The sequence below is a fragment of the Dasypus novemcinctus genome, chromosome 3 (assembly GCF_030445035.2).
Source record: "Dasypus novemcinctus isolate mDasNov1 chromosome 3, mDasNov1.1.hap2, whole genome shotgun sequence".
Classification (NCBI taxonomy): domain Eukaryota; kingdom Metazoa; phylum Chordata; class Mammalia; order Cingulata; family Dasypodidae; genus Dasypus; species Dasypus novemcinctus.
This window is the reverse complement of record NC_080675.1, coordinates 97,264,171-97,405,951: the sequence shown is the minus strand read 5'-3', so window position 1 is coordinate 97,405,951 and position 141,781 is coordinate 97,264,171. Positions and strand designations below refer to the sequence as shown.

The window sequence follows — 141,781 nt, the reverse complement described above, 5'->3', positions numbered from 1 at the left end:
TGTCTTTCCTGATAGTAAATGAGCTTAGTATTATCCTGGCACATTCAGGCTTTGGTAGTTGGACCACTCCCAGAGCATTACTGAATGATGCCAATTAACTACTAAAAACAATTGAGCAGAAGTCAGACAATGAGCTCACTAGAGATATCACAGAACCTCAGTTGCCATGGCAAGTGTTAGAAGAAAACACAGAAGGGTAGAAGAGAAAGGAAAGAGAAGAGAGAAAACTGCAAGAAGTGTTGAAGAGTAATAGAGAAAAACATACTGTCCCAAAATTAATAGCTGAGAAATGTGTGTAGAACTTCTGCAGAAAACAACTTTTTCGTAGAAGGTGACTTTCCAACAGCTTTCTGGAGAGACGTGGTTTCATGGAGGACTTGTGTCTGAGCTACATTTCAGATTAGACTAAATGTAAAAGCATTGGGACAGATTTGGAAGCACACAGCCTATTGTAATACCAAGAAGTTTATATTAAGGAAGCTAGATAGCCACCAAGATTACTGAGAAACAACAAATGTTTCCTGTAAGTAAATCATTAAGTTGAGAGTGAAAAGGTTCTGAAACATAGTACTGACACCCAGATAGTCCCAGGGCTGGTCAAGTACAAAAATTAGAGTGCCCGTGAGTTAGCACTGAATATAGAGCAGACATGTAGTTACTCTTGATAACATTACTCTAGATATTTGCTCTAAATTACTTCCAGAATTGGTTTGTAGACCATGGGCAGTGAATATACTACTTCAATATCCAAGGCTTTAATCAGGTTAAATAACATGATGAGGTGTATCCTGCCACATTGTGGCTCTGGACCAATGTGCACAAAGCATAGAGACTAGAGCACGGTGCTAAAGGAATCACAGGGAGCCTAACTGAAGAAGGAAAATTGAGAAACACATCCTCTCTCTCCTCCATAAGAAATTGTGTGGTCCACTCTACTGGGACAGAATAGTCTCTTCAACAAATGATGCTGGGAGAAATGGACATCCATATCCAAAAGAATGAGATACGATCACCACCTCATGTCCTATACAAAAATTAATTCAGATGGATTAAAGACCTAAATGTAAGAGCCAAGACCATAAATCTCCTAGAAGATAATTTAGGCAAGGATCTTTAAGATCTTGTAGTAGGAAATGGTTTCATAAACTTTATACCCAAATCATGAGCAATGTAAGAAATGATAGTTAAATAGGACCTCCTAAAAATTAAAAACTTTTGTCTTTAAAGAATTTTGTAAAGAAAGTGAAAACAGAGCCTACTGAATAGGAAAGAATATTTGGGAATCATTTACACATTAAGGATCTAATATCCAACATATATAAAGAAATCCTATGCCTAGAAAATAAAAAGACAACCCAACCATTTTAAAAATGAGCAAGAGATTTGAACAGACACTTTTCCAAAGAGGAAATAGAATGGCTAAAAACCATGTGAAAAGATGCTCAACATCACTAGCTATTAGGGAAATGCAAATCTATGAGATATCATCTCACACCTATTAGACTAGTGTCTATTAAAAAAAAAAAAAAAACAGAAAACTCCAAGTGCTAGAAAGGATATAGAGGAAAGGGAAAACTAATCCACTGCTGGTGGAAATGTAGAATGGTGCAGTCATTGTGGAGGATGGTTTGGAGATTCCTCATGAAGCTAACAATAGAATTGCCACATGAACAAGCAATCCCATTATAAGGCATATGCCCAGAAGAACTGAAAGCAGGGACATGAACAGATATATGTACACCAATGTTCACAGCTGCATTAGTCACTGCTGTCAAAAGTTGGAAGCAAATCAAGAATTCATTAACAGATGAAAGGGTAAGGAATATGTGGTATATGCATGTGTGATGGTTAGGCTATCGTGCCAACTCTGCCAGGTAATTGTGCCCAGTTGTTTGGTCAAGCAAGCACTGGGCTAACTGTAATACAAGGGCATTTATGGACTTCAGTTGCCATTGACTTTAATGCAGTGGTAAACATAGATAGCTGATTGCAATTACTTCAATCAGGGAGATTGACATCAGCAATAGGTGATGCCTTATCCAGTCAGTTGAATGTCTTAGAAGGGGAAGTGATTCCAGCATTGAGTGAGAATATCCTGGCTCATCTTTGGATAGCCAGTGTCTCTCAGAACTTGTCAAGAACCTTCACTAGTCTTTCACTGCAGCTGCAGAACCTGGACTTGTGCATCCCTACTGTCAGAAAAGAGACTCAAAAAATTGCATACTATTGACGATACCTCTTGTTGATTCTGTTTCCTTAGAGAAACCTAACTAATACAGCATACAATGGTATTACTCGGCTGTAGGAAAGAATGAAGTACTGGTACACATGACAATATGGATGAATCTTGAAGACCTTATGTTGAGTGAAGTAAGCCAGTCACTAAAGGAAAAATATTGCATGACCTCACTGATATGATTTAAGCATATTGAGCAGATTCTCAGATAGAGTCTGGATGACAGATTACCAGGAGACAGAAAAAGATAGAAAGTGGTGAGTTGATGCTCAGTGTGGGAAGACCCTATGATAATGTGGAGAAAGGAGGTTGTGGCAGGGGATGGGGTTGATAATGGTGCAGGGATGTGAATGGGCTCAATGGTGCTAGAACATGAGGGTGAGCAGTGTTCAAGGGGGGTGATTTGGACTATACATGGAACTTGAAGGGAGGGATGGAAGAACAGGTGAACTCTGGAGGTGCAGGTATGTGGTTGAAAATACAATTGTGGGAATGTTCTTTTGGTAAACATTGTATATACGTGTTGGTGGTGAGCAGGATGTGTGAGAAAGGATGCACCTAGGGCATGCTTCTGTGGAATATGAATGTGTCCATGTGGTCATGGGATGTGTATTAGTCAGCCAAAGGGGTGCTGATGCAAAAATACCAGAAATTGGTTGGTTTTTATAAAGGGTATTTATTTGGGGTAGGAGCTTACAAGATACCAGGCCATAAAGCATAAGTTACTTCTCTCACCAAAGTCTATTTTCACATGTTGGAGCAAGATGGCTGCTGACATCTGCAAGGGTTCAGGCTTCCTGGGTTCCTCCCATCCAGGGTCTTGCTTCTCTCTGGGTTAAGGGTTCCTGTCTTCCTGGGGTTTGCTTCTCTTTTCTCTGTGTGCTTACTTCCTGGGGCTCCAGCTTAAGGCTTCAGCATCAAACTCCAACATCAAAATTCCAACATCAAAAACCCTCAACTCTGTCCTTTGCCATGTCTTTTACCTTGGAGTCCTCACCACTAAGGGGTGGGACTCAACACCCTAATGATGTGGCCCAATCAAAGCCCTAATCATAACTTAATCACACCTAGGTACAGACCAGATTGCAAACATAATATCTATTTTTGGAATTCATAACTATATCAAACTGTTACACATGGGAAAATTACAACTAATTTTAACTTATGGATTATAGTTAACAGTAATATTGCAATATTTTTGCAGCAATAGCAATGATGTTATTATATTAATTCTAAGATACAAGTATAGAGTGGTATAAGGAGGCATGGGAATTTTCCTTTTGGAGTAATGACAACATTCTAAAGTCGACCGAGGTGATGTCAGCACAATTCTGTGATGAAAATGAGAGCCACTGAGTGTAAACCTTAAATGGATTGTACCAAACATGGGAATGTATAACACAATGAATCCTGTGGTGGAAGATGGAGTGGTTAACAGAACAAATATGAGAACATTCTCTCATTAACTATAAAAAAGTTATTAATACTAATATAAGTATATAATACTAATACAGGGTGTCATTAACAGGGTGGGTTGGGGAGAAGTACACAAGTATAAGATATTGGTTATAGTTATTAGCAATGTTTTGACGATTCTCTTTTATAGTTTGCAACAATTGTTTCACAACAATGCAAATTGTTCATAGTGAGTTATGTGTGGGAGCCCTGTTTGATGTTATGCATGTTTGTTTTGTAAATTCACAACTTGTACTATACACTTATTGTTTATGGATGTTCATGTATGAATGATAAACTTCAATAAAATAAGTTTAAAAATTTATTGAATCATGAGCAGTAAATAGGCACTGATAGTAGAAGGATAAAATGCAGCATTGTCTAATACAGAGTCATGAGAAACTGTTGTGGGGACCCTCATTCTCTTGCTTTCCACCAGGTTATCTTCCATCATTAGAAACAAGGAATTTTTAAATCTGTCACTCCCATGAATTAAAAATAAGGCCTATATATTAAACCTAGCAGCTGCTTATATTGTTTTCTGTATTGAAGTATGTCATTGAAACTCTCTGTAATTTAAAATATAGTTCAGAATTCATATTGCACAGAGTCAGTATTATTGTTATCAGAAAAATCATAACTGTTCTGGAGGATGCTTTATGAAGATGTGGACTAAATTCTAATGTATTACTTAGGAGAACCAATTAAGATTAATATCTGGAAAACTTCAAAATGCGAAACTTGAAGACTACAATGAAATCCAGTTGTTATTCAAACATGATATGGAGGAAATAGGACTGATGTCAAGAAAGACTTATCTCCTAAATTCACCGTGTTCCAGCAAACTGGCCTCCTTGTTCTTCTCCTAACACTACAAGCATAGTCTGGTTCCTAACAGTAGTTGCTCCTTCTAAGAAATAATACTTTCTCAAAACCTTCATGGATTGTTCCTTCACTTTTTTAAATCTATGCTCAAATGTTAAAATCTATGTTAGGCTTTCCGTAAAACTTTATTTAAAACTGCAAGGCCTGCCCTCAATTCCAGTGTTCCATTCATTCCCATACTTCATTTTTCTCAAATGAAAAAAATTATAAATTACTTTTATACTTACTAATTTTTTTTTACTTTCTGTTGTCCTTCCAGTGTAATTTTTATGTAAGCAGGAATTTTTTGTTTTACCACTATATCCCCAGTATCTGTCAAGCACTCAATGTTTGTTGAATAACCCTACACAGTATAGCTCTTTTATATTTTTTGTTGTTTTTTTGTCTTTTTTTGTACTTTTTTCTCTTATTTTTTAAAGGCTTTTTAAAAATTTTTATTTCTCTCCTCCGCCCTCCCCCCCACCAGTTGTCTACTTTCTGGGTCCATTTCCTATATGTTCTTCTGTGTCCACTTATATCCTTGTCAGCAGCACTGGGAATCTATGTCTCGTTTTTGTTGCATCATCTTGCTGTGTCAGCTCTCCATGTGTGCGGCGCCACTCCTGGGCAGGCTGCACTTTTTTCGCAGCTCTCCATATGGGGCGCACTCCTTGCACATGGGGTTCCCCTATGCAGGATACACCCCTGGGTGGCATGGCACTCCTTGCAGACATCAGCACTGCACATAGGCCAGCTTGTCACACGGGTCAGGAGGCCTTGGGTTTGAACCCTGGACCTCCCATGTGGTAGGCAGATGTTCTATCCTTTGAGCCAAACCTGCTTCCCCTCTTATTTTCTTTATCACATTGTAGCTCTTAAAAATGTCATTTTTCTGGTGACTGTCATAAAAGTGCAACTAAAATATCTCTACACAACAAATTTGAGAATATTTGGACAGAGAATTTCTCTTCAAAACAGAAATGGGGACTCTAATGGTAGATCTTATTATAGAAATTAAGACTAGCTCTTTGGCTTTTCAATTATTCCCTAGAAACCTTTTGTAATGCCTGATTACTACAAACACAAGAGAAGGTAAGAATCCAGGTATGCCATTTCCTCAGGGAATGGCAAGGATTGGGATTTCATTAAAAATAAATAAAATTCAAGAAAGGTTCTAATCTTTTGAACAAATTCTTTTAAAGCTATCAGGGGAGTGCGTCCCAAATCTCAAAAGGCCATGATGCAAGGATATAAATAAATACAATACCTTCATCTGCGCTTTCATCTTGACCATAAATATGACCTTGGAAGCTGGGGAGAAAAAATCTTTCAAGGTTCACTCTTTGCAACTCATGGCAGACTATAAACTGGATCATCCAATTCTTCAGAAGTCCTACATATGCTTCTCACCCTGTGGGGTAATATGTTAATTCTCCTCTGTGACCTTTCTTCTAGACACATATCCAATATATAGAATTGTATACTATATTGCAATAAGTGCAGGATTTTCTGCATGAATGGATTTACTGGGAAGATGCAAATGTTTGATTAGAATAAAATGCAGGCAGAGAAGCTTAAAAATAATTTCTGTTTCCCCAAGTTTTGGGTAATATTTTTATCTAGTTTCTACACCTCTTTAAAATATTATTGAGTAATGTTTACAAAGAGGCCTGACGATTTCATTTGAAATTTGTAATTGATAAATTACTGGTGGATTTACTACCAATACTATGATCTTTTTCTTCTTCTTCTTCTTCAATAGAGAGAATATAATAAATCTTTAATACCATGGATATCATTTCCCCAGGCCCTCAGTTTCACAAGTTTAATATGTTTTGGTTTTATGTAAAACAAGTCATCTTTAAATGACAAAATTCATCTGTGTGCATTTTGTTCATTGAATTCATAAGACCTTCTTTAGACTGTGACTTTATACAATTATTATCCTCAAGAAACAAATAGGAGAGCCAAACAGGGTGAGTTTGGATGTGAATTTGATATACCACTCTTAGACTCCCTTTATCAGTGAAAACGATGAATTGAGATAGCTGAGAGAAGAGACCTGAGGAAATAGGATACAGGTCAGAGTGTAAAGGACAAAATATAAAATGAGTTTTACATATCAATCAAACAATTTATAAAGAAATTAGATAACCACTAAGATGTGTGGCTGGGTGATTTTTTTCTTTGAAAAAGGGTCCAGTAGAATTAATTTGTGGTCATCCCACAGGTAAGGGTATTTTTGAAAGTTAATATCAACTGCCTCTTACATTAGCATTCATATTATGCTTTTTCTCTTTTCGCTTATGAATATTTAGTACTCAGAATCTGTACATAAGTGCAATACAAACATTCTCAACTTGGAGGCACTTTTTTTCATTTCTAGAATTGTTTGGGAATGACAAGTGTCACTAACAAAGTTTACTGTATCCAGACCAGATGACACATTCCCAACTGAGAAAATCAATAATTGCTCAGGACAACAAAAAATCCTAAATATGCCTTATATGAATTGTACTATACAATCACAACAGATAAAGGTCGAATCTTTGTTTACCAGAACAAAAATAAACAAACAAAAACTTCTAATAATTTGAGAAATTATGGTATTGAGACTACATTGCCACTGATATGATGTGATCAATATGGACAATGAATAGACTGAAGGGACAGGTTGCATGCAGATGTAATAGACACAATCTGAATAACCCCATAGGCAATGAGACTATATAAGTAGCAGTGCTTCCATTTTAGGAGCCAAATGTGACAACCAAGGGTTGGGTTTTAAGGGAATAAGATGTACAAAGGTTAAACGATGATTCAACAATAAAAAACTGAGGAAGCTGTACGAGGAGTGAGTGAAGCAAGACATGCATGTTTCAAGGTTGTTCCAATAGAAAATGCCTAAGAAGGATCTTTAAAAAGTACCAGATATATGTATAAAAGAAAAAAGGGCAAGCATAGAAAGCAACTATAAAGAAAGTAATATGGAAACATACACACAATTAAAAAGCTTTTATCTACTTTACAACGATTTTGCAGCACAATTGGCCAAGTCTACCCACATTCAGCAATTGAATCACTTCATCAGCAGCTTTCCTTAAAGTCAGTTGACCCTCAAATGGCATATCTAGATCATACATTCATATAGGGGTGTAACAAAATTTTGAACCATGTGATGAAGCTGAATCCAGCAGACTGGATAGAGAGAAAGCATTTTTTATATACCAAGCATGTGCTGAGTATGTTCCTATGAATGGTCATATATCCTGGAACCAGAAAGTCCTTCTAATCATCACTTTAAAACACCATGTGAGAAAAGAGTAACATTCTCTGTGCTCTGGACCACAATAAGAGCCATTTGAAATGTGTGATTTGCACTTCCTTTGTTATTTTTGCCACTCTGACTAATTAGAATAAACTAATTAGAATAAATTCTTTAGAAAGAACTTTCACATATGCCAATTTGTTCATAAAATACCCTATATGGTAAACAGATGAGATATATACAAATAGAGGTAAAGTGGCATCAAAATGATGTTTGCATTTGTTATGTGTAATTCTATATCCTAAGCTTATTTAACATTTGCCTCAAATCATGTTTTTTCTTTTTATTATTTATGTGCGTCTTATTAAAATGAAATAATATTCTTTGGGAGCATATGAAATCACATTTGTGTGTGTGTGTGTGTGTGTGTGTGTTAGCGGAAACCTTATTGTTTGCTACTTTATCGAATAAATGGCAAAGAAATTTGGTATTTCCAGGAAAAAACATTCTCCATTAAACTTCAATAACTGTTGTCATTTCCATGACTTCCAGACTAATGAATGTATCTGGAACAGAAACCACCAACTCTATTAACCAGTTTATCCTCATGGGCTTTCCCTCAAGCCCAGAAATACAGCTCCTCTTCTTCGGACTCTTCTCAGTCACCTACACTCTGACTCTGATGGGGAATGCAGCCATAGCCTGCGCTGTGCGGTGGGACCAGCGCCTTCACACCCCCATGTACATCTTTCTGGGGAATTTCTCTTTCCTGGAAATATGTTATGTCACCACGACTGTCCCTAACATGTTGGCCAACTTCCTCTCCACAAGCAAGTCCATCTCTTTTGTGGCTTGTTTTACACAGTTCTATTTCTTCTTCTCTTTTGGGTGTGATGAGGGCTTCTACCTTTGCATCATGGCCTTTGACAGGTACCTCGCCATCTGCCGTCCTCTGCATTATCCACGCATCATGACCAAAGAGCTGTGCACTGACCTTGTCATCTTTGGGTGGTCATGTGGCTTCATCCTCTTCCTAACCCCAGTTGTTCTCATTTCACAGTTGCCCTATTGTGGCCCAAATATCATCAACCATTTCATGTGTGATCCTGTACCTTTGATGACCCTGTCCTGTTCTGAAGATACCACCACACAGCTTGTTTACTCTACTTTCAATGCTATTTTTATGACTGGCACCTTTCTCTTTATCCTTTGTTCCTATGCTCTGGTGATTCTGACTGTTTTACAGATGCCCTCAGCTGCAAGCAAACACAAAGCTTTCTCCACTTGTGCGTCTCATCTGGCTGTGGTTATCCTATTTTTTGGCTCTGTTATGGTAATGTATGTTAGTCCTGGTTCAGGACACCCAGAGAAAATGCAAAAAATTGTGACATTGTTTTACGCTGTGATAACACCCTTCTGTAATCCTCTTATTTATAGCCTCAGGAACAAGGAGATGAAGGCTGCTTTGAGGAAAGTCTTTGGGCCTGAAAGGTTTATTCATGAAATATAAATGGAAAGTCATGGTGAACCAAGTTCTTTCACAATTTACCTTAATAAGCCATGAATAACAAAATATTTTTCTACAGAATTCAGTAATTTTAGTTAGGGAACTCTTATAATAAAGCCCATTTTCTTCTTAAATATTACTCACTGCATGATGTATTAGTCATATTTAAGAAATAAAATTGTCTTAAGCAAACTGAACCCTTCATTTATAATCCAGTTTCTAAAAGTTATCATAAATCTGCCTTGTATTTTAGAGCTGGATCAACATATAAGGATGTAACATATAAGGATAGACTAATTTGAGGATTAACACTGTAAGTAAATTCTCCACTGGTAGTTACTGATTAAAAGAGGATTTCTGTTTGAAATAAGTTCAGCCTTGCAGATATGATCTTACCACTCTACCTCCAAAAAACAGTACATGTTTTTACTCTAAGAATCTTAAGGAAACAAACTAATAGCCTTAGCTAGATATTAAATTTGGTATTTCCATGAAAAAAAACATGATGTGTCAGAGAGCACCCAAAGCAATAATTAGAAATTTAATGACTATTGTTTAACTAGAACAAAGTCAAGATATAAACTAAATGAAAAGGACCAGGCATTAGTCAGGACTTAACTCCTTTTGCTACAAATCCAATCTTAAAAAATGACTAGTTTCAGTACCATATTTTGTTTCAGTATTTGTTCTCTGACACATATTTAAGTGTCCTCAAAAATATATCACAAAGATCTTTTATTTAAGTATGTAAAATCACAATTGTTAGTTAAATTATACATTTTATTTTAACCTTTGACCATTTATTTTTTCAAGGATGACTCTCAAAATGTAATGAAAGGCTATAGGAAAATAAGATACAATTTACAGAACTTCGATTAACAGCCTTCAGAAGGTCATCTACACCACAAACTACAACTGTAATTGGATTTCCTTTCCAATTACAAGGATGCAAGGTGGTCTGTACTTTTCAAGGCAGGATTTCTAGGAGTTTCAAAGCAAAAAAAAAAGTTTTCTTTGTTTTATTTAACAGAAGCAAAGTGCATAATTGGCTAAACAATTGCCTGGACAAATTATTTAGCAAATTATAAGCAAAAAAACTTTAACAATTAAGAACTTCATTCAAAATGTCTTCAATGTAGATTTAAGATGTTGATGTTTTTCTGATTGTTTTAAATCTAATTTCCCTCTGAGGGCTTAAGGTATGTTCATTCTACAGTCATTTCTCTTTCTTAGCAGAATTGGAAAAAGAGATGAAAATGTGTGGTGCTTAATAAAACATGCTGTTAATTGTTTGTAAAAGTGTGTGGTTTCCACATTTGTAATAATTTTTAGGTACCAATTATTTAGGCTTTTCATAGCTCAATCTTCCCATATTCCGGGAAGACTTTTACCTATACTTCAGATTGCAGCCACTTAATAGAACAAAGTCCAAGGTATTTGGTAACTTTTTTTTATTTAGGATTTATAAATTGGGAATATAATGATAACAAAATTTGTATTTCCAATTTGTCTATTTTTAAAGTTTGAACTATTTATAAGGATATAAATAAGTCCATCCTATTGAGTAGATGATTTCTTACACAGTCCCTTCAACTACTATCAAAAAATTACATTTGACTCAAAAAACATAAATCTGTGAGCAATTATCAAGTTTTCCAAGGTGAATTTCTAGTACTCCATGTAAAATTAATATGAAAGGAAAAAATTTCCAAATTTAAATAAAGCAAGTGCCATGTTACCCAATTTAAACCAATTCTTGAAAGCCTTCAATAACATCATATGCTTTATTAATATCAAATATGGATATATTAGATATGGAGTTTTTATCAAATTTTATTTGAGGGAAGGAACACTGGTGTGGGGTGTCATTGATGGGGGATTCATGGGAGGGAGTTTGCCTGGGCATGCATATAGAGTATATAGATATGTTCTGATGTTCACTGGGTATTGACACAGAGGGTAGAGATTCACATGACAACTGAGGGAGTGCTGGGTTCCCATCCTCGAGAGCTCTGCTGCATTCTCCAGTGGAACAGTAACAATCCCCCAAGTGCAAGGGCAATGACCAATGAAGAATGGTACAGTGATGGACCCTTGATACTAACGACTATGCTTATGAGCCTGTTGCACCTGGAAGTTCAACGAGGCCTAGAGCTGCAGGGTGCCTAAGAGTTACCTCCTGAAAGCCTCCATGTTGCTCAAATGTGGTCACTCTCTAAGTCAAACTAAGCATTTCCTCCAGCATGGGATGTGACTCCTGGGGATGAGATTTCCTGGCACCAAGGGATTACTACCAAGCACTGGTTGGTGATGTAGAAAAAGACTTTGAATAAAGGGGGGAAATGGTAAAGACAAATGAGTTTATATGGCTAAGAGACTTCAAAATGAGTTGGGAGGTCATCAGAGGGGTTGCGCTTATGTATGTCTCAGCAGGATCTCAGAGAAAGTAGATACAACCCCAGATAGTGGTGCTCCTGAAGACTATGGAGACACCCAGGTCCTATGGTCATGGCAGATGGCTCTGGAGTTTGGTGTCTTGCCAGTGGGACCTACTTTGGAATTTGTGCTCCTGAATGTGATGGAGTTGGACTCAAATGTGACTTTTCTACACATGCCTCTTCTGTCCCTTTTATTGAACCTGTGGTTGGTGCTGGGGTTGGTGTATGCACAGGAGACTTGAATATCTGGGCTGTCTATATGCCAGCTGGGGCCTAAGCCTCAGTGGTGTTGCAACACCTAATCTCCAGTTCATTGGACTTACCCAGATCAGCTGACAAGGAGGTGAGGATGGACAACCACCACACCAAGGGACTGAGAGTCTACAGCTGCGAGCATAGGAGTCCCATCCACCAGCATGTGGTATCAAAGCACCCTCTCAATTGAGAGGTGGAGTGGGCATTGCCACCCCAGGGTCCTCAGGATGAAGGAATAGCATATGGATTAGAATAGACTTACTGGTATTCTACTATAGAATTCTTGTGACTCTAGCAATGGAAGAAATTATATCATTGATGTGGAGACAGTGGCCATGGTAGTTGCATTGCTGAAGGCAGGGAGAGGGAAAAGGAGGTGTGATATGGGGGCATTTTCAGGTCTTGGAGTTGTCCTGAATGATATTGCAAGGACAGATGCAGGACATTATATATCTTGCCATAACCCACTGAATCGACTGGGAGAGAGTGTAAAACTACAATGTAAAGTATAATCCATGCTGTACAGCAGTGCTCCAGAATGTATTCATCAATTGCAATGAATATACCACACTAATGAAGGAAGTTGTTGATGTGGGAAGGGTTGGGGATGTGGGGAGTGGGGCATGTGGGAACCTCCTATATTTTTTGATGTGGCATTTTATGTGATCTGTGTATCGTTTAAAAACAAATAAAAATATATTTTAAAAATTGACAGGATAATGTCTCTTTCCCCAGATAATTTAATGGAACTACTATTCCACTAAATATTTTTTAAGGATGTCCACTCATTTATTATGTACAACAACCCTTTGGAGCAGGTTCTTAGCAATGCCATGTTAATAGATTAGTAAAAATTAATATAACAGTTTTAGTGAGGTTCACTAATTTCCTTAATGTCACACATCAAGTAAATTAAAATGGGACCAGAAAGTTATTGTAACAGATGCTTTTGGTGAACTTCTATTTTCAACTGCATCTGTATACAACAGTTTCCTGTAAATTTTAACACATGCTGACTGTGTTCTACTCAAAAAGTACCACATATCTTTCAAATTTCTACCTCCAAGTTTCTCAGAAGCCTCTAGAGCTCTCACAGCCCAGACATAAATGCAGCTCTGAAGTGCAGTAGGGGTCAGTACAAGTGGAAAAATGCTTCAAACATTTATCTTTCCAGAAGACAGTCCCTATGCTTTTCTGAGTCCCTGGAATCTAGTCTCCACTCCCTACAGTGGATTTTCCTCCTTCCCCTTCCATTCTCCCTGCTCACTCTTGTTTTCTGGGATCATTTCTCATACATAACATCTACACCCACTCAAATTTTGCTTTTAAGGGGGACCAAATGAATACAAATTGTCAATTTAAGTGACCCTAGAAAGCAGACCCTCCATATGGGATCCTAGAAATAGATCAATTAATGGTCAGGTGCAGTAAAGACCACTATGCAAGGTACAATGTACACTATGTAAGAGCATTAAGCTTTCTAAGACTCTCAGCTATGATGAATTGTGATAAGGAAAAGTTGAAAAGGAAAGCATTGGCTATACAATAGTTCTAGCAGTTGAATGGAATGGAATGGAGCCAATGGTGAGGCAAGGTGAGGTGATGCATAGGTATGGTATGATCCAAATTTTTAATGTAAATATAAATAAAAATAAATAATGTTAAATTATGTCATTTTTTTCCTTCTGCTACAGTTTTAAAGTTTTTCTATGATGACTTGTAGTCATAATTGTAAAATTGAAAACATATTTTTATCAAGAGCTTTGTCGGAAGATGGAGGAGCAGGAAGCTCCTGAAATCAGTCCCTTCACCAGACTAACGATTAAACCGGATGCAACTGTCTGAATCAACTATTTCAAAACTCCTGATCCAATAGAATACTCTGCAGGATTCAAGGAAGAGCAGGATGAAGAGGCTGGTAAACTGTGGTAACTGAATTGCACTCTCCACAGAAGCAACCATAACCCATCCCCTAACCTCACAGCAGACAGCAGTAAGGTACTGATGCAGCAAAAGTGGGACATAAAAACCCTTTTTCCTGAGGTTATATGATCATTGCTTTTGATTAGCTACTTCAGATCACTGGGGGCCAGTTCTAAGGTAGCTATAATTTTAACCCACCCTGGACAAAGGTTGCATAGGAGACTTGACAATGGCACACTTCCTCAGAGCTGTGGACAGTTGAAGGGCTGCATTTGCTGGACAGGGGACTAGACAAGAAAGTACAGTTTGGGGGAGCTATGGTGGAAGCTCCTGCACCCTTTCTGCCTCATCCTTCATTCCCTCTCCAGGGTTATTTGGAGCCAGACATCACTACCTATGTGGGTCACTGGCCTTGTTTTGTCTGGGAAAGACTGACTTAGGAAACTTCTCTCCAGTGTGCCCCCCTGCCAAATTTGCCTTCTGGGTAAAAGCAGCTTGAGATAGAAGAAGAAGAGTTAGAAGCATTTGTGTCAGGCAGTCTGGGGCAAAGGCTTACCTGATTTAACTCCTGCAGAGGAATATCCAGAAGAGGGAGGTTTGTTTCCTGGGTAGTAGAGGGAGAATTCCAATTCCTGTAAACATGGGAACTCCAAAGACCACTACACTAGCAAGCACAGTCCCAGGACAAGATGCAGGCATATAAAAGGCAGAAATGACCCTGCAGTTCATGTTTGCATTGGGCTGACCATACTAATAGGAGGGCTGAATTCTGAAGTACACCACTTGATGTAAAGTCAATCTGCAAATACTGTGAAAGATATGTTTTGTTTGGTTTGCTAAATTTTGTTAGCTCCTGACACTCAAGAAAATTTCAGTCATATCTCTAGCTGGATACAAACTCAAGAAACAGACATCTCAGGGAATAAATCCCAAAATTAACATTTTAAAATATTAAAATATACAATGTGAAACAAAAAAGTACAAAACAAGTGAAGAAATAGGAAATGATGACCCATCCAAAGGAAGATAAAAACGAAAACAAAAAATATCAATGAAGAAGATGATGTAGGACATACTGAGAAAAGAATTTTAAGAAATTGTCTTCAATATACTCAAGGAGATGAAGGAAAACACAGAGAAAGAACTAAAGGATATCAGGAAAACAATGAATGAAACAAAATGATAATTTTCAATACAGAGAACTTTTGAAAAGAGAACAAACAGAATACAGGAATTGAAGACCACATTAATAGAAATGAAAAATTCCCAAGAAGGTTTCAACAGCAGATTGGAACTAACAGAAGAAAGAATCAGTGAACTCAATTACAAGAAAATTGAAATAAGTCAGGGTAAGTTAAAGAAAGAAAAAAGGAATTACAAAAGCTAAAATAGCCTAAGAGACTAGTGGGACACCATCAAGCATACCAATATACACATTATTAGAACCCAAGAAGGGAAGAAAGAGAGAAAGGAGAAGAATGACTTTTCAAAGAAATTATGACAGAAAATTACACAAACTTAGCAAAAGACATGAATATGCACATTTGAGAAGCACAGAGGACACCAAACTGGATAAACTTGAATAGAAATACACCACATACAAGTAAAACTATTGAGTACAAATAACAAGGATAGAGTTCTAAAAGCTGCAAAAGGAAAAAAAATATGTTATATACAAGAGAGTACCAACTAGATTAAGTACTTACTTCTCATCAGATGGAGGGGAAAAGACAGTGAAAAATACTTGAAGTGCTGAGAGAAAACAATTGCCAATCAATATTTTTACATCAGGTGAAATTTTTTTTAATGAAGGAAAGATTAAGACATTCCCAGATAAACAAAAACTGAGGGAGTTCATTACCACTAGATCTGCAATGCTAAAGGGAGTTCTTCAGAATGAAAGGAAAGGACACAAGGCAGTGGTTCAAAGCTAAAGAAATTAAGACCAATTTGCTTGGAATCTGGATGACAATAGAGACTGGAAATTGACTCCACAAATGCTCAATTAAAGAAAAAGAAAAAACACTAAATAAAAGGTAGGATATCTGTGACTAAGACCTGCCAGTCTGAATCACTCCCCCTCACTTGGTCCCATAAAGCGTAGGAGTTGCACAGAGGCAATATGGCCCAGGTACCCCTGCCATGGATTCAAACAACAGAGCCATTCACAAAATCAAGTTAAAGCACCATGCATATACAGGCACAGGGACCCAGGTCTTCAGTGATCCATAACCCAAGTGACCAGCAAACACATGCATGCAAAAGGACCCCCAGAAAATACAAGAGACCTGCATCAGCTGTTGGCAACAAGTGCACATACTCAACCTGGTCTCTGGTTGTGGACTATTTAAAAGGGGGGAAAAGTGACATTTTGAACATTGAACCAATCTGGCTGCAGAAAAGCCTCACACAAAAAAGGGAGAAATTGAAGTGCTGGAAAGGTCCCAGAAGAAAAAATATAATGAAAAGGGAGTATCAAGTGAGGAAGAGGAGTTGAACATATCATGGGAGCTCAGGATAAAATACTGCAAATGCACATGCACACACAAACAGAAAATCAGAACACATCAGGATTCTCAGAGAATGAACAGAGGGAAGGAAGCTTTCTCCTAGAGTTGAAACAATTAAACATAAAAGAGCAACTTAAAAGCTGTATCACATGTCCAGACAAGAATCAGGTTCAGAAAACTTCAGAAAATCTGAACAATCACTGGCTACTCTGAAGTTCCAGTATAAACAAGACCAAGCATTAAAAAAGAGTCACAACACACAGTCAACATGAAATAAAACCTTGAGCAAGAGGGAGAAAATGATCTTCAGAGATAGCACATCAAAATAATAAAATGCCCAGACATCACCAAACAAAATTATAAACTGTACTAAGAAACAGGAAGATATAGCTCAATCAAGGGAATACATTAAAATGTCAGAGGAGACACAGACTTTGGAACAACTAATTAAAGAAGTTCAAACAAAACTCTTAATTCAAGGAGATGCAGTAAAATAGTATAGAAATTAAATATGTATATAAAGCTAAGGGATATTAAGAAAACAATGTGTGAGCAATAAGAGGAATTAAAAAGTTTAAAAAGAAACCTAATAGAAAGAATGGGATGAAAAGCACATTAATGGAAATTTAAAATACTGAAAAGGGAGAAGAAAGAATTAAAGTGTGTAAGCAACTTGTATGACAGCATCAGCATGATGTGAACTAACATATGTATCATGGAGTACAAGAAGGAGAAGAGAAGGGAAAAGAAGCAGAAGGAATATTTGAGGAAATATGACGGTGGACTTAGCCCAGTGGTTAGGGTGTCCATCTACCACATGGGAGGTCCATGGTTCAAACCCCCGGGCCTCCTTGACACATGTGGAGCTGGCCCATGCACAGTGCTGATGCGTGCCAGGAGTGCCCTGCCACACGGGGGTGTGCCCCGCGTAGGGGAGCCCCACGTCCAAGGAGTGCGCCCCGTAAGGAGAGCCGCCCAGCACAAAAGAAAGTGCAGCCTGCCCAGGAATGGTGCCACACACGGAGAGCTGACACAACCAGATAACGCAACCAAAAGAAACACAGATTCCCATGCCGCAGATTTCAACAGAAGTGGACAAAGAAGATGCAACAAACAGACACAGACAACAGACAACCGGAGTGGGGAGGGGGAATAAATAAATAAATAAATCTTAAAAAAAAAAAAAAAAGAGTATTTGAGGAAATAATGACTAAAATTTCCCAACCGTTATGAAAGACATAAATTTATATGCCCAAGAAATGCAATGCAATCCAAGCAGGATAAACCCTAATAGACTTACTCCAAGACATATAATAATCAGAATGCCAAATGCTATAGATAAAGAGAAAATTTTGAAAGCTACAACAAAAGTGGTTTATCATTTACAAGGGATCCTCTGTAAGACAAAGTGCCAATTTCTTATCAGAAGCGACGAAGACAAAAAAGCAGTGACAGGATGTATTTAAAGTTCTGAAAGAGAAAAACTACCAGTCAAAAATTCTTTATCTACCAAAACTGTACTTCAAAAGAGTGGGAGAGTTTGAAACATTCACAGATAAACAGAAACTGAGAGAATTTGTCACCAAAAGACCTGCTCTACAAGAATTGCCAAAGAAAGTTCTTCAGATTGAGAGGAAAAGACAGGAGACAATAGCTTGGAGCAGTATGAAGAAGTGAAGATCTTTAGTAAAAGTAACTAAATGGGTAAATGCAAAATCCAATATTTCTGTATCTTCAATATATAACTCTACACTTTAGTTCCTGTAGGAATCAAAATACAATTGAATAAGAAATAATATTTCCTGATAAAGGACATGCAAAATAAATAAAAATATGGAACAAAAACAACATAAAGAAGGGAAATGAAGAGAAATGGGAGCAGAGAACATGCAAGCTATTGACGTTGTGTTTGTATCTTTTTTAATTAGTAGGTTATAGACTTAGGTTGTATAATATAATGCCCAGGGCAACCACAAAAAAAGTACATTAAAACATACAGAAATGTAAATGAGAAAGGGGTCAAGCAGACATAGCAAAACATCAACTATACAGAAAAGGAGGCTGCAATAAAGGGAAAAAAAAAAAAGGTATAGCACATAAAAACCAAAGTACAAAATGACTGAAGTAAGTACTTCCTTTACAGTAATAAAACTGAGTGTTAATGGTTTAAACTCCCCAATCAAAAGACACAGATTGCTTGAAAGGGTAAAAAAAATCACAATCCAACTATTCGTTTTTACAAGAGACTCAACTTAGACACAAAGACACAAATAGGTTGAAAGTGAAAAGTGGAAAAAGACAATTCATGCAAATAGTAACCAAAAAGAACAAAAGAGATTTTAAGACAAAAGCTGTTACAGAAAAACAAAGGGCACTATATATTTAAGAAAGGGTCAATCCACCAATTAAAAAATAGCAATTATACATATTTATGCACCTAACTACAGTACCCCAGAATACATGAGACAAACACTGGCAAAAATGAAGGGTAAAATAATAATCAATAATAGTCAACAATAATAGAGACTTCACTATACCCACTTTCATCAATAGGTAAAATATCTAGACAGAAGATCACTAAGGAAAGAGAGAACTTGAAATATATGGTAAATGAACTAGACCTAACAGGCATATACAGGACATTGCACCCCAAAACAGTAGGATGCACATTGTTCTCAAGGGCACATGAATCATTCTCCAGCATAGACCACATGTTAGGTTATTAAACAAGTATCACTAAATTTTTAAAAGATGAAAATTATACAAAGCATCTCCTCTTACCACAAAGGAATGAAGCTGAGAATCAAAAAAAGTTAAAGAGCTGGAAAATCCACAAATATATGGATTTTAAACAATCAACAGGCCAAAGAAAAAATCACAAGAGTAAACAGTAAATATCTTAAGACAAATAAAAACAAGAACACAAAATATCAAAATATATGGGATGCAACAAAGCCAGTGCACATAAGGATATTAATAGCCCTAAATGCTTACCTTAAAAAAAAGAAAGAGCTAAATTCAGCATACTGAAGAAACTAGAAAAAAATCAGCAAATTAAACCCACAGTGACCAGACTGAAATAGTAAAGACTGGAGCAAAAATAAATAAAAGAGAGAATTATAAAAAAATAGAGAGAATTTACAAAAAAAAATTTTGGTTCTTTGAAGATATTAGTAAAATTGAAAAACATTTAGTTAGACTGATAAAAAAAAAGAGACATAGTACAAATTAATAAAGCAAGAAATGAAAGGGGAACATTGCTATTAACCTCACCAAAATAGAAAGGATCATAAGAGGATACTCTGAATAACTGTATGCCAACAAATTAGACAACCTAGAGGAAATGGACCAATTCCTAGAAACACACAAAAACCTACATTGACCCTGGAAGAAACAGAAGATAACAACAGAGCAATTACAGATAAAGAGATTAAATCAGTCATCAAAACCTTCCAACAAAGAAAAGCCCAAGACGAGATAACTTCACAGATGAATTCTAACCAAACAATCCAAGAAGAATTAACATCAATCATGCTCAACTCTTGCAAAAAAAATTGAAGAGGAGGAAACCTAACTCATTCTATGAGGTCAACGTCACCCCAATACAAAAGCAAGATAAAGACACTACAAGAAAAATGTTACAGACCAATATCTCTTACAAATGTACATGCAAAAATCCTCAACAAAATACTAGCAAACTGAATCCAACAGCACATTAAAAGAATTGTACACCAAGATCAAGTGGAATTTATCCCACTTATACAAGGATAGTTCAATATAAGAAAACCAATTAATGTAATACACCATATTAACAGAATGATGGGGGAAAAACACAGGTTCATTTCAATTGATGCAGGAAAGAAATTATGAAAAAATCCACCATTCTTTCTTAATAAAAAAAAACTTTAAAAAGTAGTATTAGTGGGAACTTCCTCATATGAAAAACCCACTGCTAGTATCATACTCAGTGGTGAAAGACTGAAAGTTTCCATCTATGAACTGGAATCTAGACAAGGGTGCCCACTGTCACCACTGTTATTCAACATTGTGCTGGAAGTTCCAGCCAGAACAATTAGGCAAGAAAAAATAAAAGGCATTCAAATTAGAAAGGAAGAAGTAAAATTTTCACTAAATGAAGGTGACATGAATATATGTAGAAAGTCCTCCAAAATCTACAACAAAGCTACTGGAGTTAATAAATAAATTCAACAAAGAGGTGGGGTACAAGATCAACACAAAAAAGGCAGTAATGTTTCTATACATTAGTAGTGAACAATCTTAAGAAGAAACCAAGAAAAAAATTCCATTTATAATTGCAACTAAAAGAATAAAATATCTAGGAAAAAAATTAACCAAGTATGTAAAGGACTTGTGTATGGAAAACTTCAAAACTTTCCTAAAAGAAATCAAAGAAATCTAAATTCCATGCTCATAGACTGGTAGATATCAATTTTACCCAAAATGATTTACAGATTCAACACAATCACAAATGAAATTCCAACATCCTCCTTTGCAAAAATTTAAGTCAATCATCAAATTTATTTTGAAGGGTAAAGCACTCTGAATACCCAAAAACATCTTGAAAAAGAATGAACTTAGAGGACTCACACTTCCCAAACTTAAAACTTATTACTAGACAGTGATGCAGTCATGTGATTGCGTTCAGTAGTGCTGGTCTGTGAGGTAGAGTGTGGAGGGGGAGTTGGGTTAGACTATGCATGGAACTGGGGGAAGGAGGGTTGGGAAAAGAGTCAGGGAATTTCTGGGGATTTACAGGTCTGTGGTTAAAACTACAATGTTAGGAATGTTCTTTTGGCACATATGGCAGGGGAGGGTTACTGGAGTAGGTTGTTGGATGTGGGTTGTGTGTATATGGGACAGGAGCACCTGCAGCAGGCATCTATGGAATATGTAAGCATTCACCTTGTCATAGTGTATTATATCAGTGGGTGGAGACCCACACAATAAACAAGAAAATATCAACCCCTATCTTGGGGAGTCCTAATATGTTCCCAATTAGAGGGACAGGAATCCCCCGAGAACAATAGGAAGTGCCTAATAAAAGAAAACAGACCAATATGTCAAGCCTTCAATATTATTGCAATTAACTATGAATCTTATTCTTCAAAAATGAAAACTTAGTGGTTACCCATAGTTTCCAAGGGAATGGGTAGGAAAGAATAGAATAGATGGAACATAGGGCATTTTTAGGGTATTAGAATTGTTCAGTAATATCTGGCAATAATGGATACAGGCCACTGCAAATTTTGTCAAAACCTATAAAAATGTATGATCCAAAATGTAAACCATAATATAAACAATTGACCATGGTTCATATCAATACATCAATATTTGTATACAATTATAACAAATGTATCATCCACACATAAAGTGGTATTGATAGGGAAGAGGGGGAAAGGGTAAGGCTTTTGGGTATATGAGAATCCTATATTCCCTATGTGACGTCTCTGTATCTTAAAGCTTCTTTGAAGATAAAATGAAAAAAAAATGACTTAGGGGGAATATATGGAAGAAAATATTGCTCTACTTACAAGACAACAGATCTTACAGTAATGAAGGACACAAGGTCTAAAAAAATTTGTATTATTTCAATTTTTTTTTAATTTTGTATTTTATTGGTTATATTTTAAATTATTTCATTTTGTTATTAATTTTATTAGGTTATATTGTTGGATTCACTTTTGGAGAGGTTTTGGATCACAGAAGGGTCATAACAGTGACAATGGAGGATCAGTGGTGTGGAGCAATATTGATGGGGAGGTGAATGGGAAGGGGTTCACTGGGGGCATGCCTTTAAGGCATATGAATACGTTCAAGTATTCATGGGGTGTTGTCTCAGTGGGTAGAGATCCACACAACAATCAAAAGAATATTGAATTCCCAACCTGGGAAGTCCTGCTACATTCTCTAATAAAACAGCAAGAATCCCCCAAGTGCAAGGGCAGTGCCTAGTGAAGGAAGACATACCATTATGCCAGGCCCTTGATATTAATGATAGTTCATATTAACCTTATAATGTGAAATTAAAACTTAGTCTAGTATTACATACTGCCTAAGAGCTACTTCCTGAGAGCACCCTTGTCGCTCAAATGTGGCCTTTCTCTAAGCCAAACCCAGCATATAAATGCACTACATTCCCCCCAGCATAGGACATGACTCCCAGGGATGAGCCTCCCTGGCACCAAGGGAGTCTTATCAAGCTCCAACTAGCAATGCATCTTCAAAAAGACCTTGACTAAAAGGGGGAAAAGGTGAATAAAATGAGTTTTTATGGCTAAGACATTTCGAAGTGAGTCAGGAGGCCATTCCAGATGTTAGTTATGTACTTCTCAGCAGGATCTCATTGCCTGCCATAGTAAACAGTGCCTCAAATAGCAGAACTTCTGAGGGCTTTAGAGACATCCAGAGACTATAAGTAGGGTAGAAAGTTCAAGAATTCAGCACCCTGTCAGTAGGCCTTACTTTGAAATTTATGCTCCCTAGTGTAACAGAGCTAGACTCATTTATAGGTTCTCTACACATGGCTCTTCTACCCCTTTTATTTGAACCTATAATTAACTCTATACTTGATAAATATATGTCCCAAAGACTTAAATCTTTGGTCTATCCAGGTGCCAGCTGAGCCTTGAATTTCAGCAGAATTGCAACACCTACTCTCTAGTTCATTGAACTCACCCAGGACAGCTAACAAGGAGATGATGATGGACAACATCCATCTCAAGGAACAGAGTGTCTGCAACAGCATGCACAATAGCTCCACCCATCTGCCCCATGGGATCTAAGCTCCCTCTCAGTTAGAAGCAGAGTGGGCATTACCATCCCAAAATCCTCAAGATTGGGGATGAAGGATGGGCTAAAATAGACATATTATTATTCTACTATAGACTTATTATTCCAGCAATGGAAACACTCTTATCATTGATATAAAGTCAGTGGCCACCAGAGATTCTGAGGGGTGAAGAGGGAAGAATAGGTGTAATATGAGGACATTTTCAAGACATAAGAGTTGTCCTGCATGACATTGCAGTGACAGATACATGCCATTGTATATTTTGGCATAACCTACAAAATTGTGCAGAATAGAGTGTAAACTATAATGTAAACTATAATGTAGTCCATGGTTAGTAACAATTTTTCCATATGTGTTCATCAATTGTAAAAAACGTACCACATTAGGATGTTGTTAATGTGGGAAAGTGTGAGATGGGGAGGGTGGGGGGCATATGGAAATCCCTTATATTTTTTATGTAATATTTATGTAATCTAAAGCTCCTTTAAAAATTAAAAAAATTAAAAAGCAGATTTTATGATGATTTAAAATAAAGTTCAATTTAATTCTTCAAAAACCTTATTGTTAGCTACAGTGGTCAAAACAGCATGGTACTGGCAAAAGGATAGATATATAGACAAATGGAACTGAATGGAGAGTTCAGAAATAGACACATCTCTGCTCAATTGATTTTTGACAAAAGCCAACTCCACCACTCACTGGAGAAGAATAATCTCCTCAGCAGTGCTCCAAAATATATTCACCAAATACAATGAATGTGCCACAATGATGAAAAAGGTTGTTGATATGGGAGGAGTGGGGGTATGTGTGTGAGAAACTCATATTTTATAATGTAATATTTTTGTGATCTATGTATCCTTTTAAAAAAGACAATAAAAAAAGAAATGATATTAGAAAAACTAGATATCCATATGAAAAAGAAGGAAGAGGAAGCCCTATAACACACTGTAGCAGTTTGATATGGTTATGAATTCCAAAAATAGATATTTGATTATATTTGTAATCTGGTCTGTACCTGGGCATGATTATGACCAGGGCTTTGATTGGGTCATGTCATTAGGGCCCACTCTTGGTGGATGGGGACTCAGATAAAAGGCATGGCAAGGTTCAGAGTTGGGGGTTTTTGATGTTGGGTTTTTTTTATTTTTTTAATTAAAGTTAATAGATCACAAGGAATATTACATTAGAAAAACATAAAAAAACAAGAAACATAAGAGGTTCCCATATAACCCACCACATCATTTTTGCAAATTGTATTTTTTGAAGATATATACACCACCAAAAAAAGTTACAATAAAAAATATAAGAGGTTCCTATATACCCCCCAACCCCCACCCCACTTCTTCCACACCAACAACCTCCCTCATCATTGCAGCACACTCACCGTACTCTGTGAACACATTTTGGGGCGCTGCTGCATTACACAGATAATAGTTCAACCTGTAGTTCGCCCTCTCCCCCAGTACATTCAGTGGGTTATGGCAGGATATATAAGGTCCAGCATCTGACCCTGCAATATCATTAAGGACAACTCAAAATCCCAAAAATACCCCCACATCACATCTCTTCTAACCTCTCCCTGCCCTCAGCAAATACTGTGGCCACTTTCTCCACCTCGATCCTAAAATTTCTTCTATTACTCATCGCAGTAGTTTTATAGTAAAATATCAGTAAGTCCACTCTAGTCCATATTTTATTCCTCCATTCTGTGGACCCTGGGTTGGTGATGTCCCCTCCACCTCTAAATCAAGAGGGGGCTTAGATTCCACATGGATGATGGATGCAATTCCTCTGCTTTCAGTTGTAGGCACTATTGATTCCCTGGTGTGGTGGTTGACCATCTTCACTTCCCTGTTAGCTGACCTGGGTAAAACCAATGAACCAGAGAGTAGGAGTTGCCATTCTGCTGAGGCTCAGGGCCCAACTGGCACATGGGCAGTCCAGAGATTCAAGTCTCCTATGTATGGACCATCCCTAAGTGCCAACCACAGGTTCAGTAAAAGTGACAGAGGAGGCATGTGTAGAAAAGTCACATCTGAGTCCAGGATCACACTCAGGAGAACAAATTCCAAAGTAGGGCCTTCTGATATGGCACAGAGCTCCAAATCCATCTGCCATGACTATATACCCTGTGGATCTCCATAGCCTTCAGGAGAACCAGTGCCTAGGGTTGTATCTATTTTGGTCTTTTCTGGGGTCCTGCTGAGGTGTGCCTAAGCATGTCCCCTCTGATGACCTCCCAACTATTTTTGGAAGACTCTTAGCCATATCAACTCATCTGTCTTTGCCATTTCCCCCTTTTATTTAAGGTCAAAAAGCAGTTTTTAACACTTGATCCAACATGTAGGCTGAGATATTCTGCTGGTCTGAGTTGACCCTTGTATTCAAGGTCTCTTTCTAGTTGCTTCTCCAGGTAGATTGGTAGTAAACCCTCAGCGCTAGGGAGGCTCATCCCTGGGAGTCATGTCTCACGTTGTGGGGGGAACATAATGCATTTGCATACTGAGTTTGGCTTAGAGAGTGGCCACATTTGAGCAGCATGAGGTTCTCAAGAGGTAATTCTTAGGCACCCTAAAGTTCTAGACCTAATTCATATTTCAGGCACACAGGCTACTAAGCATAGCCATCAGTGTCAAGAGCTCATTATTGGACCATCCTTCATTGTTGATCTTTGCCATTGCACTTGGGGAATTATTGTTGTTCTATTGGGGATATGATAGAGCTCCCCTGAGTGGGAACTCAGCACTCCCTCAGTTGACGTTTGTAACTGTAACTACTATAAAAATACCCCACATATATCCTAACATATTTATGCTCCCTATATACATGCCCTGGAGAACTCTCCCCCCCCACCACCACCCATGTGCCCCCATCAACAACACCCCACACCAGAGTTCCTCCCCTGCCATAGTTTAACCTCTCTGTGGTCCAAAACTTCCTCAACAATGAATCCTAATATATTGCCAAATTCAATTAATAGGAAATTGAAATACAGAGATGAGTTTAAAGTTTAGAAACAGAATACATAGTAAATTAGAAATACTAAAATAAAGTAAAAATAAATTGGTGTATTAATAAAATGAAAAATATTACAAAGCTTTGTTTCTAACATTTTGCCTTTCATCAGGGTCATAGGTGTTGCCCTGTATGTACAGTGGTAAGGCACTTCCATTTCTTTCATCCTTTCTTTTTTTTTTTTTTTTTTGTAATTTTTAATTTGTCTTCAAAAAAGTTTTGAGTCACAGTAATTCACATACACAATATAGGGGACTCTCAGATACCCAACATCAAACCCTTTTCCCCTTTCCCCAGCAATGATCTCTTTACATGTTCATGTTATATTTGCTGCAGTTGATGTATAAATTTTGAAACATAGCTATCAAACATTGTTCCATTTTGGTTTACATTATTGTTTATATTTTAGACTATAAATTTCTAAATTTTTAGTTTCCTCATGTTTTACATTATAGTTTACATTTTAGTTTACAGACGTTTATACACTTTAGATGTAAGTTGACATGTCCATCATTGCATGATCTTGTGGAGCACTTCCATTGCCCCCCAGTTCCCTGCTGCCATCCATGCTATACCTCTCTCTCCCTCTGCATAGGGCACACCATGACACTCAATCTTCACTACTTGAGGATCCAGATTTACAGATACAGCAACAATGCTGAGGGCTTGACATACTAGATTGATGTTGGACTTTGGTGCTGAAGCCTTAAACTGGAGCCCCAGGAAGTAAGCTCACAGAGGAAAGAAAAGCCAGGCCCAAGATGAGAGGAATGCTGAGCCCAGGATAAAGCAAGCCCTGGGAAGAAAGGAACCCTGAACCCAGAGACTCTGGAAGGGAGGAACCCAGGAAGCCTCAACCCTCACAGCTGTCTGCAGTCATCTTGCTCCAACAGGTGAAAATAGAGAAGTAACTTACACTTTATGGCCTGGTATCTGTATGCTCCTACCCCAAATAAATACCCTTTATAAAAACCAACCAATTTCTGGTATTTTGCATCAGCATCCCTTTGGCTGACTAATACACACACTATATACAAAAATTTACTCAAAATGGATCAAAGACCTAAATATAAGAACCAGGATTATGAAACTCCTAGAAAAAAATAGGGATGTATTTGTGGTAGGCAATAATTTCTTAGACTGTACACCAAAAGTACAAGCAACAATTTTTTAAAAAATATAGATAAATGGGACTTCATAAAAATTTAAAACTTTTTTGTATCACAGGACTTGATCATGAAGATAAAAAGACAACCTATTCAATGAGAGAATATATTGGAAATATATAGCTGATAAGGGTTTAATATCCAGATGATATAAAGAAATCCTACAACTCAACAATAAAGATATACATCCCAATTTTTAAAATATGGAGAATACTTAAACAGGCATTTCACCAAAAAGGAAATACAAAAAGCTAAAAAGTATATGAAAAGGTGCTCAACATCACTAGCTATTAGGGAAATGCAAACCAAAACTACAATAAGATACTAATTTACACTCATTAGAATGACTACCATTAAAAAAAGGAAAAGAAAAAAGAAAACTACAAGAACCCATGTGAGGACTTAACTAAACTTAGAACTAGGCAGACATTTTCTTGCAAGTCAGGATTGGAAATGCAGTTATCCAGGAAGGAATTGTGGCAAGTCTTATTGTCTGATGGCTTGGACCCCGAAAAGGTTTCTGTGAGATCTGTGTTAACAAAACCACTGTCAGCCTAAACTAAAAGGTACAGAAAAAGGAGAGAATGAAGGAAAAATAGCCTCAAGAGGGAAACCATGGAAGCTAAGGTCTGGCCTTGGCACATCTTGGGCCACCCACTTGTGTGAAAAAGGTGATTTTGCCTCAGCATGTGAAGAGTTTGGCTGCTTCAGGCTACAGGGAGAATGGAGAACATTCCCTGGAGATTAGAGAGTTAGGTTGCCACCCCACTGTTCTGTGGGAGTTGAGCCTGTATGTCAGAGATTAAAAAGAATGTTGCTGACACCCCACTGCACTAAGGGGGTTGTGACTGTCCCCCAGATATTGGGGAAACTTGGCCATAACTGCAATGTTCTTGGACGGTGAGGTCTACAGCTTGGTCACCACTCAGATGCTGTATGAAGGTGGAACCAAAAAGATGGCCATTTGGTAAGCCAGTGGAAGGGGTGGGCCTTCAAAGAGCTCTGAGGAAAAGACTTCATTCTAGATAAGACCTTTAGACTTTGAAATCTAAAGGAATATACTCTGCAGGTTTTCAAAACTGTTTGAGACCCATGATACCTGTTTTCCTTCCAATTTCTCTTTATGGTAATACAAATGTTTTTCCTGTGACTGATCCTCCTTTGTACGTTAAAAGCAGATAACTTATTTTCTAAATTTCACAGGTCTACAGCCGGAGGAGGGATATTGCCACCCAGACAGACTGCATTCCTATAACTGATTTTTCTAAGATTTTGTACTTAGGATGTTACAGAAATGATTTAAGGCTTTTAGAACATTGTGCTGTAATGAATGTATTTTGCATATGGAAAGAAAATATCTTTTTGGGATTCAGAGGGTGGAGTGTGACAGTTTGAATTTGGTGAATCCAAAAAAAAAAAATTATATTCTTAAACTAATCTATTTCTGTGGGTATGGTACCCATTGATTGCATTAGATTCATTTTAAATCACTTGATTAGATTGCTTTTAATTGGACTATGTCAGGAGTCATGATTCAGGTGGAGCTTCCACCTTCTTGTTGGGCCTGATATAAAAGAGGACACAAGAGAGAGAGGCACAGGTGAAGTGAGCACTGCCATTTTTGATCCTGCCATATAAGAGAGGACTCAAGGATCACTAGCAGCCAAAGTTTAAGCATGAAGCCTTCAATGTTGGGGCTCACAGAGTAGCTCAATGGTGAAGAGCTGAGTTCCAGGAACTGGGCTCTGGGAAATAGCAGGCCCTGAAGGGAAGGCAGAGACCTCAACAAAGATCACCTGCCATCTTGCTTTACACATAGCAGCACTCCAGGATCAAAAGAAGCTGACTTTGTTAAGAAAGCATCTCCAATGGTGCCTCGATTTGGGACATTTCATGACCCCAGAACTATAAGCATTTACCTGAATAAATTTTCCACTATACAAAAACCAACCCAAGAAATTCCAGATAGATGGTATCTGAATAGGCAGGCAGGACCCAACTCTCTCATAAAAACAACAAAGAAAGAGTCAAAGGCTGTCCAAGGGACTTGCTTTGGGGGTCGTCAGATAAGAATAGTACTACACAAATCCTAGGAGGTTGAGGGACAGAGAGACAAAGAACAAAAAAAAAAAAAAAAAAAAGAGTTACCAAACCCTAAAGCAGCTGGGAAGAAAGGAGAATTTGGGGAGCTTCTCTTCAGTGAATTCAGCCAGCAGAGCCTGATTTGAGTCTTGGCTCTCACCATAACAAAACAAAAGAAAGAGAAGATAGAAATAAAGCCATGGAAATGTGTGCCAATGTGTGCCATGTGCTGGCTGGTCTGAAAATTAAATGGACAAAATCTGCTTTTGGGGCTCTCTGTACCCTAACTCCTGAGAGAAAATCTGCACGCCATTAGCAAGTCCTTAGCCTGATTTTGATATCTTAAGTGTGGTAATTTTCAAGACTTAGAATAAGTTGAACCAAATATCAAAGAACTGTGGGGGAAAAAAATAGGGAATAGGAAGAAATTGATTGTGAGAATAAATTCACCAACATATTCAGATGCCAAAACATTAACAAAAAATTACAAGCCATACTAGGAAACAGGAAGAAATGGCCCAGTGAAAGGGACAAATCAAATATCTTGAAGAAACACAGGCTTTAAGACCATTAAGCAATGATAACCACACAACTGTCCTAAATCAGTTCAAAGAACTGAAAGAAAATATGACTAAAGAGATAAAGGATATTAAAAAGATCAATTTGAAAAAAAGAACAATTTGAAAGCCTGCAAAGAAAAGTAACATACCTTATGGGGATGAGAGACACAATGGATGAGATTAAAAATACATTAGAGGTACATAAGAGCCTATTTGAATTGCTTAAAGACAGAATTAGTGATTTTGGACACAGAATACCTGAACTGGAAAAGACAAGAGAACAGAAAGAGAAGAGAATGGAAAAAACAGAATAAGTCCTCAGGGAATTGAATGACAATGAAAAATGTAAAGATACACACTATCAGTGTCTGAGAAGAGAATGGAAAAGGGGCAGAAAGAATATTTGAGGAAATAGTGACTGAAAATTTCCCAACTGTTATGAAAGACATAAATATCAATATCCAAGAAGGACAACAACCCCAAACAGAATAAATCTGATTAGCCCTACCCTGAGACACCTACTATTAAGAATGGCAAATATCAGAGATAAAGAGAGGTTTCTGAAAACAGCAAGAGAAAAGCAAAGAATCAGATATTAGGGAACCTCGATAAGATTAAGTGCTGACCTCTCATCAGAAACCATGGAGGAGAGAAGAAAGCGGTATGATGTATTTAAGGTACTGAAAGAAAAACTTCTAGCCAAGAACACTATCTGGCAAAAAGTGTCCTTCAAAAATGAGGGTGAGTTCAAAGTCTGCACAAATGAACAAAAACTTATAGACTATGTTACCAAAGACCAGAATTACAAGAGATACAAAGATAATGCTGCAATCTGAAAGGAAAAAACAAGGGCGAGGGACTTGGAGAAGAATGTAGAAATGAAGATTATTAGAAAGGATAAATTAAAGGGTAAAAAGACAGAAATAGATATGACAACAAAAAGTCAAAGGACAAAATGGATGAATAAATAATGCCTTTAGAGTAATAACATTGAATGTTGATGGTTTGAACTCCCCAATCAAAAGACATAGACTGATAGAATGAATAAAAAATATGAGCCATCTATATGTTGTCTACAATAGATTCACCTCAGATGTAAGGAGACAACCAGGTTAAAAGTGAAAGTTTGCCACACAATGCAGAGCTCGCTCACTGTCTATAAGAGCTAACACCAAATCTTGGTGTGTATTTCAATTTTTCTCTCCCATTTCTCAGCAAGTTCTGTTCTTTCCCCCATTTCCCAATAAATTCTTTCTACTGGCCTAATTTTTTTCAAAAGTGAGAGGTTGGGAAAAGATATTCCATGAACATAGTAACCAAAAGAAGAGCTGGAATAGTGACATTAATACCAGACAAAATAAATTTCAAAAGCAAAACTGTTATAAGGGTGAAGAAAGCCACTATATATTAATAAAAGGGGGAAATAACAAAGAAGAAATAACTACAATAAATATTTATGCACCTAATCTGGGTGTCACAAGATATATGAGGAACATGCTGGCAACACTGAAGGGATAAATAGATTTATCTGTAATAATAGTTGAAGACTTCAATACATCACTCTCAGTATGGGATTGAACATCTGGACAGAGAATAAAGAAACAGAGAGTTTGAATAATATGATAAATTAACAAGACCCAACAGACATCTCAACAGCATTGCACCCCAAAACCACAGGATATAAATTCTTTCCAAGTGCTCATTAATCTTTCTCCAAGATAGACCACATTTGGGTCATGAGGCAAGTCTCAATAAATTTATAAAGATTGAAATTACACAAAACACTTTCTCTGATCATAGCAGAGTGAAGTTGGAAATAAACAATGGATGGAAAAGGAAAATTCATAAATATATGGAGATTAAACAATACACTCTTAAATAATCAGTGAGTCAAAGAAGAAACTGGAAGAGAATTCAGCAAATGTCTTGAGATGAATGAAAATGAGAACACAACATATAAAAACCTATGGTACACCACAAAGGCAGGGCTGAGAGGGAAATTTATAGCACTCAGTGCTAATCTTAAAAAAGAAGAAAGAGCTGAAATTGAAATCTAATTGCACATCTGAAGGAACTGGAAAAAGAACAGCAAACTAATCAAGCCAAGCCAAAGGAAAGAAATAGTAAAGATCAGAGAAGAAATAAATGAAATAGAGAGAAACAACAAAATCAAAAGTTGGTTCTTTGAGAAGATGAAAAAAATCGACAAACATTTAGCTAGCAGACCAAAAGGAAAAGAAAAGAGAGAAGATGCAAACAAATAAAATCAGAAATGAGACAGGGGACATTACCACTGGTCCAGCAAAAATAATAGAGATCATGAGAGGATAATATAAACAACTGTACGGGAAAAAAGGAGACTATGTAGAAGAGGTGGACAAATTCCTAGAAACACACCAACCACCTACACTGACCCTAGAAGAAAGAGAAGACCTTAACAAACCAATCACAAGTGAAGAGATTGAAACAGCCATCAAAAACTTTCCAAAGATGAAAAGCCCAGGATCAGATGGTTTCACAGGTGAAGTCTACCACTCATTCAAAGATGATCTAATATCAGTCTTGCTCAAGCTCTTCCAAAAACTTGAACGGGAAAGGATACTACCAAACTCGTTCTATGAAGCTAACACCACCCTAATACCAAACCAGATAAACACACTTACTATGAAAAAAAAAAAAAAAATTATGGGCCAATATTTCTAATGAATATAGATGTAAAAATCATCAATAAAATACTTGAAAACCAAATCCAAGAGTACATTAAAAGAATCAAGCACCATGATTAAGTGGGTTTTATCCCAGTTATGCAAGAATAGTTCAAAACAAAAAAAAATCAATCAATGTTATAAAATACATTGTTAAACTGAAGAAGAAAAATCAAATGATCCTCTTGATTAATACAGAAGAGGCATTTGACAAAATACAACATTCTTTATTGATTAAAAAAATGCTCCAAACGATAGGAATAGAAGAAAGTTCCTTCAATAAGTAAAGTGCATATATGAAAAACCTACAGCTAGCATTTTACTCAACGATGAAAAATTGAAAGCTTTCCCACTAAGATCAAAAACAAGATAAGGATGCCCACTGTCACCCTTCTTATTCAATCTCATGCTAGAGGTTCTAGCTAGAGCAATTAGACTAAAGAAACAAAATCACCCAAATAGAAAAGGAGAAAGTAAAATTTTAATTTACTATGTGCTGATGATATGATCCTTTATCTAGAATATCCTGAAAAATACACAACAAAGCTACTAAAACTAATAGAAGAATTCAGCAATGTGCAGGATATAAGATTAATAAACAAAAATCAATAGCATTTCTATACACTACTGATGTGCAATTTGAGGAGGAAATTTAAAAATTCCTTTTATAATAGCAACTAAAAATATCAAATATTTAAGAATAAACTTAACCAAGGATATAAAGGACCTGTATTCAGAAACTAGAAAACATTGCTAAAAGAAGACAAAGAAGACTTAAATAAATTAAAAGACATTCATTATTCATGAATTGGAAGACTAAATATCATTAAGATGTCAATTATACCCAAATTGATTTACATATTCAATGCAATCTCAATAAAAATACAAACAACCTTTTTTGCAGAAACTGAAAAGCCAATTATCAAATTTATTTGAATGGGTAAGGGGTCCCAGATAGCCAAAAATGTCATTAAAAAGAACAAAGTTAGAGTACTCTTATTTCATGACTTTAAAGCATATTACTTAGCTACAGTGGTTGAAAAAAAAAAAGAGTCATGGTACAGGCAAAAGACAGATCAACCATTGGAACCAAGTTGAGAACTGGGAAAAAGACCCTCATATCTAGAGTCAAGTGATTTTTCACAAAGTGGACAAATCCTCTCAGATGGGCCTGAAAAATCTGTTCAACAAATGGTGCTGGGAGAACTGGATAGCCATATCTAAAAGAAAGAAAGAGGACCCCTATCTTATACCTTATACAAAAATTGACTCAAAATGGATCAAGGACCTAAATATAAAAGCAACAAACATAAAACTCCTAGAAGAAAATGTAGGAAAACATCTTCAAGATCTTGTGGTGTGGTAGGGGTTTGTTTCTTAAACCATACACTCAAAGTACAAGCAACAAAAGAAAAAAGTAGATAAATGGGACCTCTTCAAAATTAAACAGATTTGCACCTCACAGGGCTTTATCAAAGGGGTGAAAAAAGCAGCCAATTCAATGGGAGAAAATATTTTGCAATCACATATCTGATAAGGGTTTAATATCCATCATATATAAAGTGCTCATACAACTGAACAATTCGGGGTAAAACTATCTAATTTAAAAATGGACCAAAGACTTGAAATGACAACTTCCCAAAGAAGAAATATAAAAGGTGAAAAAAATGCATGAAAATTGTTCAATATCACTAGCGATTAGGGAAAAGAAAATCAAAACTACAATGAGGGAAGCGGATGTGGCTCAAGTGATAGGGGAGCCTCTGCACACCATATGGGAGGACCCAGGTTCAATTCCTGGGACCTCTTGGTGAAAAAGAAGAGAAAGCTTGCCTGCATGGTGAGCCCACATGGTGAGCCGGGTGCCCATGTGGTGAGGTGTATGCCCACACAAGTGCCCGCATGGTGAGCTGAGTGTCCATGTGGCAAGTCTAGTGCCCATGCTGTGAGCTGAGTGTCCACACGGTGAGCCAAGTGTCTGCATGAGTGCCCACATGGCAAGCCAGTGCCCCTGTGGCAAGCCAGTGCCCACATAGTGAGCCAAGTACCTGAGCAGCAAGCCAGGGACCTGTGCAGTGAGCCACTGCCCATGCAAATGAATCATACAGCAAGATGATGATGTAACAAAAGAGAGAGAAGGGGAGAATCAAGGTGAAGTGCAGCAAAGACCAGGAACTGAGTGTCACAATTGACAGGGAACCTCTCTCCACATCAGAGTTCCCTAGGATTAAATCCTGGTAAATCCTAGAGAAGAAAGACAAGAAGACAAAAAGAGAAATAGATAAAGAAGATCACACAATGAATGGACACAAACAGCAAAAACAGCAGGGTGGGGGAGGGGGAAGGGTGGAGAAGGAGGTGGGACAAGGGTGGGGGAGGAGGTAAAAAAAAACACTACAGAGAGATAGCGTTTCACACCTATCAGACTGACCACTATTAAACAGTCAGAAAACTGTAAATATTGGAGAGGATGTGGAAAGATAGGAATGCCTATTTACTGTTGGTAGGAATGTAGAATGTTACAGCCACTGTGAAGGACTGTTTGGCAGGCCCTAAAGAAGTTGAATATAGACTTGCCATGTGACCCAGCAATACCATTACTAGGTATCTCAGAAGAACTAATGAACAGACATCTGTACACTGATGTTCATAGCAGCGTTATTCATGATTGCCAAAAGTTGGAAACAACCCAGGTGTCCATCCCTGATGAATGGATGAACAACTGTGGTGTGTACACATGATGGCATATTATACAGCAGGAAGAAGAAATGAGTTGTGAAGCATATGACAACATGGATGAACCTGGAGGACATTATGTTGAGTGGAGTAAGTCAGTCACAGGACAAATATTGTATGATTGCACTATTATGAACTAAATATATTATGTAAACTCATGCAATTAATAATTAGAATATATGTCACCAGAAAATAGACTGAGAGTAGAGAAAGGAAAGTTAGGGGTTAATTTGTGCAAAAGTGGCTAAAAGGTTTTTTGTAAATCTTTGAAACTGAATGGAAATGGTGAGAGTGAATCATGGTGTTTGTGACTAGCAGGGCTACATATGGGTATGACCGTGGTCAAAAGGGAAAGACTAAGGACATGTATACTATAGAAGGAAAGCTAAAAAATCCAGCAAGGGACCATATAACAGTGAAACCTCATGGAAAATATGGATATGAATGATAGTGCATGTATGACTATTCTATAAAACATAAATACAAATATATTCAAGAGAAGGAAACAGTATAGCAGCTATACAGAAGGGGAAGCTTAAGGGAGGTTGAGAGATATGAGTTTTGTTTGTTTGGTTCTTTTGTTTATTATTATTATTACCAGAATAATGAAAATGCTCTAAAAATGAATGAAGTGATGAATGTTCAACTATGTGATTATACTGAAGACCATTGGTCATACACTTTGAATGTATTTATGCTATATTAATATGTTCCAATATAATTTATTTGTTTTTTTTAAAGCCAACCCATTTCTGGTACTTTGCATCAGCAGCCCTGTGGCAAACTAAGACATGAATGAAATAAAGTTAGTCATAAAAATTAGTCATCTCAGTTCCTGGGACATAACAAGCTTTCAATAAATATTAACTGTTAGCATTTATATGGCAAAGTCAAAGGTACCTACAGGCATGGATAGACTTTGGGATCAATATAATGAATTTTAAAATGAGGATACAAAATAAATGTTCCAATAGAGAAAGAAGCTCAGATTTGCATGCCAAATGGATAATGTGTAAACAGAGTAAAATCCTGGCTCAAGTGAGAAAAGTAGTATTAGATGTTTAAAATGAACCACAAAGTATGGGTCCTTTGGGTAAAGAGCCTTCCAGTTGAATGAATCTCAGCAAAGTTCCTCCTTAGGGAATCTGCCTCTGTCCTAGAGATAATTTCACCAGGGACAAGACTTAGCACAGCTGGGAGGGAAAAAAAAAAAAAAGCCACATCTATGTGCAAAAATAAATAAATAATAGAAAGGGGAAAAAATTTCACCAAATGCTCTCAAAGTGAAAGCACCAGGGACAGAATTCTGGGATCCAGGGGACACGAAGCAGGGGGAAATCTTATCTGCCATCACTGCTCCCTTTCCCAGTCAGTACAGGAATCAACTCCTTCAACAAAAGACAAATACCCATATTTCATAAATGTGGGGCAGAGGAAAATATGTGTTATATTTGAAAATATGAGTTTGAAAAAGTACATTTCTATCTTAACATTCTCTAGCACAAAAAAAGACTTTTAGTTTCAAATTTCATCAGTTTGAAAGGCAAAAGAAAAATTGTAAGATATATATTTATACTGCCTTCATTTAATCATTTTTATTACTCTTGCCACAATTTTTATTAACTTTATTCTAAATTACAGCATTATCTTTAAAATAAAATTTACTGAAAAAAAGTAAAATCCAAAATACAAACAAATGTAATTTTCCTTTTGATTTCTTTTAGGGAAGAAAACGAGACTGTATGATGTGGACCATTGACCATGAGGTGCAGCAATGCTCAGAGATGTATTCACCAAATGCAATGAATGCCTCATGATGATGGAGGAGAATGTTGCTATGGAGGGAGTAGTGGGGGAGGAGGATGGGGGGGTATATGGGGACCTCATTTTTTTTAATGGAATATTTAAAAAATGAATGAAGACAAAAAAAAAAAAGAGAGAATAAGCTGACTCTTTCCAAATGAGAGAGAAGGTGTAACAAGGCAAATCGTCTCCAGTAGCTAATGTTTATTTCCTCACAACATTGCATTCAATTTTTTAATCTTCACTTCTAATTGCTGCCCTGGATTTACGAAATGGTGTATGTCACCAAAAAGTAAATTACAGCCTTCAGGATGCCCTCTGGGAATTTTCCCTTTCCTAGCAACCCTGGCACAGAGACTGATTTCTTTGACTTTAAATCCAAGTAGCAAATGAAATGAAGATGAGATTCTAGAAGGTAAGTCAAGCATGGCAAAAATAGGGTGCCTCCTACCACCCGGAATATTCTTACTGAAAGAAGTCCAAGAATAGCAAAGGTTGCAAAGAATGCTTAGGACTGGTAGAAAACCCAGAATAATGGATATCTTTAAAAGCATTATTTTACAATGATTATTTTCTCAGATTATAAAAGTAATACATATTGCTTATAGAAATTTTGAGAAACATAGACTTATAAAGAAAAAAATTATATAACCCATAATCTGACCTAGTAATACCAACAAGTATTAATTTTCTATTTGCTTTCTAAGAGTTTTTTTGTTTTTATTTCCTTTTTCTACAAAAATGTATATGAAGAATTATGTAAATTCTTGTTAATGAAAAGACCTCTATAGAGTATAAAGAGCTGTGTATATCTTTTTTACTTAAGGAATCAACATTATCTGATTGCTTCTTAAAAATTTTAAATCTCAGACCCCATCCCATTCCTTTTAAATGAGAATCTGCGTTTTCACATGAACCACGGGAAATTCTTATGCACTTCCTTATTATCATTTTTCTCACTACTCTAATTTTTATTTAAAAGATGTAAATATTTTAAAGGGTCTAAATATTTCTAAATTACCTGCCAGAAACAAAAAATCTATATACAAGTTTTTCTCTGAGTGTCTATGCATTGCATCTTCAACACTGTTATTGTAATTTTTCATCTTTGCAAATTTGAATAGCAAAACAAATTACTTCTTTCATAAATTAGCAGTCTTCATCCAGAAATGTAGAGTTATAGATTTAACTTTCACGTGTATAGTAAAATTTCTATTCACTCCTACAATCCCTCTTAATCTATTGAAAATAATAATATTCCTAATTTTAAGACGTTGCACCCTGCAGGCATATAATATATGGTCTAAAATACCTATTGCATTGAAAAGTATGCAAGAATACAGTAGGCCTCAGTAAACTTTTATAGAATTTTTTAAATCATTTAGACCAGTGATCAGATATAAAACAGAATGAAGTTTAAGGGTAAGCTGAAAAAATTGTACCTAGCACAATTTTTCAATAAATGGTAGCTAAGTAACAATTAGTAAAAAATGATCTAACATTCATGATGGATTTTTTAATTAAATTGTCTTTTTTTAAAGATACATAGATCACAAAAATTGTTACATTAAAAAATATAAGAGGTTCCCACATAGCCCAACACCCCACTCCACCCCACTCCTCCCACATCAACAGCCTTTTCAACATTGTGGCACATTCATTTTCCACTTGGTGAATATATTTTGGAGCACTGCTGCACTGCATGGATTATAGTTTACATTGTAGTTTACACTCTCCTCCAGTACATTCAGTGGGTTGATGGATTTTTTTTCTCTTTATTTTTTTTAAATGTTACATTCAAAAAATATAAGAGGTTCCCATATACCCCCACCCCACCCCACTCCTCCCACATCAACAGCCTTTTTCAACATTGTGGCACATTCATTGCATTTGGTGAATACATTTTGGAGCACTGCTGCACCACATGGATAATGGTTTACATTGTAATTTACATTCTCCCCCAGTTCATCCAGTGGGCCATTGCAGGACATACAATGTCCAGCATCTGTTCTTGCAGTACCACCCAGGACAACTTCAAATCCTGAAAATGCCCCCACACCATATCTCTTCTTCCCTCTCCCTACCCTCAGCAGCTACCATGGTCACTTTCTCCACATCAATGCTACATTTTCTTCTATTACTAATCACAATAGTTCCATAGTAGAATATCAATAAGTCCACTCTAATCTATACTCTATTTCTCCATCCTGTGGACCCTGGGATGGTTATGTCCAGTCTAACTCTATATTGAGATGGGGCTTAGATTACACATGGATGATGGATGCAATTCTCCTGCTTGCAGTCATGGGCCCTCTTGGCTCCCTGGTGTGGTGGCTGACATTCTTCACCTTCCTGTTAGCTGGCTGGGATAAGTTCAATAAACCAGAGGATAGGAGTTGCAAGTCCGCTGACACTCAGGGCCTGGCTGTAACATGGACAGTCCAGAGATTCAGGTCTCCTGAGCATACACCAACTCCAGCACCAACCACAGGTCCAGTAAAAGTGACAGAAGAGGCATGTGTAGAAATGTCACATTCGAGTCCAACTCCATCACATTCAGGAACACAATCTCCAAAGTAGGGCCAATTGACATGACACTGAACTCCAAAGCCATCTGCCATGACCATAGAAACTGTGGGTCTCTGTAGCCCTCAGGGGAACTAGTATCTGGGGTTGTATCTACTTTGGTTATCTCTGTGACCCTGCTGAGGCATGCGTTTAAGTGCAACCCCTCTGATGACCTCCCAACTCTTTTTTGGAGAATCATAACCATACAATCTCACTTGTCCTTTCCATTTTATTCAAGGTTAAAACTTTTGTGAAGACAAACTTAATAATTAGAAAAAGAAAGAAAGGATGTAGACACTAAGGAAGAAATGAAAGAAATTGCCTTGCCACTGTACCTACAGGGCAACACCTATTGCAGTGATGAAAGGCAAAACATCAAAAAAAAAGCTTCTTCATTTTTTCATTGTTTGATACCCCAATTTATTTTTTCTTTATTAAATTTTTCTAAATTAGTATGTATTCTATCTCTAACCTTTAAACCCATCACTATACTCCATTTTACTATTAATGGAACTTGGCAGTATATTAGGCTCCATTGTTGAAGAAGTTTTGGACCACAAGGAGGTTCAACTATGACAGGGGAGGAACACTGGTGTGGGGTTTATTGATGGGGGGCACAGGGTTGGGAGGGAGTTCTCCAGGGCATAAAATGTTTGGATATGTTCATAGTAGATATGAACATAAAAATGTTTGGATATGTTCATAGTAGTTACAGTTAAAATGACAACTGAGGGAGTGCTGAGTTACTAGCCAGGGGAGCTCTATCACATTCTCTTATGGAACAGCAACAATCTCCCAAGTGCAATGGTGTGAATGCCCCGGCCAGCGGGGCAGGGAACGGGGGCTCGTGGTCGCGCGGAGGAGAATGGTGAGACAGGAGACGCGAGGAATGACAGCGAGACAGGGTGAGGATCAAGCTGCAAAGTTTTATTGTGAGAACAAAGCATTTATACTCTTGGGAAGGGGAGGGGTAGTGGGAGGGATGGCGGTTAGGGATTGGTTATTGCTGTCACTAGGGGAAGTGGCAGGGTCCAGGGACTGGCTGTTGCCGTTGCTGGGGTGGAGGGCAGACTTCAATTTCGCGCCTTGCGCCTGCACGTTACTGTATTAGCCTAGGCAGTGGCGGGAACAGAGAACAAAGGAACAGGGAGGGAGAAGAACCAGGAAATGGGCTCCGCTCTGGCGGCCATGCTATTGGCATCGCTGATCTTAGCGCACGCCCTCACCAATCGTCCCCAACACAATGGCAAAGACCAATAAAGAAGGATGGTCCAAAAATGAGTCCGTGATACTGATGACTATGCTTATGAGCTTGTGCACCTGAAATATGAACTAGACCTAGAGCTGCAGGGTGCCTAAGAGTTACCTCCTGAGAGCCTCCATGTTGCTCAAATGTGGCCACTCTCTAAGCCAAACTCAGCATATAAATGCATTACCTTCCCTCCAGCATGATACATAACTCCCAGGGATGAGCCTCCCTGGCACCAAGGGATTACTACCAAGCACCAGCTGATGATGTAACTAGAAAAAGACCTTGAATAAAAGGGTCAACTCAGACCAGCAGAATATCTCAGCCTACATGTAATATCAGGTGTTAAAAACTGTTTTTTGACCTTGGGTTAATCGTTTTTTTTTACATCAAACATGACTGTCCATATCAAGTAGGAAGGTGAAGGAGAACCCATGTTTTCTTTTATCACCAAATACATGGTCAATGGTTCACTTTCTTGCATGAAAAATAATTGGAGAGGGTCACCTGTGGTGATTCTCTAATTCAGAGTGTGTCCAAGAATAAAGAGGAATTGAGTCTAGGAAAAAAAAAGGAAAGAAAAGAAAGTTCATGATGGACAGCAATTTAAAAAATGCTATTTTACAAATAATTTACTAAAAATGTTACAAAATTTTTCTCTTTAATTATATAACTCCTTTAACTTTATAAGATGAGTAGTTTTCTAGCCAGTTCTTTTCAGGGCAGAAATACCAAGTCATCCTGTCCACTTAGAAGTAACCCCACTATACATACGGAAAAAAGAGTATGAGGGATCTAGAGTGAAAGATTGGGTAGTGTAATAAACAAAGTATTATTTTTAAAAAAATGATTTCTCTAAGGAAATGGGTTTTCTTTCACTGGACAAAGACCTAAATGAGGAGGCAGAGTTTCAAACTTCCTCACTGATAGTGTTGTGGTGAGATGGTCTACTTGCTTGCAAGGCTTATGAGATGTCTCCAGGACAAACGAAAAACACTGGCCATCTTCCCCTCTCTAAAGAGAGGCGCTTTGTGCCCATGTAGATACATTAGGACATGGGGAGTTCCAAAGAATGATCTATATTCCAAAGAAGGGAGAACAAATGTGTAAAAGAAAATTGATGTGACAATGAAATAAAATAGCACTCAGCCATTTTAAATAAGCCTAAGTTTCTAGATATAGGTAAATTGTATAAAGTGCAAAGAAATTTTTACAGATGTGATTCCCAAAACCATTATTGGTATCTTTAAAGAATTCTGGAGAATGAAAAAGGAATTTTATACAAACCAAATTGAGCAAGGTTTTTAATGGGCCAATGTTAAAGTCCAGAAGTAGCTTCTAATGTTTTTTATAAAAGTACGTGTTTAAAAATATACTCTAGCATGTTTTCCCAAGATGCAACAACATTTTCACCACATTTATACATGTTTGGCTTAGCAATCTATCTACAGTTGTTGATAATAATAGATATTAACCTAGGAGAAGGTTTAAGTGTACAGACAAAGCATTTTGTCATGTTCTACTTAATATTTTTTATCAGACTTAGATGGAACATGCAAGAAATATTTATAAAATTTTCAGTCAATGAAAACAGAGAAGATAGCTAATATTTTGAAGATCAATTCAAAGCCTAAAAGATCTTAATAGACTGAAATGCTTGGTAAAATTTAATAATTAACTTCCTGTCCTTCAAAAACAACTACACAATACCAGATGGGTGTAATCTGTTTTAAGTTTGCTCTCACAAACAAACTCTAAGGGCTTTAATGCAAATGCAATAAAGGCAAAAAATATAAAATTACCATCCAAAAAACTAGTGATAACTTTAGTCCACATGAGTTTCTAGAGTTATGGTGCCACTGCCCTCTGAGTCAGTTACAAATTATCAGATGTATTGCATCAGTATCACATTTTCAGGACATGAACAATCAAAGGAAGGCAACCAGGATGGTGAGCACCTGGAAATTATGTCATTCGGTTGAATGACATAAACCAAGAATGTTCAATCTAAATAGAGAATCTTCAAGGAGGATATGAGCATTTTCCTCAAATATTTTTATAGGCTACTGTGTAGAGTTATTCTGAGCATCAGAATGGTAGAGGAGACAGGACACAAATCTCACATAGCAGGGTCACTTACTATATTTGTGAGTCTATACTGTTTAGCCTCAATTATCACTCCTATAATTATCAGAGGATTAAGAAGATAATTCAGTTTCAAAATACTAACAGAGTGTCTGCACTTGATAGCCACATGATAAGTATTAACTTCTATTCCCTGAGACAAAAAAAAAAGTAAGATCAAGACAATAAATAAATATGGAAAACTGACTCAGAAGTCAGGAGAGAACAAGGAATTTATTAATATTATAACTTCTAAAATTAAAGCTGTTCTGAAGGTGATGCCCTGCCTTCCTTTGTGATGAGCTCTTTGGCATTGATATTCCAGCAGAAGCTATATAACCACCTATTTAGTTTGTAGAAGAGAGTGCTCTTGCTTCTAGTGGAAGGACAGCTTAGACAACTTTAAAGAATCTTCCAGATCCAAGATTCAGTCCACTCAGAGCATGAAGAAAAGGTGATTTTTCAAAGTCCTATTCAAATCAAGGTTTCTCTGAGGTCAGTGAATGTGAGCAACACACTATTGGAGGAAATAGAAGATCAGACAACAGCTTCTTCACCTCCTCCAGAATACAGGAGAAACAGGTGAAGAAGGGACAGAATTCAATTATTCCCTTAAGTAGATCCCTACGACATAGTACAGTGTCCTTTGTGCCACAAAAAGAAGTGGAGAATAGAAATTCTGGGATATAGTGGGAGAAAAGGAGATAACATATCTAATTATTTTAAAAAATTAAAATAATAAAAGTAATGATAAATCAAAGGCTCCAACAAATAGAATTACAACATCCAAAAATGAAAATAAACAGTTGCCTGTAAACCCCTTACATGTCTTCTCCGAATCTATCATATTGCTTCTTGGTATCTTTTCTTTTCAAGAATGTTCTTTGTTGATCATTTATCTTTATTTTGTATGAACGGATGAGGGGTAATTTGCCTCAGGTTATGGATGATCGTAGAAGAGCTGAATATCACATAGTGCCAAAGTCAGCTAAAAGCAAAATAAATAACTGCCTGCTCTGCTCTCATCAATTCAGTTAATTTGAGAGAAAATTCCTCTTTTTTATTAGAGAAGTTGTGGATTTTCAGAAAAATTGTGCATATAATATAGATTCCTATATACCATCCCATTATTAACACCTTGCATTGTTACGCTACATTTGTTAAAACTGATGAAAGCGCATTTTTTAAATTGTACTATTAACTATAGTCCATGATTTTACTTAGGGCTCACTGTGTTGTGGAGTTCCATGTTGTTGTTGTTTTTATTTTTATTCTAGGAATCACTGTTAAGAACTATTGCCATGAAATAACATCTGGAGCCAATCTCATTTCATTGGCCAGTAACCACATTTGAAAATGGATTAAGGTCAGTTCTTGAAACTGAACTAAATTAGGTAATGTTTGCATGTTTTTAACTATTTTTATTAAGAAAAGACAGCCATTTTTAAACTGACAATTACTTCCTCTGTCACTTTGGCTGATGTCGAGAATCCTGCTATTAGCCTGCCATAGCTGAAAGCTTAGACCCCAGATCCACGATCACACTAAGAGAAGAGCAGATGCCTCCGCCCCCACCACAAAAAGTGAACCTGGGAAAAGGACCAGAATCAAGTTTCCATCATCATTTTGTTATTATATCCTGGCCCCTAGTATATCAGGGAGGGGGTAAGTGCTTCTTAAACCATGTACCAAAAAACCCTACAGCCAAAAGGTTGGGGTGCCCCTCTTGGAACCAGAAGTCCTGTTTGCCAGATTGCTCTGTGCTACTGTGGTTACAATAAGTAAAGGGAGCCTGCATGCCTCTGACTGTAAGTGCTGCTCCAGTAGATCCGGGGCATAGGCATCTGGCCACATGCCCTTGTGTACAGGTAGCAGGGAAACATGTTTTGGAAACTACTAAAGTCTTCACAGATAATGGAGATCAAGATTATGCATGAGTTTATTGAATTTTTTTCCAGAGAAGTGATGTGGTTAAGAAGTGAGAAGAGGGAAACGGACTTTGGCCCAGTGGTTAGGGCGTCCGTCTACCATATGGGAGGTCCGCGGTTCAAACCCCGGGCCTCCTCGACCCGTGTGGAGCTGGCCATGCGTAGTGCTGATGCGCGCAAGGAGTGCCGTGCCACGCAAGGGTGTCCCCCGCGTGGGGGAGCCCCCACGCGTAAGGAGTGCACCCGTGAGGAAAGCCGCCCAGCGTGAAAAGAAAGTGCAGCCTGCCCAGGAATGGCGCCGCCCACACTTCCCGTGCCGCTGACGACAACAGAAGCGGACAAAGAAACAAAAGCAGACAAAGAAACAAGACGCAACAAATAGACACCAAGAACAGACAACCAGGGGAGGGGGGGAAATTAAATAAATAAATAAATCTTTAAAAAAAAAAAAGAAGTGAGAAGAGAGAATTTGAGCTCTGAGCTTCTGAGATGAGAAAGTAGAAGGAAAAAAAAAGTTAGGTGAAAAGGAATGATAGACCCATATTCCGTACTTCTACTATGACAACATTTAGTCTACTAAAGGCCTTAAATTCAATTTCAGATGAGTTCTCTCTAGTCCTTGTATTCAAAAGAATAGCCAGGATTTCTTCAGGACTCTATAAATCACAAAATCAAAAAACACCAGAAAGAAAAAGACAGCATCAGAAGCCTGATTTCCACGAGGCTGCATGTTTTGAAATAGTGTTTGTTGGTGCTGCTCTAGCCTGACTTCCACAGGAAGTCCCACAGGGGAGAAGGGTGAGGAAGGGGCAGTGTGCAAAGGGATCACCCAGGAAGCTCTGCAGATTCAAACCTGGACGGCCTTAATACAAACCACATTGTAGCCATCAGGAGAATGATCCTATTGTTTAACACTATAATAGCATCCCTGCCAGGGAAGACAATCTGTAAGGGAAAAAAATGGGAGCTCTGTTGCATTTGGTGGGATAAAACAATCTTAAAAGGACCCTTATTAGAGTTCCATATTTGGTTTGGTCTTAAGGGACCGGGAACCATCCAAAAAATACTATCCCCCCGTTCATATATGTACACACATATACATGCACACATGTGTGCACAGATAGTTAGACTGTCGCATAGATAAAATTTCTCAGGCTAAAAAAAAATCCTTTGCATTTGAAATCAGTTTACTTTATAAAATTGACAAGGAAGTAAGACATCTAGTATAATAATCCCTAAACAATTTTAATAGCTTATGTTTCTGTAGCATTTTATAATTTATAAACTGCTTTTGCCTATATGATTTTACATAATTGTCATGTCAGCCTTGTTAGGTAAGCATTATGATTCATATTTTATAGAGAAAGTAATATAGTGTCTGAAGTTGAGTTCCTTCACAAGGAAATCCTGCTCAGGAAGTAGCAGAGCCCAGATTCAAGCCTGGGTCTATAATGTCTGCAAAGCCTGAGCTCTGCCACACCAGTGGATCCCAAACCCAGACTGGGGCCCAGAAATCCACACCTTTCAAAGGCTTCCCCACATAATTCTTATAATATCAAAGTCTGGAGCCCACATACTACACCATCCTACCTTTATAAATAGGTAATACATACTGATAATGGTCTAGAAACGATTTTTAACGTGGCCTCAAGTTGCAGTTACCCTTAAGCCTCATTTCCTCTTCCTTACGACATTTAGGTGCTATGTAGATTATTGGTTTGTTCAGTAAATCTGTCATTGTTAATTTTTTATATATTTGAATATATATATATATTTGAATTACCAAATTACAGCTTACATCTCAGTCTAGCTTTTGCTAACCACCTATCTATATAATCTATACCAGTGTTCTCCAAAGGAGGGTACACCAGGCAATCCACTGAGGTATACAGAAAGAAAATATTCAAATTTCTATTTTTATTTCAATTCAAAAAGTATTTTTTTCAAAAAGCTTTACCAATATTTACTGTACAGATTGACAGTTGTTTATATATATATATATATATATATATATATATATATATATATATATATTTGAATAGTCTATATGTAAAGGAATAGCTGTATTGTTGGATAACCCATCAAATAAATGGAGACCACTGGTCTAGATTCCCTCTCCCATCGTCAGGAAAGTGTGCTCACTCTTCTGGAGAAGAATTGAGTGACAAAATTCTCGCTGTAGCATGTGTATTCTGCAGCAATCCCCACAGGACAGAAGGAAATGACCTCAGAGGCCAGAAATATCTCCTACACTGTAAGTGAGTTCATATTCTTGGGCTTCCTTTGACACTGGGATATACAGATCTTCCTCTTTTCCATATTCTTTATGATTTACAGCCTGACCCTCCTTGGAAACATGGCCATCATGTGTTCAGTGCACTGGAATCATCAACTCCCCATGTACATATTGCTAGCCAACTTCTCCTACCTGGAGATTTTCTATGTCAATTCTGATATGCCCAACATGCTAGCCAACTTTCTTTCTCCAAGACCAAAGTCATCTCCTTTACCAGGTGCCTCCTCCAGTTGTACTTTTTCTTCTCACTGGGAACCACCGAATGCTTATTTCTCTCCATCATGGCCTGTGACTGATTCCTGGCAATCTGTTACCCCCAGCATTATCCCACCATCACGACTATTAAGTTCTGCAGCACACTCATCATCTTTTGCTGGTTTCTGATCCCAGTGATACTTGTTATATGGCTGCCATTTTGCAGCCCAAATGTGATTGATGATTTTCTGTGTGACCTGGGTCCCCTGCTAGCCCTGGCTTCAGCCTGTGTCCCAATCCCAGGGATGGTTCTCATATGTAGCACCATGAGCTCCCTCCTCATTTTTGCTATCTTTTTCTACATTATTGGCTCCTATACCCTGGTGTTGAGGGCTGTGATGCAGGTGCCATCAGTTTCTGACCAGAAGAAAGCCTTCTCCACCTGCTCCTCACACCTGGCTGTGGTGTTTCTATTCTATGGCTCTGTCATGTTAACATATGTGAGTCCTGGGTCAGGACAAGCAGAGGACATGCAAAAGTTCACTACTTTGTTCTACTCAGTTTTGACCCCTTTTTTCAGCCCCATGATCTACAACCTTTGGAATAAAGAGGTGAAGGATGCCTTGAATAAATTTCTAGGAAGTTCCTAAAAATGGTCTGTGGCATTAAGGATTTCCAGGTAAGTTCAAACTGTAAGCCTCCTATCATTGAAGTGTCGAGAAACTGACAAACAGATATGAACCTGTAGAAGGAGGCAGTCTGTAAAAAGAAAAATTTTTAAAAGACACTTTAAATCACTTTGACTTTTCCTCACACATTCTGATTTGTAAGCAACAAAAAATACATGGGAGGAAAAAATATATATATACATATGGGAGATGTCAAGATCTTAATAAATTATCTTCTCAATGCCTGGCTACATAATTCCTTTACTTCCTTTACTCTCATTACCTTCATCTCCTTTGCATTTGAACAAACTTACACATAATTCTCTAATACCTGGCATATGCTCCATCAATCTTGCCGCTTAGTAATTTGAGGTCTTCTAACATAGATAATACCAATTCCCTCTCCTCCTTTATCTTGTCCTATGTCTCACAGTCCATCTTCTCCTTTTCAGTGCTAATGTTTCCATATAAATTCCTCATCCTTTCCATGTGTTATAGGAATGGAAAAGGGGGTGGAATAGGACAAGCTAAAATACAAGTTCACTTTTTTTTACTGAGATTCATCCATTTTATTGAATACTCTGTGGATTGCTGCAAACCTTTGGTTAATTTACAAAGTTCTGAAAAAATTTATTTTGACTATTTTCTCCAGTGTTTCTGTTGCTTTTATGAAAGAGCATATTTTTGGAGGTCTGTAGATTGCCTTTCTGAAAGTCCCACCCCAAACTTTTTACCTCTTACAATGCAATTACATGAGTTCTAAATAACCTAAGTGCTATAGTGGAATTGTGTGCACAATGTTATACCATCAGAGTCATAGCTAATTTGTCCTGGAAAGATGAGGTATAGAAAGTAATACAAAAGAAGTGATATTTCAGTTGAAACTTGACAGATGAATAGAAGATGTACAGACATAGAAAAGAGGAAATAAAACCAACCCTACAGTAATACTATCAGAAAATAAATTTAGAGCAGCTGGAATTAATAGACAAAACTGAAAGGCTGAGAAACTAAAAATGAGTAAGAATAAGTATGGCCACATGTATCCAGGATGTTCCAGTAAAAGAGATCATTCTGATTTGCTTATTGGGACACTGAACAGTAAGTAGGATAAGTGGCCAGAGCTATTCTAACACTGCGTCTTTGTCTTCAGTTCCAGCCACTTTTTCTCTGTAAAGAATATCAGGAACCAGGGAAGGAGATAAGCATCTATGAAAGAACAATGTTGGAGACATTAACCTTGCATCCTCCAGGGTCCAGCCACACCACCTGGTTACAATGACCAGTGTGGTAAAGACAGCGTACACTCTGCAGCCCACCTCCATGCTGAGTGGCAGCCTGCCTGCAGACATGCAAACTTTAACCATTTCTTAGAATCTGTTACTTGTTAGATCCAAAGAAGTAGATGTTTCCAAAGTTCATTCCAGAAGTTCAGAGAATGATGTTATAAAAATCGTCGAACTGAAACAAGAGAGTGGACAGACAAAAGCTGCAGACACTGCCAACAGGATGAACATTAGAAAAAGCTACAACCCATTTGTGGTTATTAGCTGCCCATGTTCTCCCTACACTCTTAACATGATTGTGTCCCTGCTGTTTGTTTTGTGTACAGAGTTAATCCTGGACCCACCTCACACACTGGATCATTTAGCCAAATGAAGTCCATGGCAGAACTCTTTCTGGTTTACATTTCATTTCTTAGGCAAACTGGCTTTGGTCATCTCCTAGCTTTTCTGTACCTCCAAATTTCTTCTCCCTACCCCCCCACCACTCTTCAGTATGATTTTTAAGGCTGCTCAGATCCACCCAAGCAAAAATCACCCCCACCCTAACTCAAAAGGCTAAAATTCTTTGCCCTCATGCAGACGTTCCTGCAGTTGGTTATGTGTCAGGTATTTGAAGGATAAACCCAATTAAAGGATTCTCACTAGTGAGAAGTGCTGAATATTTTCTTCTATCCACATTCTGGGCCATAAAAAATACCTTAACAAATTTCAAAGAATAGAAATACTATAAAGTATACTCCCAGGCCACAATGGAATTTAAACTAAAAATCAGTAGCCAAGACAGTTGGAAAATCCCAAAATATTTGGAGAGTAAACACACTTCTGAATAGCACATGGGTCAAAGTACTCTCAATAGAAAATATTTTGAGCTAAATGAAAATAAACTTATTAATTTTTGTAGGATGCAGCAAAAGTTGTGTTTAGAGGAAAATTTATAGCATTGAATGTGTATATTAGAAAAGAAGAAAGATCTAAAATAACCTAAGCTTCTACCTTAGGAAACTAGAGCAAGCAGAGCAATAAAAGCTACCAAGGCAAGCAAAAGAAAAATTTAGAACAGAAATCAATGAAATTGAAAACAGGAAAACAAATGAGAAAAATGAATGAAACAAAAAGCTGGTTCTTTGAAAAGATTGATAAAATTGAAAAGTCTCTAGACAGGTTAATCAAAAAAGAGAAGACACAATTACTAATTTGCAAAATGAAAGTAGGGCCAATACTACTGATCCCATCAACATTAAAAAGATAAAACATCTCAGTGTCTGATGGTGTAAGCCCTCCAACTCTTCTTCAGGATTGCCTTTGTTATTCTAGGTATTTTGCATTTTCATATACATTTTTACATCAGCTTTCTAATTTCTACCAAAAAAGAAAAGCCTGCTGGAATGTTGATGAGATTCCATTGCATCTATAGATCAGTGGGAGAACTGACAACTTGATAATAAGTCTTCTGTACTAGTCAGCCAAAGGGGTGCTGATGCAAAATATCAGATACCTGTTGGCATTTATCAAGGGTATTTGGGGTAGAAGCTTACAGTTACCAAGTCATAAAGCATAAGGTACTTCCCTCACCAAAGTTTGTTGCCACATGTTGGAGCCAGATGATTGCAAGGGTGCAGGCTTCCTGGGTTCCTCTCTTCCTCTTAAGGCTCTGTGGTCCCAGCTTCTTCCACTAATGGTTGTAGGCTGGGATAGGTCTCGTCTCTCTCCCAGGGTTTGTTTCTCTCCAGACTCAGCTGCTCTGCTTTCTCTACAAGGTTAGCTGTAGACTATCAGGCTCTCTAGGCCTTGTCTATCTCCCCAGGGCTCGATTTTCTCTGGGCTCAGCTGCTCTCCTCTCTCCACAAAGTCAACTGTAAACTCTCAGGCGAACAGCTCATCTCTCTTCCCAGGGCCTCTGTCATGTCTAATGGAACCTTCTCTCTTTCCTCACATATCTCTGTATGTCTTCTCAGTGTGTTTACTTCCCAGGCTCCAGGATCAAAACTCCAGCATCAAAACTCCAGCTAACTCCTCTGCTCTGCCCTGTAGTTTTCTCTGTGAGAAACATCCTACCAACATGGCCCTATCAAAGCCTTAATAATTATTTAATCAAGTAAAATTGAAACCTATGAATCCAATACAATTTAATGGGTAAACAGGGCAGTTTACAAACAATCCAATATCTATTTTTGGAATTCATAAATAATACCAAACTACTACATCTTCCAATCCATGACCATGGTACTCTTCACTTATTTGTCTTTAATTTCCCTCAGCAATGTTTTTGTAATTTTTAGTTTGGACGTCCTGCACATCTTCCATTAGTTTTATTCTTTTGCATTTGATTTTTACTCCTTTTGTAATTTTAAAGTCTCATTTTCCAGTTGTTGCTAGTTTATACCCTTTGTGTATTGTCCTTGCATCCAATTACCTTGCTAAATTTGTGTATTAATTACAACAGTTTAGAGTGGAGTCTTTTATTTTGTTTTTTTTATTTTTTAATTTATTGAATTATATCATTCATGCATAAACGTACATTAAAAATAATTATATAGTAATAGTTGTGAACTTACAAAACAAACATATAACACATTATACAGGAATCTCATACTTACCTACCACCAATAACTTGCATTGTTGTTAAACATTTTTAACTAATGATTAAAGAGCGTTGTCAAAATATTACTACTAACCAAAGTATTTTCCCCAACACACCCTATAAATTATTACCTTTACATCATTTATATATGAACATACATGAACAATCATGTCATCTGAAAATATGGCAGTTCTATTTCTTTCCAATGTCAATACCTTTTCTGTATTTACTTGCCTAATTGTACTGTCTAGAATCTCCAATGCAGTGTTGAACAGAAGTGGAAATAATAGATGTCATTGTCTTATTCCCAACCTCAAGGGGAAAATGTTCACTATTTTACCATTAAGTACAATATGAACTGTGATTTTTGTGTAGAAATCCTTTTTTAGACTAAGGAAGTTTCCTCCTATATCTCATTTGCTGAAAGTTTTTATCATGAAAAGATATTGAATTCTAGCAAATGCTCTTTCTATATCGATATTATTGATATGCTCATATGGTTTTTACCCCTCACTTGGTTAATGTGGTGAATTATATTGAGTTTCAATATGTTAAACCCACCTTCCATAACTGGAACGAGCCCCACTTGGTCATGAAGTATTATCGTTTTCAGTAATATTGGATTAATTTTTTTCTTTTTAATAAAGAAAGAACATTGCTGGAGTTAGAGATAGTAGCACCCCACAAGCCCTCTGAAGGGCCAGGAGGCAACCTAGGCCTTATACTCAGTACCATTCTCTAGCATAATTGTGAGGTATGGCAAGTTGCTATTTAGCATATGGTTACTTTCCTTTTCACTGAACTTCTCCTCTAGATATCTATGTCTTGGTGTCATCTAACCCTCCTTACTTTCTTCCCAAGCTATAGGTCTTTGTTTTGAAAGCTTGGCGAATCCTAAAAGGCACATGAAGTGTTACTGAAAATATAGATACTGAATGCCATCCCAAACTTCCTAAAACAGACTTTCAGACTGAGAAAGGCATAGGAATCTTGTTTGCCTTTTAATTCACAAAATCTTGAGCAATTATCTCATCGCTCAAGCATTAGTTTTTTTCTTTTTTTTTTAAATATTTATTTATTATTATTATTTTTTAATTACATTAAAAAAATATATATGAGGTCCCATTCAACCCCACCGCCCCCGCCCCCCACTCCCCCCACAGCAACACTCTCTCCCATCATCGTGATATATCCATTGCACCTGGTAAGTTCATCTCTGAGCATCACTGCACCCCATAGTCAATGGTCCACATCATAGCCCAGACTCTCTCACGTTCCATCCAGTGGGCCCTGGGGGGATCTACAGTGTCCCGTAATTGTCCGTGAAGCACTATCCAGGACAACTCCAAGTCCCGAAAACGCCTCCACATCTCATCTCTTCCTCCCGTTCCCCACACCCAGCAGCCCCCATGGCTACCGTTCCCACACCCATTCCACATTTTCTCTGTGGACATTGGATTGGTTGTGTCCATTGCATACCTATGTCAAGTGAGGGCTTAGATTCCACATGGGTACTGGATACACTCTTCCCGCTTCTAGTTGTAGACACTCTAGGCTCCATGTTGTGGTGGTTGACCTTCTTCAACTCCATGTTAGCTGAGTGGAGTAAGTCCAATAAGTCAAAGTGTAGGAGCTGAAGTCTGTTGAGGCTCTGGGCCTGGGTGTCATATTATCAGTCCAGAGATTCAAATCCCCTACATATATCTTAAACTCAGCACCAACTACAATTCCAATAAAGTAGCATGGAAGTCTTGTGAAAAGAGATCCCCTCTGAGTCCATTTCCATCACGCAGAAACACCAGCTCCAAAGAAGGGCCATCTGTCATGGCAGTGAACCCCTTCTGCCATGACCATAGAACCCGTGGGTCTCTTTATCCCTCAAAAGAACCAATACCTGGGGTTGTATCCACCCTATCTGTCTCTTAGACTCTGTTCAGTTGTACATAGGGGTATTCCTTCTGACAACCTCCAGACTCTTTTTTAGAGACTCACAGCCTTATAATCTCATTTCTCCTTTCCATTTCCCCCTTACATTAGGTCAAACTGCTTCCCAAAGTCATGTTATTATATGTAGACAGGTATATTCTGCTGTTCCGCATTGAATCTTTAATTCAAGGTCATTTTCTAGTTGCTTCTTCAGCTGGTATGTGGTAGTGATCCCTCGGTGCCAGGGAGGCTCATCCCCGGGTGTCGTGTCCCACGCTGGGGGGAATGCATCACATCTACACGCTGAGTTTGGCTGTGAGAGTGGCCACATTTGAGTAACATGAAGGCTGTCAGGAGGAAACCCCCAGGCACAATGCTACTCTAGGCCTTGTTCTTATTGCAGGTGCATAGGCTCAAAAGTGTAGCCATTAGTATCAAGAGCCCACTGTTGGGCCCTCCTTCCTTCCTGGTTCTTGCCATTGCACCTGGAGGATTGCCACTGCTCTCCCAGGGCCCACAACAGTGACCCCCCGGCCAGGAGCCCAGTACCCCCCCAGCTGTTGTTTTTAATTGTTTCCACTATGAGTATATATAGACCTTACCATATACCCTGGGCATATGCCCTGTATAACTCCCTGTCAACCATATATATCCTGTCAATAACATCCCATATCAGTATTCCTCCGCTGCCATTGTTGAACCACTCTGTGATCCAAAACTTCCCGTAAAGTGAATCCTAACATAATGTCAGCTTCAGAAGAGTCTTAGATCACCAAAATTCATCTATACAATATACAGTATTTCCCCAGATCCACCATAAAACCTTTTCCCTTCCACAGCAATAATCTTTTAACTTATTCATATCATATTTCCTGAAACTGATGTACAGATTCCAAAACTATAGTTTTCAAACAAGGTAACATTTGGGCTTACTATGTGGTCCATACTTTAGGTTGTACAGTTTTCTAAATTTTTTAGTTATCCTATGTTTTGTCTTATGGTTTTCATTATTAGTCTGTCGTCCCCTATATGTTTTTGGTGTAATATTAGCTGTTTTATATTCATCCTCGTGTACTCTCACATAACTCCTCTTTTGCCCCCTTATTTACCTTTGTTCTATCCATTGCACGTCCATTTTCCCCTCCCCTTAGGGCCCACAACGCCTGCAAATCTAATGCCCTGGGAGCCATCCTTTCTCATGAGAGATACAGTTCTCTCTATTCGACGGCATTAGTCTTCCCCAGGATATAGGTCCACCCCACCCAATGGTAGAACCCACCTTGGCAAAATGAGCCTTCAGCTATTCCCTCCGGAGTCCATCCCGCATCAGACCATACCCCCTGAGCGTCCTAATCAGGTGACCCTCCTACTTATACTTTGATACGTTTTACTCAACATTTAGTTCTCAACGAACTTCTGGCACTCTCCCATGTTTGTATGTTGCCCCTCCCTCCCACCTATTTCTTGGACCATATTACCCCTCTTCCCATCCCCAGCCCCCCTCAAACCCAGAAAACCCCACCCGAAGGTAACCCCTTGCCCCCATTTTGTCCCTTCTTTGTGCTCATACTTACCCCCAGCTCATCACAGATTCCACCCCTACAGACGTTAACTCACATCCTTCCTCCACCCCCCGATTTCCTGTAAGCCACTTTTCCAGACTCTAGCTCTCTGAGGCAGTTAACTTATTTCATATCATTGAGGTCATATAGTATTTGTCCTTCAATGCCTGGGTTGCTTCACTTAACATAAGATTCTCAAGGTTCATCCATGTTATCACGTGCGATTGTAGTGTATTGGTTCTTACAGCTGAGTAGTATTCCATTGTGTGTATATACCACATTTTATTGATCCACTCATCTGTTGATGGACTTTTGGATTGATTCCAACTTTTGGCGATGGTGAACAATGCTGCTATGAACATTGGTGTACATATATCGGTTTGTGTCCTTGTTTTCAGATCTGATGGGTATATACCCAGCAGTGGTATTGCTGGGTCATATGGCAAATCTATGGATAATTTTTTGAGAAACTGCCAAACTGTCCTCCAGAATGGTTGGATCCTTCTGCATTCCCACCAGCAATGGATGAGTGTTCCCCTTTCTTCACATCCTCTCCAGCATTTGTATTCTACTGTTTTTTTCATGGCTGCCAATCTTATGGGAGTAAGATGGTATCTCATTGTAGTTTTGATTTGCATTTCCCTGATAGCTAGGGATTTGGAGCATTTTTTCATGTGCTTTTTAGCCATTTGTATTTCTTCTTTGGAGAAGTGTCTGTTTAAATCTTTTTCCCATTTTTTAAATGGGTTGTTTATCTTTTTGTTTTCGAGATATATGAGTTCTTTATATATGCAAGTTATAAGTCTCTTATCAGATATATGGTTGCCAAATATTTTCTCCCATTGTGTGGGTTCCCTTTTTACTTTCTTGACAAACTCCTTTGAGGTGCAGAGGCTTTAACTGAGCTAATACCTATAGCATAGTGTTGCAGTGTGGATTTTTTTTGTTAAGATTTATTTTTTATTTACTTCTCTCCCCTTCTCCCCTTCTCCCTGCCCCCCCAAAGTTGTCTGCTCTCTGTGTCCATTCGCTGTGTGTTCTTCTGTGATCGCTTCTATCCCTGTCAGCAGCACTGAGAATCTGTGTTTCTTTTGTTATTGCATCATCTTGTGTCAGCTCTCCATGTGTACAGCACCATTCTTGGGCAGGCTGCACTTTCTTTCAGACTGGGTGGCTCTCCTTATGGGGTGCAGTCCTTGCACGTGGGGCTCCCCTACGCGGGGGACACTGCTGTGTGGCAGGGCACTCCTTGCATGCATCAGCACTGTGCATAGGCCAGCTCCACACGGGTCAAGGAGGCCCAGGGTTTGAACTGTGGACCTCCCCATGTGGTAAGTGGACATCCTATCCATTGGGCCAAGTCTGCTTCCCTTGTTGTGTGGATTGAATGAGATAATATATGTAAAGCACATGTTAAGTACTCAATAAATTTTAGGGGTTTCACTACTATTAATTTCAACCCAAAGGAATTAAAACAGTGACATTTTGGACATCAAGTCTATTGGGTATAAGGCTGGTATTTTGGAGATTCATACTTTCCCAGAGACTCTTAATTCACTCATGGAAGGAAAACACTTTTATCTCAAAAAAGACATACTCTATTTAAAGAGTCATTTGGTCTTCTGCATTATTTCTAGTAGCTCACAATAATCCTAAGAGGTCATTCTCCATTGAGAGAACTCTCCCAAGAAACATGTAAACTTCAGTGCCACAATATCACAGTCAGAGCAGAATACCTACTAAGAAACAGTGACCAAAGATAGATAGATAGATAGATAGATAGATAGATAGATAGATAGATAGATAGATAGATAGATAAATAAATAAATAAATAAAACAAATTTCAGTGCCACAATATCACAGAGCAGAATATCTACTAAGAAACAGTGACCAAAGATAGATAAATAAACAAACAAACAAATAAACAAACAAGAAAGTGTGACCAAAGGATTATGAGTTTACTCCTTCTCTTGAGGGATCCCTTTAATTTGGAGGAAGGCTATAATTGGCCCTACCCCACTGCCATTACATTTACAATTTATATCGTACAATTACTGAGGACAGGGTCTATGCTTTATTTTCACTCTTGCTTCATGAGACAAAAACTACGAATACTCCCATTAATTAAAATTTTTTCTATTGCATTCTTCCTCTGTCAGGAATTATTCTAGGTACTGGTAAAACAAAAGCAAATAAGGCAATGTCCTTGCCCTCAAGGAGCCTACCATCAGGAGTGTGACAATAAACAAATATATATTCTATAATACCACTCATCTAACATGGAGGTGAAGAAAGTCAACCACCACACCAGGGATCCAAGACTGCCTGCAACTGAAAGCAGGGGAATTGCATCCAGCATTCATCTGGAATCTAAGTCCCTCTTGATATAGATGTGGAGTGGACACAACCACTCTAAGGTCCACAGGATGGAGGAATAGAGTATGGATTAGAATGAACTTACTGATATTTTATTCATGAACTATTGTGATTAGTAATCGAAGAAAATGAGGCATTGGTGTGGAGAAAGTGGTCATGGTGGCTGCTGGGGGTAGGGAGTGGGAGGAAGAAATGAGATGTGGGGGTGTTTTCGGGACTTGGAGTTGTCCTGGGTGGTGCTGCTGCAGGGACAGTTACCAGACATTGTATGTCCTCCTATGGCCCACTGGATGGCACGTGGGAGAGTGTGGGCTATGATGTGGACCACTGACCATGAGGTGCAGCAGTGCTCAGAGATGTATTCACCAAATGCAATGAATGTCTCATGATGATGGAGGAGATTGTTGTTATGGGGGGAGGAGTGGGGTGAGGGGGGTGGAGGGTAAAGGGGGCCTCATATTTTTTGAATGTAATATTAAAAAAATAAATAAAGACAAAAAGAAGAAAAGAGAAAAAAAAGGCATAGAATGACAGAATGGAAAAAAATAATAATGGGGAGTATATGGAAAAAACGTACCAAGTGTACACTATGGACCAGAGTTAGTGCTAATAGTCTGATCCTGTTCTTTCATAATCTGTAACAAATGTTCCATAACTGTAATTTTGGTGGGGGGGTGATGCAGTGGAATTCTGCACATTATACATGATTAGTTTGTAAGCTCACAACTTTCCTAATTTTAAAAAAATGATTTAAGAAAAAAAGAATAAAACAGCAAGGAATATATTTAACAAAAGAAGTGCAATGATTTTAAAAACTATTTAAAAGATTGTTGAAAGAAAAAAAAAGATTATATCTAGTTTGTCAGAGCATCTGTGACAAATACCACACAATGGGTTGGCTTAAACAACGAGTACTTATTTTCTCATGGTTTTGAAGCCTAGCTGTATAAAATCAAGTTGTTGACAAGGCCATGCTTTCTCCTGAGTTGGTAGCATTTTGGTGATGGCAGTCCTCCCTCACACGGTGATCTCTTTCTTCTCTCTGGTTTCTTTTGATAGACTGTGTCCAAATTTCCTCTCTTTATAAGGCCCCCAGTCATATGTATTAAGGTCCACCCTGATCAATTTTTTTTTTTAATTTTTTTATTTTTTATTGACTTTGTAATAATATTACATTAAAAATATATATGTGAGGTCCCATTCAACCCCACCCCCCCCACCCCCCCTCTCCCCCCCCCAACAACACTCGTTCCCATCATCCTGACACATCCATTGGATTTGGTAAGTACATCTTTGGACACCTCTGCACCTCATATACATTGGTTCACATCATGGCCCATACTCTCCTCTATTCCATCATGTAGGCCCTGTGAGGATTTACAATGTCCGGTGATTACCTCTGAAGCACCATCCAGGGCAGCTCCATGTCCCGAAGACGCCTCCACCTCTCATCTCTTCCTGCCTTTCCCCATACCCTTTGTCCATTATGTCCACTTTTCCCAATCCAATGCCACCTCTTCTATGTGGACACTGGATTGGTTGTGTCCATTGCACCTTTATGTCAAGAGGAGGCTCAGATTCCACCTGGATGCTGGATGCAATCCTCCCATTTTCAGTTGTAATCACTCTAGGCTCCATGGTGTGGTGGTTGTCCTTCTTCACCTCCATCTTAGCTGAGTGTGGTAAGTCCAATAAATCAGATTGTAGGTGCTGGAGTCTGTTGAGGCTCAGGATCTGGCTATCACATTGTCAGTCCAGAGATTCAAATCCGCTAAATATATCTTAAACCCCAACATTAACTGCACCTCCAGCACATTAGCATGAAAGTCTTATGAAGGGAGATCCCATCTGAGTCCAGATTCATCACACATAAACACCATATCCAAAGAGGGGCCATCTGCCCTGGTAGTTAACCCCATCGGCCATGACCATAACTCCCATGGGTCTCTTTAGCCCTCAAAGGAACCAATATCTGGGGGTTGTATCTGCTTTATCTGTCTCTCTGACTCTGCTCAGTTGTGCATGGGGGCAAACCTTCTGCCAGCCTCCAGACTCTTTTTTAGAAACTCGTAGCCATATAAACTCATTTCTCCTTTCCATTTCCCCCTTACTTTAGGTCAAACAGCATTTTAAAGTCATGGTATTTTATGTAGACATGGATATTCTGCTGATCCGCATTGAACCTTCCGTATAAGGTCATTTTCCAGTTGCATCATCAGTTGGTAGTTGATAGTGGTCCCTCGTTGCCAGGGAGGCTCATCCCCGGGTGTCATGTCCCACGCTGGGGGGAAGGCATTGCATTTACATGCTGAGTTTGGCTTCGAGACTCACCCTGATCAATTTGACCTCATCTAAAAAGGGTCACTGAAGAGTCTATTCACAAGTTAGTCCACACCTTAACTAGTAATAACATCTTCATAAGTCTTATTTACAAAGGGGTTTACACCCATAGAAATGCACATTAAGACTTGAATGTGTCTTTTGCAGGGGACATAACTCAATTCCCAAAATACAAGCACCGTGAAATTTGGCTTACTTGTCAGTATCATACCAGAAGCATAGAGTTGATTGGACAAAACCCTTTTTAAAAAAGGACAGATGGATGGAAGGATGGGAGTGTGGGGAAAAAAAGATGAAGAGTAACCCTTTCCAAGCCATTGAGTGAGTCAAGAGGAAAGAGAATGAGAACTCTGGTGTCATAGCTCTGAAATTGACAAATAAGAAAGTCCAAAACTAGCAGATAAACTCAAAACAAGAGTAAAATTGAATATGAGGGATTGGGAAGAACAAAAACCTACTGTTCAAGCTAAGCTGGTATTGCTGTAGTGTTTGCACCATCATAGAACCAAAATAGAAATCTACTCTAAGAATAGCATGAGATGATATCATCATCAGGGGAGAAACTGGGTCCCATGAGCCAATTAATGGGTTCCTAAGGAAAGGAAACATTTGGGATATGATTGGCAATCTTCCCTCATAATGTCCCAATTTTAGAACCCATAGGGGACTATAACAATTAAGATGAATAAGGCGTAGGTTTCAGAATAAGACAGATAAGTCTCTGTCATGTAGGAAATATGCTCATTTTTCTCCTGACCAATACCATGTATCCAGCAATGTAAACCCCTTCTCTGGTTAATGGTTGCCAAGGATACCATGCCCTCCATCTTGCCTGCTTTTTGTTGCAGTGAAACCAGATTGCAAGTGAGACCTACCAGTTCTATGAAGAGATGGGTTCAAAAGAGATACAAGCATCAGACAGCTCTTAAGCATGCCTTTTAGCAGTGCCTTCTATTTTATGGCTGTAAAAACAACAGTACCTCAAATTACATGAGTGAATATAAAAGAAAGTCCAGTTTTACAACTAAAAGTTGGGGAAACGAGAGAGATGAAGATGAGGAAAAAACTTCACTAACAGGAAATATCTATCTTTATTAACCAGAAGTTGCATCCAATCAGAACCAACTCTTTAGGGGAACAGAGATACTAGTGAAGTGACATCTGGAAAGGACTGGGAATTAGGTTTTGAAGAGCAGGGCTGAAAAAAACTTCAGCTCTCCCTTTTTTTAGCCATACTTGACTCTAGCACAGAACAAATCATCTAACACTGAGAGAAGGTACAGTTATGAGATGACTGAACTTGCCAGATTAATAAATTCATTCCCACTTGGTTTGCAAAACCATTGAAATTGTCACACACATTTGTCACCAAATATGCCTTGCTTGTTTTACTCTTTCCTGGTGCTTTCTTTGGTTTCTTTGGTACTCTGAATTCCTTCTACAGGGAAAATGCCCAGAGCTTTGTGGCACTTGAGATGAAGCCTGAAGAGGAGACTTACAGTGGTGTGTGATGTAAAAACTTCTGAATCTCTCCCATACCAGTTGTCTCTACCTATAGCAATCAAGATCATCCTTAAAGGTATGGCATTATGTGATCTGTTAAGTGACACATTTTATAATCAATAATATTAATGAACATTTTTAGCTAGCATATTTCAAACAAAATGTCTAGGGCTGTGTTCTGGAACAAATATTACCATTCAAACATGTCACTTTGAGTCATTTAGGACCAAAAGATGACTACTTCTCACTAAAACTGAGGGCATCCAGAAAATAAGTTGAGACCAAACTCCAGCTACAGAATCTTAGGAGATTTCATTGTCCTAGTCTTGTCCCTCTCACAAAGAAAGGCAATGTCCCTGACTAACTCAGAGAAGAACATTTTCATGAAAATTTTGTAGGTTCCAAAACCACAAAAACACAAGTTCTCCCTCAACTTCCCCAAACAACTGCAGCCTTCCACACCTATAATGGATGAGAGCAACACAGGGGTAAGGACATAGGAGAGGGATCCTTAAATGGAGAGAAAGTTTACGGCTCTCACCTTTGTCTTTGGTCCCCAGCCATCTCTGCTGGGAGTTCCTGGCATTTGTGATCCTTTGCATTCATCCATAAACCGAAAGAATAGGAGTCTTTCTAGAAATCGTGACATCATAGGCAAAATTCTTAAAAATCCTAAAATAATATACCAGGTTCATTGCTCATTTTTTCTACCTATAGGAAGAGCTATAAATTAATCCAAGGTTTAAAAGAAGTATTTTAATTCAACTAGTACAATATGGAAACAAATTAAAAGCCATTATATAGATGTATGGGCATTTGCAACTTTCCTGCATTAAAAAGATCTGATGAACAATAAAGAAAGGAAGGCACATTTGACATCTTTTGCCTGGATTATAAAACCACCTTAAGATTAAGAATATTACTAAAACATGTTTGATAACAGATGGTGGTGACTGTAGCACAATACTGTGAACATAATTAACAGCAATGAAATATATACCTGAATGTAGATAAAAAGGGAAATGTTAGGCTATATATATGGTACTGGAATAAAAAAATTTTTTTATTCATGTAACTGCACAACAGTGAAACTTAAGATAAACCATGGACAATAGTTAATAGTACAAAATAATATAACTTCAACATTGCTCCAGAATAAAAGTGAAATGCATGAAGATTTCATTGTGGTATTCATTGCCTTTCTCCCTCTTCTCCTTCTCTGACTCTTATCATTGATGTCTCTGATTCCACAGATTCAAGAATTGAAATTATGTGTTTTCCATATCACCACTTATTTCATAGAATCTTGTCTCTTATTGTGAGAAAATTCCTAAACAGGAATTAGGGAGAGTCCAAAGATTCAAGGGTGTAGTTATTCAAGTATTCTCAAAGTTTGACAGTCTTCAACAGTTTAGTTAGATCATTGCTCATTTATTAGAAAAACATAATCTCAGAAGTGTATGAGAATTTAGGACTCTAACAAGGAAATGTCCATGAGGATTAGAGAATAGGGTCATCTGTGTCTTTGTCACTTTTTCTTTTCTGCCCTTAGGAAAACATGAATGTGTCCAGAGTTGGCACAGTGACTGAATTCATACTCCTGAGTTTCCCCTGTTCCAGGGAGGTTCAGGTCCTCCTCTTCATGCTGTTCTCCATGACCTACATCCTAACCCTGATGGGAAATGGAGCCATCATCTGTGCAGTGAAGCTGGATCACAGGCTCCACACCCCTATGTACATTCTGCTGGCCAACTTCTCCTTCCTGGAGATCTGTTACATCAACACCACTGTTCCCAAAATGTTAGAGAATTTCCTGTCTAAGACAAAAACCATCTCTTTCACTGCCTGCTTCCTCCAGTTCTACTTCTTCTTCTCCATGGGCGTCACTGAAACCTTCTTTCTGCCCCTCATGGCATTTGATCGGTACTTGGCCATCTGCCAGCCTCTCCGGTATCCTACCATCATGACCAGTCATCTTTGCATGAACTTGGTGGTCCTCTGCTGGGTAGTAGCCTTCCTCTGCTATCCAGTTCCTATATATTTTATAACACGTCTCCCTTTTTGTGGTCCCAATACCATTGACCACTTTGTCTGTGACCCAGGTCCCCTTCTGGCCCTGTCCTGCATCCCTGCCCCAGGAATTGAGCTTTCCTGTTCTATACTGAGCTCTCTTATTATCTTCATCACCTTTTTCTTCATCCTTGGATCCTATACCCTGGTTCTCAGAGCTGTGTTTCAGGTCCCTTCAGCAGCTGGCAGAAGTAAGGCCTTCTCTACCTGTGGTTCCCACCTGGCTGTGGTGTCTCTGTTCTATGGAACCATCACGGCAATGTACATCAGTCCAAGCTCTGGAAATCAAGCTGGGACACAGAAGATTGTAACACTGTTCTACTCATCAGTCACTCCACTTTTAAACCCTCTGATCTACAGTCTCCGGAACAAGGACATGAAGGCTGCCTTGAGAAAAATTCAGATGTGCACATAAATTAGTCAAAGTGAATAAGAGCTCATGAGAGGATCAAGATCAGGATAGTTCTTTTCTTCTAATATCTATTCCCAGTTTTAAAAAAGAAAAAATAGGTCCTTATTCATTTGTACCTAAAAAATCAAACTCAAATTCATCAATTTCTGCCTAATCACATAATGGATAAGAGTACTCCAATTAAATAAGAGCAAGCCTTCAAATCAGGACTTGATAGTTGGTAACTTAAATAACCTGGATGTCTGGATTTTAGACCCTGATCTCCAATAACTGCTTGCCCCTTTTCCTGTGATCATTTTCCTGGATGCTCTTTTTGACCACTGATAAGTGTATATCCTATTCTTACACTTGGCTTTTCTGGCTTGATGATCTCTGCACCACTCCTAGCAGAAGAGTGGAGATTTCACACCATTCTAGCTAATATAAAAGAGAATTCGTATCAATCAATAATTCATAACTGAGTCAAAATTTTTATTTAATCAATATCCGTGTTTCTAATAATGATCTAAAGCACCATCTCCCAAACCTGTCTGTTTAATAATTACTTGGGGAACTTTTTAAAATAATAGATTACCAGGCCTTTCTCCAATTCTCCTAAATCAGAATCTTTGCGGTGGACCTTATAAATCAGGGATTCTTAACAAGGGTCTGTGAGCTTGAATTGAAATTCAAAATAACATTATTCTTGTAGGGTCATGTTGGTGCAGTGTGATATATTTATTAAATAAAACACAGTATAATGTGACCTTAGTAAGGGGCCCATGGTTTTCACCTGACTGGCAAAGGGGTCCATGGAACAAAAAGGTTAAGAACCCCTGCTATTTTCTTTATTCTAATGCTACCCAGGTAATTCCGATACAATTAGATCAGCACCAGAGCCTGTATTTTTAATAAATATATGACATGAGCAGAGAAATAAAAATTGTATATTAGTTCTGACTCTTAGCGTGGAAAAGGGAAAGAAATAACATTGAGTACAAAAGGTGACTCAAACACTCAGGACAGTAGCAGTATAAGTTTCTTTTCCTGACTTGACATTTTCAAGTCCTCATTTATATAATAAGAAACAGATTACATCCTTCTTTCCTATTCCTATCTGTGCAATATAATTAAGATACCTAGATATAAGATTACATTTTAAAATAAGACTAGCTTGCAGCGGCAATACATGTTTGGGTTAGTTTTGAGGGAAGGAAGGTTGAGTTGAACACACAGCTCAGAAGACACAAAAGCATACAGAAGGAAAAAGCCAGAGTGATTCTAAGGTATTGAAACCAAGACAAATGCAGACGAATTTGATGATAGCTCCAGATGATTTGACCTGATTACTTGATCAAAAACAAATTGGTGGGGAAGTGGATGGGCTCAAGTGATAGAGATTCCACCTACCATATGGGAGGAGCTGGGTTTGTTCTCTGGGGCCTCCTGGTGAAAAAGAAGAGAAAGCATGCCCAAACAGCAAGCCAGTGCCCGAGTGGTGAGCCAGTGCCACACACAAGTGAGTCATTAGGCAAGATGATGACGCATCAAAAGAGAGACAAGGGGAAAGTCAAGGTGATGCACAACAGACACCAGGAACTGAGGTGGTGCAATTGACAGGGAACCTCTCTCTCTCTCTCAGAGGTCTCCAGGATCAAATCCCAGTGAATCTTAAAGGAGAGCAAATGAGAAGAGAAAACAACACAGACAGCAAAAACAGCAGGGTGGGAAGAGGGGAAGGGGGGAGATAGATAGATAGATAGATAAATAAATAATAAATAAATAAATAAATCTTTAAATTTAAATAAATAAATAGGTTAGTTGTTACCTGGTGTGGTTGTATTTAATTCATTCACTCAATAAATATGTATTGACCTCCATAATGTGCACTGGGATTACATCAGTGTACAAGACAGTCTGCCTTCATGAAGCTTGCATTCTAGCAAAAGAGACAAATAATAGGAAGGTAAGCACATAAGTAATCATAAGTAGTATAAAAAGAATAAAACAGTATTAATATAGGAAAAGTTGGGCTAAAATAGGAATAATTTAGATAGTATGGCAAGAATCATTTCTGAGGAGATGACTTTTCTAAGTGAGGGAAAAAATTGTGTGAAGATCTATGGGAATTAAGTTCCAAGTAAATGCAGGAATAATATTGGGATTTTCAAAGAATAAGTAAAAATTAATTTTGCTCTTCAGAGAAAACGGTCTGGAGAGTTAGACAGGATCAAATAATCAAGATTCAAGCTCCACATACAAAAATCAATGGTATTTCTATACACTAGCAATAATCAGAAATTGAAATTTTAGAAATTAATGTCATTTATAATAGCATCAAAAAATAAGTAATATTTAGAGATAAATTTGACAAAAGATGTGAAGTCCCATACAATAAAAACTACAAATATAGCTGAGAGAAATTAAAGTAGACCAAAACAAATATAAATAAATGCAAAGATATAACTTGTCTCTGGACTGGAAAACTCAATATTGTTAAGATGTCAAGGCTTCTTAATAAAATGATCTATAGATTCAAAGCAGCCCCAATCAAAATCCTAACAAGCATTTTTGTTGAAATTAGCAAGCTAATTTTAAAATTCATACAGAAATACAAAGGTCCAAGAGCACATGAAAAATGGAGGACTAATACTACCTGATCTCAAGACTTATATAAAATCTGCAATAATCAAAACAATGTCATGATTGTTTTGAAGTCATGAAGTCAAATAAACAAATGGATTAAAATAGAGATCCCAGAAATAGACCCACACATATACGGAAAAATCACTTCAACAAAGATGCAATGGCAACTCAGTGAAGAAAAGATAGTCTTTTTAATAAATGGTGCTAGAATAATTGGATGTCCATATGCAAAAAAAAAAAAACCCTGAACCTCAATACTTCAACATCTCACAAAATATAAAAATATTAACTCAAATGGGACCTGAAACTAAGTGTAAAACCTAAAACTATAACACTTGTAGAAGAATACTCTTGAGACCTTGGTTTAAGAAAGGATTTCTTATATGCAGCTCAAAAAGCAGATCCATAAAAGAACAAATTAATAAATTTGACATCTGTTCTTTGAAAAGCACTAAGAGAATGAAAAGACAAGGCACAGGCAGGGATAAAATACTCACAAGGCATATATCTGATGAAGGACTTGCATTCAGAATATATAAAGACCACTCAAAGCTCAATAAGGAAAAAAAAACAACAAAAAATAGGCAAAAGACAAATGGACACTATGGACATGGTAACAATCAGATGATACTATGTTATCTGTAGCAAATGACACACCATAGTGTGGTGTTTTGATGGAGAGGTGTTGTTTGGGAATTCTGCACATGTGCATGATTGTTTTATAAGTTTACAACTTCTGTCATAAAAAATATATTTAAAAAATAATAATAGGGTGGGTTGGGGGGAAAACACACCAAATGTGAGGTAAGGACTATGATTAGTAGTAAGATTTTGACAGTGTTCTTTCATAGTTTGTAACAAATGTCTCATGACAATGCAAGGTGTTGGTGGGGGGTTGAAGTATGGGACCCCTGTATGATGTTATGCATGTTTGCTTTGTAAGTTCACGACTTTTACTATACACTTAATTGTTTATGTATGTTCATATATAAATGATATAAAGATAATAATAGGATTGGTAAGGGGAAAACACTTTGTTTAGTAGTAATATTTTGACAATGCTCTTTAATTATTAGTTAAAAAGCTTTCAAAACAATGCAAGTTATTGGTGGTAGGGTGACATGTCATATGTTTGTTAGATGTTACATATGTTTGTTTTGTAAGTTCACAACTATTATACACTTATAGTTATGTATGTTTATGTATGAGTGATATATTTCAATAAATTTAAAAAAAGAAAAAAGGGCAAAAGATTTGAATGGACATTTCATCTGAATACAAATAAGCAATGAAAACATATTTGACATCATTAGTCATTAGGGAAATACAAATAAAACCACATCATTAATCATTAGGGAAATACAAATAAAACCACAATGAAATACCACTAGACATACCAGTATGACTAAAATTTAAAAGATTGACTATACCAAGGTGAGTGTATATAAAGGGATTAGAATTCTCATCCATTGCTATTCAGAATGTACAATGATCCAAGCACTTTGGAAAATATTTTGGCAGTTTCTTAAAAATTTAAATATGCACCTACCTATGATATAGGCATTCCACCACCTAGGTATTTACCCAAGAGAAAAAAATGCATATGCCATACAAATACTTATACACAAATGCTCCTAGCAGATTTATTTAGAACAGACAAAGACTGGAACAACCCAAATGTCCACCAACAGGTGAGTGAATAAACAATGTTTGGTATATCCATGAAATGGATTATTACTCAGAAATGAAAAGGAATGAATTATTGATACGTGAAATAATTGATGACTCTCAAAATAATTATGCTCAGTTAAAGAAAGAAAATGGAGTCAGGCAGGGGTAGGAGTGAGCAATTACAAAAGAGCACAGGGAATTTGGGGGGCTGATGATTATGTTCACTAACTTGATTATGGTGGTGGTTTTACATATGTACACATGTCAAAAGTTATCAAATTACACAATTTAAATGTATGCAGTTTATCGTATATCAAGTATACCTCCATAAAACTGGTTAAAAATAAAACACATTCTCAGATCAATCCTAGAGATGGTGGTGTAGTATTAAAAGGACAGGAAAGAGACAGAGTAGTAGAGACTCTTGAACACTACCTTACTAATCCTTCACACCTGCTCTCCAGATCACATTCTCCATAGGGCTTCACACTCCCACTTAATTCATACTGGGTCCTCTTTTACATTCTTCAGAGTAAAATTAACCCTTCAACATGTATTTTTGGAGTTCTCACTGTGCACCTGAGTGATCTGGTGCTACCAAGACATGGAGATATCTGGAAGAAACTCTGCAAAATGGGAAAGAAGAGCAAAGAAGGCTGCACTATAGAGTGCCTCATTTACGAGACTGAGGACTTTGAATTTCATGCAATGGACAGAAATAATAATGGTGCCCAAACAGGGAAGAGAGTCTAACCAATCAGTGTTTTAGATAAAAACCTCTGCCACAGTAGGGAGGATGAAGAGATAGGAGATCAGTAGTGTTAAAATACCTTCCCGTCTGAGGAGCCCAAGGAGGCAAATCGGAGCCCAGCAGTGGATAATCTGGGACATCAGAGAATGACCCTGCTCTGGCCTGGCCATTTTGAGAAGAAAAGATCTCAAGATTGGTCCCAGTTTAACACTCTGTATCTCTTTGGGGTGTGAGGTGAGAGGGGATGGCTGGCCTCAGATGGTGAATATCAGGGAGAAATAGGATATAATCCAGCAGAAGAATCAGATGTACAATCACTTCATGTTTATGTACTGGGGTGGGGGTGGTCTTTTGGCAGGTCAAGATTCCCTTCTATAAGTTTTTCTTCTCTAATCAAGGAAGAATCCAGGGTACCCAGTGCCAGCTACTATCGGATTCACCCTGGTTAAGGTAGATGGTCCATTCTTCCTGAAAACATTATTGGAGTGTATACTGATCAAGCCCACACCTAAGAGTTTGCCTCGACCTTAACCCCACACTTTTTAGATAGAGATCACATGGTAGTTTTGTGTTACTAAATTAAGGGATTTAGCATCCAAAATAACAGAGACAAATTAAAGGGCCTGTTGCTCTGTTGAAGATGAATAAACCTCAGAGCCCCCCTCCCAGTTGCACAGAGCAGCTGCAAGATGACCCTGCTCAGACTGACCTTAGCCAGGAACATTTTTGGATCTGGGAAACATTCCCTAAAATTGCTTGTCTTCTTGGTGATGTCTAAATGAGGTTTCATTGAAAAACTTCCTGTATCACAGCCTTATTATTCAGTGTTAGGTTTATCCATGCATGTTGTAGGAAAACAGTAGGGAACATGGTTTGAAGTTGAAGCATTTTCATAATGCAGACAAAAAGTGCAGGCTTAGGAGTGCCCGGTCTTGACTAGATGGAACACCATCTGGTCAGCATGAAAAAGTGTTTGTGTGAGGAAGCATTTTAACTTTGTACTACCTGTACCTTATTAGAGTAAAATGTTGCACCTGTTTATTGTAGATGTTGCCAGTTGTTTCCTGTTACTGCAGATGATGTTGCAGTTCTGATAGCAAACAGCTGATTATTAGTTTCTAAATAAAAACAATGCAGAAACTAGGGTTGAGGCTCTCAGTTGCAGAAGCTGTGAGTCCCTGGTGCCATCTTTATTTCCTCTCTTGTGTCTTTCTTTCTGTCCTTTTTTTTTTTTAAAGATTTATTTATTTATTTAATCCCCGCCCCCCGGTTGTCTGTTCTCTGTGTCTATTTGCTGCATCTTGTTTAATTATTTGTCCGCTTCTGTTGTGTCAGCAGCACGGGAAGTGTGGGTGGCGCCATTCCTGGGCAGGGTGCACTTTCTTTCGCACTGTGCGGCTCTCCTTACAGGGTGTACTCCTTGCACATGGGGCTCCCCTTCGCGGGGGACACCCTGCGTGGCAGGACACTCCTTGCGCGCATCAGCACTGCTCATGGGCCAGCTCCACATGGGTCAAAGAGGCCCGGGATTTGAACCGCGGACCTCCCATGTGGTAGATGGACGCCCTAACCACTGGGCCAAGTCTGTTTCCCTTCTTTCTGTCCTTTTATTTCTTCAGTTCTGCATCACCTTCCCTTCATGCAAACCCACTGCTGAGCTACTCTAAGCACGTGTGCTTTAGACAAAGACCACAGGGACACTTGCAAATGAAAAGCCTGGGCTTACTACTCATTACTGCAAGGACGAACACATACCTGGGATGTCTCTGTAGGATAGAATTAGAAAGAAACTATTATAGGATTTGGAATTTGGTTGGGTGATTTAGGCGAGGGTCTAAGGAAGCTGGGTTTCACTCAGGATTTGATGTTGTCAGAAAGTAGGGGTAATTCTATGACTGGGTATCTCAATAAATCTTATCCATAGAGAGGGCGTTCTATGGGGATAAAGCTGTAAAAATTGGTTTTAAAAAAAAGTAGCAGCCACTCATTTTAGTGCAGAGAGAGGGATATTTGGTATTTTATAGGTGTCACTGGGACCTTGTTTTTGTCTGGGCTTAGACAAAATTCTGAAGTGGCCTTCTTTTTTCTCATTTAATCATGGTCTCAGAAACACTTTGACTGAGCTTGAATTCTGTGAAACTGTCCAGCCAGAGAATAGCATGGCCTAGCTATGAGAGTCAAACCAGTTTGTTAATAACACTGAGGTTTAGTTATGAATATCAGATCAGTTACAGACTTCAGGAACTGCTTTTTCTCCCTTCAGGTTTATAAGATTTTTCACTGTTGGGAGTGCGGGAAGGAGAGGAATACTGTTAGCGATTGAACTATTGGCTTGTTAATTAGTTTAAAAATCAATTGATATATTACCACCTATGAAAGGTTTCAAGGCAGAAAAAGATATTTCAGCATGCATAGAAGAAAAAAAACAACAAAAAACAGGAATTATGGCAGGTCCCAAGGGAAGTGAATAACAAGCACAGATCAGTCTCCTGACGCTGTTCTCCTTTTAGAAGCAGTAAATAGTTCTTCAAGATCAGGAAAAATAGGGCTTACTCTCTGGCAGCCTCTGCTTATAACCCATCCATCCTCAAACAAGCACAATGAAGGATCTTCACCATAATCCTTTCCACCTCTTCTCTACCTCTCCCCTCCTCTCTGGTTACTCCCAAGAAAACTATCTCTTCTCTCTAAGCAAATAAAAAGGAAACTGTCTGCGAAGCTTCCATTTGGGATTCCCTTTTCCTCATGCAGGTAATATGGTAGTATAATGATTAGAATAGGAAAAAAAAAAAAAACCCTACTATAGTTGCAGTATCTACTAGCCTCTACCACAGCTCTCTTTGAATTTGCTATGGCCATCAACATATTTCTTAAGCTCTTAGCAGTCATTCATTAGTCAAGGTACTTCCACAGACATTATTTTATTCAGCTATCATTTTAACAGCCTTTTGAAGGAGACAAAATTATGCCCATTTTATAGCTAGAGAAACTAAGAGAGTATTAACTTCCTATGATTAGTAAGGAAAGATCTTGACCATAAATCCAGGACTTTTTCCAATATCTACAGCTGCCTACCACACATCCCAATCTGGAAAATTAGCCTTACTTTTAAGCATTTTACAGAAACAGATTACACAATGGCACAGACAAGGTAGTTTCTTCATTGAAACTACACCTATCAGCAAAAGCAGGGAGTTGCATTGTCCTGAGGTATTTCTAGATTGGCTGTGGGGAATGAAACAACAATTGGAGGTGCCAACGCTGCTGCTACATTATGGCTTCTGGAAATCAGCTTTGAGGAAAATATCAGGAAAATGTCTTCCCCTTACACCGTATATGGCACAGAGCCAAGCTCATTCAGATATAGTCTATCCCAAACTTTCTGGGGTTGATTAATTTAATAAGTAAACAAACAAAAGGCAATTGTTGTTAGCTCAATCCATGCAGTCTGGGTATAAAAACACAGCTGAATATTGCATCCATGTTCACAGCCCTCTGCAGCCGAAACAGGGTGAATTTATTAATACCAGCACCGCCCCCTTTTTTTTTCAGTAAATTAAGTTTTTATTTTACAAAATTTGATAAGATATTGATGTTTTGAAACTCAATTACTGTATTATAAAAGAATACAAATATAAATATACTTGTCCATTATTTACCGTAAAACAAAATCTATTTGCAAACATTTTTAGGATTATAATTTTAGTTCTAATTTTTGTGTAATTATGAGCTAGCACTAGAAAGTGGCATGACTATTGCTGTTTTTCTTTTGTTAATATCTCTGAAATGTGATCATTAATTCTGCCCATACTAAAATAATTTTTACAACTAATATTCCATACTAAAATGTGTAAGAAAGCTGGTTGCAGCTTTCAAATATTTCTAATATTTTTAAATGAGTGTAAATCATATAAAGAAAACTTGAACACCTAATTGCATTCAGTGTTTTATTAAGATTAAGATAACAAAGGCATATAACAATGAAAATGGGCTTATATTAACACACTGAAATATCTTTGAAATGATGAAGTTCCTCAAATTTTCTGTGATAACTAATGCAATAAAATATATAGTGATTTTTTAAAATTTCTTTATTCTACCATTGTAACTTATCTTTCCATTTTTGAAAAATTATTGATTTTAATAAATTTTTTAATGTGTAGTTTCTCTATAATGTTTGCTTTTTTGTGGTTATTGGCTGCCAGCATAATTACTAGAACATTTGAAAATATATGTGAAGCTGAAGGCTAGTTTGAGGTGATTTGGAAGATAATTTATTCAATATATTCTGTAACTAGAGGACAAACTTCAGCTTAAAGTTGCTGTATCTTAAAATCCTGCAAATTTAGGTATTTTAATCTCTGAAATGTCCTAAATCCATAGTAAGTTACTTTTGTATTATGCCAAATAAACCTATAAGTAGCATTTAAAGCAGAGAATACTTAATCTACTTAACAATTACAGATGCTGTAGTATATTTTCATGTGTCCAAAACACCCAGCAACTCCATTGCATCATCTTCATTGTCAGTATCTTCTTCCGTTACCAATGGGGTAAGACTGTATATGGATTCAAAAGAATCTTGAGAAAGCACTGCTGCCAGAAGTTTCTTATGTTGTTGCTGCTGCTGTTTTAATCCTTTAGTCTTGGGCTCCATCTTTAAGCTCCCCACGGGACTGGAGCAACTATCTTCACTTTCTCATTACTCATTGTTATTTCTTAGAATGGGGAGCTGCTGCCTTTCAACAGCTAGTGGAGCAGCATCATTTTTTTCTCCACCAATCCAATTCTCCAGTTAAACAGGGTCTCAGAGAGGTTAATTAAAAGCCACTGTTTCTTTATTTAGTTTATCTGAAATTGTAATACCTGACAGTTTCTTTGGCCATGACTTTGGCCCCAGAGTAATGTCCCAAATCTGCATCTCTTCTACTCTCCTGACCAAGGACTGGCCCCCAGCCACTGTTTCCAGGCTTCCTTCAAGAGAAATTCTTAAGGGGCTTTCCCCAGCTTCTTGTTCTCTTAAAGTAAGTGGTTCAATTCATAAAGCTATGGCTTTCTGGTTTAGTCCACCAGTTCCCTTTAGGACTCTCTATTGACCTTGGCAATGATTTGGATTCCAGTGATGCTGGAGAAATATTAGCTACAGCAAGGTCACTTCTTGACTTTTTTAGCTTTTTTGCATTTAATTGCCAGGATGTTTCATAACTTCTGAAATCCCTGCTTGTTCCTCTAAGTTCTGATGTTTCACTTTCTGTCCAAAGAGCTGCAAATCCAGATAAAGTAGGTTGAAGTTGTCCACGGCTTCCTTGTTTAGACTGAAGATGGCCAATGAGAAATAGGATTGGCTAGTCAAGTCTCAGTTATTAACCTGGTCATTAATTCCTTGCAAAAGACCTAGAGTTTGCTTGTGGAAGAGGCATTGGAAGGGCTGCAACTCACAAGTCGTTATCTGGTCCCTTTTTTGAAGGTGAGTAACAATACAGTCTGGTTAATTTTGTTAGGTTGAGCATAAAATGGTGATAGCCCACCCAGAATTATTTTTACACATTTCCAGTTTTCTAGAACAGCTTTATAAAACTTTTAGTCTTTCAGAGTTGTTTTGAGAAGGAATGATTTTTAAAGTTCTAACATGTTATGCTTTACAGTTTTTAAAGAGTACTCCCTGCTACCTGCAAAATGGATTGTTGGGAGGCAAAAGTGAAAGCATGGAGTTCTGTTAGGTTGCTATTGCAGAAATATAGGAGAAGAAAGAATGATCATTTGAACATGGGAAATGACAGTCAAAGAGAAATGCATAGAAAAGAGTTATATTTTGGAAACAGAAGCAATAAGTGTTGCTGATGAATTATATGTGAGGGATTAAAAAAAGGAAGATATAAAACATTAAAATATACTAAACCTTAAAGAATGAAGTTCTACAACAGTAACCACACCATTCAAGATATTTAAATATTTTAAGATGACAAACAAGGTTATTAACTTAATAAATTAAATAAAATTTAAAAACCTGTAGAAATGCCCTGAAAACACTTTGATTAAAAATGGTCCAACCACAATTAATAAAAGATTCTTTGAACTTGATGAGAGTCAAGTGCTTTGGGGTTTTGTTTTGTTTTTTGTCAGCCTATAGAATGGTTTGTTTGTTTTTTTAACTTTCTGCAATGTAAAGTCTGTAAGTGACCTTCATATCATATAGCAAATCTCTCTTTGAGTCACTTCGTCCATTTTTCAGTAGTTAATGTACTTTCATGACTCCAACATTACTTAACAGTCACATTAAAAAGATAAAAAACAAAAACAGGGCACTTGGGGAAATGGTTACTCCAGAAACCATTCTGAATAAATACTCTCACCCTGAATGAGAATAGTATAAAGTGATAAAGACTATATTATTATTCATGTCTGGTTTTGGTTGATCTTCCAAAGTAATGAATATCTGGTATCAAACTTGATCTCAGGTTCCATCACAAGTCTTTAAAAGCAGAGAAGTAGAAGAGGAGCAGTCAATTAGAAAAGGGACATTTATGGCACAAAAAAACAGAACCTGTACCTCTCACAGCTGAGGACTTAGTCATGAGGTAAGTTAAGACAATGAAAAACAGAATGTTGGGAAATGTTACTGGCAGCATGAGTCATAGAAATCAACTAAAATCCAGAACTTGGTCTGACTCAGAGGAAGATTTTGCACATAATTTATAAGTTCCAAAATATTAATAACTTTGCTAGTCCCCTTTCTGTCCCAACAAAATATTATAATCAACTACCTCTCCCCTGATATCTGCCATTTGTCCTGAGAGGTCTTTCTAGTTTTTAATATCCCAATAGATCATTATCAGTCTCCTTGATAATTACATTAACTCTCAAAAATAATTTGATTGATGGATGGGTGTATAGGAGCTATATTTCATATAGCATAAATAGGGGGAAATAGATATAATAGCCAAGTCCAAGGTCTGAGTTAAGGATTATTTAACAAAAATTTTTTTAAATCAGGAAAATGGAAATTCATCATAGAGATGCATACCATCCAAAGTCTGTCTGTAGAAGTGTTTCCAAGCACTGATTGGGAGGTGAGACAAAAATTTTAAGTTTTTTCTTCAGGTTTCTTGCTAAATCTATTTTAATATCAGGTTCCACAGTTTATATAATAAGAGTAGCAGCATTGGACTTGGGCAGACTCATATTCCTGATCTGAACAATTGAAGACCTGTTTGCTCAAGATCAGAATAATGTTACTTCTATCCCTCAACTGTATCTATACTGGGTGGGTAACTGTTCTAACAGAAATGAGCTGCAGCTATTTTCAATAATTAATTTGAATGTTTTGATCTGAAATTGATATACTGCATTACCAAATTGCATGAATCAACAAGTTAGTCAACAATCTCAAACAAGAAAATGAGATTTCAATAGTCCCAAGAGTCCCTTGTTCCACAGCTATGCAGTCTGTAGCTGTGCTGTTTGATCTCTTTCTGGGAAGTTGGCAAGTGCATTTATTCATTCTTTTTATAAATATTTATTGAATGCTTTCTAAGTGCAAATCATTATGTTAACCCTATTAAAGGAGCAACTCTGTTAAAGTAACTTCAGACAAGCTGATTTTGAACCCATGAAAAAGTTCTGTTTGAAACTTGCTCAGGGAGAGGTTCCTGAGGGACTCACTTCAGAGATTTCTTAGCAGAGGCATTAGGAAAAGAAAGAGGTACCAAAAAGGGATGTCTGGTTTAAATCACAAATCTGGTCACAAAACTCAAATCTCACCTAGATGGATGATGAATTTCCCATACATGACCATAAATTACATCATGCATTAAAGTGACCCCTCCCCCAATCAGATCTGGGGACAGTTTTCTTTCTTGCTTCCAGAATACTGTCTCTTGAGAGCAGAACAGTTCTGATTTAACTGCCTACTGTGATAAAAAGCGCTTCCAGGGAAACGGACTTGGCCCAGTGGTTAGGGTGTCCGTCTACCACATGGGAGGTCCGTGGTTCAAACCCCGGGCCTCCTTGACCTGTGTGGAGCTGGCCCATGCGCAGTGCTGATGAGCGCAAGGAGTGCCCTGCCACGCAGGGGTGTCCCCCGCGTAGGGGAGCCCCACGCGCAAGGAGTGCGCCCTGTAAGGAGAGCCGCCCAGCGCGAAAGAAAGTGCAGCCTGCCCAGGAATGGCACCGCCCACACTTCCCATGCCGCTGACAACAGAAGCGGACAAAGAAACAAGATGCAGCAAACAGACACAGAGAACAGACAACCGGGGGAGGGGGGGGAATTAAATAAATAAATAAATCTTTAAAAAAAAAAAAAAAAAAGCGCTTCCAAAAGAGAACTGATCCACCTTGATGTTATCAGAAGAAAGGAAAAGAGAGAAGCTATTGAAATGCAGTCTATATATCAGTCACCAGGCTCTGGAAAGACACCTTAACCGGTCATTTAAAAGGATGTTGAAAACCAGAATTCTCATATACTGCTAGTAAAAGTGGATAATAGAGCAATAATTATGGAAAATTGTTTGTCTTAATTACTGAAGTTAAAGGTACATATACCCTTGACCCAGCCTATAAAAACACATGCACATGTGGGCCAGGAGACATGCACTCTACAGTCATAGTGGCTTTACCCCTCATAGCCCCAAACTGGAAATAACCAAAATATTCGTCTATAGTAGAATGGTTAAATAAGTAGTAGTTTATTCATACAATACAATACTATTAGCAGTAAAAAGGAAAAAAAAAAGGGGAAAACTGATTCATGCAACATGATTTTCACAAACTTAATGTTTAACAAAAGAAACCATCCACAAAATACTACATATAATATGATCACACTTACATAAAGTAAATATATTTAGGTCACTAAATTATAAGGAAAACAAGGAAATTATCACCATAAAGAAAAAGTTAGTGTTACAATTGAAGGAGCAGAGAGGCGGTGTATAGGTATTAGACTGGAGAAAGAAGGATGCTTCCAGAGTGCAATTGATATTCTGCTTCTTGACCTTGGTGGTAGTTATATTGTAGTTTTCTATATAATGACCTATTAAGCTATATATATATATTATAGAACAACAAATCATGCAGGACAATATTTCAGAATAAGATTTAAAAAATAGTAATTGTTGAAATATAAGTGTTTACTACATTTCCTAGGATGGTTTTAGTATATTATCTGGGCCCCCATTTCTCCTTACACTGTCATTCAGTATTTGATGGTCTTTTTACAACTCATAGATACATGAAAATCTTCAACATTGGCAACAATTCCAGTCCCATCCCTGGTTTCATCCTCCTGGGCTTCCCTTGCTCCAGGGAGGGACAGATCCTGCTCTTTGTGGTCTTCTCTATTGTCTACCTCCTCACCCTCATGGGAAATGGTTCCATCATCTGTGCTGTGCACTGGGATCAGAGACTCCACAGTCCCATGTACATCCTGCTGGCCAACTTCTCCTTCCTAGAGATCTGGTATGTCACCTCCACTGTCCCCAACATGTTGGCCAATTTCCTGTCTGACACCAAGGTCATCTCCTTCTCTGGGTGCTTTCTCCAATTCTACTTTTTCTTTTCCCTGGGTTCTACAGAATGCTTTTTCTTGGCAGTTATGGCATTTGATCGGTGTCTTGCCATCTGCCGGCCTCTGCACTATCAGACCATTATGACTGGGCGTCTCTGCACCAATCTTGTTGCCAGCTGCTGGGTACTTGGATTCCTCTGGTTCCTGATTCCTATCATACTCATCTCCCAGATGTCTTTCTGTGGATCCAGAATCATTGACCACTTCCTCTGTGACCCAGGTCCACTTTTAGCACTCACCTGTACCAGAGTTCCTGCAATTGAGTTGACCAGCTCCACCTTAAGTTCTCTACTTTTATTTATTCCATTTGTCTTCATCATGGGGTCATATGCTCTAGTCCTAAGAGTTGTGTTGAGGATCCCTTCAGCAGCTGGACGATGGAAGGCCTTCTCCACCTGTGGTTCCCATCTATCTGTAGTTTCACTTTTCTATGGCTCAGTAATGGTCATGTATGTAAGCCCAACATCAGAGCATGAAGCAGGAATGCAGAAGATTGTGACTTTGTTTTATTCTGTGGTTACTCCACTCATTAACCCCTTGATATATAGTCTGAGGAATAAAGATATGAAACATGCAATGAAGAAATTACTGGGAACAGAAAAATGAGAGTCAAAAAAATCCTGGTCTCAGAATCTGTTCCTACCTTCTTTTGGTTAAAAAGAAAACTAACATTACTCCAAAAAGTATTCATATTTTTTAACTTTATACACCATAGTGTTTTTCATATTTTCTGGAATTTATAGGGCTACAAGTGTTCTCAAAAATATACTCCAAATCTCTATGTTTCAAGTGATAGACCTGTAGATTGAAAATTCTGAATAACTTAAAGTCATAACATTAGGACAAAATAAATGCCCTGTATTAGCTTTTCAACAACAAATTGTCCTTACTCTTCTAATTGAGCTTATATTTCTATCTTCCTGAACAACTCTCAACTATCATAGACAAAAGATTAATATCTTTGATACATATAAATATCATTATATCAATTTTTTTAAAACTATTGACTTAATAGAAAAAGTACCAAATATAAGGAAAAAGTAAACAGCAAATGATTTTAAATGTGAAAAGACAATCTATTTTATTCATAATTGGATAAATATAAATAAAACTAATATAAATCTTTTTTCTCTCCAAAGGAAGATCAAAAATAATGTTGAGAAAAACAGCACTCCTTTCAGTAGCTAGTAGGGCAGAAATTGGTACAACCTCTATGGAGGACATTTCACCATTAACTATCAAAATGTAAAGGGCATTTTAACCCAGTAATTTCACACCTACCTGTTAATCTTACTGAAAGACTCACACATGAGAAAAATTGCATATGTACGAGAATATTCACTACAGCCTATTACTAATAGCAAATGATTAGAACAATTTAATTGCAGTAATCAAAGTCTGATTAGACAAATTATTGAACATCCATAGAATGGAATACTATTTAACTGTTTAAAATGAGGAGGCTATACGTGTCTATTGATATGAAACTATCTTCACATTTCTATATAATGACCTTTTAAGCTGTATATTTATTACAGACCAACAACCAAAAGCAAAGTGGAGAACAGCTGTGTCTTGGGCTATCTTTCATGAAAAGAATGAAAATATTATATAGCTATCTATATGTATTTGTAAGTACTTATTACCTTCCTAGAAATAGCGATTGCTTCTGGGAAAGAGAATTTGGTGGCTGGAGACAGGAAGAGAAGGATGCTTATTTTCACTATATACACCTTTGTATTTTTTTAAGTTTCATTCCATGCTCATGCTTTGCTTAACAGCCCCCTAAATTTTAAAATTAAATTTTTAAAAATATTTCTCTATGAATTTAAGACAGGAAAACATTTCTTCACAATTCCTTGATTCTATAGGAAAGTAGAAAGAGGTGCTAAGTGTTGATGGAAAAAGAAGGAAACTGACAGCCCTTAGTTTCATCTCACTGAAACTCTTTGGTTCTGTCAGAACAAGGTAAGAAATGTTTTCATCCACTAAGGACCCATGGTAATAAACTCCAAAAAACTGAAACTGTCCATATTTTTAAAAATTGCTGTATCATCTTCCTCCTTGATCACATATTCATTTTTATAAAGTTAAACACCTTCAAAATGCTAGACACTGAACTACAAGCTGACTCATATACAAAATGAATAAAACACATTTCATTCTCTTGTGGGACTAAGAAACCAATGGTAAACCAGTGGTAAACGGAGCAAGATGTGCTATAAGCAAGGGGTTTATAAAGTCCTCTAGGAGCATGTGGAAGAACAGCACATATAAATCCAGAAGTGTGGAGGGGTGAGAAAGCATGGAAAGTTCTGGAAAATGCATGAATTATAACTATTTACAGGTCATTATCTATTTACAAGTATAGTATAATATACAAGAATAGAAGTGTTCCTAGAATAAATGTCCATAAGGCATTTACTAGCCATCATAATTTATAATTGACCATATCTACTATTTATTAATTTGCATCCTTATTCAAAATAAGTATGGCTCCTAGATGTAATATAATTCACAATTCAACAAACAATTAAAATAGATAAAGATATATAGATAGATGTAAAGAGAAAGAGAGGGAGAAAAATATATCTTTTGGGTACTGAAATTTAAAAATAAATTTTCAAAGTATATCAGTGGGCAAATACTGTACTGATAATTAGAGTAATGCATTCAGAACTTATTTTCCTTTAGGCCAGAATCACATTAGTTGGAATACATCCTGCATGTTTGACCTTCTTTTATGAATTCAGTATTTAGATTTCTTCTTACTTCCAAGGGTCGCATTGACATATTTTTTCTATTCAATAAAGATTTATTTAATGTAATGGTTCTTTTCTTCCACAGAAAAAAAAGCTTGTTTTTTCTGAATAGTTGATGATACTTACTTGTAGTAATTCTCAAACAAAAGAGAAAAGTAAAGAATATTTTAAATCATCTAAAATCCTACTAACCTATGGTAACCACAATTAATATTTCAGTAAACATCTTTTCAAATATCCTTTCATGCATATGTGAACATATGTACACGTGAGTAGGATATTGTATTGCTATGTTTATGGCAGACACCTTTTTTTTTTCTTATTAGACTCACTACCACTTCTTTCTCAGTCTGCTTTCCACTCTTATCACCTCCCATTTCAACAAGATAAACAACATGAACAAAATAGAATACATTCTTCACACTGTTCTACATTCCATTAGTTATTTGTAACCTTTGTAATCATACATCAGGGTTTTTTTCACTGTTTACCTTACAAAAATCAAAATAGATTTCTCTATATCTTGCTTGTGAATTTACCCATAGGATATGGAAATGCCTCAAAAGTATGACTAGGCATAACAAAAATTTTCATATTTACAGTCAGGCAGAGATGGGAAATGAATAAAATCAGGGCCCTCTATCAGGTCAGGAAGAACTGTTCATTCACTCTGGTTAACAATCCATGAAAGACAGGACTGAGGACTTGTTTCATGTCTTATTGAGTAGGCTTTCATTAGTAGGAAGTTCAAGACCAGAGTCTTTACAGAGGTATTGATGATGTGATGTATCTTTTTCATTTCTACTAAATGGCCAGATGTGGGATTCTCATACAGAGCCATGATTTCATAAAATGGAGATACCACACTAACTGGTAACTGCGGTCACCCCTCGGGCTGAAGTGTGGTTTGCTGGCCTGGCGGGGGAGCAGCCGCGGCAGGCCAAGCCGCTGCCCCCATAATAGGGTGGCTGGTCGGACTCACCGCCACCCCTGAAGGAAGCTCGGCATGGGCGCAGAGTGCCCTCGGGTCTCCCCTTCTCGGCAGCCATGCTTCCGCGGCCGCCCCTCCTCCCGGATGGCGCCACCCGATGCCTGTGGGACGGCACCCTTCTTCTTCTTTCTCCCTGCGCAGGCGCAGGGCGGAAAATTCCAGTCTTCCCTTTTCCCCTCCCCCGACAGCAGCAACAGCCAGGCGTGGGCGGAAAAATCCAGTCTGCCCTTTTCCCTTCCCCCGACAGCAGCAACAGCCAGGCGTGGGCGGAAAAATCCAGTCTGCCCTCCACCCCAGCAACAGCAGCCACCAATCCCTAAACCCTGCCCCTTCCCCCAGCAACAGCGACAGCCAATCCCTAACCACCACCCCTCCCCCGTCCAGTACCGCCCACTGACCTTTCGCCGGCAACCAATCAGAACAGGGCGTGGCTTCGACCAATCAGCCTTCCCCAGCCCCTATAAAACTGTTGCCTCTCCCTCAGTAAAGTGGACTTGCGTGTTTACCTTGTCTCCGCGGTAGTTCTTCTGCCGTGCGCCCTCCAGTCCTGAGAGCCCCCGACAAGGGCCTGGCCTCCCTTGTCCCCAGTTCGTCGCCTGCTTCTCCGGGCGACCCCTTCGTCGCCGGCTTCGCCGGGCGACCCCGTCAGCCGAACCACGCAACCCCTGTGAGACCAATCCCTCATCTGCTGCCGGACCGACCTCTCGTCCCAAGTGGGACCGACCCTTCGTCCCAAGCGGGACCGACCCCTCGTCCAGAGCTGGACCGACCCCTCGTCCGCAGCCAGACCCCACCTCTACCGACCGAGCAAGCCACCGCAGGTAACTACTGATAGAGAAGATATTTTGTTGACTAGATAATGAAAGCACTTGAAACACAACTCTTTGCACTAAGGTACATAGTCCAAGAATGTACAAAATGCTGAGAATAATAAGAAAGCTCATAGAGTATATGTTCTATGATAAATTTGGGTGTATAGAACAAGGCCCGCCATGGGCCCATGCACAGCAGATACTGTAATTTGCTTCCCAGACCTTTTGTTCAAGCCTGAGGCACTCATTCCCCCAAATGCTGAGAATGTTCCATGCTGATGCCTGACTCACAGCTGAGTCCCTTGCCAAAAAGTGACCTAAGCCAAAAGGACTGGACTTGTTTTTGTTTCCAAGAACAGCTCACATCCAGGGATCAATCAATGCTGATACACAAAGGCCTGACCCTCTTGCCTCCGTTGAAGACAACTCTGATGGGCAGGCCCAGCTCCAGAACTCCCCATTGGATCAGCTGAAGCTTCCGTTGGAACTTTATAACAGTTCACCTCCTCTTCTGACCAGTCCTGCATTCCTACTCTCTTACAGGTGTTGTGTCCAAGAGAAACTCTGTAATAAACTCTCTGCATACAAATATTAGAGTCTGTTTCCAGGGAACCCAATCTACAACACCATGTCACACAGAGAGAAAATGGGGAATAAGCGTTCAAGGAAATCAGTGAGTCAAGAGAGACACACCAACCAACCACAGAGCTTCAGTCATGAGAATGGGTAGTGCAATGGGCAGCAGATATCCATGTGCTAATCATTTGCCACCCTTGTTTAATCCATAGGCATTTAGTGGCACTCAATTGGCCTGCAGCTAAGAAAAGAGGAACTGTCCATGAGCACATTGCTCTAACTAGTAAACAATGTACAGGATACATCACGGAAGGAACCTATTCACCAAATACTTCAAGGAAAGGGAAGAAGAATGTGAAATGTCATGGCAGACTGCAAGTCTCAGAAGAGTCAGTAGAGACTCATCCCACTTCCTAGCTTGGTGTAAATGCCACAATGGTGGGAAGTCCCTTAGTTATTCCATTGTTATTCAGTATGTGACTTCCTGTTCATAGCTTATGACCATCTACAAATGAGTATCTCCAACACCCCCAACAGCAACATCATCAGTGGCTTCATCCTCCTGGGCTTCCCTTGCTCTAAGGGTGTGGGGAATGGCTGTATCAACTGTGCTGTGCACTGGGATCAGAGACTCCACAACCCATGTACACCCTGCTCTCCAACTTCTCCCTCATGGGAATCTGGTATGTCAACTCAACTAAACCTAACATACTGACCAGTTTCTTCATTGTGACTAGATTTATCTGTCGTCAGCTGTTATACCCAATTTCTACTTCCTGGCAGTTATAGCCCTTGATGGTTGCTTTGGACCTACCTGCCCTGCATAATAACCAATTGCTACTAAACATCTCTGTACCAAGTTATAAATCATTTGATGGTTATTTGGTTTCCACTAATATTTGATTCTATATAATTACCTTTTCCCAATAGCATTTTAAGGAAACTTCAAAGTCATTTGCCATTTTCTGTGAGATCCAGGGATTCTGCAGGCTCTCTCCTGGCCCTCAGAATCTGTGATGGAGCTTATCTTCTCTTTCCTGAGTTATCTGCACTTACTTTATTCCCTTCCTTTACATCATGGAGCTTGACGTGCTAGTTCTGGGATGTGTACTGAGAGTCCATTAAGCAGGTGTGTAACAAAAGTCTCTCTGCACCTGTAACTACAATTTGGTTTCACTATATTATGGTGATAGGGATGTATATAAGGATATCTTCAAAGCATGAATACTGAATACAACAAATTGTCACTTAATTATAATTCTAAGCTCAACTTCTAAATGAAATGATCTATATAGCATTAGGAATAAAGAGATAAAAGATGTACTGAAAAATTTTATGATGACATGAACTTAATGTTTTTTTTAAAAAGAAACCAAATCAATTCTTCCTTCAGAATAACTGGCATATTTTACAAATAAATCATATTTTACCCATTATTTCTGTAGGTCAATCTCCATTAAAGCTACAATCCCAAATTCAGAAAAATCTTTGATCACAAAAAGAGTTAACACCTAAGTACTTGCTATATGAGGCAGACATGGTTCTCAGCTCTTTAGTGACTAGCATGCTTATCCTAGAATAATCCTATTAGGTAGACACTGTTGGTATCTTCATTTTTCAGGTGAGGTAACTAAAACTTAAACTGATTACATAAAATGCCTAAAGCTAAACAGTTAGTGAGTATTGGAACTAGGATGAATTGAGGTTCCAGAAACCATACTATTAACTATTGCTTTAGTCTGTCTCCTGAGCCTAGATTATCATTTATGAGACCCTCAGCTAAGCATATTGTGTGCACTATCTCTTTTAGTCTTCGCTGCAGTGTTATGTGAGTCATCACTATTTCACACGTTTAACAGAATGGAAGGGAAAGTCTGGGAGAGAATAGATAACAAACTTGCCCAAGGTGCATTCTATTAATAACTGGGAAAGCTGGGACTCAACCAGATCTCTCTGAATCCAAAGCACATACTCTTCATCACTATTGATTTGTCATAGCAGGGAAGTGGACTTGGTCCAACGGATAGGGCGTCCGCCTACCACATGGCCCAGTTCAAACCCCGGGCCTCCATGACCCATGTGGAGCTGGCCCATGCACAGTGCTGATGCACGCAAGGAGTGCCCTGCCACGCAGGGGTGTCCCCCTCATAGGGGAGCCCCACACGCAAGGAGCACATCCCATTAGGAGAGCTGCCCAGTGCGAAAAAAAGTGCAGCCTGCCCAGGAATGGTGCTGCATACACGGAGAGCTGACACCACAAGATGATGCAACAGAAAGAAATACAAGATTCCCGGTGCCGCTGATAAGGATAGAAGCTGTCACAGAAGAACACACAGCAAATGGACACACAGAGCAGACAACAGGGAGGGGCGGGGGGAGAAGGGAGAGAAATAAATTTTAAAAAAATTTTGTGAGGAGGCAGGGCAAGATGGCATCTGAGTAAATACATGATCATCTCTCTTACAAAAGAATGGCTGTGTGGTGACAGAGTCCTACAGGAGCAGGCTGTTTCGGGAACCCACAGGGCAGGAGGTGTCTGGACATAGATCTGGTGAGACTGCAGCAGAATTGGTGTTTGCTCAAGGTAGAACTGTGAGTTTCTAACACTGAACGTGGAAGCTGTGCAAAGGTAAATCCCTCCCCCCCTAGGGATAAGAGCTGTGGTGTTCACTGAGAACTGCCGGTCGTGGCTCATAGTTTCCAAGCTCTGTGTCCTCCAAATACGTGAACCCCGAGCCTGTGTCCCCTGAACCCCCACAGCCCACGCTAAATACCCTGAGTCCACATTCTTCTGGGCCGCTGTTTCCTGAGCCCAGCACTCCCAGAAATCCAGCATTGCCCCACCCCTCCAGACCCGGACAAACTCCAGGAGTGGGAGAGTTTAGGTGGGAGGTACAGAGGGGCCAAGGAGTGCAGTTTCAATTTTCTGGACTCCTGCTTTTTATTGAGTTTGGAGGAGATATTAGCTGACTTGGGGCGAGCCTAGGAAAAGAGAAGAGGCAAATCTGGTGAGAGCGCCCAATTTACCTAAATGCCTTGGGATAGGAAACTTGGTCTGGAAGATGGTGGAGTCAGAAAATTAACCAGCCCCCTTGTAGCACACCTAAAGGGGAGGGCCAGTAGGACGTGCTTTACAGGCTTCCAATAGCATATATAGGGTTCCTGGCAAGGGGTGGGTGTTCTCTCGAGAAATCAATAGTCATTATCTTCTCAGGTGAGTTGGTTCACCAGGGACTCATTTGGATTTCCTACAGGATCCCTCATGCAGCCTTCCTGCTGCCCTGGAAAAGAAGGAAGTGAAGAAGGGAGAAAGGGGGAAGGTCAGACTCCTAAGCAGTTTATTCAATTGCAAAGAGGATTCTTTGCCTGGGGCCTTGTCTGGTCTTTTCCGTTGGTCTGTTTTCTTGTTTTTTCTTCCTCTTTATAGCCCCCCACTGCCCTTTTTCTTCCTTTTCTTTTTTCTCCCCTCTCTCTGCTTTTATTTTTATTCTCTCTTTCTTTCTCCTTTTTCCCCCCTTTTATCTTTTTTTATATTAGTGCTGCAGGCAACATTTCTTATTTGTTGTGCTTCCTCATCCTCAGTGCTCTCTTTTCTCTGTGTACTGATTTTGGCTAACAATGCTATCCCCTTCCCTTTACATCATTCTCTCCTCCATCATTTATTGTTCCTCTTACATTTCACCTCTCTCTGCTTAACCTCCAATATTTCTGACTTTTTATCTCTAATACCTCTAATCGGTTTTCTATTATTTATTCACTCTTTATGTTATTGTCCTCTCTTTTCTTTTTCCCTCTCTCTTGACCACACTGACCTTTTAATTCATAGTATATTCCTCCCCATATTCGATTTAATATCTCATTATAGGTACTCCACTCTTTGATGGTCATAACTACACAGCTTCCATGAGTTCTATATACATTCTCCTAGATCTCACATGGTTCTTCTGCTAAAACTCACCATCAATACTACTATTATATTTTTCTTTTCTTACCCCTTTTGCTTTCTCTGGACCTAATATTTTCCTTTGAGGGAACTTAGCCAACAACAGGGAAATAGAATAAGAAGAAAAAAGTGACAAAGAGAAGACTTAACGCGCAAGCAAAAACAACAACTAATTAAACCCCAAGACTATAATAAGAAGATAATCAACAGAATAAACCCAACAAGATAAAATGATGACCAGACAGCAAAAAAAAAAAAAAAAAACTACAGACCATACCAATAATCAGGAAAACATGGCCCAATACAATGAACAAATTAAAAACCAGGATGAGCAGTGGAACATCAAACAAGTAATTAAAGCTCTCAAAAAACATGTATCATGGACCAATTCATTGAAGTGAAAGAAGAGATAAAGCATATTAAGAAAACACTTCGGGAGCATACAGAAGTTATGATCATGCACAAAAAGATCACAGAGATGATGGGGATCAATAGCACAATCCAAGAAATCAAAAATACACTCTCAGCAAATAACAGCAGATTTGAAGAGGCAGAGGAAAGAATTAGTGATGTGGAAGACAGTATATCTGAAATCAAACAGATAGTAGAATTAATCAATAAAAAGATAGACAAAATCCAGAAGGGACTTAGGGACGTGAATGACAATTCGAAATGCACAAACGTAGGCATTATAGGCATCTCAGAAGGAGAAAAGAAGGGAAAGGGGACAGAAGGGGTGTTGGAGGAAATAATGGCAGAAAACTTCCCAAACCTATTTTTTTAAAAGATTTATTTATTTATTTCTCTCCCCTCCCCCCCAACCCCAGTTGTCTATTCTCTGTGTCTATTTTGCTGCGTCTTCTTCTTTGTCCATTTCTGTTGTTGTCAGCGACACAGGAATCTGTGTTTCTTTTTGTTGCGTCATCTTGTTGTGTCAGCTCTCTCTGTGTGTGGCAAGATTCTTGGGCAGGCTGCACTTTCTTTTGTGCTGGGCAGCTCCCCCTACGGGGCACACTTCCTGTACATAGGGCTCCCCCCATGCAGGGGCACCCCTGCGTGGCACGGCACTCCTTGTGTGCATCAGCACTGCTCATGGGCCAACTCCACATGGGTCAAGGAGGCCCCCAGGTTTGAACCATGGACCTCCCATGTGGTAGACGGACACCCTAACCACTGGGCCAAGTCCGCTTCCCAACTTCCCAAACCTATTGAGGGAGATGGATATACATGTCCAGGAAGCACAATGCACCCCAAACAGCATAAATCCCAACAGGTCTACCCCAAGACATATACTTGTCAAATTATCCAATGCACAAGACAAAGAGAAAATACTAAAAGCAGCAAGAGAAAAGAGAACCATCACATACAAGGGAGGCTCCATAAGATTAAGTGCTGATCTCTCATATGAAACCATGGAGGCAAGAAGGCAGTGGTATGAAATAGTCAAGGTACTAAAAGAAAAGAATTTCCAACCAAGAATACTCTATCCAGCAAAGTTAACATTCAAAATATTCACAGATAAACAGAAACTAACAGTATGCCAACAAGAAACCTGCCTTTCAAGAAATATTAAAGGGAGTTCTGCAGAAGGAAAGAAACAAACAGGAGAAACAAAGTTGGAGGAGAGTGTAAGAACAACTAAAACTACAAAAAAGAGAAAAATATAAAAACATAAGACAAACACAAATCCAAAGAAAATATGGCTAATATAAGTAATGCCTTGAAAGTAATAATACTAAATGTCAATGGATTGAACTCACCTGCTAAGAGACACAGATTGAAAGATTTGGATAAGGAAATATGACCCATCTGTATGTTGTTTACAAGAAACTCATCTTAGACCCAGGGATTCAAGGAGGTTGAAAGTGAATGGCTAGAAAACAACCTTACAAACAATAAACAAAAAAGGGCAGGAGTAACTATATTAATATCAGACAAAATAGACTTTAAATGCAAAACAATTGTGAGAGACAAAGATGGACACTACATATTAGAGAAAGGGATAATCTTTCAAGAAGAAAGAACAATCATAAACATTTATGCTCCTGACAAGGGCATCTCCAAAAATGTGAGGCAAACACTGGAAAAACTAAGTGAAAGAATAGATGCCTCTACAGTTATAGTGGGGGACTTTAATACACCACTATCAACTTTCAACAGAACATCTCAAAAGAGAATCAATAAAGAAACAAAAACTTTGAACAGTATATTAGAGGAGCTGGACCTAATAGACATACACAGAACATTACACCCAAATACAGCAGGATATACATTTTTCTCAAGTGTACATGGATCATTCTCCAAGATAGACCATATGCTAGGCCACAAAGAAAATCTCAATGAATTCAGAAAGATCAAAATCATACAAAATAATTTCTCTGACCACAGTGGAGTGAAGCTGGAAATCTGCAAGGGCCAGAGGCCCAGATTTCACACAAGATATGGAAATTAAACAGCACACTCTCAGAAAAACAGTGGGTCAAGGGGGATACCTCAAAAGAAATTAATAACTACCTAGAAACTTATGAAAATGATTTTTTAAAAAAATACCAAAACTTATGGGATGCAGCAAGAGCAGTACTGAGAGGGAAACTTATAGCCATAAATTCTTACATCAAAAAAGAAGAAAGAGTTAAAATTGAAGAACTAACTACACACTTGGAGGAATTAGTAAAAAAAAAACAACAAAGTAACCCCAAAGGAAGAAGAAAGAAAGAACAAAGATAAGAGCAGAACTAAATGAAATAGAAAATAAGAAAGCACTTGAAAAGATAAACGAAATCAAGAGCTGGTTCTTTGAGAAGATGAATAAAATTGACAAACCCTTAGCTAGACTAACAAAGAAAAAAAGAGAGAAGATGCAAATACACAGAATAAGAAATGAGAAAAAAGATATCACCACTGACTCCACAGAAATAAAGACTATCATAAGAGAATACTTTGAAAAACTATATTCCAACAAGAAGGATGATTTAGAGAAAATGGACAAATTCCAAGAAACACATAAGGAACCTCTATTGACGAAAGAAGAAATTGACGGTCTCAATAAACCAATCACAAGTAAAGAGATAGAATCAGTCATTAAAAACCTTCCAATTAAGAAGAGACCTGGGCCAGACAGCTTCACAGGTGAATTCTACAAAATATTCCAGAAAGGACTAATGCCAATTTTGCTGAAACTCTTCCAAAAACTTCAAACAGGAGGAACATTGCCTAACTCATTCTATGATGCCAACATTACCCTAGTACCCAAGCCAAACAAAAACACTATAAGAAAGGAAAATTACAGACCAATTTCTCTAATGAACCTAGATGCAAAAATCCTCAACAAAATACTTGCTAATCATATTCAACAACACATTAAAAGGATTATACATCATGACCAAGTGGATTCATTCTGGGTATGCAAGGATGGTTCAACATAAGAAAATTGATCAATGTAATACACCATATAAACAGTTTGAAGGAAAAAAAGTCACATTATCATATCTATAGATGCAGAAAAAGCATTTGACAAAATACAGCACTGTTTCTTGATAAAAAACACTGCAAAAGATTGGAATACAAGGAAATTTTCTGAACATGATAAAGGGTTTATGCGAAAAACCCACGGCCAACATCATTTACAATGGTGAAATCCTAAAATCTTTCCCTCTAAGATCAGGAACAAGACAAGGATGCCCACTATCACCCCTTCTATTTAACATTGTCTTAAAAGTACTTGCTTGAGCACTGAAGCAAGAATCAGATATAAAAGGCATCCAAATTGGAAAGGAAGAAGTCAAAATTTCATTATTTGCAGAAGACATGATCCTATACATGGAAAACCCTGAGACGTCTACAAGAAAGCTTCTAGAACTCATAAATGAGTTCAGTACAGTCACGGGTTATAAGATCAATGCGCAAAAATCAGTAGCATTTCTGTATACCAATAATGAACAATCTGAGGAGGAAATCAAGAAACAAATACCATTTACAACAGTAAATTAAAAAATCAAATACCTAGGAATAAATTTAACTGAAGATGTAAAAGACTTTTACACAGAAAACTACACAACATTGTTCAAGGAAATCAAAGAAGACTTAAATAAATGGAAGAATATTCCCTGTTCATGGATAGGAAGACTAAATATTTTTAAGATGTCTATCCTACCAAAACTGATCTACACAGTCTTTGCAATCCCAATAAAAAATCAACACAGCATTCTTTAATGAACTAGAAAAACTAGCTATGAAATTTATTTGGAAAGGAAAGAGGCCCCGAATAGCCAAAGACATATTGAAAAAGAAAAATAAAATTGGAGAAATCACAGTACCTGACTTCCAAACATACTACAAAGCTACAGTAGTGAAAACAGCATGGTATTGACACAAGGATAGGCACTCTGACCAATGGAACCGAATTGAGAGTTCTGATATAGATCCTCATATATACAGTCATATATTATTCAATAAGGCCACCAAACCCTCTCAACTGGGAGAGAATGGCCTCTTCAACAAATGGTGCCTGGAGAACTGGATATCCATATATAAAAGAATGAAAGAGGATTACCAACTCACACCTTATACAAAAATCAACTCAAGATGGATCAAAGACCTAAATATAAGAGCTAAGACCATAAAGACTTTGGAAAGCAATGTTGGGAATCATCTACAGGACCTTGTAATAGGAAATGGCTTCATGAACTTCACACCCAAAGTACGAGCAGCAAAAGAACAAATAGATAATGGGACTTCCTCAAAATTAAAGCCTTCCATACCTCAAAGGAGTTTGTCATGAAAGTGAAAAGAGGGGAAGCGGACTTGGCCCAGTGGTTAGGGTGTCCATCTACCACATGGGAGGTCCACGGTTCAAACCCCGGGCCTCCTTGACCCGTGTGGAGCTGGCCCATGCGCAGTGCTGATATGCTCAAGGAGTGCCATGCCATGCAGGGTTGTCCCCACGTAGAGGAGGCCCATGGGCAAGGAGAGCCACCCAGTGTGAAAGAAAGTGCAGCCTGCCCAAGAATGGTGCTGCACTCATGGAGAGCTGACACAACAAGATAATGCAACAAAAAGAAACACAGATTCCCATGCCGCTGACAACAACAGAAGCGGACAAAGAAGAACACGCAGCAAATAGACACAGAGAACAGACAACTGGGGCTGGGGGTAGGGAGAGAAATAAATAAATAAATAAATCTTTCAAAAAAAAAAAGAAAATGCAAAGAGTACCTACACAATGGGAGAAAATATTTGGTAATCATATATCTGATAGGAGACTTAAAACCTGCACATATAAAGAACTCCTATATCTTGAAAATAAAAAGACAAACAGCCCATTTAAAAAATGGGAAAAAGATTTGAAAAGACACTTCTCCAAAGAAGAAATACAAATAGCTAAAAAGCACAAGAAAAAATGCTCCAAAACTCTAGCTATCAGGGAAATGCAAATCAAAACTACAATGAGATACCATCTTACTCCCATAAGATTGGCAGCTATGAAAAAACCAGAAGACTACAAATGTTGGAGAGGATGTGGAGGAATGGGAACACTCATCCACTGCTGGTGGGAATGCAGAAGGATCCAGCCATTCTGGAGGACAGTTTGGCTTTTCCTCAAAAAACTAGGTATAGATTTGCCATATGACCCAGCAATTCCACTGCTGGGTATATACTCAGTAGAACTGAAAACAAGGACACAAACTGATAGATGCACACCAGTGGTCATAGCAGCATTATTCCCTATTGCCAAAAGTTGGAATCAACCCAAATGCCCATCAACAGATGAGTGAATAAAATGTAGTATATACGTACAATGGAATACTACTCAGCTTTAAGAACAAATACACTACAAACACATGTGATAACATGGATGAATCTTGAGAACCTTATGTTGAGTGAAGCAACCAGGCATTGAAGGACAAATACTACATGACCTTGATGATATGAAATTATTAAAGCAAGCTGCCTCAGAGAGCTAGAGACCATATGATAGCCTTAAAGGAATTTGGGGGGTAGAGGAAGGTTGCAAGCTGACACCTACCTGGGTGAAATCTATGATAAGTAGGAGGTAAGTATTTGTACAGGAAAGGGATAAAATGGGGGCATGGGGATACCTTTGGGTGGGGCTTTGTGGGCTTGAGGGGGGCTAGGGAGGGGAGGATGGGTAATATTGCCCAAGAAATTCGGGGGAGGGTGGGGGAACATATGAACATAGGAGATTGTCAGGTATGTGGTTGAGAGTATAAGGTTGAGAAAACTTTTTCAAAAATATAATAAGGAAGGCTACTTGTTTAAGATGCTTAAAGGGGAGAATCAGACACAGGACAGGCTTCTAGGGAGTATGTGAGTGCTCATTTTGTCATAGTAGGTTATATCATTGGATGGAGACCCATACAATGAGAGTGAAGGTATACCCACATCCTGGGGAGGACTGATGTTCTCAAATAAAGGCAGTTGTATCTCTCAAGAGAAATGGTGGCTCCCAATGCATTAGGGCAGTCGAGCATGTCAAGCCCTCAACATTCTTGCAAGTACCTCTAAACATGGCCCTTTAAGCAATTAAGAGTGATTGTCACTGAGGGCCCTGAGAGGAGGGGGAAAGAGGTATTGAAAAGTGGAATCAGTGTAACTGTAGGGCAATGAAAGTGTTCCACAAGATTATGCAAGGATGGATATAGGACATGTTAAAATACACCAAAAAAGTATAGGGACCTATAGGCTAAAATGTAAATCATAATGTAAAACATAAGATAACGAAAAATTTAAAAAATTGTATAGTCTAAAATATAAACCATAATGTAAACCCAAGTGTAACCTTGTTTGAAAGCTATTGTCTCAATATCTGTACATCAGTTGCAGTATGAACATGTAAAAAGATTATTGCTGGGAAAGGGAAAAAGTGTCCAATGTTGAATATGTGGGAGTACCGTATATTGTATATATGAATTACTGTGGTCTAAAACTTTTGTGATGACAAGCTTAATAATTAGAAAAAAAAAGAAAAAGAAAAGTACGTAGACACTGAGGAAGAGATGGAAGAAGTTGCCTTGCCAATGTGCATACAGGGCAACACTTATTGCAGGGATGGAAGGCAAAACATCAAACACAAAACTTTTTCATTTTTCAATTTTTGATACCCAATTTATTTTTACTTTAATTTTTCTAAATTAGTATGTATTCTGTATCTAACCTTTAAGCCCATCACTATATTCCATTTTACTATTAATGGAACCTGGCAATATATTGGGCTTCATTTTCAGGGAGGTTTTGGGCCACAGAGGGGTTCGGTGGGGGGGGGGGAGGAATACTGGTATGGGGGGCTATTGGTGGGAGGCGCATGTTTGGGAGGGAGTTCTCCAGGGCATATGTGTGGGGTGCATAAAAATGTTTGGATATTTTCATAGTGGTTACAGTTGGGAACGATGGCTAGGGGAGTGCTGAGTTCCTGGCCGTGGGGAGCTCTGTCGCATTCCCTAATAGAGCAGCAAAAATCCCCCGAGTGCAATGGCTAAGACCAATAAGGAAGGATGTCCAACAATGAGCCCTTGATGCTAATGACTATGCTTGTGAGCCTGTGTGCCTGAAATAAGAACTAGGCCTAGAGCTGCAGGGTACCTAAGAGTTACCTCCTGGGAGCCTTCATGTTGCTCAAATGTGGCCAGTCTCAAAGCCAAACTCAGCATGTAAATGCATTGCCTTCCCCCCAGTGTGGGACATGACTCCTGGGGATGAGCCTCCCTGGCACTGAGGGATTACTACCAAGTACCAGCTGATGATGTGGCTGGAGAATGACCTTAAATAAAAGGGCCAACTCAGACCAACAGAATATCTCAGCCTACAAGTAATATCAGGAGTTAAAAATGCTTTTTGTCCTTGAATAAAATGGGGAAATGGAAAGGATAAATGAGTTTATATGGCTATGAGTCTCCAAAAAAGAGCCAGGAGGTCATCAGAGGGGTTGCCTTTACGCACACCTCAACAGAGTCCCAGAGACAGGTAAAGTAGATACAACCCCAGGTATTGGTTCTTGTGAGGGCTACAGAGACCCACAGGTTCTATGGTCATGGCAGATGGAGTTCAGTGCCATGTCAGTTGGTCCTACTTTGGAGTTTGTGTTCCTGAATGTGATGGAGTTGGACTCAGATGTGATCTTTGTTCACAAGCCTCTCCTGTCACTTTTACCAGACCTGTGGTTGGCGCTGGGATTTAGTGTATACTCAGGGGACCTGAATCTCTGGACTGTCCATGTGATAGCCAGGCCCTGAGCTTCAACAGACTTGCAACTCCTATGCTCTGGTTTATTGGACTTACCCCAGCCAGCTAACAGGGAGGTGAAGAAGGTCAACCCCCACAGCAGAGAGCCAAGAGTGCCTGCAACTGCAAACAGAAGAACTGCATCCATCATCCAAGTGGAATCTAAGCACCCTCTTGATACAGAGGTGGAGTGGACATAGCCATCCCAGGGTCCACAGAATGAAGGAGTGGAGTATGGATTGGAGTGGACTTGCTGATGCTCTGTTCTGGAATTGTTGTGATTAGTGATGGAAGTAAATGTGGTGTTGAGGTGGAGGAAGTGGCCATGATGGCTGCTGGGGGCGGGGAGTGGGAAGAAGAGATGTGATGTGGAGGCATTTTCAGGACTAGGAGTTGTCCTGTGTGGTACTGCAGGGACAGTTACTGGACATTTTGTGTCCTCCCATGGTCCACTGGGTGGACTGTGGGGAAGTGTAAACTTAAATGTGGACCATTGACCATGTGGTACAGCAGTGCTCAGAAATGTGTTCACTGAGTGCAGTGAGTGCCCCATGATGTTGGAGGAGGTTGTTGTTGTGGAAGGAGTGGGGTGAGGGGGGTGGGGGATATATGGGGACCTCATTTTTTTTAATGTAACATTAAAAAAGAAAGAAAGAAAAAAATTGTCATAGCAGAATTATATAATGTATTGAATATTGAGAAGCACTCTTCATGTGCCACCATATGCTATCAGGAAGTGTTTATGGAAAATGACTGATAAGAACTTAAGTGAACAGCACAGTATAATATTGTAAATACAGTACAATACATAGATACAGAAAAAAAATCCAAACATTAAGAAAAATTTACCAGAAGGAAGTGTACCAAATTATTTTAAATGGCAATATTTAGGAAGTAATATATTAGTCAATTTTTCATTTTTTTCCTTTCATTCCACTCCTCTGCTTTTATTCAAATGTTTCCACATCAACCAATAGTAGATTAGTAATAACATTGATTCTATAATAAGTTTTTTTTTATATAATAATGATAAATCTGATTCAGAGTTTCCCAGTTTAAAAGAACACCCTTAAGGGTGTCCCTCTATTATAAAACCTCACTAAGGAACCGAGAGAGACTATAACTGCAAGCAAGAGTCCCATCCTCACCCATATGGGATCAAGAGCCCCTCTCAATTAGAGGTGGAGTGGATATTACCATCCCAGAATCCTCAGGATTGGGAAATAAAATATGGACTAGAGTGGACTTACTAGTATTCTGCTATAAACTTATTGTGATTCTAGCAATGGAAGAAATTCTATCATTTATATAAACACAGTGGTCAGTGGAGGTGCTGAAGTCAGGGAAAGGGACAAAGAGGTGTAATATGGGGCATTTTCAGGACTTGGAATTGTCTTGAGTGACATTGCAATGACAGATACAGGGCATTATATATTCTTACATCAATGCCAAAGATGTACTGTGTTGAAAATGGGGGGTATGTGAAAAGTGTGCCGAAAGTACACTATGGAGCATCATTAGTGGTAATAGTCTAATGATACTATCTCATAATCTGTAATTAATGTTCCACCACTGTATGATGTGTTGGTGAAGAGGTGTTATATGGGAATTCTACACAAATGCATGATTGTTTTGCAAGTTCACAACTTCTGTCATAATATATATATAATGAAAAATTAAAAATATTTTTTAAAAAGGGAATAGAATTATATCATGATAAATATGATTATTTAAAACATTTTTTAAACCTCACTAACTATGCCATCCCTTAATTTTTCTACCAGAGTTTGTATTCATAACTCCAAAAAACTATTATTCTTTCCTCTTTTTCTCAGAGTTAAATTAATAGAGAGCTACTAAATCCTTTGAGGGAGTGGAAGCAGGAGCAGAAGGATTGAAAAGTGACTGCTTGTAGTGGATGGAAGAAGAGAAAGAGAATTGTTGGCCTACCCGTGCTTCCTTTCAGTCAGTCTCAATACTGTACCAAACGTATGAAGTTTCTTGAGTGTGATATTAGCTGGCAAGATACAAATTGCAATGAAGTCACAGCTATTGATGTTTCAAACTGAAGGTTGTTATTTATCAGATTGTATATTTACTTATGCTTCCTATCCCTCAGCAGATGTGTCTCTAAAAGTTTGGCAGATTTGTTCACATTCCATTACTATTTAAAATGATTTACTTTAGAAAGTGTAAATGAATTCCTAGAATAAAGCAAGTCAGTCTGCAAAATATATACAAATCTCAGTTAAGAACCCAGTCTATTCACTTAAATACAGACATATACATACATATATATTATGTATGTGTATATATAGAGAAAGAAAACATGAAAAATAATTCCAAAGAAATACTGAAGAAACTTTCACATTCCACTTAGATGATATATCACATGAAATATGTTTTGGGCCAGACAAATGGACCTTTATTTTTCAGACTATATCCCATTCCCTATTCAACACAAGTGTCTTTTAGAGTCACGAAAGTTTTACTCATTAAATATTTTTACAATATATCTTATCCATGACATCTTTTGTATATTTTTTTCTTCTGGAACATTAATGTTAATTTTCCCATGATAAATGCCTTGTATATTAGGACATCCCTTTACACTGAAATAACTAACACTGAAATACACTAATAATACACTAACACTGAAATAATTTCCTAAAGATTTTCCTCACAATTTGTTGCATTTTTCTCCTTATTATCTTCTTTAGGACCCAGTAAAATCATAAAGAAAATCGGATTTTATTTTCAAATGTTGAAAAAGACTATCTGCTTTCAACAGTAAACTTGAGAACCTAAAAATAAAGGCAAATTCAATAAATACGAGTGATTTGATGTTCTTGTAATTTTTCTTTGAAAGAGTTTCAGATATACAGAAAAGAAGAATATAGAACTTCCATATATCCTTTACTCAGATCACAAAATGTTAAAAATTTTACCACAGTTGGTTCATTATGCTCTATATCTCAGTCCCCCTGTCTGTATTTCATGCATACATTTTGAGAGCAAGTTACAGACTTCTTGTCTCTTTATCCCTAATGCTACAGTACGCTTTTTCTAAAAACAAGGATATTATCTTACATAACCACAGCAAAATTAAAAGTCAAAAAATTGACATTGATATAATACTACAATCTAATCTACAGACCCTATTTCTATTTCTCCAATTATTCCACTGATATCTTTTATAGCTGGGGTAGGGGGATATTTTTTCCTGGTCGAGGAGCCAATCAGGTTTATAATTTGACCATTTTTAAAATCAAATGAGTCTTCAGACATTTGTTAACCTGTGAAAAATTTGAAGGTTCCAAAGTGGATTTCTAAAAGCAAAATTATTCTTTCTGTGGAATCCTATGGAAAGGAATATTTTACGCTGAAGTTAAACCTTAATATTTGAAAATTAAAGTAGCTGATTTGTTACACAAATAAATGATAGAATGGAGTAAGAACCATTGAATCCTAAATGATAAATGCTTATCAGCATCTACTCAAGACTTTTAAGAATTTTGTTTCTACAGGAAAAAAATTAAAAACATTATTTTCAGTATTGATCTAAGCTTGTATTAGACACTAAATTGAGCTGCTGGGCTTGTATAAATCATAATTATATAATTAATATAGTTACATATATTTATAGCTACATAATACATATTTCTATTTAAATATGTAATAATTTTTATAAGAATTAGAAACAGAGAAGTTAGTTACAGAGTGACTTTTGCCTGCTACTAATAACAATATATGTTATGCAGATTTATCTTGAATTTCGTCCATAAAAGTAGTTGATTGTAATTATGAAGGGAAAAGATGATTACCATTTAGACAAAACATCATCAGCCCTTTTGAGGATTTAGTTATTTTTTTGTTTTGAATCCTTTTGTTATTGCCAGTTTCACATATGAAGTATTTACTTTAAAGTAATCATTATTGGAAATATCAATTCAGGCCAAAGGTTTATTGAAAGCTGATTGGTATTTGAAGTGGGTTTTCTCCTTTAAAACATTATGAATGGCAATTAGGTGCCTAAGTCAAACACAAAATCCTATTCCATAATGTACACACTCATATCAATGTAGGCATTAGGAGTGGTGGGAAAGGCAAATAAAATGGAAGAAAGTTAGGCAAAGCACACATGGATATTAGCTAATAAAACTGCTACACCCGAATATATGAATTCAAATCTTTGGGTGTATTGCTCCACAGAAATGTGATCTTTTGCTTTCCATCAGAGTCAGGGTGTTCACTCATGCCTTTCAGAGGATAAAATTACTCACTCAACAAATAGTGTCTGGAATTGTGTGTGCTCAGGGACAGCTGGAACTAAGGGGCGAAACACAGGAAACTGAGGCCAGCACTTGAAAAGTAGGTGAAGGCTGCATTGCAGGGGCTATATTGACCAGGCTCAGAACTCTGGGTTTTATGTTATGGGCAAGAGGGAACATCAAATGTACTTCAACAAAAAGTGAGATGTTTAATGTAAAAACTCCTACCAGGAGTGTGAAGGGACAGGAGATAAGTTATGCCAAAAACTCTGTTCATTTGTCAGGGATAAAGAAACCTCAAAGCCCAAGGCCCATTTCAGCTTCTCTAAACATTGATATAGGATGACCTGCCATGGCTTCTCTTGCCAAGAATGAACTTCCGCCTCATACGTATCTGAGAGAAGCAGTCTCTTCAGGGGCTCTAACCCAGACAAAAGAGAGGAAAGATCAGTAAGGATGCTATCATGGTCTTGGAAGTAGAGCAATTCCTGCTAAAATGGCACAGTGCCCTTGGCTGAGGTCACAGCCCATCTCCTCTTTCTGATAGGGAGTGGAAGATCTGTCACTGGAACCCTCAATTGAAACCACTCATCAGAAGCCAGAAAATTAATACTTTCCATACAAAGACCTTCTTCTAGGTATGCTTAATAAAATTCTCCTTCAGTCCATAGTAGGTGTTATGAACAGATTTGGTTATCAACTGATGAATCTGTTGATTATAACTCCAATCACCACTAAGAGATTTAGTCCAAATAAAAGGAATTACTTCCTCTACACTGGTGGGAAAAGCACAAGAATCTCCAGAGAAGATAGGAAGTGAGCAAGAGAATAACTAGCACAGAGCTGTCTCCTGGCACTCTTCTCCTTCTAGAAGCAGTAAATGAAACCTCAAGGAGCAAATGGTATGCTCTGCTTATTATCCCTGTATCCTCCAGCAAATATATTCAGCCATCTTCAACCCAACCTATTTCCACACCTTCTCCCATAAATGATAACTGCAAATTCTACTATCTCTGCTCCCAGAAAAGCCTGCAAGAACCTGACTGAGAAGCTTACATTGAGATTTTCTTTCCCCCTTCAGGAAAGAAGCTAATGTTGTGTCTAAAGGAGCAAAAATATCAAAATATAGCTGGAGAGTCTACATCTTTGAGGAAAAAAGCTCCCATTAAATCTCCTACAATTTTACACAAAATATTTAATATTTCTATGTCACATTTTGAAGAGGTGCTCTGTATGCATATCTCATTCAGCAGTCTTCATAAAAACCTTTGAAGAAGGCATTATTTACATTTTACATCTGAGGAAATCAAGAAATAAGAAATAATTGGCTTGAAGAATTTCCCACTATCAGCAATAGTGAAATTCAAAACCTGGACTCCCTACCTTCAAATCCATTGCTTTTTCTGGTGTCCCACACAGTGATGGATAAGTATACTTACTTTCAAGGTCATTCCAGAAGGAGTTTATACAATGGATCAAAGGATACATAGCACTTATTGGTTTCCAGGCACTTTATAAATATTGTTCATTTACCCCTCAAAACATCCTATGTTGTCAGTACTCTTATTCTCTCCATTTTGCAGAAGATGAAAACCAAAACAAAGAGAGGTTAATAACTGGTGTGACTCCCTGCAGCTAGAACGTGGTGGGAGCAGGAATGGAGATCCAGGTCAAAGCTGTGCTTCTCTGTGGGGCTCCCTCTCCAGGCCACCCGAAGCAAGGAGCTATGCTAATGAGACAATTTTCTGGAATGACTTCTGAGAGAATCCAACTGGTAAGGATACCAAAACTTCCACTCCACTTTGGGTACCCAGTATTAGGGGGGGAAATGAGAAATGTCCTCATCTCACATTGTATTTGGACCATACAGCATGCTGACCTCTGAATTCTATAATTTTAAAAAGTGAAGTTTGCGGGCATTGTTTTATTAATTTACTAGGTCCAAGCAGTCTGTATGTGTAGACATAGTCTTGAGGTCCCTGTAACCATGCTTCCACTACCTCAACCACAGGGCCCTCTGGCCCATTCAGGGAGAACTTACCAACTTAGACTGTGGTTGGTTGACACAACACTGCTTTCCAAACTTAGGAGATAAGTGACTAAATGTGAGTAGTGAAACAGCCTAGAAGAAACATCTTTACCTTTACCACATTTAATTTAATCAGGCTTACCATAAAATGTTTTTACACATTTCATTGCTGAGACCAGCTCAGCAATAGGTTTGCACAAAGGGAAGGTGATGCAGAACTGAAGAAATAAAAGGACAGAAAGAAAGACACAAGAAAGAAATTAAAGATGGGACCAGGGGACTCAACAGCTTCTGAAACTGAGAGCCTCGACCCGAGTTTCCACATCATATTTATTAGAAATTACAAAGCAGTAGTTACCTATGTTTACTTTCAAGGATGCTTGTTATTAAAGCTGCAGCACCTGCAATGCTAGGGAATAGGGCATACAAAGTTCAAATGCTTCCTCACACAAACAATTTTTGTGCAGACCAGACAGCGTTCCATCTAGTTAAGGCCAGTGTTCCTAAGCCCACACTTCTTACATGCGTTATGGAAACATTCCAACTTCAAGCCAGATTCCCACATTCAAATTCAGGTTATTTTCCCACATTTCATATTTTCCAGGACAGTTTGTCAGGCATCTACTTGGAAAGTTATCCCGAAAGGAAATTATCCTGAATTCCATTTCTTGAATATAACTAATGTAATATCTAACAAGGGGTTTCATTCAGTATTATATGAATCCAAAATATCACTTCTAGATTTACAAGTCTGGCTGTCATTGTAGTCTAGACACTCCTGGCATAGCAGTATTTCAGGATTATTCCAGAAATGAATAGGATTAAGAATTATGTATTATGTAGTTAAATTCCCATTTTACATTTAAGAAATTAAACTCAGAGATGTTAAATAACTATGCTAGATTCATAAAGCAAATTATTTTTAAAATATATATATATATCAATTGAATATGGGATCCAGTCTTTCTACTCTCCCACTCTGCTGCCCACCCTTTAGTGTGTGGAGAGATAATTGGCTCAATTCTCTGTTACAAAAAAAATATTCAATATCACATAACCCCCTTTTAAATGAATTCCCTTAAATCTATATCAATACTCTAAGAAATTCAAGTAATCTAGATTATTTCTTAGAGTTCAGGAAAGGCTATTATTATTCAAGTTTTTATGCTTTAATAAATGAATTATTGATGAATAGAAGTTTTATAAATTGTACTTCAGTTGAAGAGTTTAAATATATAATATGGAGAATTATTTGAGAAAGCATAGAAACTTTGTAATAGGTAACTTTGTAACATATATCAGTACTCTATAATGTATGTTTTGTGTCTATTGATACATAGCCACATTTCTTAAAATTACATGCAACTTTAATTGGAAGCAATAAAACAAGGTGAATAATTAAGATCTTACATTATCTGTAAATTGAGGATAATAATAATAGTACCAGCAGTTCTTTTCATGTAGTCATAACATATAAAACTTCACAGAAACCTTAGAAACTATCAGTTCTACTGCTAGAGCAAGTGACCAGAAGAAATGACATTGTGCCAAGTGTATATTCAACATAAGTAGCAGAGTCTGGAATTCTGAGCCCTGACTTTTCATATAGTGAATATGGTTATTTATTCTGGTGTCTCTTTGCAGTAAATAGACTTCTGTATTTGAGGTAGAGAAAGAAAGAAAGATGAAGGAAAAGTGAGGGAAGGAGGAAGGGAGGGAGAGTGGGAGGGATGGAGAGAGGGAAGGAAAGGGGAGGGAGGAGAAGGGAGAAAGAAAGAGAGAAAAGGGGAAAGGGAGAAAGAGAGAGAGAGAAAGGGAGAAAAAGATACATCAAAAAAAGGAAATAAGAAAATAGCAGAAGTCCTATTTTATCTGTAATTTCTTTATACATAATAAATGGAGATTAAACTCTCCAATCAAAAGACCCACATTGACAGCATGGATAAAAAAAATCATTAGCCAATTATATGTTGTTTACAAGATATTTATCTTAAATTCAAAGACACAAATTGGTTGGAAGTGAAAGGATGTGTAAAAAAAAAATTATATTTGCAAAATGTAACCAAAAGAGAGTTGGCATACTTACACTAATACCAGAAAAAACAGATTTTAAGTCAATGACAATTACAACAGACAAAGAAAGCTAATATATATTGATAAAAAGCATCAATTCATCAAGAAGATATTAATATAACAATTATAAACATATAGGCACCTAACTCCAGAATCCTAAAATATATGCAACAAATATTGACAGATTTGAAGAGGTAGACAGTCATACATTAATAATAGGAAACATCAATGTATCACATTTTTTTTAGATTATTTTTTTAAATAACACTTTTTTTATTAAGTTGATGTACCACTTTCAATAATGGATAGAACATCTAGACAGAAGATCAATAAGGAAAGAGAGGACTTGAACAATACTATAACTAGCTAGACCTAACAGACATATATAGAACACTTCACACAAAAACAGCAGAATACATGTTCTTCTCAAGTGCACATGGATCATTCTCTGAGACAGTCCATATGTTAGGTCACAAAAAAGTCTCAATTAATTTTAAAATATTGATATCACACAAAGTATGATCTTCAACCATAAAGAATGAAGTTTGGGAGCTGCTGTGGCCAGGAAAGGAGTGGCCAGAGCTGCTTGAATATCTACATTGTGGTTTCTCTGCCTATCAAGAGTTTTGATTCATCACGGATAATCTACCATCAGAAGAAATTCAGCTGAGGAATCTACAGATTACAATGAGTCTCTGGAAAATACAAGGAGAATCCTGGGTTTAGCCACTGAGTCTCAGGATAAAGAAATCAAAACTATCACTATGCAGGACAAACAAGGGGAACAACTAAACCACATTGAAGAGGGTATGGACCTAATACATAAAGGCATGAGAGAAGCAGAGAAGACCTTAACAGAACTCAATAAGTGCCGTGGACTTTGTGGTCTTCCCATATAATAGGATGAAGAACTTTGAGTCTGGTAAGGTCTATAAGTCAACATAGGGAGATTGTGGTGACAACTCATCTAGCAATATAATATCTAAGTAGCCAGGCCAGTGACAAACAGTCAGCATCAGCAAACAGCCACAGGGGTAGCCACTGGTGGATACATTAAACATATAACTAATAATGTCAGAGAAGATGAAATGGAGAAGAACCTGACTCAGATGGGCAGTATACTGGGAAATCTAAAAAACATGGCCCTGGGCATAGGCAATGAGATTGATGCTCAAAATTGAAAAATACAAAGCTTGACACCAACAAAGAAGATACTGACCTTACCAACAGAGCAAAGAAACTCAATGACAGTGAAAGTTATTGCTGTACTTCTTTATCATTCATTTCCTTCCCTAGCTCCTCCTTCAAAGTCAGTACCTATCCAGAGTTTAAAATTTTGGTCCCACACTCTTATAATCAGGAGACAGTACGGAGGAAGTGCCCCTACTTTTTTTAATATACACTTTTTTTTTTAAGATACTTAGATTACACAAAATGTTACACACAAAAAAATATAAGGGATTCCCATATGCCCCACACCCCACACCTCCCACCCTTTTCCATAATAACAACATTTTTCATTAGTGTGGCACATTCATTGCAATTGATGAACACATTTGGAGCATTGCCACTAAGTATGGATTATAGTTTACATTGTAGTTCACACTATCTCCCACACAATTCTGTAGGTTATGGCAGGATATAAAATGGCCTGTACCTGTCATTGCAATGTCATTCAGGACAATTCCAAGTTCCAAAAATGCCCCCATATTACACCTCTTTTTCCCTCTCCTGGCCTTCAGCAACTCCAGTGGCCACTGTCTCCACATCAATGATACAATTTCTTCCATTGCTAGAATTATAATCAGTCTATAGTAGAGTAGAGTAGTAGAGTAGAGTAAGTCCACTCTAGTTCATATTTTATTCCCCAATCCTGAGGATTCTGAGATGGTGATGTCCACTCCACCTGTAATTGAGAGAGGTCCTCTATCCCATATGGCTAATGGATGGGACTCTCTTGCTTGTAGTTGTAGACTCTCTCAGTTCCTTAGTAGGGTGGTTTCTCATCCTTATCTCCTTGTTAGTTGTCCTGAGTGGGTCCAATAAACTGGAGAGTAGCTTTTGCAACTCCACTGGGGAGGCTTTGGTCTTGAAATTGCAACTTAGCCTAGTGTTGTAGGGTGCCTAAAAGTTACCTCCTGAGAGCCTCCATGTTGCTCAAATGTGGCCTCTCTCTAAGCCAAACTCAGCATATAAATGCATTACCTTTCCCCCAGTATGGAACATGACTCCTAAGGATGAGCCTCCCTGTAACCGAGGGATTACTACCAAGCACCATCTAATAATGCAACTGGAAAAAGACCTTGAATAAAAGGGGGGAAAGTTAAAGACAAATGAGTTTATATGGCTAGAGACTTCAAAGTGTGTTGGGAGGCCTCCCAGAGGTAATGCTCATGCACACTTCAGCAGGATCTCATAGACTGCCAAAGAGATACTACCCCAAATAGTGGTGCTCCTGAGGGTTTTGGAGACACCCAGGTCCTACAGTCATGGCAGATAGCTCATGATTTTGATGCCTTTCCATTGGGCCCTACTTTGGACTTTGTGCTCCCAAGTGTGATGGAGTTGGACTCAGTTGTGACTTCTCTGCATGTGCCTCTTCTGTCCCTTCTATTTGAACCTATAGTTGGTGCTGGATTTGGTAGAGTTCGTCTAAGAGACTTGAATGTCTGGATGAACGCTACTTTTTTAGTTTCTCTTTTTCTCTTGAGGGTGAACTGTGCTGCTCCTTCTGGTATCTTCTTTCTCAATTCAACCTCTTACATTGGTTTCATAAATACATATCATGTTTTTTCATCCTCATTTACTTTAGACAGCTCTCTTGCTTTCAAGATTTGAAAGCAATGCCAAAGACAGACATGAAGAAGGAAGCCTGGGTTGTGGTTGTGGTTGTGGTTGTGCTGCAGGTGGAGGCAGGCAGAGCTAAGGGTTTATTACCTCAGTAAAAAGTCTGCAGGCCTGGAAGCAAAAGTTACATAGTCACAGGAAACATCTACTTGGGTTTAATTTTTCATTCAAGTTGCAGTTATTGCCAATTTAGGCACATGTTTGGTTTTAGATCTTTTATATGCAATATTTTTATTGTCCACCACAACTTTGCCACCTCTACTCCAAGATGAGGAAAAGAATGAGTTTTCTTAAAGTGAGCTTAATTTCTGAACTCTTAGTGATTGTTAGGCTGGTGCAAAAGTAATTGCAGTTTTGCATTGTTGAAATTTGAAGTTTGATACTGGAACACATTCTTAAATAAATGTGGTTATGTTATACATCATTTTAATGTGCATTTCTCACTTTATGTTTTTTTATTAATAACTTATTAGTTGCTTTTTATTTTATATTTACTGTAGACAATGCAAATGATATTAGACAAAAAGCAATTTTGAGCGATTTTCTTATTTAAGTTCAAAATGGGTCATAAAGGAGCAGAGACACACACCAACAACACATTTGGCCAGGAACTGCTAAAGATTGTACGGTGCAATGATGGTTAAAGAAGTTTTGCAAAGGAGACAAGAGCCTTGAAGATGAGGGGCATAGTGGCCAGTTATTAGAAGTTGTCAATGACCAAATGAGAGGAATCATTGAGCTAATCCTCTTACAACTACACAAGAAGTTGCCAAAGAACACAACGTTGACCATTCTACAGTCATTCAGCATGTGAAGCAAATTGGAAAGGTGAAAAAGCTTATGGGTGCCTCATGAGCTGACTGAAAATTTAAAAAATCATCATTTTGAAGTGTCATCTTCTCTTATTCTATGCAACAACAATGAACCATTTCTCAATCGCATTGTGACATGTGACCAAAAGTGGATTTTATACAACTGGCAACGACCAGCTCAGTGGATGGACAGAGAAGAAGCTCCAGAGCACTTCCCAAAGCCAAACTTGCACCGAAAAATGGTCATGGTCACTGTTTCGTGGTCTGCTGCCACTACAGCTTTCTGAATCCCAGTGAAACCATTATATATGAGAAATAGCTCAGCAAATCAATGAGATGCACCAAAAACTGCAATGCCTGCAGTGGGCATTGCTCAACAGTAAGGGCCCAATTCTTCTCCATGATGACACCCAACCACATGTCGCACAACCAACGCTTCAAAAGTTGAACGAATTGGGCTACGAAATTTTGCCTTATCCACCGTATTCACCTGACCTCTCGCCAACTGACTACCACTTCTTCAAGCATCTCAACAACTTTTTGCAGGGAAAATACTTCTACAACCAGCAGGATGCAGAAAATGCTTCCCAAGAGGTCGGAGAATCCCAAAACATGAATTTTTATGTTACAGGAATAAACAAATTTATTTCTCATTGGCCAAAATGTGTTGATTATAATGGGTCCTGTTTTCATTAATAAAGATGTGTTTGAGCCTAGTTATTATGATTTAAAATTCACAGTCCAAAACTGCAATCCCTTTTGCACTAACCTATGTATATATATTCAGCGATCCCATTTCATAGTACACCATTCAGGAACACCTTGCATAAATGAATTTTTTTTATTTTTATATCAGTAATAGTATCATGTTTCTGTTACAAATCTACACCACATAAATTTGTCATTAGTCTTTGAAGAAAAAATATGTAAATATGTATGTATACCATAAGAGTTTCTCTGTTGAGTTGGGCTTCAAGTTTTTTGGAAAAGTTTGACACAGTATATCAAGTAAATTCAGATTTACCTCAATGCCAAGAATTATGTTTAGATAGGGGGAAAAAATGGTTACTTTAATTTTATATAGAAAAATAGTTAATTGCTTTGAACTTTAGAATTTTTTAAAAGCTAGAATTTTTTCTTTTTTTCTCCCCCTCCCTCTTTAAAGTACCAAATCATCTGTATTTATACTTTAGCTCTGCCACTTGCTGGCTAAATAACTATAAGCCCATTTCTGGGCCTCAATTTCCTTGTCTGCAAAATGGAGATTAATAATTCCTATCATACAGTTGCTGCAAAGACTCAATGTGGTAACTCATGTAAAACAATTAGAACACAGCCTAGTAAACGTAAAAGCTTAATAAAGGATATTAGCTATTCTCTTTAGATGAGATTTTTTTGAGTCAAGGATCCCTTTGAGAATTTGGTAAAAAACAACACAGCCTCTCTTCCCAGAGAAACGGGCCTATAAACATGAATTATGCACAAATGAGAATCATGAAAGCCTTGAGAGCCCATTCATGGATCCCAAGTTTACAAATTTTTCCAAAGCCTCTGCTCCTGGGAAAGAAGAGAGGTGAGGATATAAAAATGCCCTCACATAAAGTATACGTATTAGGCCCAAACTGCACTAGAAATCGATTTAAAACCTTTTTCTGATTTTCTCCTGTAATATTGTCTGGAAATTTGTTTACAGTACTTTTGAAATGTAGCAACTTGAGTAGTTAAAAAGACAAGCTCTGGAGTCTGACCACCTGTGTTCAGATTTTACTAGCTGTGTGACTTTGAGCATAATACTAACCTCCCTTTATCTTTCAAATGGTGGTGGGCATAGTGGGGTGGCATACCGATCTCACAGAGTAGCTGGAATAAGTAACAAAGAACACATATGTTGGTGCCTAAGACTTAGTAAGTAGTCATTAAGTTAAATATTAACTTTTATTGTTATTATTACTTTGGAATAGTTCATTGGTATAAAGTATGTTAAAGCCAAAACAAAACTAAAAAAAAAAAAGAAAAAAGAAAAACGTGAAATGAATAACAGAGGGAGAACTGGAAAATTCACGAATATGTGAAAATTAAGCAATACACTCTTAAACAGCCAATGTGTCAAAGAAAAACACACAAAAGAAAATAGGAAATATATTGAGGCAAATAAAAATGAAAGCATAACATACCAAAACTTATGGGATACAGCAAAGCAGTACTCGAGTGAAATTTAGAGTTCTAAATGCTTATTTTTAAAAAAAGAAGAAAGATCTCAAATCAGTACTCTATCTTCACATCTACAGAAATGAGAAAAAGAAGAGCAAACTGAATCCAAAATGAACAAGGAAGGAAATAATTTAAAAAATTAGAAAAGGCATAAATAAAGAATTAAAAAATAGAGAAAATTGATGAAACCAAAATTTGGCTCTTTGAAAAGATCAGTAAAGTTGACAAACCTCTAACTAGACTAACAAAGGAAAAAAGAGGGAAGATACAAATATCTATAATCAGAATGAGGGAGGGCATTACTACCAACTCCACAGAAATAAAAAGAATTATAAGAGGATGGTATGAACAATTGCACACCAACAAATTAGAAAACCTAGATGAAATGGACAAATTCCTAGAGACACACAAACTATCCATAGTGACTCAAGAATAAATAGAAAATCTCACCAGACCAATAACAAATGAAGATATTAAAACAGTCATCAAAACTCTCCCAACAAAGAAAATTCCAAGAGCAGATGGCTTTACTGGTAAATTCTGTCAAACATCCAAAGAAGAATTAACACCAATTCTCCTAAAACTTTTGCAAAACAAAAAACTGAAGATCAGAAATACTTCCTAACTCATTATAAGAAGTCAGCATTACCCTGATACCACAGCCAGATAAAGATGTCACAAGAAAAGAAAATTGCAGACCAATATCTCTTATGAATATCAATGCAAAAATCTTCAGCAAAACACTAACAAATTGAATCCAATAACACATTAAAAAGATTACACAACATGATCAAATGGAATTTATCCCAGGAATGCAAAGGTTGTTCAACATAAGAAAATCAGTCAATGCAACATACCAAATAATAGAACAAAGAAAACTACATGATCAACTCAATTTAGCATAAAAAGGCAAATGACCAAATCCATCACCTTTTCTTGGTTGAAAAACACCAATCAGAAAATTAGGAATAGAAGGGAACTTCCTCAATTTGTGAAGGGTATACATGAAAAACCCACAGCTAACATAATACTCTTGTAAAAGAATGAAAACTTTCCCCCTAAGGTCAGGTACAAGACAAGGATGCCCACTTTCACCACTGCTATTACAACATCATACTGAAAGTTCTAATCAGAGCAATTAGGCAGGAAAAGAAATAAAAGATATTCAATTTGGAAAGGAAGGAGGAAAACTATCTCTACAGATGATGTGATTGTATATGTAGAAAATCCTAAAGAATTCACAAGAATGCTACTATTGCTAATAAACTAATTCATGAAAGTGGCGGCGTACATGATCAACATGCAAAAATCAGTTGTGGGAAGTGGTTGTGACTCAATCAGATGAGCTCCCGTCTACCATATGGAAGGCCCTTGGTTCACATCCTGGGGCCTCCTTGTGAAGGCGCAACACTGCCCAGCCTGCAGACCTGTAGAGAGCCGACTCAGCAAGGTGATGCAACAAAAAGAAGGGAGACAAGTGAGAACACAGAAGAGCCCGCAGCAAATGGACACAGAGAGCAGACAGCAAGCAAGCCATAAGGGGAGAGGGGAAATAAAAATAAATAAATACAGACACAAAAGAACATACAGAATGGACACAGAGAGCAGACAGCACACCAAAAAAGCTACAAGGAGTATGGGGATTTTAAAAAGTGAATTTAAAAAAAAATCACTTGTGTTTCTTTACACCAGTAATAAATAATCCAAAAGGGAAATCAATAATTCCATTTATAATAGCATTTATAATAATCATGGATGTTAAAGACTCATACACTAAAAAGAAAGGAAACAAAATAATTAACTTTAAAAAAAAACAAAAAAATTAAAGAAATAAAAAAGAAAGCAAAGAAATAGACTAATAAGAGAAAAAAGACTCATACACTGAGAACTTCAAAATACTGCTGAAATAAATTACAGAAAATATAAATGGGAAGACTTCCTGTGTTCATGCATTACAAGACAATATTGTTAAAAGGTCAATACTACAAAAACAATTTATAGATTCAACACAATCCCAATCAAAATTCCAGCAGGCTTTTTGCAAAAATGGAAAATCCAATCCTCAAATTCATTTGGAATTGCAAGGTACTCTGAATAGCCAAAACAATCTTGAAAAAGATTTCAAAATTTACTACAAATCTATAATAATCAAAACAATATGGTACTGGCAAGAGGATAGGCATGTAGACCAATAGAATAGAAATAAATTATGGGAAGCAGATTTGGCCCAACGGATAGGGCATCTGTCTACCACATGGGAGATCCAAGGTTTAAACCCAGGGCCTCCTGACCTGTGTGGTGAGCTGGCCCATGTGAAGTGCTGATGCGCTTAAGGAGTGCCATGCCACGCAGGGGTGACCCCCGTGTAGGGGAGCCCCACGTGCAAGGAGTCCACCCCGGGGGTGGGGGAAGGGGAGAGAAAAAAATAAAAAATAAATCTCAAGATAAAATAAAAATTTTTTAAAAAAGAAATAAATGAGAAATAAACCTACAACAATATATCCAACTGATTTTCAACAAGGGTGCTAAGTCCACGCAATGGGGAAAAATAATCTCTTCAGCAAATGGTTCTGGGGAAACTAGGTATTCAAATGCAAAAGTGAACCCCTACTTCACACCACATACAAAAATTAACTCAAAATGAATCAATGATGTAAAATAAGAGCTAAAACTACACAACTCTTGAAGAAAACATGAGGGAATATATTCAGAACCTTCTATTAGACCGTGGATTCTTAGATTTTACCCCAAAAGAATGAGCAAAAGAAAATGTAGACAAATTGGACTTCAGCAAATTTAAAACTTTTTTGCTTCAAAGGACATTTTCAAGAAAGTGAAAAAACAATGTACTGAATGAGAAAAAATAGTTGAAAACCATATCTCTGATAAGGTTTTAATATCCAGAATATATATATTTTTTAAAACTCCTAGGATTCAACGAAAAAAAAACAGACAATCCAATTAAAATGTGGGCAAAGAACTTGAATAGACATTTCTGCAAAGGATGTATACAAATTGCCAGTAAGCACATGAAAGACACTCAGCATAATTAGTCATCAGGGAAATGCAAATGAAAACCACAATGAATTGCATTTCACACTTACTAGGGTGACTATTATTTTTAAAAACAGAAAATAACAAGTGTTGGAGAGGATGTGGAAAAATAAGAACCCTCCTGCAATGTGGGTAGGAATGTAAAAATGGTGCATCCGCTGTGGAAAACAGTTTGGTGGTTCCTTTAAGGTTAAATATAGAACCACCATATGACCCACAAATCCCACTTCTAGGAATATACCCAAAAGAACTGCATGCAGAGAGAGACTAGAAGAGATACTTGTCCACCAAAGTTCATAGCAACATTATTCATGATAGCCAAAAGGTAGAAAAAACCCAAGTATCCATCTACAGATGAATGGATAACCAAAATGTGGTACATACATAGAATGGAATACAATTAGCCAGAAGAAAGAATGAAGTTCTGATACATGCTACACTATAGGTGACCCTACTAAGTGAAACAGGCCACCTTTCCAAACTAAGTGAATAATCTTGGAAAAACACATTATAGTGAAAAGGACTCATCTGACAATATTTAAGCTGTGCAAAAGTTTAATTGGAAGTTGGTTGTTTGAAATTTTAAGCAAATTTGCTCATCTAAACAGTATTACAGGTGTTAGAAATAAATCTTCTTCTGGAAGAAAATAAGGCTCACCCAATTGTGGAGAAGAAAAGAATTTATTTCCAATCTTGCAAGAAGGGGCGCACAACCAGAAAACATGGCCCACGACCCGAACAAAGAAAAATGACACAATTTATACCCCTAAGCCTAGCACGCAATCCCTTCCTCTGTTTCTCCATATATTGGATACTTCAGAAGTTACAATCTATCTGAAAAGGTCTAACTTTCCTGCCAAAAGTTTGTGATTAACTGCTTCCCTCATCACATTCCAACCATTTTTGTTTTTTACCTGCTCCCCTTTGCCAAATAAGGAATGGAATGTGGTGCTGAATTGGTATTGGCTTAGCTCTTTCTTGGGCATCTTCCTTTTTTTTTTTTTTACTCCCTATAGGACTGGCTTAAGCTAGTTTCCTTTGTTGCTGTTTAACCCGGGAGTGGAAGACTGAGGCAGTAGGCTGCCAGGTTACATTCCTTTATGTGAAAACTAAACTAATCTTTGTTTCTTACACAGGGAAGCAGACTTGGCCCAATGGATAGGGCTTCCACCTACCACATGGTTCAAACACTGGGCCTCCTTGACCCATGTGGAGCTGGCCCATGCGCAGTGCTGATGTGCGCAAGGAGTGCCCTGCCACACAGGGGTGTCCCCCATGTAGAGGAGCCCCACGTGCAAGGGTGCGCCCCATAAGGAGAGCCACCCAGTGCGAAAGAAAGTGCAGCCTGCCCAAGAATGGCATCGCACACACGGAGAGCTGACACAACAAGATGACGCAACAAAAAGAAACACAGATTCCTGGTGCCACTGATAAGGATACAAGCAGCCACAGAAGAACACACAGTGAATGAACACAGAGAGCAGACAACTTGGAGGGGGGGAAATGGGAGATAAATAAATAAATAAATCTTTAAAAAAAAAAAAAAAAGGACAGTATTACAAGTAGAATTTAGTTGCCCAATGCTCATAAAAAGCCAATTTAGCCTATAATGTATCTTACCACATGTCTTTGTTGGTCTTTCCAGAAGTAAATTCAGAGCAAGGATTCCAGAGCACGTAGTTCATTTTGGTAATGCAGGAAACATTGATGGAGGAGTAGAAAGTGAAACAGGGAAGAGAAAACCATAAAGTCACCTACCTCTGTGGGTAACTGGAGCTGAATCCCTTAGGAGAGACCTGGGATCCAGTGTTGTTGAACAGACATTTGAGTTACCACAGCATCAGAGGGGCAAGGGAGCTGGGATATTTATATAGTAACTCCCATCTGTCCATGACTGAAGGTTTCTGCAGAATGGGGAGATCATTAACTTTCCAGTTCTTCTGACCTGGAAAGAATGAGAAAACAAAGCAGGTTTCCGGGATCAGAAAATTCCTTTAGAGAAAGAAATGCTGGTGTTTGCATTAACACCAAAGTGAAAAGAAGGAGGAGATATGGAGTGGATGTAGACAGGGAACAGATAACATCTTTCACACTATCACCAAGAATCCATGAGAAACTGCCAGGACTAAAAGGAGTAATGTGAGGGTTCAGTGGAGAGATTAAGAGAAAAAAAGAAGGCTAAGAGGATGCTTAAGTTAGGTCTCTACATCTGCATGAGTAAATGAACCCCTCACTCCACACAGCTTCACACTCCCTCTGCCAGTCTTTCCAGAAGTAAGTTCTTTCCTACTTTTCAGAGGGAAAATAATTTAGTCAGCAAAAATATAGCAATAGCTCATGTGTGTCTGAGTAACTTGGTGTGGCCATGACATAAGAATATTTGCAGGCAATTGTGGAGGAAAGGGTAAATAATAATAATAGTAGTAATAGTAATAATATAGGGTTTAACACTGAATTGCAGGAGCCCTTATTTGCCAGTTTTGAATCTTATGCTGTGGGCAGCGGGAATCATCAAAGTTGCTTAAACGAGGAATTACAAAGTGTTTGCAATGTAAAGTTCTTCCACAGCTGGAGATATAGGAACAGAAAGTGATTTGTGCTGAAAGACCTGCACCTCTGTTGGGAATGAGGGAATCTTGAAAACCAACTCTCAGGTGCACCAGCTCAAGATGACATATGGAATGCCCTGCTCTGATGTATTAGTCAGCCAAAGGGGAGCTGATGCAAAATACCAGAAATCTTTTGGCTTTTATTAAAGGTATTTACTTGGGGTAAGAAGCTCACAGTCACAAGAATGTAAAGAGTAAGTTACTTCCGTCACCAAAATCTGTTGCCACATGTTGGAGCAAGATGGCTGCTGGTCTCTACAATGGTTCATCCTTCCTTTTCCTCTTCTTCCTAAGGCTCCATGGTCCCAGCTTCTTCCAGTCTCAGCTGTAGGTTAGCATAAGGGTCATCACTCTCCCTAGGGCTCATTTCTTTCCTGGCTTTGTCAGCTTTTCAGGCTCTGGTCTCTTCAGCTGCAAACTGTCAGGCGAACAGCTTAGGTCTCTCCCGGGGACTCAGTGACCAAAACTAAACTCTCTGTGTTCTCCTTCTCCGTGTATTTACTTCCCTGTCTTTAATTAGGCATCTGTTTTTACAGCCCACAAGTTGGGGAGGGGGGGTGTCAGTGACTCAAACCAAGTTGCCCTAATGATGTGGTCAAACAAACGCCCTAATCTTGATTTAATAAAGTAAAAGTAAACTCTGAATCTAATACAATCTAATATGCCCAGAGGAATAGACCAATTTACAAACACAATACAAAATTTATTTTTGGAATTCATAAACAATACAAAACTGCCATTTCTGGCCTTCCTTAGGCCTGGGAAATGTGCCCTGAGGGGCAGATGCTTGAAACTCACAAGTCCAAACTCCAAATGAGAAAAGAAAAGATCTGTAAGAAAGCCACAGTAATCCTGGAAGAGATTGGTTCCTGCTGCAACTGCATAGCCCTCTATGACTGAGGTATCATCATACTTCCTGCCCTTTTCTTCTTTCTGGAAAATCCAGAGGAGGATTTGTTCCTAAAACCCATAACTGATACCACTCATTAGAGGCTCAGTGTACAACTTCCTTTCTCACAGCCATCTCAACCTGTGTTATTCTGATAAATTTTTCCCTTGTACAGTTTGCGTGGGCTTGGAGATAGAATGATTATACCTAATACCATCCCTCAGGAGTTTGGTACTGGAGATGATAATATTTTCATCTCTACTGGAAAACATAGGCAGAAGTTGTCAAGGGTCTCCAGGGAAGACAAGTCCCAGTGCAAAGGAAGAACCAGCATAGAACAGTCTCCCGACAGTTCTCCTTCCAGAGGTAATAAAATGATCCTCATGGGGCAGGAAAACAGGGCTTGCTCCCTGAAGGACCAGTTTATAATTTCTCTATCCTCCAGCAAGCACCAAGAGATCTTTACCCTATTTCTGTTCCTTTGCTCCTAGATGGTTATTATAGAAGAAAACACCTCTCCCCTTCCGGAAGATCAGAAATTGTCATAGAAACATCAGGTTTGGATTTGTTTCTTGATCAAGAAGGGGATGGTGTAATGCTTAGAGGAGAAAATCATAAAATAGTTAGAAAAGCTACTATGCTCTAAAGAAGACTCCCTTTGTGCTTCAGCTGCAAGTTATATGGCTAACAATTCCTAAGCACTGCTATGTTTCAGGCCCTATACAAGGTGCTTCCACTAAGTTGTCTCATTCAGAGTCCTCAAAGACCCTTTAGTGAAAGTGCTACTGAGTCCATCTTTCAATGGAAGAAAATGGGAAATAATTAATTTAATTGAATTGACATTTCCACATTGGTAAAGTATGAGTTGTAATTCAAACCTAGACTCATTACTCCAAAGCCATTGCTTGTTTACTGTACCTTGGCTGCCTACTGATCATCATAAATGAGAAAATTGTTATCATCAAGGGCTTTACAGAAATGGGACAGACCAAATGAAGCAGGCGGTTGTGCTGTTGTGAGAGAGGGCCAATAATGCTTCCACTTCCCTGTGCCTTCTTGCACCAGCCTTGGGGGAAAACGTAAAGTATCTTAGAAATGCCTTTCTCTCATCTTATATGTACAGGACTATGTACATAAACACAACTTTGACCCAATTACACCCACAGTCACACTTTCTCTGCCACAGTACCTTGTGCAACCAATTCAGGGGAATCCTCCTGCCCTTTGGACAGCTTCAGTTTGGACTTGTGTCAGACAATCATCACTGCTGCTGCCTCTACAGACAAGCTAATAAAAAGTGAGTAAGAATACAGCCTGGTAAGAAATATCTTTTTTGACCTGCTGTTAATTTAGTTAAGTCAAGCATAAGATGGTGACAGTACGCAGAGAATCATTTTTCCCACTCTTCTTATTTCTTTGTCAGACTCTCAGAGTTGAAGAATTTCCCTGAAAGGGAGCTTGCCTGGAATTTTGGGCTCCATGTATAAGTGACAAACTTTCAAAATAATGTTTTCACCTGAGATATAATGTAACTAAACTAAAACACCCCCCTCTAAATGTACAAAGTTTTTTGGCTTTTTTGAAGATTTATTTATTTCCCCCCTTCCCCACCCCACCCCCAGTTGTCTGTTCTCTGTGTCTATTCGCTGCGTGTTCTTCTTTGTCAGCTTTTGTTGTTGTCAGCAGCACGGGAATCTGTGTTTCTTATTGCTGCGTCATCTTGTGTCAGCTCTCCGTGTGGGCGGTGCCATTCCTGGGCAGGCTGAATTTTCTTTCGCGCTGGGCTGCTCTCCTTTCACGGCGCACTCATTGTGAGTGGGGCTCCCCTACACGGGGGACACCCCTGCGTGGCAGGGCACTCCCTGCGCGCATCAGCACTGCGCATGGGCCAGCTCCACATGGGTCAAGGAGGCCCAGGGTTTGAACCGCGGACCTCCCATGTGGTAGACGGATGCCCTAACCATTGCGCCAAGTCCGCTTCCTACAAAGTCTTGATATCATGTATACTTGTGGCATACTTGAAATAGTAATAAACATTTTATATTGTTATAGATTAAGAATCACATGATCCAGCTGCCTTTTCATATAAAGAAAATGAAGCTTGTAGAGAATAAAATACTCTACTAGAGTCACTAAGCAATTTTGTTGCAACACTAAGCCTAAAATCTACATCCTTCTCTCCTACTTTTTCATCCGGAACAGCAGAACCATAATTATCTTTAGCAGCAGGAGAGGGAACCATCTGGAATAAAATGTGTTCTACCACCCAGAACATTAAATTTCCCATTACTGTCCTTTGAATGGAATTTTCCGGAAGTCTGGGCCAACATCCTGCTAGCCTCAGGCATTTGAGGCCTCTATTGTTTATTTCATTTCCTCAATTTTCATCTTACAGGTTTTTTAAAGCTCAGACAAAGTAACTGGTAAATATCTATCATCTATCTATCTATCTATCTATCTATCTATCTATCTATCTATCTATCCATCCATCTATCTATCTTCTCTGTTTGTAACAATATAGGCAATGTATTTTTTAACAAATATTTACAGAGTACCTACTGTCTTGCTCAGACTTTGCTGGACCTTGAGGATAAAGAGTGAACATGAAGAACAAGAGCAAAGACCCTGAATCAGGAAAGAAAGCAACTGTTTGTAGACACTGAAAGACGGCCAATGAATATTGCTGAAGTAGTGTGGGGCAGAGGAACGGTGTATATGTATGAGAGTATGGCTGTGCAAGTGTGTTTGTGTGTGTGTGTGTACGTGTGTGTAGAAGCAAATTCAAGTGGCTTTGGAAACTCATTTCAGTGATTTACCTGAAAGCTGGCCCAGTTGGTATGAATTAGTTCAACAGAAGGCAGTTTGATTCCAGCTACCGATGTTGACAGGCCCCCTCTTTCTAACAAGCCCACTTGTTTGACCAAGCAGCCTCCAGTGCTCCATTGTTAAATGGATGGTCCTTGCTTTCCTGCACCTCCAAAGGTGCAGAACAAGGATCAGCAAACTATGGCCAATGGACCAAATCTGGGCTGCTGTCTCTTTTTGTATGGCCAGCAACTTAAGAATGGTTTTTACATTTTTAAATGGTTGAAAAAATTAATTAAAGACTCACAATTTGTGGCACATGAAAATTACATGAAATTCTAACTTAAATAAAAAAAGTTTTATTAGAACATAGTCACATATATTCATATAGATATTGTCTATGTCTGTTTTGCATTAAAATGGCAGAGCTGAGCTGTAGTGAAGAAACTGTAAATAGTCTTCTCAACCTAAAATAGTTAAGAAAAAGTTTGCCAACCCCAAGTTTAGAGCATTAAAGGGATGGATGCCATGGTGCATGCAGTCCAAAATGCACAACTCTCAGTGGGATCATGAGAGCTCTTGGGAATGGTATGCTCTGTGCTACTCCACTATTTGTCAGTTTTTCTCCAATGAATCCTATTTCATATTTGCAGTACTTATGTCAGTGGAGCATGTGTGTGTGTCCCCTTTGCACAACAGGTTCTATGTGTGTGTGTGAGAGAGAGAGAGAGACAGAGTTTGATTAATAGTGGAGTTTGACTAACAGGAATGAGATGAGTTTGGAGATGTCAGGAGGAGCCAAATCAAAGATTACTGTTTGGAGATTTTATTTGGTCCTAAGTGCATTAGAAAGCTAATTAGGGCTTGTGTGCAAGGGAAGGGAATGATGTGATATTCTTTTTTTTAAAGAATCATTCTGACAGTGGTATGGAGAACAGGCTGTAAAGGGCAAGAGTAGAAACAGGTAGTTAGTTCAGACAGCATCACAGTGGCCCAGAGGAGAAAAGACCTCCTGACTTGAACTAAGGTGGTAGCAGTGAAGATGGACAGAGATAGGTGGACTTATTTTAGAGACAAAACTAACAGTAGACAGGCCTGGATATGCTTCAGAAAAGGTTAAATGTTTAATATTTCAATCACAAATCAAGTTGGTGCTGAATGACTTTTAAAAAACGATTAAACTATTCTTCTGTCTGCTTTCAACTCCTCTCTATGAAAGATAAATACGTGGTCGTGGGAATTTATTGTAATCCTGACAAGTGACTAACAACAGAAAAACAGAAAGAAAATGACATGGAAAATGGAAGTTTATGATGCAGGTACCAGAACATATTTCACCTCCCACCACCATCATCAGACTCCAAGTCCTTTAAAGTCCTATTCCATTAATATACATTAAAATAGAGTTTAACAGAACCTGTGCAGTTTTAATTGGCCCCAAATATCCCCCATACTATGAGAATTAGGTACTATCCTGAGCTAAAAATGACTTTAAAAGATTACCTATTGTGCTATAATTATTCATCCAGTTATCCCCCTCCCCACGCACACATCATTTTATCCCTCTCCTAACCTAACACTCCAAGTACCCACATCTATACTCAGGAAGAAATGTCAGCTTGCTGCCTTTGGTTCTAGAGGTCTTACTTAACTTGGATATTTCTAGTAAAAAAACTTATTAGACTCCCTGGGTCCCTGTGCCAAATTTCAAAAAGCATAACTGGATTTAACATAGAAGATGAGTGTGTGTGGCAGGGAGGGGTGGGGGTAAGGAGGTGTACTTTCTTTATGTTGCTCATTTATGTTCTTCTTTACAGAAAATTCTGATTCTAAAAAAAAAAAAAAATTCTGATTCTAAGGCCAGAATGCGTGATTATTTAACAAAGATATTCTAATTCATTTAGAACAAAGGAAAAGCATTATGCAGATATTCAACCTTTAAAAGACACTACATTAAGAAGCTCACGAGCAGTTACTGGGGCTAAGTAAGTTTTAGTTTTCCATTCCTACAAATCCACTGCTATTTAGAATTATATGTTATCAATAATATTAATCATACTTTCATAGTCTGTATTATTGGTATAGAATTATATCTACAACTGTAGACTGGGCAACTTCCTATCACTCTTCCAGCCAAACACAGACCTTTATCAACGTGGCCAGTTAATAGTTCTTTCACCTTGGTCTACTGTGGATGGCTGGGATTGATGTTTTAACACAACAGCAACTCCTGCAGCTAGTTTCCTCTAAGTAATTGGTCTGTATTGCCTATGAAACAGGTGAATAATATTATTAAATTAATGATGAACCATTTAGTTTGAAATAAAATCACTGTCAAAAAATACATGAAAAAGTGATTCAAAAAGGTCCCTAGTACGTAGCTACACAGTCTGACTCAGCTTCTCAAACAAACAATTCCAATGATGTCACCTTTTCCAGTTTATCTGTGTATATTCTACTAAGTGTAAAGCCTAATTTTCAAGTACCTATACTACACTGTCCTTCAAGAGCTTATCAATTCTAATCAAAAGTTGTCTTGAGTTGACACTGAAAATATGTATGGCAGCAAAAACACAACCCAGAACAATATTTCGTATTAAAGAAAAAGAGTAGCTTTTGACATATGCTTTTATTTTCTTTCTAAGATGATTTAAATATAAGTCTGAGTCCCCATCTGTCTTCGCACTATCATTCAATAATTGCTGGTCCTTTGAAGTTCACAGGCACATGAAAATCTTCAACACCCCCAATGACTCCATCCCTACCACTGGTTTCATCCTCCTGGGCTTCCCTTGCTCCAGGGAGGGACAGATCCTGCTCTTTGTGGTCTTCTCTATTGTCTACCTTCTCACCCTCATGGGAAATGGTTCCATCATCTGTGCTGTGCACTGGGATCAGAGACTCCACAGTCCCATGTACATCCTGCTGGCCAACTTCTCCTTCCTGGAGATCTGGTATGTCACCTCCACCGTCCCCAACATGTTGGCCAACTTCTTGTCTGACACCAAGGTCATCTCCTTCTCTGGGTGTTTTCTCCAATTCTACTTTTTCTTTTCCCTGGGTTCTACAGAATGCTTTTTCTTGGCAGTTATGGCATTTGATCGGTGTCTTGCCATCTGCCGGCCTCTGCACTATCAGACCATTATGACTGGGCGTCTCTGCACCAATCTTGTTGCCAGCTGCTGGGTACTTGGATTCCTCTGGTTCCTGATTCCTATCATGCTCATCTCCCAGATGTCTTTCTGTGGATCCAGAATCATTGACCACTTCCTCTGTGACCCAGGGCCTCTTCTAGCACTTACTTGCCAAAGAGTTCCTGTGATAGAACTTGTCTTCTCCACCTTAAGTCCTCTACCCCTCATTATTCCCTTTCTCTTCATCATGGGGTCATATGCTCTGGTCCTGGGAGCTGTTTTGAGGGTCCCTTCAGCAGCAGGGAGAAGAAAAGCCTTTTCCACCTGTGGGTCTCATCTGGCTGTGGTTTCACTGTTCTATGGCTCAGTACTGGTCATGTATGGGAGCCCAACATCAGAGCATGAAGGTGGAACACAGAAAATTGTGACCCTGTTTTATTCTGTTGTGACCCCACTCCTTAATCCTGTGATATACAGTCTTAGGAACAAAGATATGAAAAGAGCCCTGCAGAAATTTCTGATAATATTTTTACAGTGCTACTCAGAGAGGTCCTTGGACAATTAAACACGCACTTAATATGATTTTCAGGTTAAAAAAAAACACGTCATTCAGCTATTTATTCATCCTATTATTGATTCAACATCTAAATCAACTTGAGTCTGTTTCTATTAACAAGTCTTGGTTTTTACTTATTTGGTCCCCTTTCTTATCTTGCCACAATTCTGGGGGGGAAGGTAGCAGGAATTGAATCTAGGACCTGGTACATGTGAAGCACATGCTCAACCACTGAGCTACACCTGCTCCTTGCCTCAGTTTTTTAAATTGAATATTGACATTGTGTTTAAATAGTTGTAAAGACAAAGAATATAGTAGCCCAATGAAGATTATGTTTTTTCTAGCAAGTAGGGTAGAAAAAGACAAGTTTCTTTGACCACATTAAAGGATTATTTTAGGGTTCTATAGACGGTCTATGTCAGTTTTGCTTTTACTCCTGGGGTGTGACCCTTACTTGTGGAACATGACCTTTCTCAGATGTCATCTACAAGCTTAAACTGTTTGCAAGGCCCCTGTAACTTACACCCTGACTTCCTATTTTTGTACTCCTTGTGTTATAGACCAGCGATATTGACCAGACTCAGACTCTGAATAAAGTTACAATTGAGAGCTTCATTAGCCGCGCAGAGACTGCCTCTCCTACGCAGAGGGGAGAGCAGCCCCGAGTCACAGGGGGGAGTTTGCTTATATAGGCTTTTAGGTTCAGGGTGGGGGCAATAGCTCAGCAAGCAAGCATGTACAGAAGCAGATGTTTGCGGTTAATCAAGTGCTGGTAATTCTATCAGGGGAGATAAATGGTTGGGGAGTTTTTGTTATTTATAAGGGTCTGAGTCAAGTTGGTCTAGGAGCTGACAACACTTTCTACAGGAGGCCTTGAGATAAGGTTTTACAGTCAAGCAAGCTTGTTACAGAAGCGAGATATATGCAGTTAGGGGGCTGTGGAATTTTCCTCTCGGGTGGGGGTGGTCACAGGCTCCTACTTCTCCACACTTGTACCCAATGACTCCTGACACCTCTGCTCAGCATTTTAGATTCCAAGCTTCTGTTTTCTGTTAAATTACTTTATCATCTTGCATATGAACAGCTTAGGAATCCAAAATTACCTTAAAGGGAAATTGTATCTGATTTTGAGCCTCACTTCTCTGAGGTCCTCCTCTCTCTAGGATTCGGTCCTCAACTCCCAGATGCTTTGGCAATCACAAAAGTCCAAATCCTCTAGCTCCTTAGTTCAGTGAAACTACTGTTTACAGTTGGGACTTTATTCCTTCCTCCTCTATTCTCTCCTGCATGCCTCAAGATCCCCATATTCTCCTCACCCAGCAAATTGTCAAGTGTCCTCAGAGAAAAATACAAGGTAAATGTGGAATTTACCTCTTTATACTTCCCTTCTTACCGGGCTTGAAGCTCCTGAACTCTTGCCTGTGTTGATTGCTCTTCAATGTTTTCAAATGGTTGTTTTATGAATTTTGTTTGGTTTTTATAGTTTCTTTTGGCAGACGAGTTAGTTTAATACGAGCTGCTCAGTCGAGTCCATACCAAATCCTTCTCTAGTATATCTAAGTTTCTTACAGTCTCACTTCTTCTCTCACTTTCAGAAGATAGTCTTATAACATATGCAAGCAAAACACACACACACACAAATCAGAGAGACACGTGGATATAGGAACTAGTGTAAACACAAGTCTAAGATGCAGGCCTACATTCTTTTCATTGCAACTAGCTCCTAATTCCTGAGGATTCCTCCCACACAGTGAAATAAGGAGTGAAACCAGAATGGCAGAAAACAGATTTAGACCACGTTTGATTGTTTTTTTAATACGAGGCACTCAGCAATTGTAGAGTAACACAATATTTTCTGATAATTTGTATTAGTACCTTAGGCCAACTCTCCTTGCACTCCTCCCTAGGCCCTGAGTGAGTTATGACGTGTGAAGGAGTATTTCAGCATAGCTAATCATAGGTCGTTATGTTTTTACAAGTGCACCTCAGGTTACAAAACAGAAGTGCTCCTATAAATTCTCTGTAAGGAATTATATAATTAACCACTCCTAGGATTTTTAATAGTTCCCGGACACAAAATAAGCATGACTCCAAAATGAGTTATAAATTAAAGTTCAAAGTAAGATATTAAAGTAAACACAGGTTTTATTTTGTTGTGGGGTTTTTTTTGCATTTTTTATTGTATTTTTTTAAGATACATAGACTACAAAAAATGTAGCATTAAAAAATATAAGAGGTTCCCACATACCCCACGCCTACCCCACCCCCACTCCTCCCACATCAACAATTCTTTCAGTAATAGAAAGCTGGGTTACTCCAAAGTACCTTCCTGCTAAGAACAAAATAAAATACTGAAGTTAAAAAAATAAAACTTAAAAACATTGACAATCTTTGACACAATGGCAAATTTCTAAATAAAATTTTTATGGAAGCCTGAGTGATAAGCAGAATTGTGGAAACTAAAGCATCTCATTTACATAGAACCTTTGCCTATAGTTCAAATCCTTGTGCTTCATGATAGTACCTGGCTAGAGAGAGGGATATAGGAACTCACAGCTCACCATTAAGTAAGGATGAACCGGAACTAGACCTGACCACCCAGGAAGTTTCTGGCCATGGTTTATCTGTTGCTTGGATTTGTAACCATGTTCTCATAGGCAGGGACTTTAATAACCATAAACTTAGTATAGGACATCCCAGTTGATGGGGCAACAGGCTCCTGGCAGAAAGAAACAAAAAGACTTTCTAGAGACAACACACCCGTCCTTAGCCTAAGGGGGATCCCTATAAACTATTTTTCAAAGGGCAATTATCAACAAACAAAGATTATTATGCCTACATGAAAATAGGACACATCAACATAAAAAAAAAACAAAGTGACAAAGTAAATTTGAAAAAGAATTAAGCAGAAATTTTAGAATTTAAAATAAAATTATCAAAATTCAAAGCTCAGTGGACAGTCTTGAGCAATCTGCTTCCAAATATGATGTACTAACCTGAAACAGCCAAATGCATACAACGAGAACACAAGAAAAGCTGAATAATATTCAAGGTTTTGAAGAATAGAGCTGCTAAAGTATCCAGAAACTGAGGGACCAAAATCCCAGAAAGAAGAGAAGCACATTGTGGTTAATCTCACATGCTTCTCACCACTTTTCCCCTTGAGGCATTTATTAATTAAGCAGTTTAGGAAAAAGACTGAAAACCAATCTGAGGGTGGTCACTAAGAGGCAGAATGACAAGCAAGATTTTGGCAATCTCAGGGGTTGGGAGGAAAAAAAATGGAGTTCCAGGCTGCTAAAATGGCCAGGACTTCAGGAACCAAAGTACCAGAGAGAAGGGAGGCATATAGAAGTGAGCTATACACTGTGAAAGTTTTCCACTAAAGGCACTCAATGTTCTTTAAGTCATTCAGAATAAGACGCTAACAAATCAAGGAAAAAAGTAAGTGAAAATCTGAGAACTACTTTCTATAGTCTCTTAGTGCTGAGGAGATAAAAATTGGGCAAGGAGGAAGGATCTGATAACCCCTTCAGACTCTCAGTTGGATCTCAATAGAATGACTACTCCTGAGAAGAGGGAGCAAACAAGAAATATACTGGCACTTATGTAATATAAAATTCAGCCACACAGGATCTCAGACTATGACTGAATTGAAGTGATATACTCCTACTTTGGCTACCTGACAAAAGATAGGGTGAATACTTTCCAGTAGAATAAAGTAGCATCCAGAGCCACAACAATATGCTGGGCCATGAATAAAGTCTCAACAAATTTAAATAAATATCATCTGTATAAAACAATAATAAGAATGTCCTTAGTGTTTTAAATGTAGAAATAAAATGCATAATAACAATAACTCCAAAGCCAAGATAGATATTGAATTGAGTTAATGTTTCCTAAGGTCCTAAAATTGACTAGAAATTGGTCTAAGTCTAATTTATATTAGACTCTAGTATGTGAAGGATACCTGTTATAACCACTGAAAGAATAATAAAATAATGTACAAATAACAAGAGAAAATTGAATAATTAAAGAATACTTAATAATCCAAAAGAACGCAAAAGGGAAGAAGGAAGGGAACATATAATAGGTGGGACAAATAGAAGACAATTAACAAGATGGTAGATGTACATATGTTTATCAGAAGTACGATAAATGTAAATGAGCTAAGTAACCTAATAAAAAGACAATTTCAGAGTCAATTTCAAAACCAAACCTAAACTCCAACAATTTACTATTTAAAAGATATATGTCATAAATATAAGGACATGAAACAGCTGAAAATAAAAGGCTTGAGGCACAGGTACCATGAAAAAAAAATCAATAAAAGCTAGAGAAGTTGTGTTAATATAACATTATGGCGAAAACAATACAGGATAAAAAGAAGGGTATTTCATAATAATTAAAGGGTCAATCCACCAGCAGAAAATAACAATTCTAAATTTCTGTATACTTAATGTAATGTCTTTAAAATACATGAAGCAAATGTACAGAAACAAAAGGAAAAATAGGTAAATCCATAATCATAGTTGGAAACTTTAATGCATTTCAGTAACATTAAAAACTAGTAAGAGTCAGAATAAGCAAACAAAAAAATTTAGTAAGGAAATAGATGACACAAGCAACATGTTTAACAAGTGAATCCAAAATGGCACATATAAAATAATACAATGACATGAAAATACACACTTTATTATGTTTAAATGAAACATTTGCCAAAATTTGGGAAATAAAGTCTCAACAAATTTCAAAGCTGGCAATCATTTGTAGTATGTTCTCTGATCACAATGTAATTAAACTAAAACTCCAATTTTTTTAAGAACTAGGAAGTTCCACATGTTTGCAAATAAACAGTATGTTTCTAAACAATGGCTGAATCAAATAATAAAATTCAATGTAAATAGATATTATTTTAACTGAATAATAAAATATACAACATACCAAAATTTGTGGAATTCAACTAAACCATGAGCATAGTTGCAAAAATTATCAACAAAATATTTGCAAATGAAATCAAACAGCATAGCAAAAGAATTTTACACCATGATCAAATGGGTTTTATTCCTCATATCAAGAGTGGTTTTCTTTTTCTTTTTCTTTTTTGAGTAATGAAAATACTATTGATTGAAATAGTGAATGTACAACTCAAAGATTATACCAAATGCCATTGATTGTACACTTCGGATAAATTATATGGTTTATGAACAAAAAAATAATAGGATGTGTTGGAAGTAAAACACAACAAATGTGAAATATGGACTATAGTTAGTAGTAATACTTTGATGATGCTCTTCCATAATTTGTAACAAATATTTTACAGCAATGCAAGGGATTTGTGGTGGGGTTATATAGGGGAGCCCTGTGTGATGTTATGCTTTTTTAATAAGTTCACAACTTTTACTATTCATTTATTGCTCATATATGCTTATGTATAAATGATAAACTTCAATTTAAAAAGTTTAAAAAGATAATGCAACGATAAGTGAATAATTGTGATGTCAATAAATTTAAAAATTTAAATTTAATGGAAAAATTCCTCAAAATCACAGCTTACCAAAACTAACAAAAATAAATAACAAATCCGAAGTCTTATATCAACTTAAAAATTAATCTGTAAACAAATTTTTCATGAAAAATCTGTAGGCCCATTTTACTTATTTGGTGAATTCTTAGATTTAAGAGATGAGTTACCATTTCCCATATAATTTCGTGATGTCAGCTTAATGTTGATACCAAACCTTATAGTCCAGTCTTTGATGGAAAATAAAAGATGCAAAACTCCTTAAAAAAGAGAGAGAAATTTCACTTACTCATAACAGTAAAATATTCTTAGTAAAATAGGAATAAGAGAATAACTTGTTAATCTGATACAGATGGTTTTTATTTAAAAAATTAAACTTACAGTAAATAATTTTTAAGTTAAGACTATTATTTTTTGAAGTTAAGAGTAGTATTCATTTTTTTACAGTAAGTACATTTAATGATGATAGATGAAAGGTTTTCCCTGTGAGACTGAAAAGAAGAAAGGATGTTGATTCTCAACACTTGCATTCAAAATTTTATTTGGGGTCTACCCAGTACAATTAAGCAAGCAAAATAAATGAGTTACATGAAATGGAAAAATTGACAAACTTGTAAATGTTTATGTATAATATGCAAAAAATAAAAATGGCATAATTGTATTTGTATAATATCCACAGGAAACACTCAGCAAAAATTTAGGAATTAATAAGTGAATTTTTTAAAATAACATCAAAATAATCAATTGCCTAAAAATAAACTAACAACAGATATACAATACCAAATGACAGAAAACAACAAAACAATATTGAGAGAAAATGAGGATCTAAATAAATTGAGGGTTATGAATTTCATGAATTGAATGACAGTATTGTAAGGGTATCAATTCTCTCCAAACTGATCCAAAAATTCAATGAAATATCAATCAAAATCCTGGCAGTTATTCTGAAGACAATTAACAAACTAGTTCTAAACTTTATATGAAATAATCCAAATGTTCATCAACAGAAGGAACAAATATATTGCCGTTTATTCATACAATGGAATATTATTATATGTTAGTAAAAAGACTTTGAATAAAAAGAAAATAATGGAAAAGAAAGTACAGCAATTAAGACTATACAATTAGGGCAAAGGTAAACAAGTACACCAATGCAACAGGTTAGAAAGTCCAGAAACAGAACTACATGTATAGAGTTATATGATTTATAATAAAGGTAACTGACTATGATGGTTATACTAATGTGTCAACTCAACCAGGTATGGTGCCCATGGTGTGTTCAAACAAGCACTGGGCATATTGTAACACAAGGGCATTTCATGGACTTGAATCGTCAGTGAATTTATTGCATAGATGGCTGATTACATCTACAATCAACTAAGGAGATTGCTGCATCAATAAGTGATGTCTCATACAATCAGTTGAAGGCCTGAAAAGGGGAAATGGTTTTAGCTTTCAGAGAGAGAATTCCCATCTCTACCTCAGACAGTCAGTGTCTCTGGGGAACTCTTCAAGGACTTTCATTGTAGTACCAGGTTTGCAGTCTGTCTTGCAGAAATTGGACTTATGCATCCCCACAGTCATGTGAGAGAATTTTATAAAATCTCATACTATTTATAAATATTTACTCTCTGTTCTGTTTCCCTAAAGAAACCCTAACAAATATAGCTTGGTACCAAGAGTGGTTCCTGAGAAACAAAATCTTAAAAATGGGAGTTCTGAATTGGTTCTGGGATTTTTACAATTAGCTCTCTACTCTCATTAAATTCAAGGGCACTGACATTCTTTCCAATAGTCAAGAGGCTACTGACAGTCCATGGTGTGAGTTGGCAAAAGAGACACATGAAATATCACCACTGGATATGACTACTTCCATGCTTATAAGAGGGAAGGTGAGAGTGTTTTAACATCTGGCCATAGTTATGAATTCCCATCCTGGGGGTTTCTACTACATTCTCTAATAGGACAGCAAGTATCTCCTGAGTGCAAGGGCAATGTCTAGTGAAGGAAAACAGACCATTATGCCAGGCCCCTGAAACTGATGATTGTACTTGTTAACCTTTCCTTGTGAAATTGAAACTTAGCCTAGTATTCAATACTGCCTAAGAGTTACCTCCTGAAAGCCTCCTTGTTCCTCAAATGTGGCCTCTCTTTAAGCCAAACTCAGCATATAAACACACTACCTTCCCCCTGGCATGGGACATGACTCCCAGGAATGAGCCTCCCTGGCACCAAGAGATTATTACCAAGCACCAACTAGCAATGCATTTGGAAAAAGATCTCCCAAAGGGAGACAAGGTAAAGACAAATGAGTATTTATGGCTAAGAGATTTGAAAGTGAGTCTGGAGGTCATTCCAGAGGTTATGCTTATGCAAGTCTCAGCAGGATCTCATTAACTGCCACAGTAAGCAATGCCTCAAATAGTGGTGCTACTGAGTGCTCTAGAGATACTTAGAAACTATAAGCAGGGAAGACAGCTTAGCAACTCAGCAGAGGGCCTTACATTGGAGTTTATGCCCCCAAGTGTAACAGAGTCAGACTCATTTACAGATTCTCTACACTTGGCTCTTCTGCCCCCCATTTTGTTTTTGTTTTTGCCCCCTTTTTTTTAACCTATAATTAGCACTACACCTGATAAATATATATCCCAGAGATGTAAATCTTTGGTCCATCTATGTGCCAATTGAGCCCTGGATTTCAGCAGAGCTGCAATACCTACTCTCCAGTTCATTAGTGTCATCCAGGACAAGTAACAAGGAGATGATAGTGGACAACAACCATCCCAAAGAACAGCAAGTATCTGCAACTCCCAGCAAGATACCTCTATCCATTTGCCCCATGGGATCTAAACCCCCTCTCGATTAGAAGCAAAATGGAGAGGGGCGGGGCAAGATGGTGGTTGAGTGAGCGCACCTGAGTGTCTCTCCTGCAAAGAAGCGGCTGGGCAGCATTGGAAACTCGTTGGGACCAGGCTGTTTCAGAATTTTGCAGGGCAGGAGGTGTCTGGACATCAATTTGGTGGGAAGGTAACAGAGAAAATTCGTGTATAAGATAAAATTGAGGCTCTCTTACACGGAGGTGGGGGCTGCGCGGGACACTCCCTCCTGGGGTGGGCAGAGCCACGGCACCGGCACCTCGGCACCTCGGCAGCAATTCCTGGAGGCTCTGTAATACTGGGGAATTCATAAGCCCTGAGCAGCCTATCGGGGGGCTAACAGGGCAGAAGGCCTTCGCAGACCGATTTGGGGAGACAGACGGGAGTTTTGTGCGAGGCGGGAAAATTTTTGATTTCTGACACGAATAATAGCCTTCTGGCTAGAGCCCCGCCCCCAAAGGCCGCTGCCGATCTGCAGCAGCCGTAAATTGCTCACAATAAAGAGATGTCATCAGGAGGCTGGTTCAGGGGCCTGCAGGGTGGGAGATGTCTGGGAGCTGCTTAGGGGAATCTTTTGCAAGGCTGGGAATTTGGGGTTCAGACACTGATATCAGCGCTTCCAGCTGGAGCCCCGCCCCCTGGGTATGGCTAATGATCTGCAGCATCAATAAAATTGGCTGCAGTGTAGAGGCGCCCCCAGGTGGCTGTTTTGGGTGATTGCAGGGTGGGAGGTGTCCTGAATTCGAATTGGTGATACAGCCACAGAGGAGACCCTAGTGAGAGGGTGAATTGCGGGGTTCTGACACATAGGTCAGAGTTTGCAGATGTGACCTCCCCCATAGGGCTGGCACCCAGCTGTGGGGATCCCTGAAGGCTGTGTTACAATGCAGTGCTCCCAGGCTCCCTGTTAACAAGATTTGAGGTTGCCAGGTCTGTATCCCCTAAACCCTGGCGGTCCACACCCCAAAGACTCACACCTCTTCAGTCTCCAATATCACAGACTTTCCATCCCTGAATCCACCATGCCCCGAGGTCCATCTGATGTCATTGAATGTCCTAGCCCTCAATGTTTGCATTTTTTCTTTTTTGTTTTTGTTTTGTTTTGTTTTGTTTTTTAATTTTTTTTTATTGTCCTGATTGCTAACATTGCATTATCTCCTAGTCTTTTCTCCCATTGTATCCCCCAAGGTCTTTTTTTTTTTTTTTCTTTCTCTCTTGTCCCTCATTTTCTTCTTATTTTATTTTATCTTAATTATACAATAGCTGCTGCAGGGAACACCTCACATTTGCTGGGTTTCCTCATCCTCCGTTGCCTCATTTCTGTGTGAATTGATTTTGGCAACCTACACTATCCCCTTTCCCCTACATCTTGATATCCTCCATCATCTACTGTCTCTCCTATATTCCACCTCCCTTTCTTTGATCCCCAAATTGTCTAACTTTTAATTTCTAATACCTTTGTTTTGTTTTCTGTCTTTTATCCACTCTCCAAACTATTGCCTTTTTTTCCTCTTTCCCTCTCTAACAAAAACACTAGCTTTTTAATTCATACCATATTCCTTCCATATTCAGTCGACTACCTCATTATAGGTACTCTACCTACTGCTATAACTCTACACAACTTACATGAATCTAAAATCCATCCTCCCAGATCTCATATCGTTGCTCTGTTAACATTTATTACCAATACTACTTTACACATTTTCCTTTCTTACACAATTGCCTTTCCTTGGCCCTAATACTTTCCTTCAAAGTGAACTCACCCAGCAACAAGAAATTAAAATAAGAAGAACAAAGTGACAAAGAGAAGAAAAAACACTTATGCAAAAACAACAGTTAATTAATCCCCAAGACCAGAAAAGAAGCTAAGGAACTGATTAAACCCGTCAAGATAAAATGATGACCAGACAGTAACAAAAATCTACAAAACAAACCGGTAATCAGGAAAACATGGCTGAATCCAATGAACAAACTAAAATCCAGGAAGGGGAGCAGAACTTTGCACAAGTAATTAAAGATCTCAGAACATATATCACAGACAAATTTAATGAAGTAAAGGAAGAGGTTAACAATATGAAGACAACACTTGGAGGGGAAATTGCAGACATATGCAAAAAGATAACAGATATGATGGGAATGAACACCACTGTTCAAGAAATCAAAAATACACTCACAGCAAATAGCAGCAGATTAGAAGAGGCAGAGCAGAGAATTAGTGATGTGGAAGACAGTACATCGGAAATCACACAGATAGTAGAATTGATCGATAAAAAGATAGAAAAAATCCAGCTAGGACTTAGGGACCTGAATGGCAATGCAAAATTCACAAACATATGTATTATAGGCATCCCAGAAGGAGAAGAGAAGGGAAAGGGGTCAGAAGGAGTGTTGCAGGAAATAAAGGCTGAAAACTTCCCAAATGTACTGAAAGAGACAGATGTACATATCCAAGAAGCACAGTGCACCCCAAACATCATGAACCCCAACAGACCCACCCCAAGACATATACTTGTCAAATTATCCAACGATTAAGACAAAGAGAAAATTCTAAAAGCAGCAAGAGAAAAGAAAACCATCACATACAAGGGAAGCTCCATAAGCTTAAGTGCTGATTTCTTATCTGAAACCATGGAGGCAGGAAGGCAGTGGTATGATATAGTCAAGATACTAAAAGAAAAAAATGTCCAACCAAGAATACTCTATCCAGCTAAACTAGCATTCAAAAATGATGGAGAGGAGGGGAGGCAAGATGGTCGCTGAGTGAACTTGCCTTTGCGGTAGGTCCCGGGAGGAGACGGTTGGGTGCAGCTGCAGGCTCTCCAAGGCCGGGCTCTTTCGGGATTTTTTGCAGGGCAGAAGTGCCTGGACATCGATTGGGTGGAAAGGTAACGGAGAGGATTGGTCTAGTAGATATAGTTTGGGTTCTATTGCCTGTGGGTGAGACCCGCGCGCGGGCTCCTCCCTGCTGCCAGTGGGGGGAGTCGCGGTTCAGCCCAGCGGCACCGCTTTTACACGGCTCTGAGCTCTCAAGGAGTTCACGAGCTCTGGGCGAGCTGTGCACGGGTTGATGCGACGGGTCGCCTTTGCAGTGCGATTTGGGAAGATAGACGGTGCTTTGTTGTGAAGCGGGAGAAACTTGTGATTGCGAACATAAACAACAGTGCTTCCGCCTGAAGCCCCGCCCCCAAAAGCCCGGCAGAAGGTCTCTGACCCAAATAGGCTGTAGGCAATAAAGAGACGTAATCAGAAAGTTGTATTAGGCTGCGGCAAGGGAGGGGGATACGTCTGGAAGCAGATTAGGGAATATTTTGCGAAGCTTGGGAAATCCGATTTTCGAATCTGTTTTCGGCGTCACAGGCCGGGCTTCAGATCTGTACTAGCAAAGTGGCTGCAGTGTAGAGGCGCCCTCTAGTGGCAGAGGTTTGGAATCACAGGATGGGAGCTGTCTAAAAGGTGAAGTGAAATATACTAATGAGCCCAGCTAAGTAAATGAATTGCAGGGTTCAGTCATAATATAGAGTTTGCGGATCTGACTTCCCCCTTAAGGCTGGCACCCAGCTGAGGGGATCCCTGAGGGCTGTGTTACACTGCGGGGCTCCCAGGCTTCCTGTAGACCAGATTGGAGAGTGCCAAGTCTGAATTCCCTAAAATCTGGTGGCCCACACCACAGAGACTCACATCTCTTGAGACCTCAATATCTCAGACTTTTCATCCCTGAATCCATCACGCACTGAGGTCCATCTGAGGTCCTTAAATGCCCTAGCCTTCAACGTTGGCGTTCTTTCCTTATCGTTTCATTTTGTTTTGTTTTTATTTTCATTTTGACTTATTCTTTACTTTTTTCAATTTCCTGATTGCTAACACCGCATTATCCCCTAGTCTTCTCTCACAGCGTATCCCCCAAAGTCTTTCTTTTACTCAGTTATTTAAGGCTTTTTTTCGTGGTAGGTGCTGTGAAGTGGGTGTTTTAATTCTGGGTCGTGCATATCTGTTTTTTTTTTTTCCCCTATCTGTTCCCCACCCCTTGCCCATCCCCTTTTACTTTCTTCCTCTCGTCCCTTCCCCCCCACTTTCTTTTTTTTTCTTTCTTTCTTTTTCTCTGTTGTCTCTCTCCCTCTTGTCCCTCATATTCTACTTAGTTTATTTTAACTCAATTATAAAATAGGTGCGGCAGGAAACACCTCACATTCGCTGGGGTTTTCTCATCCTCCACTGCCTCATTTCTGTGTGAACTGATTTAGCCTACCTGCACTATCCTCTTTCCCCTACATCTTGATATCAGCCACCATCTACTGGCTCTCCCATATTCCACCTCCCACCTCCCTTTCTTCGATCCACGAAGGGTCTAAGTCTTAATTTCTAATACCTATGTTTTGTTTTCTGTCTGTTATCCACTCTTGAAACTATTACCATTTTTTTTCTCTTTCCCTCTCTCACGAAATCAATAGCTTTTTAGCTCATACCATAATCTTCCCATATTCAATCACCTATCTCATAATAGGTACTCTACCTACTGCTATAACTCTACACAATTTACATAAATCTAACCTCCATCCCCCAGATCTCATATTCTTGCTTTGTTAACATATATGACCAATATTACTTTACACTTTTCCCTTGCTTACACAATTGCCTTCCCCCAACACTAATACTTTCCTTTAAAGTGAACTTAACCAACAACAAGAAACTAGAATAAGAAGAAAAAAGTGACAAAGAGAAGATATAACACCTATGCAAAAATAACAGCTAATTAACCTCCAAGAGCAGACAAAGAACCTAATGAACTGATTAAATCCGTCAAGATAAAGAGATGACCAGAAAGCAACAAAAATCTACAAACCAAACCAGTAATCAGGAAAACATGGCTGAATCCAATCAACAAACCAATAATCACGAAGGGGAGCAAAACTTGGCACAAGCAATGAAAGATCTCAGAACATTTATCACCGACAAATTTGACGAAGTAATGAAAGAGGTTAACAACATGAAGACATCACTTGGAGGGGAAATTGCAGACATATGAAAAAACATAACAGATATGATGGGAATGAACACCACAGTTCAAGAAATCAAAAATACACTTGCAGCAAATATCAGCAGACTAGAAGAGACAGAGCAGAGAATTAGTGATGTGGAAGACAGTACTTCAGAAATCAAACAGATAGTAGAAGGGGTCAATAAGAAGATAGAAAAAATCCAATTAGGATTTAGGGACCTGAATGACAATGCAAAACGCTCAAACATACGTATTATAGGCATTCCAGAAGGTGAAGAGAAGGGAAAGGGGTCAGAAGGATTGTTGCAGGAAATAATGGCTGAAAACTTCCCAAATCTACTGAAAGAGACAGATGTACATATCCAAGAAGCACAGCGCACTCCACAAGTCATAAACCCCAACAGGCCCACCCCAAGACATATACTTGTCAAATTATCCAATGCTCAAGACAAAGAGAAAATCCTAAAAGCAGCAAGAGAAAAGAAAACCATCACATACAAGGGAAGCTCAATTAGATTAAGTGCTGATTTCTCTTCTGAAACCATGGAGGCAAGAAGGCAGTGGTATGATATAGTCAAGGTACTAAAGGAAAGAAATTTCCAACCAAGAATACTCTATCCAGCTAAATTAGCATTCAAACATGATGGAGAGTTCAAAATATTCGCAGACAAACAGAAACTGAAAGAGTATACCAACAAGAAACCTCCCCTTCAAGAAATTCTAAAGGGAGTTCTACAGGAAGAAAGGAAAAAACAGGAAAGGCAGAGTTGGAGGAGAGTATAAGGCCAACAACAATAACAAAAAAGACAAAAAATATATACAAACAAAATATGACAAACACAAATCCAATCAAAATATGGCTAGCACAAATAATTCCTTGATAGTAATAACACTGAATGTCAATGGATTAAACTCACCTATCAAAAGATTCAGACTGGGACATTGGATAAGGAAATATGACCCATCCATATGCTGTCTCCAAGAGACACATCTTAGACCCAGAGACGCATGGAGATTGAAAGTGAATGGCTGGAAAACAATCATACAAGCTAACAATAACCAAAAAAAGGCAGGAGTAGCTATATTAATATCAGACAAAATACACTTTAAATGTGAAACAATTGTGAGAGACAAAGAAGGATACTATATTTTAGTGAAAGGGAAAATCTGTCAAGAAGATCGAACAATCATAAATATCTATGCCCCTAACAAGGGTGCCTCTAAATACGTCAGGCAAACGCTGGAAAAACTAAGTGAAAGAATAGATATATCTACAATTATAGTGGGGGATTTTAATACACCACTATCAACTCTGGACAGAACATCTCAAAAGAGAATCACCAAAGAAACAAAACATCTGAGTAGTATATTAGAGGAGCTGGATCTAATAGATATATATAGATCGCTACACCCAAACACAGCAGGATATACATTTTTCTCAAGCGCACATGGATCATTCTCCAAGATAGATCATATGCTAGGCCACAAAGAAAGGCTGAAGGAATTCAGAAAGATTGAAATCATACAAAACATTATCTCTGACCACAGTGGACTCAAGCTGGAGATTTGCAAGGGACAGAAGCCTAGATTTCACACCACGATTTGGAAATTAAACAGCACACTCTTAGAAAAACAGTGGGTCAAAGAGGAAATCTCAAAAGAAATCAATGACTACCTTGAAACAAATGATAATGATAACACAACATACCAAAATTTATGGGATGCAGCAAAAGCAGTACTGAGAGGGAAGTTTATAGCCATAAATTCATATATCAAAAAAGAAGAAAGAGCAAAAATTGAAGAACTAACTGCACATTTGAAGGAATTAGAAAAACAACAACAAAGTAACCCAACAGGAAGAAGAAGGAAGGAAATAACAAAGATAAGAGCAGAACTAAATGAAATAGAAAATAAGAAAGCACTTGAACAGATAAACAAGACCAAGAGCTGGTTTTTTGAGAAGATTAACAAAATTGACAAACCTTTAGCAACACTAACAAAGAAAAAAAGAGAGAAGATGCAAATACACAAAATAAGAAATGAGAAAGGCAATATCACCACTGACCCCACAGAAATAAAGACTATCATAAGAGGATATTTTGAAAAACTATATTCCAACAAATGTGACAATCTAGAGGAAATGGACAAATTCCTGGAAACACATAAGCAGCCCATATTGACAAAAGAAGAAATTGATGATCTTAACAAACCAATCACAAGCAGAGAGATAGAATCAGTTATTAAAAATCTCCCAACTAAGAAGAGCCCAGGGCCAGATGGCTTCACAGGTGAATTCTACAAAACATTCCGGAAAGAACTGACACCAATCCTGCTGAAACTATTCCAAAAAATCGAAACAGAAAGAACATTACCCAACTCTTTCTATGATGCCAACATTACCCTAGTACCAAAGCCAAACAAAGACATCACAAGAAATGAAAATTACAGACCAATTTCTCTAATGAATCTAGACGCAAAAATACTTAACAAAATACTTGCTAATCGTATTCAACAACACATTAAACGTATTATACACCACGACCAAGTGGGATTCATCCCAGGTATGCAAGGATGGTTCAACATAAGAAAATCAATCAACGTAATACACCATATAAACAGATTGAAAGAAAAAAATCACATGATTATATCTATTTATGCAGAAAAAGCATTTGACAAAATACAGCACCCTTTCTTGATAAAAACACTCCAAAAGATTGGAACACAAGGAAATTTTTTGAACATGATAAAGAGTATATATGAAAAACCTAAAGCCAATATTGTTTACAATGGAGAAATCCTAGACTCCTTCCCTCTAAACTCAGGAACAAGGCAAGGATGCCCACTGTCTCTGCTCCTATTTAACATTGTCTTAGAAGTACTTGCTCGAGCACTGAGGCAAGAACCAGAAATAAAAGGCATTCAAATTGGAAAGGAAGAAGTCAAAATTTCATTATTTGCAGATGACATGATCCTATACATAGAAAACCCTGAGAGATCTACAACGAAGATTCTAGAACTCATAAATGAGTTTAGTAAAGTCGCAGGTTATAAGATCAATGAGCAAAAATCGGTAGCATTTCTGTACACCAATAATGAGCAAGAACAGGAGGAAATCAAGAAACAAATACCATTCACAATAGTAAATAAAAAAATCAAATACCTAGGAATAAATTTAACTAAAGAGGAAAAGAACTTATACACCGAGAACTATACAAGATTGTTCAAGGAAATCAAAGAAGACCTGAATAAATGGAAGACTATTCCTTGTTCATGGATAGGAAGACTGAATATTATTAAGATGTCTATCCTACCAAAACTGATCTACACATTCAATGCAATCCCAATAAAAATCAATGCAGCCTTCTTTAAGGAACTAGAAAAACTAACTATGAAATTTATTTGGAAAGGAAAGAGACCCCGAATAGCCAAAGACATACTGAAAAAGAAAAACGAAATTGGAGGAATCACACTACCTGACTTCAAAACATACTACAAAGCTATGGTGGTGAAAACAGCATGGTACTGGCATAAGGAGAGACACATAGACCAATGGAATCGAATTGAAAGCTCTGATATAGAACCTCATATATACAGCCACATAATATTCGATAAAGCCACCAAACCCTCTCAACTGGGAGAGAGTGGCCTATTCAACAAATGGTGTCTGGAGAACTGGATAGCCATATGTAGAAGAATGAAAGAGGATTACCATCTCACACCTTATACAAAGATCAACTCAAGATGGATCAAAGACCTAAATATAAGAGCCAAGACCATAAAAACCTTAGAAAGCAGTGTAGGGAAACATCTACAGGACCTTGTTATAGGAAATGGATTTATGAATATCTCACCAAAAGCACGAGCAGCAAAAGAACTAATAGATAAATGGGACTACCTCAAAATTAAAGCCTTCTGCACCTCAAAGGAGTTTGTCAAGAAAGTAAAAAGGGAGCCCACACAGTGGGAGAAAATATTTGGCAACCATATATCTGATAAGAAACTTATAAAGTGCATATATAAAGAACTTCTATATCTTGAAAATAAAAAGATAAACAACCCATTTAAAAAATGGGAAAAAGACTTAAACAGACACTTCTCCGAAGAAGAAATACAAATGGCAAAAAAGCACATGAAAAAATGTTCCAAATCTCTAGCTATCAGGGAAATGCAAATTAAAACCACAATGAGATACCATCTTACACCCATAAGATTGGCAGCTATGAAAAAAACAGAAGAATACAAGTGCTGGAGAGGATGTGAAGGAAGGGGAACACTCATCCACTGCTGGTGGGAATGCAGAAGGATCCAACCATTCTGGAGGACAGTATGGCGGTTTCTCAAAAAACTAGCCATAGATTTGCCATATGACCCAGCAATACCACTGCTGGGTATATACCCAGCAGAACTGAAAACAAGGACACAAACAGATATATGTACACCAATGTTCATAGCAGCATTGTACACTATTGCCAAAAGTTGGAATCAACCCAAATGCCCATCAACAGATGAGTGGATCAATAAAATGTGGTATATACACACAATGGAATACTACTCGGCTGTAAGAACAAACACACTACAAACACATGTGATAACATGGATGAATCTTGAGAACCTTATGTTGAGTGAAGCAACCCAGACATTGAAGGACAAATACTACATGACCTCAATGATATGAAATAAACAAGCTGCCTTAGATAGCAAGAGACTGAACGATAGGCTTACAGGAAATCGGAGGGTGGAGGA

General features: G+C 38.1%; 4 protein-coding genes, 1 long non-coding RNA gene and 3 pseudogenes across 5 annotated transcripts; 6 read left to right on the top strand and 2 right to left on the bottom strand.

Annotated features, from left to right (window-relative positions):
* Positions 1-8,379: 8,379 nt before the first annotated feature.
* Positions 8,380-9,333, top strand: LOC101441658 (olfactory receptor 11G2-like). The gene has a single exon (XM_004482724.1). It carries the CDS (start codon positions 8,380-8,382, stop codon positions 9,331-9,333), a length of 954 nt encoding a protein of 317 aa, XP_004482781.1.
* Positions 9,334-39,432: 30,099 nt separating this feature from the next.
* Positions 39,433-48,344, top strand: LOC101442093 (olfactory receptor 11H4-like; annotated as a pseudogene).
* On the bottom strand, positions 40,818-115,532 carry LOC139437976 (uncharacterized). The gene is made up of 4 exons (XR_011647867.1): positions 115,408-115,532; positions 66,226-66,336; positions 62,478-62,569; positions 40,818-41,710 (listed from the first exon to the last, which is right to left on the bottom strand). It is a non-coding gene; the product is annotated as an uncharacterized lncRNA (long non-coding RNA).
* LOC101414878 (olfactory receptor 11G2-like) lies at positions 63,495-64,521 on the top strand. Its single transcript, XM_012521282.3, has one exon. It carries the CDS (start codon positions 63,495-63,497, stop codon positions 64,419-64,421), a length of 927 nt encoding a protein of 308 aa, XP_012376736.2. The 3' UTR covers positions 64,422-64,521.
* Positions 73,946-78,069, bottom strand: LOC101442527 (uncharacterized protein C8orf34 homolog; annotated as a pseudogene).
* Positions 78,638-79,636, top strand: LOC101442981 (olfactory receptor 11G2-like). The gene has a single exon (XM_023585826.3). It carries the CDS (start codon positions 78,695-78,697, stop codon positions 79,634-79,636), a length of 942 nt encoding a protein of 313 aa, XP_023441594.3. The 5' UTR covers positions 78,638-78,694.
* On the top strand, positions 105,356-106,121 carry LOC101443422 (synaptosomal-associated protein 23 pseudogene; annotated as a pseudogene).
* Positions 115,533-122,605: 7,073 nt separating the features above from the next.
* Positions 122,606-123,651, top strand: LOC101443865 (olfactory receptor 11G2). The gene has a single exon (XM_004482725.3). It carries the CDS (start codon positions 122,680-122,682, stop codon positions 123,649-123,651), a length of 972 nt encoding a protein of 323 aa, XP_004482782.1. The 5' UTR covers positions 122,606-122,679.
* Positions 123,652-141,781: the final 18,130 nt, after the last annotated feature.

What these genes read in the sequence shown, in the direction of transcription:
- LOC101441658 (XM_004482724.1), top strand. Translation starts at nt 8,380, where the DNA reads ATGAATGTATCTGGAACAGAAACCACCAACTCTATTAACCAGTTTATC.
- LOC101414878 (XM_012521282.3), top strand. Translation starts at nt 63,495, where the DNA reads ATGAATGTGTCCAGAGTTGGCACAGTGACTGAATTCATACTCCTGAGT.
- LOC101442981 (XM_023585826.3), top strand. Translation starts at nt 78,695, where the DNA reads ATGAAAATCTTCAACATTGGCAACAATTCCAGTCCCATCCCTGGTTTC.
- LOC101443865 (XM_004482725.3), top strand. Translation starts at nt 122,680, where the DNA reads ATGAAAATCTTCAACACCCCCAATGACTCCATCCCTACCACTGGTTTC.